The 129131-nt window shown below is 23.7% G+C and overlaps 4 protein-coding genes across 7 annotated transcripts; 1 reads left to right on the top strand and 3 right to left on the bottom strand.

Moving 5' to 3' along the window:
* Positions 1-2380: 2380 nt before the first annotated feature.
* LOC122498754 (odorant receptor 13a-like) lies at positions 2381-5567 on the bottom strand. Its single transcript, XM_043606658.1, has 9 exons — positions 5442-5567; positions 5175-5294; positions 4604-4721; positions 4190-4448; positions 3941-4063; positions 3454-3544; positions 3125-3261; positions 2883-3015; positions 2381-2503 (listed from the first exon to the last, which is right to left on the bottom strand). Exons 1-9 carry the CDS (start codon positions 5475-5477, stop codon positions 2453-2455), a joined length of 1068 nt encoding a protein of 355 aa, XP_043462593.1. The 5' UTR covers positions 5478-5567; the 3' UTR covers positions 2381-2452.
* A 2904-nt stretch (positions 5568-8471) lies between these two features.
* Positions 8472-23512, bottom strand: LOC122498763. The gene is made up of 15 exons (XM_043606675.1): positions 23411-23512; positions 23143-23263; positions 22436-22694; positions 21984-22106; positions 21582-21672; positions 21339-21475; positions 21027-21159; positions 20883-20924; positions 20744-20777; positions 18347-18486; positions 18142-18261; positions 17720-17837; positions 16643-16901; positions 16394-16516; positions 8472-8628 (listed from the first exon to the last, which is right to left on the bottom strand). Exons 2-15 carry the CDS (start codon positions 23261-23263, stop codon positions 8472-8474), a joined length of 1857 nt encoding a protein of 618 aa, XP_043462610.1. The 5' UTR covers positions 23411-23512.
* Positions 23513-29680: 6168 nt separating this feature from the next.
* LOC122498762 (odorant receptor 9a-like) lies at positions 29681-30822 on the bottom strand (the record flags this gene model as incomplete). Its single annotated transcript, XM_043606674.1, has 3 exons — positions 29681-29731; positions 30382-30514; positions 30680-30822. Coding segments are annotated over 3 exons (327 nt in total), but the record flags the coding sequence as incomplete, so codon positions are not given.
* A 14171-nt stretch (positions 30823-44993) lies between these two features.
* LOC122498759 (serine/threonine-protein phosphatase 2B catalytic subunit 3-like) lies at positions 44994-123148 on the top strand. 4 transcript variants are annotated; one of them, XM_043606671.1, is made up of 13 exons: positions 44994-45793; positions 79656-79859; positions 83661-83785; positions 87062-87173; positions 88239-88384; positions 94671-94810; positions 97057-97228; positions 97695-97821; positions 98135-98215; positions 104708-104740; positions 119809-119893; positions 120353-120450; positions 122939-123148. In XM_043606671.1, the coding sequence occupies exons 1-13, from the start codon at positions 45742-45744 to the stop codon at positions 123130-123132; spliced, it is 1569 nt and encodes a 522-aa protein (XP_043462606.1). In that variant the 5' UTR covers positions 44994-45741; the 3' UTR covers positions 123133-123148. The 4 variants fall into 4 exon arrangements, with proteins under 4 accessions (XP_043462606.1, XP_043462603.1, XP_043462604.1 ...); XM_043606668.1 differs by lacking the exon at positions 44994-45793 and adding an exon at positions 71311-72506; XM_043606669.1 differs by lacking the exons at positions 44994-45793; positions 104708-104740 and adding an exon at positions 71312-72506.
* The last annotated feature ends 5983 nt before the right edge of the window (positions 123149-129131 follow it).

Here is a 129131-nt window from a genome sequence, read left to right as displayed (position 1 = left end):
TTTTGTAAATACGAGTGAAATCCAATTATAGTCAATTCGGACATAAATTTAAATTTTTTTCTTTTTAATTTGGCTATTGTATTTTTATTACATCATTCAAAGTTTGCATGAAAATCTGCCATTCCCACTGCTATCATTTTCTTTTTCTTCACAATTTTTCCTTTCTATTCATATATATATATAAAAAAAATACCAAAATTTTCATTAATTTTCATAAATTTTGTAAAAAATACACAATTTCGAGGAAACTTAAAATTCAAAAAATGATCATTTATATTCTAATGAAGTAATCTCTAAAAATTTAGAATAAATGTATAGAATGTATTCTAAAAGAATTCAACACTTGCTTTCTTTTTTTTTTTGGTTGGGAAATAGTGTGATATTGATGTGAGAAATTATTTACGAATTTAATTACTCTTAAATAAATGAAAAAAGTACTAATAAATAAATTACGGAATATTTGTTTTGTCCCGTAACACACCGACTGTTAAAGAAAAATAATAATAATAAAAATTCACCATATAAAAATTATCAGACATTTGCACTCGATGTATATAATTATAGATTATTATAATATGCTGCGTGAGTGGTGTATTTTTTCTCGTTTGGTGTGTGACGCGTTAAAGCACCAAAGTTTTTGAGATCGCTGAAATGCAAATATTTACATATTTAGTCAATCAATTAAGATTTCTAATGATTTTTCTCGATTAATAAGTATATTTCTTTGATTCGATGAGAAATTCTAGGACCACAGGATTCATTAATTTCATATTTAATAATAAATAAAAAAAACAATGAGATTTTGAATTATTTTTTAGAAACGAATTTTGAAATTATTTTTTAGAAACAATTTAGAATTATTTTTTTAGAAACACAATTTAGAATTAGTTTTTATAAACAATTTATGAATATTTTTTTAAAAACAATTTAGAATATTTTTAAAAATGTTAATATTTTTTCTAAATAACGTTACATTTAATATCAATTACTAAATATAAATAAAAATAGGTAAACAAAAAAAAAAATAAATACAAAAAATTACTAAATACAAAAAAAAAATCTTTTTTACGATCATTTATAGAAAAATAAATTAATTGGATTCTGTTTTTCTAGAATCAACTGTATTTTCTCTTTAGTAATGTATTACTCTTTAGTTGCTCAATGTTTCAACATTGATTTGGATGCAATCTCAATGTAATATAATAATTATCTTCGATTTTCGAAAATCGTGATCGTAAGACAAATCGCGTTTTATCGATCTCGTTGATGGGAGTGTACGAGTGAAATATTTTTTAACAATTCATCAGTATATTATTTTATTTGTAAGATTTTTCTTCGATGTATGCATAGATATGTATAAATAATAAAAAGTATAGATATATACACATAAATATATATATTTACATATTTATATATTTATATGTATATATTAAAATTTTATACTTTAACCGATGAGAGAGAAGAAAAAAAATAAATAAATGTGTTTTACACTTATGCTGTAAACAAAAGTTGGAAATCTAGTGTTTCTTCTTTCAATTCATTTAAAATTTGTATTTTTTGATTTCTTTTTATTATTTTAAATTATAAATATGTGGCGCGATCCTAAAGACAATGGTACCTAAGAAGTAACCGAATTATAGGTTATGTTTGTGTTAGACTTAACTCGATTAAATGTTTCTCTTTAATTATTTAAATTTGAAACTAATTTCTATGGAATATTTTGAATGTAACGAAGAATTAAACATCAATAATTTTTCATAGTAATTGATTCTCTTTGAGTATTTTTACTCCAAAAATTAAAAACATAACCTCAAATTTTTTTCCATCTTATGTATCTTTCTAGGAAGTGCGACACAGCATAAATATTTTATCCTTTTCCCTAAAGTATTCTTTAATTAATAAAAAATAATAATAATTCGTTTTTAATTCAAATTTGGGTCAATCATACTCGAGGTAAAGAGTAGTATGTAAAATAAATTTTCAACAATTTTTATATTTTAGTAAAAAAAACAATTATTATTTGTGTAGCAAAAGCGAGGAAAACAAAATTTTCACGTAAGTATAAAAAATAATTATTCTACTTGTGAAATATTGGGTATAACAGGACTGGAAACAATAAACAAAAGAACTGTTATAATTAATAATTAATTATAAATTATTCCTAATAATTAAATAATATTCATTACTTCTTAAATATTTCATATTTTTAATATATATTAGTATTATTAATTATAACTTTAAAAAAACTAATAATATTAGAACTAATTATTAATTAACAACATAATTACAATATTAATTAATATATTGATAATAAAAATAATATAGTAATAAATAATAATAACAAACTCAATGTCATGATGATGATGATGATGATGATGATGATAATACTAAATAATAATACCAAATTTAAATAGTTGATAAAATTTTACTTTCTTCCAAAATGTTTGCATAATTATCTTACAGACAAGAAGAGAGTAAAGTAAGACATTGATGTTTTGAGTACCTTAAAAATATTATAAGTTTTTATTATTTTTCTACATTAGTCAGGGCTCGAATAAAGTCCGTACATTTGCTTTAAGTCCGTAAAAGTCAATATTTTTGAAAAAAAAGGTCCGTAAAGTACGTAATTTGATTTAAAAAGGACTAAAAATTCATAAATTGTATGATATATAATTTGGAGAATTTTAGAGAAATTACAAATGATTGTAGAAATTCAATTATTTTTCAAAGTAATTGAAGAATTGACGAATAATTGAAATTCGTTAAATAGAATATTGTAAACAAATGGATTTGAAAATTGCCAGAGAACTTTTTCGAAAATTAATTGATTTAAGGAAGAATTTTAGTTAAAAAATGTATCATATAAAAATATTTAAACGTACCACACCGAAACTTTCCATAGAAATAACATACAATTTTCCAGCCGTTATTTGACAAGGAATAAGTACTCTCATAAGAATTATTTTTATCAGAGGTCTTGATTTTAATGGAAATGAATACCATGGACTAAAGTAACTATACATAAAAAGAAGTAATTAAATTTTTAATCATTTAGAATTCATATTATTAATCTGGGAGCTTATTGTGAAACTTGCATAAATTATTATTAATTTTCGATACTCACACAGCATTCTGCATGCTAAGACTGTGATCAATTAATTTTTGACATGGTAAACTATGCATGTATACATGTAATATTTGACCGAGCCCACACGGAAGCCATCTCATTGCTTGATCCGGATTTTCCATATTCAAGACAATCTGAGAGGGAAAAATTTCAAAGTTTATATTAATGATTGTGTTGTGTTGATTAAATTGTCTCTCAAATCAATAAATTAATTTATTAAATATTTCTACATAAAAATTAAAACGAAAAGTAAGAATATAAATCATTTATGCTATTTCCCTTTTTTAAAATATTTTTTTATCGTCGAAAATAAATTTCTCTATTACCTGTACACCCGTGACACTTATTACAATCATATTGAATCCCATTTGAAAAAGAAAAGATTTTGAAAATGCAGATTGAATTTGATCTGCAAAACTTGGACAAAAGAGAATAGTAAGTCAATCAATTCATAATTTTTCAGACAGCACGCAACCTTGCTGCAAGATTTCGTACTATCTGAGTTATTAACCACATAGCGAAATATTAGAATAAAATTAGTTAATATTAATTATTAAAAAAATTAATATTTAATTTTGAAATCTGTGAGTCACAACTTTCAAGAAAATTTTCCAGACTTTTAATTTTATCGCCCGCCATATTGGATCCGCCATGTTGAATTTGGAAAATATTGCGCTATCTGGTCAATAAAAAAATTCTCAATTATTCCAAAATTTATCTCTTTGCATAATTTTACATTTTTACATCAAAGTATAAAATTTAAAATGCAAAATTTTGGAACAATTCTCAAATATAATTTTCGAAAATACCAACTGCAAAATGTCAATATGACTTTTAACACATTTTATTATTTCCCTATGAACGTCATCATCTGAATTATCACGCCACTCCACAGAATTTTGAATACCTTTTGCTGTTATATTTTTCAGTCGATGCCTATTAGAGACTTTAAAAATTAAATTATACATAGAAAAATAATGAGAGCATATATGCAATATGAAATTGTTAATTAATTATTATTAATATAATAATAATTGTGATGTAAAATAAAATTTTTGTTACCCTATAATTTCAAACATTCCACAGCAATGTGACACGTACGTTATAAACATTGTGTCTACCGATAGCAATATTGTTATAAAATAAAATGTACTAATATAAGAATGAACCAACAAATATATATGATACTTTTTCACATTTATAATATTCTCGACTGGAAATAGCAAAGGATAGGTTTCATTTTGTCCAGGTATTACATTTTCTCCAATTGACTGAAGCGTTGGAATAAGAACGAAAATAAACAAAGCACCATACATGATTCCTGGTGAATAAAAATTTTTGTTTCTATCTATTGTTATAAATAAATAAAAATTTTATATTTAAATTTACTATTTTCCTTTTTTTCTAAATGTCACACGACTTTGTTTTTTGAAACTGAAAGAATTTAAGTTATTATAGAAATCTTTAAGAACTTACTTAAATAAATTATGGTCATATTTTGACTATCTGATGCATAATCTCTTAAAATTTGAATATCCGATAAGTCGTACAAAGACGTCCAATGATTTTGCATTCTTATTAAAAGTTCTTTCATCTAAATATAAGAACACGGAGGGACTATCAAACATTACCTATGAAGACAAATTTTCCTATACTAAATGAGACGCGCTCTGAAGAAAGGTACCTAGAAAGCAAAAATTTTGATTTTCAGAATGAAAATATACACTACTGAATGTAAACCACTCTCTTAAGTCTTCATTACATCTAAAATAATTAATAAAAACTGATGTTAGTTTTAAATTATACAACAAAAACTTTCCAAAGACAAACATAATTAAGTAAAAATAAAAAATAAGACAAACATAAACTTAAAATTCGTTTGCTTCTTAGGTATCTTTCCTGGGGGCGTGTCACATCTAAAAATAAAAAATGCCAAATGAAAAACGACCAAAAAAAAAACAATAGAAAAAATCAATAAAAAAAAAATAATGCCTACCTTTTTTGATTAAGTAAATAAATAATTATGGCTATAAATAAACATGCCTACCTTTTTCTTGTTTATTATACAATTACTTATTTTTGCTGTACAAACTGTGGCTATTATAAGAGGCAAAATACTTTCAACAACCATATCCATATCTGGCCAATAATTTATCATAGAAGTAATCTGCACAAAATTAGTAAACAAAAAAGAAAAGAAACTATTTTTTGTTAAAAAAAGGAAAATTAAAAAAAATTATTTTTTCCTTAAAACATTTAAAAAAATTAAAAAAGATTTTTTTAAATTTATTATCTGAATAAATTGAAAAACGACCTGTAAATAAAGTTGAGATAATAAAAATGTCATCATAATGAAAAATATAATACGAGCTCTCTTGATTGATTGAAATGGCCATTGTCCAATGATAGATAAAAGAATTTTATTCAGTCGATAGTAGGAAATTTCTGAAAGTTCTACCATTGCAATAGTTAAAATAAAAACTTATTATCATCCTCAAGTTTTATCATTTTAACGCGTATTCTCTATAGACCTTTACCTTACGTATACTCAACATTAATATTGCACACCTGGATATGACTTCTATATTATTAAGAAAAAAAATCAATCCTTGATTTTTTTCACAAGAAAGAAAAAAAATTGCTCAAGACTTCTTTTTATTGTCTCATTATTTATTAATAATACTCAAATACTACTTTGTATTCAAGCACAAGAAATTTTTCTAAATAGCCTATTCTTTTTTCTTCTTTAAAATGATAATTCTATATTATTAGACAAAAAAAAATGTTCCTGTCAATATCCGTCAATTTAAAAATTTATGAATAACTTTGTAGAGAGGGAAAAAAATGTGCATGCATTGCAGTTTTATTATTATTAACACACTCAAATCGTAGGTACTTTAGATGTGATGAAAAAAAATTATTTCTCTTTTAAGATGGTATGTAAAATTTTTTAGAATTATAATTACTTTATAATATTTGCAGTAATTTAAGTAACTAGTGCGATAGCGCAAAATTAAAATGTTTTTTAAAAATAAAATTAGAAATTAAAATTTCAAACGAGAAATTTGATTGTTTATAACATCCCATGTAGAAATTGCAGTAGGATTCTCATAAGGTCTTGTAAAATTTCCCCTTTACCTATCTAAGTCTAGTAAGGAAAAATGTAGGGAACTGGTTAGGCCTCTGGATTTTCTGTGACGCTCGGATCTTGTCAGAAATATCTTATAAGGAAATGTAGCACGTACCCTACGAGAACCTCACCAGAAACCTAATTTTTTTCTGTTTAATAATTTAAGGTTATTTAATTTTAAGTAATATTATTTATTTATTATTGGAAATTATATTATTATTTTTAAAAAATCTGCGTAGTTATTAAATATATTACAATAATAATAATAATTACATATAACAATATTATTACAATGAAAAGTTAAATTAATTAAAAAATTAAAATTTTTACAATGATTACAATATTGTTAAAATATTAATTATTACAATAATTACAATGAATAAGGAAAGATGATCCAGAAGATTGATTCGTGATTCCATTTCTTCATTAAATTTAATATTACATTTTTTTTTATTGTCTGATAGCTTTCTTGTAGACCTGTGCTACTATTAAAAATTGAAATAAAAATCTTTATTCTTCAGAATTAAGTAAGGCTCAGACCCTACTAGAACTCGGGTGATTTTTAGATGATTAGAATTCTTAAATTTGGACTATACTATAATTATTCTATAAAGGAGTACTACACTGATTGTATAAATCATTTTTCCATTTTTCTTCGTGTAGTAATAAATAATAATAACAATTTCAATGTCATTATAATAGGTAATAATAATAATAAAAATAATGTAATTTTGGGCTTTAGGGAAAAGTAAGGCAAGCGATTAAATAAGAAAAATAGATTTATTTCAGACAAGCGATATAAATCGTGAATAGTACAACAACTGACTGAATTAATGTTGAAATTGACCAGAAGGGGTCGTATTAAAAAAATAAACAGAACGACATCTAGTGTTTAAAGAACTTTCTTTCAAAATGTTTGCATAAGTATTTTGTTGAAATTGACCAGAAGGGGTCGTATTAAAAAAATAAACAGAACGACATCTAGTGTTTAAAGAACTTTCTTTCAAAATGTTTGCATAATTATTTTACGGACAAGAAGAGAGTAAAGTAAGACATTGATGTTTTGAGTACCTTAAAAATATTATAAATTTTTATTATTTTTCTACATTAGTCAGGGCTCAGAAATAATAATATTTTTACAGGCATTTAATTATTTTCGTACATATAATAACATTCTTTTTAGGAATTCAATTATTTTATAAATAATAAAAATCATTGCAGAATTTCAATTATTTTTATTAAAATTTTAATCGAAATCCTCGAAAAATGTAATTATTCTTAAAAATTTTATTAAAACACGTCAAAACAATTCAGTTACTTAAAAATTTCTTGATAAAATTCTTTATTAGAATTGAATTTTAAGAAACATTGAATTAATTCAACAAATCATTTATTTTTGTATTTAAATAATTGAATTCTAGTAGAATTTTATAATAAAAATTTATTTATAAAAATGAATTTCAGTTAAAAACAAATGAATTTAGAAATAATTCTCAAAAAACTTATTTCAAAAATTATTAAAAAGTAATGGATTTATAGAATAATTTAAGTTAAAAACACTAAAAAAAATTTAATTTTGGAGAAGTTACAAATTTTTGCAGAAATTTAATTGTTTTCAAGAGAAATAAAATCCTTCGCAGATTTTAATTATGTTCAAAAATAATAAAATTCTTTTTAAGAATTCAACTATTAATTTAAAAAATCATAAAACTCATCGCAGAATTTCAATTATTTTTAAAACAATATTAGTCAAATTTTTCGAAAAATGTAATTATTCTCAAAAATTTTATTAAAAATCGCAGAAAGTATTCAGTTATTTAAAAATTTGTTGGTAAAATTCTTTATGAGAATTCTATTTTATTTATATTTATTTATATTTTTTGAATAATTCAATGTTTCTTAAAATAGAATTCTAGTAAAATTTTCTAATAAAAATTGATTTAAAAATGAATTTCAGTTAACATTTTAGATAATTGAATATTAAAAGCAATATAGCGTGGATTTTTAGAAATAATTAAATTAATTAATTGATTTAAAGAAGAATTTTCGTTAAAAATTCTTGAAAGTAAGAATTGAATTGAAATGATGAAAATAATTTTGAAGAAGTTTATAATTATGAATTTTTATAATTAAGAAAAAATGTAATTTACAGTTTACTGGTTCGAGCCCTGTATCAATTTTAAAATATTAAAAAAAAAATTATTTTAAAATGTATTATATAAAAATATTTAAACGTACCACACCGAAACTTTCCATAGAAATAACATATAATTTTCCAGCCGTTATTTGACAAGGAATAAGTACTCTCATAAGAATTATTTTTATCAGAGGTCTTGCTTTTAATGGAAATGAATACCATGTACTAAAGTAACTATACATAAAAAGAAGTAATAAAATTTTTATTAGAATTCATATAATTAATTTGGAAGCTTATTGTGAAACTTGCGTAAAGATTGCGTAAATTTCAGAAAGTTTGCGAAACTTGCAGCAAGCTTGACACACTTCTGTTAAACTACAGAAATTACAAAAATTACAATAATTACAATAATTGGGAATTATTATTAATGTAGGAAATTATTTGCTGATTGAGAATTTTTAATTAAGGAAGATTTCGACTATATCAGCAATTAGTGACATCTATTAGACGTCAATTGAACTCTTTGGTTTAGAGTCAGGTGTTATTCTTAAGATAATTATTCCGATATGGTTGTCGGTAAATAATTATATTTTTGAATTTAATTTTTGATCTGAAAAAATAAGCTGCGTGAACGACTGCACTGTGCATCTGTGAGGACTCGAACCCCAGTTAATAGCTGCCTTTCGCGGGACTAACGCCTACCAATGCACCATGCCAACACAGCCTGGACGTTCACGTTTCTTATAATCTCAGATCAAGCCCATACACTAGTCGAAGAGCTGTATAGTTAATGTAGGAAATTATTTGCTGATTGAGAATTTTTAATTAAGGAAGATTTCGACTATATCAGCAATTAGTGACATCTATTAGACGTCAATTGAACTCTTTGGTTTAGAGTCAGGTGTTATTCTTAAGATAATTATTCCGATATGGTTGTCGGTAAATAATTATATTTTTGAATTTAATTTTTGATCTGAAAAAATAAGCTGCGTGAACGACTGCACTGTGCATCTGTGAGGACTCGAACCCCAGTTAATAGCTGCCTTTCGCGGGACTAACGCCTACCAATGCACCATGCCAACACAGCCTGGACGTTCACGTTTCTTATAATCTCAGATCAAGCCCATACACTAGTCGAAGAGCTGTATAGTTAATGTAGGAAATTATTTGCTGATTGAGAATTTTTAATTAAGGAAGATTTCGACTATATCAGCAATTAGTGACATCTATTAGACGTCAATTGAACTCTTTGGTTTAGAGTCAGGTGTTATTCTTAAGATAATTATTCCGATATGGTTGTCGGTAAATAATTATATTTTTGAATTTAATTTTTGATCTGAAAAAATAAGCTGCGTGAACGACTGCACTGTGCATCTGTGAGGACTCGAACCCCAGTTAATAGCTGCCTTTCGCGGGACTAACGCCTACCAATGCACCATGCCAACACAGCCTGGACGTTCACGTTTCTTATAATCTCAGATCAAGCCCATACACTAGTCGAAGAGCTGTATAGTTAATGTAGGAAATTATTTGCTGATTGAGAATTTTTAATTAAGGAAGATTTCGACTATATCAGCAATTAGTGACATCTATTAGACGTCAATTGAACTCTTTGGTTTAGAGTCAGGTGTTATTCTTAAGATAATTATTCCGATATGGTTGTCGGTAAATAATTATATTTTTGAATTTAATTTTTGATCTGAAAAAATAAGCTGCGTGAACGACTGCACTGTGCATCTGTGAGGACTCGAACCCCAGTTAATAGCTGCCTTTCGCGGGACTAACGCCTACCAATGCACCATGCCAACACAGCCTGGACGTTCACGTTTCTTATAATCTCAGATCAAGCCCATACACTAGTCGAAGAGCTGTATAGTTAATGTAGGAAATTATTTGCTGATTGAGAATTTTTAATTAAGGAAGATTTCGACTATATCAGCAATTAGTGACATCTATTAGACGTCAATTGAACTCTTTGGTTTAGAGTCAGGTGTTATTCTTAAGATAATTATTCCGATATGGTTGTCGGTAAATAATTATATTTTTGAATTTAATTTTTGATCTGAAAAAATAAGCTGCGTGAACGACTGCACTGTGCATCTGTGAGGACTCGAACCCCAGTTAATAGCTGCCTTTCGCGGGACTAACGCCTACCAATGCACCATGCCAACACAGCCTGGACGTTCACGTTTCTTATAATCTCAGATCAAGCCCATACACTAGTCGAAGAGCTGTATAGTTAATGTAGGAAATTATTTGCTGATTGAGAATTTTTAATTAAGGAAGATTTCGACTATATCAGCAATTAGTGACATCTATTAGACGTCAATTGAACTCTTTGGTTTAGAGTCAGGTGTTATTCTTAAGATAATTATTCCGATATGGTTGTCGGTAAATAATTATATTTTTGAATTTAATTTTTGATCTGAAAAAATAAGCTGCGTGAACGACTGCACTGTGCATCTGTGAGGACTCGAACCCCAGTTAATAGCTGCCTTTCGCGGGACTAACGCCTACCAATGCACCATGCCAACACAGCCTGGACGTTCACGTTTCTTATAATCTCAGATCAAGCCCATACACTAGTCGAAGAGCTGTATAGTTAATGTAGGAAATTATTTGCTGATTGAGAATTTTTAATTAAGGAAGATTTCGACTATATCAGCAATTAGTGACATCTATTAGACGTCAATTGAACTCTTTGGTTTAGAGTCAGGTGTTATTCTTAAGATAATTATTCCGATATGGTTGTCGGTAAATAATTATATTTTTGAATTTAATTTTTGATCTGAAAAAATAAGCTGCGTGAACGACTGCACTGTGCATCTGTGAGGACTCGAACCCCAGTTAATAGCTGCCTTTCGCGGGACTAACGCCTACCAATGCACCATGCCAACACAGCCTGGACGTTCACGTTTCTTATAATCTCAGATCAAGCCCATACACTAGTCGAAGAGCTGTATAGTTAATATAGGAAATTATTTGCTGATTGAGAATTTTTAATTAAGGAAGATTTCGACTATATCAGCAATTAGTGACATCTATTAGACGTCAATTGAACTCTTTGGTTTAGAGTCAGGTGTTATTCTTAAGATAATTATTCCGATATGGTTGTCGGTAAATAATTATATTTTTGAATTTAATTTTTGATCTGAAAAAATAAGCTGCGTGAACGACTGCACTGTGCATCTGTGAGGACTCGAACCCCAGTTAATAGCTGCCTTTCGCGGGACTAACGCCTACCAATGCACCATGCCAACACAGCCTGGACGTTCACGTTTCTTATAATCTCAGATCAAGCCCATACACTAGTCGAAGAGCTGTATAGTTAATGTAGGAAATTATTTGCTGATTGAGAATTTTTAATTAAGGAAGATTTCGACTATATCAGCAATTAGTGACATCTATTAGACGTCAATTGAACTCTTTGGTTTAGAGTCAGGTGTTATTCTTAAGATAATTATTCCGATATGGTTGTCGGTAAATAATTATATTTTTGAATTTAATTTTTGATCTGAAAAAATAAGCTGCGTGAACGACTGCACTGTGCATCTGTGAGGACTCGAACCCCAGTTAATAGCTGCCTTTCGCGGGACTAACGCCTACCAATGCACCATGCCAACACAGCCTGGACGTTCACGTTTCTTATAATCTCAGATCAAGCCCATACACTAGTCGAAGAGCTGTATAGTTAATGTAGGAAATTATTTGCTGATTGAGAATTTTTAATTAAGGAAGATTTCGACTATATCAGCAATTAGTGACATCTATTAGACGTCAATTGAACTCTTTGGTTTAGAGTCAGGTGTTATTCTTAAGATAATTATTCCGATATGGTTGTCGGTAAATAATTATATTTTTGAATTTAATTTTTGATCTGAAAAAATAAGCTGCGTGAACGACTGCACTGTGCATCTGTGAGGACTCGAACCCCAGTTAATAGCTGCCTTTCGCGGGACTAACGCCTACCAATGCACCATGCCAACACAGCCTGGACGTTCACGTTTCTTATAATCTCAGATCAAGCCCATACACTAGTCGAAGAGCTGTATAGTTAATGTAGGAAATTATTTGCTGATTGAGAATTTTTAATTAAGGAAGATTTCGACTATATCAGCAATTAGTGACATCTATTAGACGTCAATTGAACTCTTTGGTTTAGAGTCAGGTGTTATTCTTAAGATAATTATTCCGATATGGTTGTCGGTAAATAATTATATTTTTGAATTTAATTTTTGATCTGAAAAAATAAGCTGCGTGAACGACTGCACTGTGCATCTGTGAGGACTCGAACCCCAGTTAATAGCTGCCTTTCGCGGGACTAACGCCTACCAATGCACCATGCCAACACAGCCTGGACGTTCACGTTTCTTATAATCTCAGATCAAGCCCATACACTAGTCGAAGAGCTGTATAGTTAATGTAGGAAATTATTTGCTGATTGAGAATTTTTAATTAAGGAAGATTTCGACTATATCAGCAATTAGTGACATCTATTAGACGTCAATTGAACTCTTTGGTTTAGAGTCAGGTGTTATTCTTAAGATAATTATTCCGATATATTGAACCAAAGAGTTCAATTGACGTCTAATAGATGTCACTAATTGCTGATATAGTCGAAATCTTCCTTAATTAAAAATTCTCAATCAGCAAATAATTTCCTACATTAACTATACAGCTCTTCGACTAGTGTATGGGCTTGATCTGAGATTATAAGAAACGTGAACGTCCAGGCTGTGTTGGCATGGTGCATTGGTAGGCGTTAGTCCCGCGAAAGGCAGCTATTAACTGGGGTTCGAGTCCTCACAGATGCACAGTGCAGTCGTTCACGCAGCTTATTTTTTCAGATCAAAAATTAAATTCAAAAATATAATTATTTACCGACAACCATATCGGAATAATTATCTTAAGAATAACACCTGACTCTAAACCAAAGAGTTCAATTGACGTCTAATAGATGTCACTAATTGCTGATATAGTCGAAATCTTCCTTAATTAAAAATTCTCAATCAGCAAATAATTTCCTACATTAACTATACAGCTCTTCGACTAGTGTATGGGCTTGATCTGAGATTATAAGAAACGTGAACGTCCAGGCTGTGTTGGCATGGTGCATTGGTAGGCGTTAGTCCCGCGAAAGGCAGCTATTAACTGGGGTTCGAGTCCTCACAGATGCACAGTGCAGTCGTTCACGCAGCTTATTTTTTCAGATCAAAAATTAAATTCAAAAATATAATTATTTACCGACAACCATATCGGAATAATTATCTTAAGAATAACACCTGACTCTAAACCAAAGAGTTCAATTGACGTCTAATAGATGTCACTAATTGCTGATATAGTCGAAATCTTCCTTAATTAAAAATTCTCAATCAGCAAATAATTTCCTACATTAACTATACAGCTCTTCGACTAGTGTATGGGCTTGATCTGAGATTATAAGAAACGTGAACGTCCAGGCTGTGTTGGCATGGTGCATTGGTAGGCGTTAGTCCCGCGAAAGGCAGCTATTAACTGGGGTTCGAGTCCTCACAGATGCACAGTGCAGTCGTTCACGCAGCTTATTTTTTCAGATCAAAAATTAAATTCAAAAATATAATTATTTACCGACAACCATATCGGAATAATTATCTTAAGAATAACACCTGACTCTAAACCAAAGAGTTCAATTGACGTCTAATAGATGTCACTAATTGCTGATATAGTCGAAATCTTCCTTAATTAATTATTATTAATGTTCGATACTCACACAGCATTCTGCATGTTAAGACTGTGATCAATTAATTTTTGACATGGTAAACTATGCATGTATAAATGTATTACTTGTCCAAGCACAACCGGAAGCCATCTTATTGCTTCATCCAGATTTTCCATTTTCATGACAATCTGAGAGCGAAAAATTTCAAACTTTACATAATGATTGTGTTGTGTTGACTAAATTATCTTTTAATTCAACAAACTAATTTATTACATATTTCTACATAAATCAAAACGAAAAGTCACATCAATTCTTTAAGGGGTCAGGCCACCATGCACCTGTAAAAAAGAATGGTCAAATTTGGGAATTTTTTCAAAGATTATATTAAAAGCTATTAAATTTTCGTATTCAGTACTTTATATATATATATATATCCAAATGTACCAAAAAATATATTAAACCTATTTTTTTTAATATAAAATGGCCTGCTCCAGGATCCGTTTTAAATAATGACGTTTTTTTGAGGCCCAAAATTGGCGGAATGACTGTACCTACAAAATTGAACCTGGAATAAAAAACCAAAAATTTTCTTTTAATATATGCCATAAACTAGTAGACCATGTAAGGGATTTTGAAAATATTGTTTTTTCGAAAAATGGCAAGTATATAAACAAAAAATACTGTTCTCGTACACAAATTTAATTACTTAATTGTTTATAAAAAGAAAAATTTGCAACATATCAAAAAATCCCTACGTGGTCTACTAGTTTATGCCATATATTAAAAGACAATTTTTGGTTTTTTATTCCAGGTTCAAATTTGTCGGTACAGCCATTCCGCCCGTTTTGGGCCTCCAAAAAACGTCATTATTTAAAACGGATCCTGGAGCAGGCCATTTTATAATAAAAAAAATATGTTTAATATATTTTTTGGTACATTTTGAGATAAATATAATAAAGTACTGAATACGAAAATTTAATAGCTTTTTTATCCCACATGCACAAAAATGGCGCTTTTAGATAGCTGACGACAGGGAGTAAAGTCATTCATTTGTTCGACCATATGAAAATGGCGTCCATTTTCTCCCATGTGCAAACATAACCGCTGATCCCATGCGTTATTTTTGCCCAAGGGAGAAAACGGCCGCCATTTTCATATAAGTTGAACAAGTGACTGACTTTTATTCCCTGTCGTCTGCTATCTGAAATCGCCACTTTTGTGCATTAGGAATAAAAAATATCGTAAGTAACATGGGAATAAAGGCAGCCAATTTGTAAACAAATGGCTGCCTTTATACCCTTGTTGCTTAATATACAATTAATATACTCTTTGCAAAAATTCCCAAATTTGACCATTCTTTTTTACACGTGCATGGTGGCCTGACCTCTTAAGAATAAATTGTTATGCTATTTCCCTTTTTTAAATATATTTTTATCGTCGAAAATAAATTCTTCTATTACCTTTACACCCGTAATACTTATTACAATCATATTGATTCCCATTTGAAAAAGAAAAGTTTTTGAATATGCAGACTGTATTTCATCTGCAAAGCTTGGGCAAAAGAAAAAAGTAAGTCAATCAATTCAAAACTTTTCAGACAGCACGCAACCTTGCTGCAAGATTTCATACTATCAGAATTGAGTTATCACCCAAATAGCGAAAATTTAATTAGCAATATTAGAATAAAATTCGGTAATTACGAATATGAAGTCAGATTCTTAAAATTTTAAATGACGGGTTCAATATGGCTAACGATCAAATTAAAAATGAAGCAGATTTTGATTAAAAATTATCACTTTGACTGCACGGAGAGAAAAAACAAGGCTTTTCCCCGTGACTTCAATTCATGCCTTTTTCAGGAAGCAGTTTCACCAGATTTCCCGATGAATTTCTTGCGTTTAGCGGTTAGGCCACGCCTTAGCCCTTATTGGCCTAAGCTCGTTGCAAGATTCTCACCGGGAAAAACCGTGAGCGTCCTGCGTTTGTACTGTGATAATTTTCACGCGTTAAATGCATATTTTTTCATGGGGAAAAGCCTTGTTTTTTCTCCCCGTGTGGTTATTTTGAAATCTGCGAGTCACAACTTTCAAGTAAATTTGACAGACTTTTAGTTTTATCGCCCACCATATTGGATCCGCCATTTTGAATTTGGAAAATATTGCGCTATCTGGTCAATAAAAAAATTCTCAATTATTCCAAAATTTATCTTCTTGCATAATTTTACATTTTTACATCAAAGTATAAAATTTAAAATGCAAAATTTTGGAACAATTCTCAAATATAATTTTCGAAAATACCAACTGCAAAATGTCAATATGACTTTTAACACATTTTATTATTTCCCTATGAACGTCATCATCTGAATTATCACACCACTCCGCAGGATTTTGAATACCTTTTGCTGTTACATTTTTCAGTCGATGCCTGTTAGAGACTTTAAAAATTAAATGATACATAGAAAAATAATGAGAGCATAAATGCAACATGAAATTATGAAGTAATTATTATTAATACAATAATAATTGTGATGTAAAATAAAATTTTTGTTACCCTATAATTTCAAACATTCCACAGCAATGTAACACGTACGTTATAAACATTGTGTCTACCGATAGCAATATCGTTATAAAAAAAAATGAACTAATATAAGAATGAACTAACAAATATATATGATACTTTTTCACATTTATAATATTCTCGACTGGAAATAGCAAAGGATAGGTTTCATTTTGTCCAGGTATTACTTTTTCTCCAATTAACTGAAGCGTTGGAATAAGAACGAAAATAATCAGAGCACCATACACGATTTCTAGTAGAAATTTTTTTTTTATTTATTGTTATAATAACTACTTTCAAACTACTTTTTATGCTTTATATTTTTTATAAATATAAAATATATTTTGTAAATATAAAATAAATTTTATTTTTACTTTATTTATTTTTTTCTAAATAATGTCTCACGACTTTTCTTTGAAAAGGAAAAAAATTTAATTTTTATCCTACCTGCACGAAAAGTATGTCATTTCGGGCACTTAAGGCGGGCGCAAAGTAACTCATTCCGCCTGGGAGTAGGGGAAGCGGGTGGAAAAGTATTTTCCGCCCGCATGTTAATTATTCGATTTTCTTCATTTAAATGCGACATTTTCGACTTTCGTTTTATGTTGACTATAAAAATGCAAACATTTTCAACTTGATTTATTTTGTCTATAAAAATGTGTAAATTTTTTTCGATTTTCTCTAAAAAAAAATTATGACACATTTGGTTTTGTTCCCATTTCGTTTGTAAAAATTGTCAATTTTAAACGTTCTTGTTTCAGTTTTGTTTAATTATTGATTACTACGTTCTATACAAATAAATACTATATTTCCAGAATACAGTGTTTTCTTATTTATATATTAAAACTTCTATCATTATAGACTTCAAAGAGTTAACATTTATATAGAGTTTAATTTTTAACTAATATGAGCGTTTAATCGTTCGGGCTCTCAATGCCATACTTTCCATGTAGTTAGGACAAAAAATTATGTTCGCATCATGGGCGCAAAGGTGATTACGACTCTGGCGAAATCACCTATTTTAGGCCCTTGATACGAAAATAACTATTATAGAAATCTTTACGAACTTACTTAAATAAATTATGGTCATATTATGACTATCTGATGCATAATCTCTTAAAATTTGAATATCCGATAAGCCGTACAAAGACGTCCAATGATTTTGCATTCTTAATAAAAGTTCTTTCATCTAAATATAAGAACACGGAGGGACTATCAAACATTATACATATGAAGACAATTTCTCCTATACTAAATGAGACGCGCTCTGAAGAAAGGTACCTAGAAAGCAAAAATTTTGATTTTCAGAATGAAAATATAGATTAACTCTAAATATAAACCACTTTTTTAAAGTCTTCGTTACATCTAAAATAATAAATAAAAACTTCTTAGGTACCATTCTTGGGAGCGTGTCACATATAAAAATAAAAAATGAAAAACGACCAAAAAAACAATAGAAACTGTTTTTTCAAAAAAGAAAAAATTATGCCTACCTTTTTCTTGTTTACTATACAATTACTCATTTTTGCTATACAAACTGAGTCCGTTACAAGATGTGACACAATTTCAAAAACCATATCCATATCTGGCCAATAATTTATTACAGAAGTAATCTGCACAAAATTAGTAAAAAAAAAATTCTAATTAAAAAATTAAAAAAGATTTAAAATCTTTTATCTGAATTAATTGAAAAACTACCTGTAAATACATTTGAGATAATAAAAATGTCATTATAATGAAAACTATAATACAAGATCTTTTGATTGATTGAAATGGCCATTGTCCAATGCTAGATAAAAGAATTATATTCAGTCGATAGTAGGAGATTTCTGAAAGTTCTACCATTGCAATAGTTAAAATAAAAACTTATTATCTTCCTCAAGTTTTATCATTTTAACGCGTATTCTTTATAGACCGTTACCTTACGTATACTCAACATTAATATTGCACATGATATATATCCTTTTTCTTCTTAAAAATGATAATTCTGTATTATTAGACAAAAAAAAAGTTCCTGTCAATATCCGTCAATTTAAAAATTTATGAATAACTTTAAAGAGAGGGAACAAAATGTACATGCATTGCAGTTTCATTATTATTAATACACTCAAATCGTAGGTACTTTAGGTGTGATGAAAAAAAATTATTTCTCTTTTATGATGGTAAGTAAAATTTTTTAGAATTATAATTACTTTGTAATATTTGCAGTAATATAAGTAACTAGTGCGATAGAGCAAAATTAAAATGTTTTTTTAAAATAAAATTGGAAATTAAAATTTCAAACGAGAAATTTTATTGTTTATAACATTACAGCAAACTTTTGAATTAGTCGTCTGTATTGTAGACAAGCCCTTCTCTACAATAAAGACAACTAAACAGAATGTTGACAGAAATGTTACTTTTCATTTAATTGTCTCTATTGAAGGCCTCGAACCAATGAACTTTTCGGACCAACAATGAAAATTTACGGACCAATTACTGACAAAAATATTCAAAATTATTTTCATCATTTCAATTCAATTATTACTTTCAAGAATTTTCAACTAAATTTCTTCTTTAAATTAATTAATTTTCAAAAAAGTTCTCTGACAATTTTCAAATCCATTTGTTTACAATATTCAATTTTACCAATATTGCAATTATTCGTAAATTCTTCAATTAAATATAAATTAAAAAATAAAAACTTCAAATAGTATAAAAAAATTCAAATTAAACTTTTTCAAAAAAATTATTTTCAAAATTTAATTATTTTTAAAAATTTACGCTTTATTGCTTTTAATATTCAATTATTATCTAAAATTTTAATTGAAATTCATTTTTAAATCAATTTCTATTAGGAAATTCTACGAGAATTCAATTATTTAAATACAAAAATAAATAATTTATTGAATAATTTAATGTTTCTTAAAATATAATTCTCATAAAGAATTTTATCAACAAAATTTTTAAATAATTGAATTCTTTTGGAAAATTTTATTAAAATAGCAGATATTGAAAATCATTGAATTGAGGAAAATTTTTGAAAATAATTGAATTTTTTTAATTAAATTTTTGCGTAGAATTTTATTACTTTTAAAAAATAATTGAATTTCTGCAACAATTTGTAACTTCTCTCCAAAATTAAATTATATTTTAGTGTTTTTAAATAAAATTTTTCTATAAATTCAATATTTTTAATAATTTTTGGAAAAGTTTTTTTAGAATAATTACATTTATCGAGGAATTCGATTAAAATTTTATAATAAAGTAATTGAAATTCTGCATTGAGTTTTATTATTTATGAAAATAATTGACTTTCTAAAGAGAATTTTATTATGTACGAAAATAATTGAATCCCTGTAAAAATTTTATTTTATTTATGAAAATAATTGAATTATTACGAAGAAATTTTTAAAAAATTTGTAAATAATAATTGAATTATTACGAAGAAATTTATAAATAATTTGTAAATAAATGAATTATTACGAAGAAATTTTTATCATTTTATGAAAATAATTAAATGTTTGCGTAGAATTTTATTAAAATTTTTGAAAATAATTGAATTCTTTTGGAAAATTATATTAAAATACATAGTAGTTATTGAAAAGCATTGAATTGATGAATTTTTTTTTTTTGAAAATAATTAAAATTTTATTAAAATTTTTGAAAATAATTGAATTTTGGAAGAGGAATTTTATTATTTCTAAAGATAATTGAAATTTTTACGAGAATCTTTTTAAATTTTGGAACATAATTAAATTTCAGCAAAGAATTTTATTACTCTTAATAATAATTGAATTTCTGCAATTATTTGTAATTTCTCTAAAATTCTCCAAATTATATCGTACAATTTACGAACTTTTCGTCCTTTTTCAATCAAATTACGGACTTTACGGACCTGTTTTCAAAAAAACTGACTTTTACGAACATTCAGGGGAAGATAAAGGAGGGGATTACTTATTTAAATAATTTTTTGTAAATAAATTTTCAAACATTTAAAAAGTGCCCTCGGTATTTTTATTCGAACACTTCTATATGCAAACAGTCATTTAATTGCAGAAGATACATGTTAACATGTTTGTCGTCATATAAATGTTGACACGTTTTTTTTAATACCTTGTTTAATAATACTTACAACGTTGTAATAATACTAATAATAATCATACAGTAATACAAAATTTAAAAAGTTGATGAAAATTTTATTTTCCAATGTTTTTTGGAATTCTAAATTTTTGCTTAATGCAATTTATCTTACGGATAATAAGAGTGTAAAGTAGGACATTGATGTTTTGAGTATCTTGAAAGTAATATGTAATTTTTATTATTTTTCTAGCGGAATTTAAAAGAAAAATTGGTTTGTTCATTTAATTATATATACATAATAGATAGATAAACCTACCAGACTGAAACTTTCCATTGACATAACGTACAATTTTCCAGCCGTTATTTGACAAGGATTTACTACTCTCATCAAAATTATTTGTATCAGTGGCCTTGTTTTTAATGGAAACGAATACCATGGAATGCAATATCTGAATAGAAAAATATCCCAAATTAGTAATTAGTAAAATTAATAAGATTAATTAAATTAATTGTGTAAATTAATAAAATTAAAGGTATCAATATTAATTATATTAATTATAAATATTAATTATTAAATAATAATAAATGTTTGATGTAATAAATCTCAAAATAAAAATTAATGACATACACAGCATTCTGAATGCTAAGACTGTGGTCAATTAATTTTTGGCATGGCAAACTATTCATATATAAATGTAATACTTGAGCATTTACACTTGAGAGCCATCTAAGTACTTGTTCTGGATTTTCTAAATTTATGACAATCTGAGCAAGAAAATGTTATTATTTTTTTTTCTAATTTTATTGAGTAGAAAAGTAATTAATTTTTTCTAAATATGTTTTTATCGTCGAGAATAAATTTCTCTATTACCTGTACACCCGTGATACTCATTACAAGAATATTAATTCCAATTTGAAAAAGAAAACTCGTTGAATAAGCAGATTCAAGAAGGTCTGCAAATCTTACGTGTAAATAAAATTAATTTTATTTAAATAAATCGAGTGTATAAAAAAGAATAATTAATGAAAAATATATAATTACAATCGGTCAGTTTTGAAATTTGACTTTGACTTTAGATTCGATTTTGACTTTCACTCTGACTTTGACTTTAATTTTAGCTTCGAATGTTAAAGTGAAAGTCGAAATAAAAATGAAAGTCAAAGTTAAAATCAAATCGAGAGTCAAAGTAGTAAAAAGATTATTGAATATTAGTAGGTTAATAGGTTAATAAATATTAATAGTTTAATAGACACAAGTAGGTAAAATACTAACTCTAAAATTTCCGAATGATGTTTAATACATTTTACAATCTTATTAAATACTTCATTATCTAAATCCTTCAACCACTCTTGAAGATCTTCAATATTTTTCGGTATTATTCTACTCAATTGACTCCTGTTGGATATTTTATAGTTTAAATGTTACATAGAAAAATATTAAATAAATTAGTATAGATTTTTAGGAGTTACTCTTAGTGCGTTTGTAAGAAATTTGCGTATCATAACTACGGATGTAAATAATAATGCGGACAGTTAGGTTTTAGTTATTAATTTAAGTACAATCTTTAGTTATATTAGTACTTTGTACGAAAGGGTTTTACCCGTTAACATTTTGAATAAATAAATAAATAAATAAATAAATAGTAAATAACTATAAAATAGTAACAAGAAAATAACAATAATTTATTATACCATAATTAGATAAATGAATGTAATATTTGTCACCTTAACACTGCAAACATTCCACAGCAGTGACTCATATATGTTATAAACATTGTGTCTATTGCTACCACAACTGTGACAAAAAAAAATGTACTAAAATAAGAATGAACTAATTCGATTTTATGATATTTCTCAAGATTCATTATATTGTGAATTGGATATGGCATAGGATAGGTTTGATTTTTTCCTGGCAAAACAATTTCTGCAATTGACTGAAGTGTTGGGACGAGCATAAACAATGATATGGCTGAATAACAGATTTCTAAAATAAGAAAAAAATTACATTTCTTAGGAATATATTTATTGATAATTTATTGATGTAGATACAAAATTTCTTTATAGGACTTTTTGCATGTACGATTATTTATATATTGTTCGATAATTTATAATTTTTGACTTTCGCTTCGATTTTGACTTTGACATTCGGCTTTCATTTTGACCTTTGAAGTTAAAGTGAACGTCAAAGTGAAATTGAAAGTCAAAGTCAAACTTTCGATTCGGTTATCACTTTGACTTTGATTTTCATTTTTATTTTCACTTTGACCTTCAAAGCGAAAATCTAAGTCAAAGTGAACGTCAAAGTAAAAATGAAATTCAACGACAAAGTCAAAGTTGAAGCGAAAATCAAAGTAAAAATTTTCTCACATGACCTTAATCGAATTTTTAAAACCACTTTCTTTTCGCAATTAAAGATTAAACGACAAACTTACTTGTATAAAGTAATGTCATTTTTTGACTATAACTCGAATAATTCTTTAAAACATCAATATCTGAAGTATCGTTCAAATAAGTCGTCCAATAAGTCTCCATTTTTTCTAAAAGATCTTTCATCTAAAATAACAAACCTATTTAAAAATTTTTTATTTGCATTTTAAATAAAAAAAAATACAATCAAATAGTAACAAAACTATAATTTTCTCACAATAAACGACAAATTATTTATCAAAAGAAAAGTTTTTTTTTTAAATTTTCTCTCACCTTTTTCCTATTTATAATACAATTACACAATTTTACTGAACAAATTATTCCAATAATAAGAGGCGATACAATTTCAGCAATTATTTCCAAATCTGGCCAATAATCTATTATAGAAATAATCTGGCAAATATTTGTTTTTATTTATTTTTTTATTTTATAAACAAAAAATTTCCTATTTTCTTTAAGCATAAATAATAATAATAATAATAATAATAATAATAATAATAATAATAATAATAATAATAATAATAATAATAATAATAATAATAATAATAATAATAATAATAATAATTATAATAATTATAATAATAATAATTATAATAATTATAATAATAAATAGATTTAAAATAAATAAATAAAATTATTAATAATAAAAATAAATAAATAAAAAATAATACAAAATAAGGATTATTTTTTTGTGAATATTTTGTAAAATGACCTGCATATAAACTTCAGATAATGTGGTTACTATCATAATGACAAATATAATACGAGACTCCATTGTTGATTGAAATGGCCATTGTCCAATGATAGAGAGAAGAATTTTATTCAAACGATAATAATGAATTTGAAAAAAATCTGACATTGTTAATATAATGGTATATAATATACAAATAACTATATTATAATCTTCGTCAAAAAGTTTTAAAATGAAAAAGTTTAAAATGAATTCTACGAATTCAATTTTACCTTACAAATGTATATTTAATATTAATAATTCAAATGTCGATGATATGATTTCTGTATTATTTAAACGAATATATTCCTGCGTCTATCCGTCAATATAAAAGTCATTAATCTTGCAGAAAGTGAAATAAGTTGCGTGCATTGTGAAAAGATTTAGTTTTATCGCTTCATTATTTCTTTAAAATATTCAAATCGTGCTTTGCGTTTTGTTATACAAAACTTAAATCTTTTTTTACGTGGTTATAAATATTTTTAAATTGACTATTACTTTCAGTTCAAGTTGTACCTATACTGTTAAATTATAATTACCCTTCTTTGTTATTCAGACGTACCGAATTTCAAAACTATTAATAATAGTTTTCTTATAATAAGTTAAAATAATTAAAATGAAACAAGAATCTGAATTATTTTGATAAAATTTGAATTAAATTAATAACTATATTTGAATTATATTTTTATTAAAGGTAAATTATATTATTAATTAAACCTTCGCGGTTTAACGACATGTGACTGTAACAATTTAAAATTTTTCAACCAGTTTTCTCTTAATATTATTAATAAACTGAGCTGATATTTTGTAAGGAAGTTTGAAATATAGTAAGAAAGGAGCGTACGGTACAAAAGTTTAAACATTTTCAAAATTAATTAATATAAAACACTTTTAAATCTGATAAAAAGTAAGGCTATGAGTAACCGTCTAAACTGATGAATTTAAAAGTGTTTTATAAGAATTAATTAAAAAGCAATTTTTTTTAAATTTCTTATTGTTTATTTATAAATTTTGTCAATTTATATGTAAGGAGTCTACCAAGATGGTTCAATTTTTATCCGTTTGTTAAAAGAACTAATTTTACTGAAATTAACAAACCATAATAATTAACATTTAATAAATAACAAAAATTACAAAAAATTACAAAAATAACAAAAATTAACAAAATTAACGATAGTTTTAGTGTCAAACGAGGTGTCAAATTTTAAAAAAGCACAACTCAATGGAAAAATTACAAATCATAATTTATTTCACCCATTTCATTATCACATTACCACACAACTTCAATTAAATTCCTTGTCATAATAATTTATCTAATAATTATTATTTATAGACGAAAAGTACGAAGAATTAAATGCTGATTGGCGACATAATATGGAAATATCAAGATCTATTTTATGCTCAATACAAACTGCACAATTGTGGTTGAAAAAATATCGCAACGGAAAAGAAGCAATAACCATTAAGGACCCGTTGATCAAAATTTGTCCTAAAAAAGCAAAAGGTGAAAATATTTTTTTAAGCATTGAACATTGACTATAAATATTTATTTTTTTATTTCGATATAAATCTTTAATTATTTATCACAAAGAATTTAGTGGATTTTGAAAAAAGTGCGAAGAAATTGTTATCTTGTTTAATCTGAATTTTTAACTATCTCACAAATAATAGAACAGTAAAGTATGACATCGATGTCCTTAATACCTTTATATTTTATCACAAATAATTCCATATTAATATGATAATTTTTTTATATTCATTATTTAACCCTTTAATGCCCTCAGAAAGGGAGGAAAAAACTTTTAAAAATCAAACATATATTTTTAGAGGTTTTTAGAAACGCTGATTACGAATTCGAGGCCAATTTTCAAAATTCAAAATGGCGATCAAACTTTTTTAAGTTTATTGAATTAGCTTGAAATTGAATTAGCCACGTACCTCACTGCTTGATCTGGATTATCCAGTTTCATCAGAATCTGAGAAAAAATTTAGTTTCAGTTTTCTTTGGAAAATAAACAAATTAGAGAAAATTAAACTACAGTTGTAGAAAGACCTTAAACTAATAGAATCAGAATTGATTTTGTTAAATTTTGTCAAATTTAACCTAAATTGACATAAAGAATCAACTCTTGAACAGCAGGTAAAAAATTAAGTCAAATTTTGACATAAATTATATTCTTCTTTTGTATGTCAAAAATAAAATAGGTTTAGGTTAAATTTGACCTAAACTGACATAAAAAATAAACTCTTGAACAGCAGATAAAAAATTACATCAAAGATATGTCAAAGATTTGTCAAAATTTAACCAAATTTTTACCTGCTGTTCAAGGGTTGATTCTTCTTTACTTGTAGGTCGAAAAAAGGTCAAAATTAACGTAACGTAAGAAACCATTACCATAGGACAAAAATAGGTCTAATTTTGAAGTAACGTCACGACTCTTGTAGGTCAAAAATATGTAAATTTAAACTAAATTTTGCCTTAACATAAAGTTCTATCACATGAAGTCAAAAATATATCAAACTCGACCTACATTTCAACGTAACACCAAGGAAATTGACCTAAAGGTCAAAAAATGTAAATTTAACATAAATTTTCAAGTATCATAAAAGTTCTTTGACATAAAGTCAAAAATATGTTAAATTTGACCAAAATTTTAACGTAAAATGAAGAAAATTGATCTAAAGGTGAAAAAAATAAGTCAAATTTGACCTAAATATAATTTATTCAATTACCTGTAAAAGTATGACACTCATTGAAATTACATTAATTCCTGTTTGAAAGAGAAAAGTTGTGGAATACGTTGATTCCAGAAATTCTACAAAACTTTTAAATGAGAAAAAAGGAAAATATCAGTTAATGTAAATTAATTAAAATAAAAAATGTCGTAGATAGCATCAAAATATTCTAAAATTTACTTCAACAAATATTATTTTCCTATTAACAAAAAGAAAAAAGAACTAAAATTAATTTGCTAAAAAGAAACCTCTTCATGGAAACAGTGATACTAACTCTATAACTTCAGCATGTGTTTTAAAGGATTTTAAAAGTTTACAGTTCAGATCTTCATCTTTAGCCAAATTGTCACTATTTCTCGAGGATACATTTTCTAACTGGTACCTATAAATTTTATATGTTTATCATTTGACATAAAAATATTAGCATGAATTTTAAAAGTAATCAATCAGATATCATCTAAAAGATTTGGACCTACATTTTTACGTCAAATAATCTTTATATCAAGTGAATTTTGTCAAATGAGAATTTTGGTAAATTACTTTTATTATGTCAAAATGTTAAGTGAAATGAAATTTGTGTCAATTGATGTTTATGTTAAATGAATTTTATGTCAAATAAAATATAAATCAAATGAATTTTATGTCAAATAAGACAGAAATCAAATGAATTTTATGTCAAATAAAACAGAATCAAATAAATTTTATGTCAAATGAAATACAAGTCAAATAAATGTTATGTCAAATAAATGTTATGTCAAATAAACGCAAATCAAATTAATTTTGTGTCAAATAAAATACAAGTCAAATGAATTTTATATCAAAATGAAATTTAGATCAAATGCGGATTATGTTAAATCTAACATTTACGTCAATTCAATTTTATCTCAATTAAAATTTCAGTCAAGTTATTTTTCAGTTAAGTAAAATTAATGTTAAATGAATTTTTTGGTAAATGAAATGTATATTAATTAATTTTGTCAAATTTTATGTCAAATGGGAATTATATTATGTTATATGAGTTTTATGTAAAATAAAATACGTATAAATAAAAAAGTTATGTCAAATGAATCTTATGTTCAATGAAATTTATGTCAAAAGAATTTGATGTCAAATGAAATTTACGTCAAACGAATTTCACGTTAAATGAAATTCATGTCAAACGAATTTCACGTCAAATGAAATTTATGTCAAAGGAATTTCATGACAAATAAAATAAATTTTAATAAATTTTTAAAAAATTTTAAATATATCAACGAGAATAATTCTCCTCCGACTCTATTCTTCGTTTAATTTGAAGTTTAATATTAATGTCTTTAATCGATGATGCAAAGCCTATATTATTAACAAGCACCTGTCAGCTCATCAGTTTTGCATTAATTTTACAGTGAAAAGAGCATTGCGTGCGGTATTTATTTTAATGTACCAGGAAAAGATTAATAATTAATTAAAATGTACACTAAAAAAAAATTTAATTGACTCCAATAAATATTATTTGATTCAATTAAATATTTAATTGATAATAGTCAATTAATCGGTTATTTGAATCAATTAAATTTTTTTTTCAGTGTATGAAAAATCGTAAAGAGTAAAAATTTTTCGCCGCATAAAAATAAAGATTTTACATATTTTATACCATTTCAAACTGCATCTTTTTAGCTGAAATGTATGAAAAGGTAATAAACAAGAATTATTAGTTTAATCAATTTAATTAAATTTAAAATAATCAGTTAAATTAAAAATTCCACGAAATCTATCTCTGTGATTATTTAACTTGTCACTTTGCAAAATTAGAAAAAAACTACAATTTTCTACGTGTAGAAAAAAAATGTTTGTAAATAATAAAAAGAAATTGTTTAAACAAACGAAAAATGCAAGAAAAATTATAATTGTTTGGCAGCATAAAGCATATGATTAAAATAAGACAAACGAAAAAGATTATAAATCTTTTTGCAGAAAAAGAATTAAGGAAGTATTTCAATCTCAGTTCTGTCCGATCATAAATTGACAAAAGTATAAAAATTTTAAATAAACAATAAGATAATAATTTAAATAAGAAGCAATCACTTTTTTGTGGGAATTTTCACCTATAGCCTTAATTATATAATGAAGTATTAAAATTTTTTATTTTACTTTTCAAAATTCGCGCCAGATTTTTAATTTTAGCAACTGTAGCGCCTCCAGAATAATGGCGCCAATATTTGAAAACTGTAAGTAAAATATAATAATTTTTCAAGTAATTTTTCAATTAACAAAATAATAATGAGTCTCATAACAATTAAGACCATATTTTCACATTAGTTAAGGTAACACAGGAGAAAATAAATTAATTTTCTAAGTTGCTCCTCATTTAAAAAGAAATAAAAAATAAATCTTACTTTCAACTCACTTTTCACTAAAATCGTTTCCATTAGTAACATTTTTGACTGAATTTTAGTCTTAATGATCTTAAATTTTTAAATTAATCCAATCCAGTTTTAAGCCTAAAAATAAGACTACTTTTTAAGCATTTTGATTTTAAGCTGCAAAACGGTTTCAAACTTTGTTTTTTCTGTGTTTTTAATATTTAGAATATTTAGAATATTTATAACTATTTCAATTTAAAATTTTGTTAAAGTAATCTTAAAAGTTCTTCTTTCACATTGCCTGAGTTAAAATAATACCGACAAATAAATAGAATCCATTGGGGCGTAAATTTCAATTTTATTCCATTTTCATCGTCTCATTACCAGACCTTCAATTAAATTCCTTGTCACAATATTTGTTCTAATAATTATTATTTATAGACAAAAAGTGTGAGAAGAAATAAATGCTGATGACAATATAATGAAAATATCAAGATGTATTTTATGCTCAATACAAACTGCACAATATTGCGATTGAAAAAATTTCACAAACATTAAGGACTCGTTGGTCAATATTATTATCCTAAAAAAAGGAAGGTGAAAATATTTTTTAATGAATTGACTATAAATTTTTATTCATTTATTACGATATAAATATTTAATTATCATAAAGAATTTAGTGGACTTTGAAAAAAGTGAGAAAAAATTTTTACCTTGATTAATCTGTATTTTTAACTATCTCATAGATAACAGAACAGTAAAGTATGACATTGATGTCCTCAGTACCTTCATATTTTATCAAAAATAATTTCATATTAATGTGATAATTTTTTTATATTTATTATTTAACCCCTTAACGCCCCCAGAAAGAGAGGAGGGAACTTTTAAAAATCAAACATATATTTTTAAAGGTTTTTAGAAAGGCTGATTATGAATTCGAGGCCAATTGTCAAAATTCAAAATGGCGGATCCAATATGGCGATCAAACTTTTTTAAGTTCTTTGAATTAGCTTGAAACTTGTCATTCGGGGTTTTTTGGGTGTCAGTGATTACAAATCTTTTGTTAGTTTTTCAAAATTCAAAATAACGAACGACTTTTTAAAAATTGAAAGTTTATTTTGGGTCTGATTACGAATCAGATGTTAATTTTTGAAAATAAATATTGCAATATTCATAATGGACTATGAATATTGCAATATTTATTTTCAAAAATGAAAAGCAGATTTGTAATCAGACCCGAAAAAACCTTCGATTTTTAATAGACGACCTTAAAACTCTCCCCTTCCAAACAAATTTGAAAAAAAAATATTAAACTTCTTTAAAGATATTAAACTTTTTGTATAGGTGGAAAATGATTTTCCTAGGGGCGTTAAAGGGTTAATTTGTTAATATTTCCTCTTTCGAAATGAAGTTTTAAAAAATTAAACGCAACCAACCGTAGAGAAATTTTCCATAGACATAACGTACAGTTTACCAGCAGTAATTTGACAAGGTTTAATTACCCTCATTAATGCTATTTGTATCAAAGGTCTCAATTCTAATGGAAATAAATACCATGGAGAAGAGTAACTAAAAAAAGAATTTCGAAACTTAAATTTTAAAAATACTAAAAATTTACATTAAATTAAATTATATATTAATATTTTTAATTCTAGTGGGGCTCTAAAATTAATTTATTCTCAAATGTTATGTGCTATTTTTGTGTAAAATTTTCTACTAGATTTACAAACTTACATAGATTTCTGGATGTTTAAACTATGATCCATTAATTTCTGACATGACGAACTATTCATGTATAGGTGTAATAATTGAGCAAGTGCACTTGCTACGTACTTCACTGCTTGGTCCGGATTATCCAGTTTCACTAGAATCTGAGAAAATATTTAGTTTTTTAAAACCAAAAAAAATATGACTCAGTGCCAATTAGATTTTTTAGTTGTTTCAAATAAATGTTATATTTGGCTTAAATACAACTTTATGTGGTTCGAATAAATCTTTTTCTTTTTTCGAATAAAATTTTTATTTGAAACAAATAAATAATTTCGTAGGCGCTAAGACAAATGTACTTTTATTTACTAAATTTGTTGTAAGTACAAATAAAATTTTTCTCCAGGTGTAAAAAGTTAACGAATTATCGAGAAAAGCAGAACAGAATTGTAGAAAGACCTTAAAGTAACTAAATAAAACTAAATTAAACATTCAACATTACTAACATAATAGTATCAGAACAAAATTTAAAATTAAAAAAATGCAAAATAATATAACAAACAAAATGATATTCTCAACAACAAAAATTTTTATAATCAAAATAAAGAAACTGAGAGATAAAAAATTTTTTATTAAATAAATTTATATTTATTAATTATTATATAAAGTCTATGTAAAAAGGTGATAATTTTGAATTACCTGTAAAAGTATGACACTCATTGAAATTACATTAATTCCTGTCTGAAAGAGAAAAGTTGTCGAATACGTTGATTCCAGAAGTTCTGCAAAACTTTTACAGGAGATGAAAAGAAAACATCAGTTAATGTAAATTCGTTAAAGTATAAAGTAAATATCAATTAAAATGAGAAAATATTATAAATAATTAAAAATTTAATACATTATTTTCCAATTCGCAAACTACAATTAAAGCTAATAAGAAACCTTCCATGGAAACAGTGATACTAACTCCAAAACTTCAGCATGTGTTTTAATGTATTTTAAAAGTTTTCGATTCAGATCTTCATCTTTAGCCCAATTGGCACTATTTCTCAAAGATACATTTTCTAACTGATACCTATGAATTTTTTTAATTTTATAAATTATTTCACGCACTCTAAAGAGAAATGTACTTTAGCAGCAAAAAAAAAGTTTTAAATATAAATATCTGGAAATTTAAATAAGAAAAAACATTTTTTTTACCCCAACACTGCAAACATTCCACAGCCATGAAAAACGGATGTTAAAAACATAACGTCGCATGCTGAGAAAATCGTTAAAAAATAAAAACTACTAAAATAAGAATGAACTAACAGATACTTATGATATTTCTCCACATTCACGACATTTTGAACAGGAAATAGTAGAGGATATGTTTGATTTTTTCCTTCTAAACAGTATTCAAAAATTGACTGAACTGTCGGAGTCAAGGAAAACATTACAATAGAAAAGTACATAAGTCCTTTAGAGAAAAAAAAAGAATTTTCTTTAATTACTAAAAAAAAAAAACGTTTGATCTAAATTCTCGAACAATAATTTTTGGATAAATTACTTTGCGTTATTTAAGTTTTGAATTCAAGAACCCATAAACTTACGCGTATAAAGTAGTGCCCGTTTGTAACCATTATTTGTATAATTTTCCAGAATTTCAATTTCATAAGTGCCTTTCAAAAAAATCCAATGACTTTGCATTCTCAGTAAAATTCTCTCCATCTAAAACAAATTTCATAATTTAATATCGTTGGTAAATAAAAGAAAATTATATTTTTTACTTACATTCTTCGATTTTATAATACAGTTGCTTATTTTTGCTACAGAGAGTGCAGCAAGCATAAGTGTCGAACCTATATCAACAACCATATTTATATTTGGCCAATAGCAAATCATCGAAGAAATCTGTATAAATATTTTCACCTCATTAAACCGTAACACTTTTTATTTTAATTCTTGATAAACACACACTTTTTTTGATTGATGGGAAATAGTTATTATCGTATCAAGGGCGCAAAATAGGTGATTGCGGTGATGGCGAGATGAAGGGACCGAGGGGACATTTTCGCGCCCGAGGCGAAGCCGAGGGTGCGAAAGTGTCCCTGAGGTCCCGAAATCTCGCCAAAGTCGTAATCTCCTTTGCGCCCATGTTGCGAACATAATTTTTTGTCCTAACTGCATGAAAAGTATGGCATCGAGGGCACGAGCGAAGCGGGCGTAAAAGTACTTTTGCGCCCGCTCGGGCAAGATGAAGCGGGCGCAAAAGTACTTTTGCGCCCGCTTGTGTGACGTCAGCGGGCGTAAAAGAACTTTTGCGACCGCTTCCCTGGCCCCGGGCGAGAATAAGTTACTTTGCGCCCACTTTAAGTGCCCGAAATGACATACTTTTCGTGCAGGTAGGACAAAAAAATTATTTTTACAACCTGTAAGTACAGTTGAGAACCTATAAACCCAATCATAATAAAAAATGCCAGCAGAGCATTCGCGGGAGATTGAAATGGCCATTGTCCAATCATGGAAAGTAAAATTTTGTTAAGCCAATAATGACGCATTTCAAATAATTCCACCATTTTGTATTTTCTATAATACGAAAGGGACTTTCTTTACAAATAAACTACTATTTCTCATCAAGAGGTTTAACTTTTAAATATATCAACGAGAATAATTCTCCTTCGACTCTATTCTTCGTTTAATTTGAAGTTTAATATTAATGTCTTTAATCGATGATGCAAAGCCTATATTATTAATAAGCACCTGTCAGCTCATCAGTTCTGCATTAATTTTGCAGTAAAAATAAGCATTGCGTGCGGTATTTATTTTAATATACCAGGAGAAGATTGAGAATTAATTAAAATAAGAAAATCGTAACGAAGAAAAATTATTTTTTCTGTTCTAAATCATAGGCAATTTTATTAATATAATTTGCTCGTTGAAATGTTATAATTATAAAATTTTAGTTCATCAAAAAAATTATGGCGGGGTAAAAATTTTGTGACGGTAAATAAAAATCTTTATAGGATGCTGAAATTTAATTATTAAATATTTTGCGATAACCTGGAACAATTTTCGTTAGTAAATATAATAAACGGGAATTTGTATTTATCTTGTCACTGAAAGCTATAACGTTATCATCAATAACTGTCACTGTAGGTAAATTCGAATACAGAACAAGATTGAAATTATTTTTACAAAATATTACAAAAACACAATTTTTTCATTGTACATTTAGCCCTGAAATAAAAAGTATTAGCTTATATTAAAATATTAAAAATTAAAATAAAATTTAGAAATATACAAATATATTTTATAAGAATTTTAAGACAAACATTAAAAATAATGGTTTCTATAGGTTCATCGAGGGATAAACAACAAAAACGATAGATCTTTGAACTTTAGAATATTATTTACATGTATCAACTTAATTTTGATATTTTTCGAACGTAAAATTTTCCGACGAAACTTCGATACTTTCCGATTTAAGTTTTGCTACCGAGCTTCCACTGTTGTTTATATAAACTAATTCACATCCTATTTAAAAATTTCGAAACAATTTAAAGTTTTAAAACAAGATAGTGAATTATAATAAAAAATTGTTGAAATATTTTAAACTACTTTTCGTGGATATTTTATACTTCGAATATAATGCTGAGATTCACGAGTTATTTAGCCCTCGGTTTCACCTCAAGGTTCCGTTCAGGTCCATTTAAATTTAAATGGAACATTTAATACGTAAGTGTACCAATTTTCAACTCGTTAGGTCGAAAATTTCCAAAGGTACAGTAGGGAGAAGAAAGGGGATCGCTTTTTGCAAAATTTTTCATTTCTTTCTTTTAAAAAATTTATCAAATTTATTTTAATCAAAATTCTAGTCGAGTGCGCCAAATTTTTCGCGAAAACAACGTTGCAATTCAAATTTCGAATAAATTTCTATACATTAGGTTTAAAATTTTTAAAATTAGGGTCAGGAAAAAAGCCTCTTTTTCGATTTCAGTTTTTTCAAAATTTATTTAAATCAATACTAATCAAAGTCGCCGCACGTTCTTTAGCGAAATCTACTCGCGAAAATAAAAATTTCTACCAAATTTCAACACTTTAGGTCAAAATTGTAGTAAAAATGAAAGAGGTGGGCAAAGGGAGGGTGAATTTTTTATTTAAATGTTTCCAAGTTTTTCTTTAATTATTTAAATCAAATCGCGTTCTCGAAATCTACTCGCGAGAATAAAAGTTTTAAGACTTTAGATCAAAGTTTGTAAAAATTAAAAAGGGAAAAGTAGTTTATACATTTTTGTACCAAATTTCAACCCTCTAGGTCAAAAAGGCTAATTTTGGGAGTAGGGGACAATCGCAATTAAGAACTGAAACCATAAGGTCCCTGTTTGCGATCGCATGGTGAACGGAACCCTAAGAAACAATAAAACTAAAAAATTAATCAATTAATTAATTAATTACGTGATTAATTGATTAACCATTAAGAACTTATAATTGGTACCTGGTCCTCTTCTTCTCCAGCCTAACTCATATCTAAGGGTGAATCAAAGACACGCACATATTGTACAATGTCTAAGATAGACCCTTAAATAATCAGCCAAAACTTATTCCAGCTTGCATCTGCCACGTAGCTAGCCCATAATTTTTGAAATTAATTCCATTAATTGAACCCAGCAAAGAAGAGTTCGGTTCAAGTGAATTCTAACTTATTTGTAAATATTACTTAATTTTTCTTTAAAAGAATAAAAACTTAAGATGTTGAAATCTTCCATTATCTTTAATCAAAAAATTAAAATATGATTATTGGACAAATTTTAAATTACATATTTTGATTTGAATTTCTTCTATCGATTAAAATGCAAGTGTCTATTTTTACCAAAGGAATAAAATTCCTGAAATTTCCATTTTTGTTTTGAATAAAAATATAAAGTCTTACTTGTTGATAGTAATCAAAATTAGAAATGAATGTTATAAAAAAATGAGAATGTAATTATAAAAAGTTATGTTTAGTAAAATCGATTAAAAATTAAAATTTACAATAATTTTTCAAAATTTAAAGATTAGGATTTAAATTTTCCTTAAGACTCAATTTGAAAGAGTTAAAAATTTAAAAAATTCATATTCATTTGAATCAAGCTCTTCTTGTCGAGAAATCAATGAGATAAAAATTCACAAATGATGTGCAGTTAAGTTAACATAGCACGCCCCTATCCCGCTAGTTCGGGTAAGGAGAAACTGACTTTCCTGGTTATATAGTTTTATATAGGCAGGTCTAATCAGTTATTTCCCCAGAAAAGACGACCAACCTTTCCCTAAAATCCGTTAATTTACTTCATCTAGAGAAAAATTGCTTATCCCAATAGGAACTTTAGCACTTCATTGGCATAGTACATTCAAGTTAGCCCTGTTCCCACCCCCCCCTCGTTTAAATAAACTTTTTCCTTTTTCTTTGATGAAACATAGAAGGAACGCGATTATAAGAAAGTCGTACGCGCGCGAAACGATTTGTCTATGTAAACGAAGACAAAGAACGTTTCGAAACACCCTATAACAACTTCGATCGCGATTTTTCAAAAACCATCGAAACACTCCCGGAGCTAATTTTTCGAAAACCGACGCGCCGCGAATAGGATTGCCAAAAGAATTTATTCGCAACGGAAAAACGGGTAAGGAAAACAATTCTAATACAGATTCGATCGCGGAACTAAAAAAAAAGAGTCGAACACTCCCGGAGCTAAGCACTTTTAATCACTTCACACTACCGACACGACACTACCGAGGGCAATCACTATTTAGAAGCTGCTGTGTACCTGAAATCAGAAAAGAAAATTTTGATTATCAAGGAAAGATAAATAACCTAATATTTAAATAAAGTGATAAATATTCATTATCAAGATAATTTTAATGAACAAAGAAATATTTATTAACAAATAACAAACTTATTGTTTGGCAATGTTAATACAATATTTGTAAGGTCCAACCCTGAATATAGGGTCCAACCTGAACTTTAATTTATAGTATCAAATAAAAAGTTATTTGTACCAAATACGAATTATTTAAGTCAAATATATGGAATAATTGGATCTAATAAATATAAAAAAAAGTTGAATTTTTAAAATTTCGGTTTTTTGAAATTTTTTGTTTACCAAAGGGTTTCGAATTTTTGATAATTTTTGATTTTTTACCAAATGGTGGAGACTTTTCAATAAGAAAAGTGTTTTTGAAGAGCACAAAAATAATGAAGCTAAATGCCACAAAAGAGAAGAAAAAATGTTGAATTTTAAAAAATTCGGCTTTTTGAATTTTTGATAATTCTAGATTTTTCACCAAAGGTGGAGACTATTTAATAAGAAAAGTGTTTTTGAAGAGCATAAAAATAATGAAGCTAAATGCCATAAAAAAGAAGGAAAAATGTTCAATTTTAAAAAATTCGGCTTTTTGAATTTTTGATAATTCTAGATTTTTCACCAAAAGGTGGAGACTATTTAATAAGTAAAGTATTTTTGAAAAGCACAAAAATAATGAAGCTAAATCTTATAAAAGAAGAAAAAATGTTGAACTTTAAAAAATTCGGGTTTTCGAATTTTTTATAACTAGCCAAACTATCCGCGCGCAAGCGCGCGGGAATGTTGTATGGGGCTGCTTATTTTAAATAATTTAAAAAATTTTAAAGAAATAATTATTATAACCTAACAAAGAGATTTAACTAACTAAAATTCAAATAATTTCATTCAATGGTCTCAATTTAAATAGAATTTACATTACTAGACTTAAACTATGGCTAGAACGATTACAATTAGTATCTGGGTCATCTTTTGCATTGCTTATTTTATAAACCCATTTTAATTTAAATACATTTTTAAAAAATAATAATTATTACACACTGAAAAAAGTTTTACTTGAAATAGCGATAAGTTTCTCTAGAATAACAAAAGTATTAATTGAAGCACTGAATAATTTCGCTACTAAAGTGAAATCTGTAGTTCATCCAGCTAAATATTTTTTGCCGTGCATAACGAAAAAAGAATTAAATTAACATCAGATTTTCTACATTCAAAAAAAACGAATTCAAATAGAAATTAATCATTTTACAACTTAACCAAATTCACCCCAGAAATCACTGAATTCGATAATTTAGAAGAAAGTCAGACAAAAGCAGGGTTCCTACAGAATCTGGAAATCATGGAAATCATGGAAATGGTATGGAATTTTTAAAAGGCTTCTGGAAATCAGGGAAATCATAGAAAAGGCCTGTAGTTTTAAAAAATTCTAAATTTTTTCAGTTTTCCATTTTTTCTCTTGAATAAAAACTCAAATAATAATAAAGCTAAATGGTATAAAAGAGAAAAAAAATGTTGAATTTTAAGAAATTCAATTTTTCTGAAATTTTTTGAATTTTTGATAATTTTAGATTTTTTTCCAAAGAGTCGAGACAATTTAATAAGTAAAGTATTTTCCAAAAGCACAAAAATAATGAAGCTAAATTCCATAAAAGAGAAGAAAAAATGTTGAATTTTAAGAAATTCGGATTTTTGAATTTTTGATAATTTTCGATAATTTCACATATTTACCAAAGAGTCGAGACAATATAATAAGTAAAGCATTTTCCAAAAGCACAAAAATAATAAAGCTAAATCCTATAACAGAGAGGAAAAAATGTTGAATTTTAAAAAATTCGGATTTTTGAATTTTTTCGAATTTTTGATAATTTTAGATTTTTTACTAAAGAGTCGAACTATTAAATAAGTAAAGTATTTTCTAAAAGCACAAAAATAATAAAGCTAAATCCCATAAAAGAGAAGAAAAAATGGTAAATTTTAAGAAAATCAAATTTTTGAATTTTTTCGAATTTTTGATAATTTTAGATTTTTTACCAAAGAGTCGAGACTATTAAATATGTAAAGTATTTTCCAAAAGCACAAAAATAATAAAGCTAAATTCCATAAAAGAGAAGAAAAAATGTTGAATTTTAAGAAATTCGGATTTTTGAATTTTTGATAATTTTCGATAATTTCACATATTTACCAAAGAGTCGAGACAATATAATAAGTAAAGCATTTTCCAAAAGCACAAAAATAATAAAGCTAAATCCTATAACAGAGAGGAAAAAATGTTGAATTTTAAAAAATTCGGATTTTTGAATTTTTTCGAATTTTTGATAATTTTAGATTTTTTACTAAAGAGTCGAACTATTAAATAAGTAAAGTATTTTCTAAAAGCACAAAAATAATAAAGCTAAATCCCATAAAAGAGAAGAAAAAATGGTAAATTTTAAGAAAATCAAATTTTTGAATTTTTTCGAATTTTTGATAATTTTAGATTTTTTACCAAAGAGTCGAGACAATTTAATAAGTAAAGTATTTTCCAAAAGCACAAAAATAATGAAGCTAAATCCGATAAAAAAGAAGAAAAAATGTTTAATTTTAAGAAAAACGGATTTTTGAATTTTTTCGAATTTTTGATAATTTTAGATTTTTTACCAAAGAGTCGAGACAATATAATAAGTAAAGTATTTTCCAAAAGCACAAAAATAATAAAGCTAAATCCTATAACAGAGAGGAAAAAATGTTGAATTTTAAAAAATTCGGATTTTTGAATTTTTTCGAATTTTTGATAATTTTAGATTTTTTACTAAAGAGTCGAACTATTAAATAAGTAAAGTATTTTCTAAAAGCACAAAAATAATAAAGCTAAATCCCATAAAAGAGAAGAAAAAATGGTAAATTTTAAGAAAATCAAATTTTTGAATTTTTTCGAATTTTTGATAATTTTAGATTTTTTACCAAAGAGTCGAGACAATTTAATAAGTAAAGTATTTTCCAAAAGCACAAAAATAATGAAGCTAAATCCGATAAAAAAGAAGAAAAAATGTTTAATTTTAAGAAAAACGGATTTTTGAATTTTTTCGAATTTTTGATAATTTTAGATTTTTTACCAAAGAGTCGAGACAATATAATAAGTAAAGTATTTTCCAAAAGCACAAAAATAATAAAGCTAAATCCTATAACAGAGAGGAAAAAATGTTGAATTTTAAAAAATTCGGATTTTTGAATTTTTTCGAATTTTTGATAATTTTAGATTTTTTACTAAAGAGTCGAACTATTAAATAAGTAAAGTATTTTCTAAAAGCACAAAAATAATAAAGCTAAATCCCATAAAAGAGAAGAAAAAATGGTAAATTTTAAGAAAATCAAATTTTTGAATTTTTTCGAATTTTTGATAATTTTAGATTTTTTACCAAAGAGTCGAGACAATTTAATAAGTAAAGTATTTTCCAAAAGCACAAAATAATGAAGCTAAATCCGATAAAAAAGAAGAAAAAATGTTTAATTTTAAGAAAAACGGATTTTTGAATTTTTTCGAATTTTTGATAATTTTAGATTTTTTACCAAAGAGTCGAGACAATATAATAAGTAAAGTATTTTCCAAAAGCACAAAAATAATAAAGCTAAATCCTATAACAGAGAGGAAAAAATGTTGAATTTTAAAAAATTCGGATTTTTGAATTTTTTCGAATTTTTGATAATTTTAGATTTTTTACTAAAGAGTCGAACTATTAAATAAGTAAAGTATTTTCTAAAAGCACAAAAATAATAAAGCTAAATCCCATAAAAGAGAAGAAAAAATGGTAAATTTTAAGAAAATCAAATTTTTGAATTTTTTCGAATTTTTGATAATTTTAGATTTTTTACCAAAGAGTCGAGACAATTTAATAAGTAAAGTATTTTCCAAAAGCACAAAAATAATGAAGCTAAATCCGATAAAAAAGAAGAAAAAATGTTTAATTTTAAGAAAAACGGATTTTTGAATTTTTTCGAATTTTTGATAATTTTAGATTTTTTACCAAAGAGTCGAGACAATATAATAAGTAAAGTATTTTCCAAAAGCACAAAAATAATAAAGCTAAATCCTATAACAGAGAGGAAAAAATGTTGAATTTTAAAAAATTCGGATTTTTGAATTTTTTCGAATTTTTGATAATTTTAGATTTTTTACCAAAGAGTCGAACTATTAAATAAGTAAAGTATTTTCTAAAAGCACAAAAATAATAAAGCTAAATCCCATAAAAGAGAAGAAAAAATGGTAAATTTTAAGAAAATCAAATTTTTGAATTTTTTCGAATTTTTGATAATTTTAGATTTTTTACCAAAGAGTCGAGACAATTTAATAAGTAAAGTATTTTCCAAAAGCACAAAAATAATGAAGCTAAATCCGATAAAAAAGAAGAAAAAATGTTTAATTTTAAGAAAAACGGATTTTTGAATTTTTTCGAATTTTTGATAATTTTAGATTTTTTACCAAAGAGTCGAGACAATATAATAAGTAAAGTATTTTCCAAAAGCACAAAAATAATAAAGCTAAATCCTATAACAGAGAGGAAAAAATGTTGAATTTTAAAAAATTCGGATTTTTGAATTTTTTCGAATTTTTGATAATTTTAGATTTTTTACTAAAGAGTCGAACTATTAAATAAGTAAAGTATTTTCTAAAAGCACAAAAATAATAAAGCTAAATCCCATAAAAGAGAAGAAAAAATGGTAAATTTTAAGAAAATCAAATTTTTGAATTTTTTCGAATTTTTGATAATTTTAGATTTTTTACCAAAGAGTCGAGACAATTTAATAAGTAAAGTATTTTCCAAAAGCACAAAAATAATGAAGCTAAATCCGATAAAAAAGAAGAAAAAATGTTTAATTTTAAGAAAAACGGATTTTTGAATTTTTTCGAATTTTTGATAATTTTAGATTTTTTACCAAAGAGTCGAGACAATATAATAAGTAAAGTATTTTCCAAAAGCACAAAAATAATAAAGCTAAATCCTATAACAGAGAGGAAAAAATGTTGAATTTTAAAAAATTCGGATTTTTGAATTTTTTCGAATTTTTGATAATTTTAGATTTTTTACCAAAGAGTCGAACTATTAAATAAGTAAAGTATTTTCTAAAAGCACAAAAATAATAAAGCTAAATCCCATAAAAGAGAAGAAAAAATGGTAAATTTTAAGAAAATCAAATTTTTGAATTTTTTCGAATTTTTGATAATTTTAGATTTTTTACCAAAGAGTCGAGACAATTTAATAAGTAAAGTATTTTCCAAAAGCACAAAAATAATTAAGCTAAATCCGATAAAAAAGAAGAAAAAATGTTTAATTTTAAGAAAAACGGATTTTTGAATTTTTTCGAATTTTTGATAATTTTAGATTTTTTACCAAAGAGTCGAGACAATATAATAAGTAAAGTATTTTCCAAAAGCACAAAAATAATAAAGCTAAATCCTATAACAGAGAGGAAAAAATGTTGAATTTTAAAAAATTCGGATTTTTGAATTTTTTCGAATTTTTGATAATTTTAGATTTTTTACTAAAGAGTCGAACTATTAAATAAGTAAAGTATTTTCTAAAAGCACAAAAATAATAAAGCTGAATCCCATAAAAGAGAAGAAAAAATGGTAAATTTTAAGAAAATCAAATTTTTGAATTTTTTCGAATTTTTGATAATTTTAGATTTTTTACCAAAGAGTCGAGACAATTTAATAAGTAAAGTATTTTCCAAAAGCACAAAAATAATGAAGCTAAATCCGATAAAAAAGAAGAAAAAATGTTTAATTTTAAGAAAAACGGATTTTTGAATTTTTTCGAATTTTTGATAATTTTAGATTTTTTACCAAAGAGTCGAGACTATTAAATATGTAAAGTATTTTCCAAAAGCACAAAAATAATGAAGCTAAATCCGATAAAAAAGAAGAAAAAATGTTTAATTTTAAGAAAAACGGATTTTTGAATTTTTTCGAATTTTTGATAATTTTAGATTTTTTACCAAAGAGTCGAGACAATATAATAAGTAAAGTATTTTCCAAAAGCACAAAAATAATAAAGCTAAATCCTATAACAGAGAGGAAAAAATGTTGAATTTTAAAAAATTCGGATTTTTGAATTTTTTCGAATTTTTGATAATTTTAGATTTTTTACTAAAGAGTCGAACTATTAAATAAGTAAAGTATTTTCTAAAAGCACAAAAATAATAAAGCTGAATCCCATAAAAGAGAAGAAAAAATGGTAAATTTTAAGAAAATCAAATTTTTGAATTTTTTCGAATTTTTGATAATTTTAGATTTTTTACCAAAGAGTCGAGACAATTTAATAAGTAAAGTATTTTCCAAAAGCACAAAAATAATGAAGCTAAATCCGATAAAAAAGAAGAAAAAATGTTTAATTTTAAGAAAAACGGATTTTTGAATTTTTTCGAATTTTTGATAATTTTAGATTTTTTACCAAAGAGTCGAGACTATTAAATATGTAAAGTATTTTCCAAAAGCACAAAAATAATGAAGCTAAATCCCATAAAAGAGAAGAAAAAATGTTGAATTTTAAGAAAATCAAATTTTTGAATTTTTTCGAATTTTTGATAATTTTAGATTTTTTACCAAAGAGTCGAGACAATTTAATAAGTAAAGTATTTTCCACATTAAAAAGTTTGACATTAAAAAATATATAAAAAATGCCAATACTTAACCCACAAAATTAAATTTTCAAAACAAACAAATGAATGCAGATAATTTGCTAACGGAAAGGAAACTTACGATTATTATAATGTATGTATATGTATATGTATATGTATATGTATATTTCTATTTTCTATCAAAACGTATAAAAAACAAAAAAATAACTATAACTAACTTCAAGTGTGGACAGAGATCCGGAAATCTGGAATCACGACGTTTATTATATATAATTTTTGATTTTTTACCAAAGGGTGGTGACTTTTTAATAAGTAAAGTATTTTTGAAAAGCACAAAAATAATGAAGCTTAATGCTATAAAAAAGAAGAAAAAATGTTGAACTTTAAAAAATTCGGGTTTTCGAATTTTTGATAATTTTTGATTTTTTACCAAAGGGTGGAGACTTTTTAATAAGTAAATTGTTTTTAAAGAGCCTAAAAATAATGAAGCTAAATGCCATTAAAAGGAAGAAAAAATGTTAAATTTTCAAAATTTCGATTTTTTGCATATTTTGGAATTTTTTTTTTTTTAACCAAAGGGCTGAGAAATTCATTTAAAATTTTATTAAAAATAATTAAAATTCTGCAATGAGTTTTATTATTTTTAAGAATAAATGATATCTTGCAACGAATTTTATTCAAATATTTATAAAATTAATTGAATTTCTAAGAAGAATTTTAATGTTTATCAAAAAATAATTTATTTCTTGCAAAGAATTTTATTAAATTTTCTTTTAAATAATTAAATTCTTGCGAAAATGTTATTATTTATGAAAATAATTGAATGTTTGCAAAGAAGTATATAAAAATTTGCTTTTAAAATTTTTTTTAAGAATAATTGAATCGTTTTAAGAGTTTCATTAAAATTTTTAAGAATAATTTGTTTAAATAATAATAATTAATAATAATTTTATAATTTGTTTAACGAATTTAAAGAACTGCCAATTGTTAAACATAGTTTTTTATTCCACAAATTAAAAAAAAAGTATAGCAAATCGTAAAAAAAAGTTGTAAATAGTATAAGTCTTAGTATATATAGATGAGTTGTAATTAAGTGCTTGTGGAATGACAATAATTGTAGAATCAAGAAATATTTTTTTTCTATCTGTATGGATTAACATCATCTGTAGTTTTAACAAAATTTTACTGTATTTAATTTATGAGTAGATTGTAGTAATTTTAATTCACGGATTGTAATTCACGAATTGTAATTCACGGATTGTCAATGTACTAATAGAAGTTAATGCGTCATTTATTTTGAACTGAATAGAACACAAAGTTTTAAACTATAATCATATCTGCAGTTTTCTTGAAAGTATCAAATCTCTACTAAACTGGATTAAATTGATACCAAAAATTGAGATCAATTTTCGATTTGATAGAGATTTTATTTTGCTTAAAGGGATAGATCAGCTTTAGATCAGTTAGAATATCAGGATCCTAGAATACTGCAGTATTCTAGGATCCTGATGTTTTCTAGGATCCTAAGCTATGCCATAATACTAAATATTAATGTGTATCGTAGTTCAGCATTATTCAAAAACGAATCAATTTTCCTCAAAGAATCACCGCGCCATTTCGCTCCTCGAAATAATTAAACAACCACCCAAGAAGACAATCGATAAAAACCGAAAACAAAATAAGAAAAAGAAGAAATCCAAACGCGCAATGTAGAACTGCCATTTAACAATAGTCGGTATAGTTTGAATTTATTCTCGTTCATCACAAAACTTGTGGAGAAATTTTCAACCTTCTTTAGCAGATGGCACAAGTTGTTCATAGACTTTAGGAAAATGGGAGAGCCCTCGAATGATCGGTGCGCGCAAATGATGCGCATTTGTTTTCAGTATAGCAGTGTTCACTGCGTGCTGCAAAGCAAAGCAGCAGACATCTTGTAGTAGAGTTTTAGAACTCAAGTGAGAGCCAGTTTTGTCGTCGGTGTGGCCGAGTATCGAGGTGTCTCGCGGTGCCTCGTAGTGTTTAACGCAATTGTGCCCAAGTTGCCCAGGCCATTTGCGTTCGAAGGCCATCTGTGTGTCGTGTGCTAGCGAAGAGCGCTTAATAAAAACAGCATTCGCGAGTGTGCTTTCGTACCCTGCGCACGAAGACAGAAAGAAAGAAAGTGTGTAAAAGAGAGAGAGAGAGAGAGAAAAAGTGAGAAAGAGTAAAGGAAGTGAAACAGAAAAAAAGGCGGTTTTCAAAAAGACGGAAAACCGCATAATAGAGGGAAAAAAAATAGGCAGCAGGAACGGTTTAGAGTTAACGACGGTGGAGGAGGAGGAGGTGGTGGTGGTGGTGGAGGAGGAGGGTGTTGTTTTCCCCAAGAACCGAGAGTATCCCACGGCCCCTGATGTACACCACTGTAAACCGATAATTCGGACCGTTGTCTGCGGGTCTGTTTCACCGCTTTTTCTTCATCATCATCATCATCATACGTGTCATATTCTGTGTAAAAGGAAACATCGCCCTCCCCCAAGAAGGTGTCACCTTCTTCTACACCGTCCTCCACGACCCTCTTTAGTGCGACAGTGATAGAGTGCAATACTCAAAGCGAAAGTGTGACAGAGTACGACGCCTTCTGTCATCGACGACGACGACTTATCCACCTGTGCCAGCATGACCTCGAATAATTCTCAAAAACTCTCCACAACGGAACGGGTCATCAAAAGTAAGCCACTCAAAACAAATCCTTTTACCCGTGATTTAAACCCATCCCTCCTTTTCCATTCTTTTACCTTTTTAATTTTCTCTCTAATTTCACCGCCTCTTTTCTCTTTTTTTTTCTCTCTCTTCGATTTTGCTCCCAATGTTGCTGCTTTCACCTCGGTCGGTACGTCAGCGATTACTCGTGTGCAACTGACAGCACACCCCCATTTTACCACTTACTCATTACCCATTTTTCCCTCATTCGGATTTGTCAATCAATCCTTCTGCATTCATTCCCCAAACATCAAAATTTCTTCAATCAAAACAAAATCCTCTTTTCATCATATTATGGATTTTCTACATGTAGGGCTGCGGCGCCATTGCTATCGACCTGTCGACCCGACTAGTCACGCTTCTTTTAGCAATTTTTTCTCATTCCCAACACTTGTCAACACCTATTTTCTTAAAGTTCTGCTACCATCATCATCATCATTATCATGCGATAAATAATTTCCAATCAGTTCTCTCTGAACACCTTATTGCGGACTTTTATCCCCCCGAACATCATTCTTCTCTTGACTCTGCTCGCTCTGCGCCGTGTTCACCCCCGCCATCTTTTACCCTATCTCCAAAAAAAAAAAAAAAAAAAAAAAATTACAAAATATTCTGACACCTCGATACTTTTGTCACTCTGGAGGAATTTGCGGAACAATTCTAATAGACTTAATCTATATTGTTTGGAAACTATAAAGTTTGTGTGCAAGTTTAATTTTCATGAGCACAACGTTGTATTGATTTACATTAAAACTTTTGTTTATTAACTGCTTTGTTAGATGTTGGAATACTGCGGCTAGAATAGTTTTATACAAGTTTGAAAACGAGAGAAGGAGAGTGTGAGAGAGATGGCTGTTTATTTGTAGAGTGAAAATTGACAGAATTTATATCAATTTTGATAAATGATGGGAGATGGAAAGAAAATGATTTTAAAAAAATGGCAAAATCGTATTAACAAAAAAATGATTCACATAGGACAAAAACTGCTAAATCTAAAGAACAAACTATACAAGAGGTAAGAGGACTGAAAAAACATTTCGCTGTACTAGATCCCAATGTTTACGAATTGGAATGTTAGGTTAGGTCAAGTCACCTGTCTACTTGGGCGTGTTTGTAAAAATGAAGCTTATTTTTGTTTTAATTTTTTAACCAAAAAAAAGACAAAAGAAGAATAAATAAGAGTAAAAGACATTTTTTTTATTTTACGTAATTTTTCCTACTTTTCAATTCCTGTTAAATTCAACATTATTACTTTCAACCGCACGGTATCTGCTTTTTAAAAAAAATTTCACCTTCTTTCTTCGTAACATTTCCAAGACTTTTCAGAAGTTTTTTCTAATACTTTAAAAAAAATAACTTTCATCTCGACTTATTTTAAAAAATTTGATATTTCGTTTCTTTAAAATATTGCAAAAAAACACTTTTTTTCATGTAAAATAAAAATTATTTCGATTTTTATAGTGTGACAATAATAACTATAGTAAATTTTTCAAAACTTGCAATAAAAATTAATAGATTAATTCAATTTTTCAAAACTATTGATTTAAAAAATTAAATAATAGAAATTAATGCGTAAAATTTGTTTGAAAATAATGGGAATTTTTTTTAAAAATCAACATTCGAAGAATTTTGAATAGCAAATTTTCAAAAATAAAATGAAATCATAAAAAAATTTATTGAACATTTTAAATAGTTAGAGATGGAAAAAGTTAACAAATAAATTTAATTAATTAATTTAAACTTTGAATAGTTATTTAAAGATAATTAACCTTTTTTTGCAAATAATTAAATAAAAAGTTATTAAATAATGAAAATTTTTGAAAATCAATTTTTTATGAATTTTAATAACACATTCAAAAAATGATTGAATTCTTAAAAATGTTAATAAAAAATTTTAAACAATTATTCAAAGATACTTAAATTTTTGCAAAAAAATGAAATTGAAATTTTTGTAGAATTTTCTTGAAAATAATTGAAATTTTTGAAAATCAATTTTCAAAGAATTTTAATAACAAATTCATAAAATTTTAATGAACATTTTGAATAATTATTTAAAGGTAATTAACATTTTGCAAATAATTAATTAAAAAGCAATTAAATAATTGAAATTTTTTAAAATCAATTTCCAAAGAACTTTAACAACAAATTCAAAAAATAATTAAATTCTTAAGTTAAAATATTGATGTGAATTTTCAAATTCATTATTCGAAGAATTTTTAATAGCAAATTTTTAAAATAATTGAAATCTCAGAAATTTTGATAAAAATTTTGAAGATTTCTATTTGAACATAATTAAAAAGTTGTTAAACAATTGGAATTTTTGTAAAATTTTATTAAAAATAATTTAAAATTTTTAAAATAAATCTTCAAAGAATTTTTAATAGCAAATTTTGATAAAAATTTTAAAGAATTCTTTAAAGATAATTTAAAATTAGGCAAATAATAATTAATAATTGATTAATTAATAATTGAAAAGTTATTAAATAATTTAAATCTTTGTAAAATTTTATTGAAAATGTTTAAAATTGAAATTTTTGAAAATCAATTTTTAAAGTATTTTTATATAAATTCCAAAATAATTAAATTCTCAAAAATGTTGATGAAAATTTTAAATAATTATTCAAAGGTAATTAAAGTTTTGCAAACATTTATTTTAGAAGTTATTAAATAAATGAAATTTCTATAAACTTTTAATGAAAGTAATTGAAATGGAAATTTTTGAAAATCAATTATCGACGAATTTTAGTTTTGCGTGTAATTAATTAATTAATAAAATGAAATTAACAGTAAATTTTCTAATTTTTATAACTTCAAGCTTAACTTCTACTTTTATAGAAAAAAAAATAATTTATACAAATATTTTTTAATATATTTTTATACCTAATAAAAAATATTTAAAAAAAATTGTTGCTTACAATTAAAAAATAAAAATCGTAAATCAGATAGTTTTGAAAATTATTTATATTTTAATTTTTTGATATAATATTCCCACCAGGCAGGATTTATGGGAAATTTTGCTGAAATTACTTCCGTTTATGTGATTTTCGGAACAAATACAGAATTTTTTCGGAAGTTTTCCGGAAGTGACTTACGGACATGTTCCGGATATCCTCCCACATGGGAATTATTATAATAAAATATTAATTTGACAAAGACGTAAATAAATTTCGTTTAATTAAACGTTCGGGGCGTACTATTAGGAACATTTTATTTTTTTCTTTCTTATTTTTTCTAATTTCATTAAAAATAGATTCTATAATAAAAAAAGACTTTTTTTGCATTATTTCTTTACGGGGAAAAATAATTCATGAAGATTTTTACTGGAAATTATTACAAACGTTTATATAGTAAAAATGTATTAGTCACTAAATTGTATTAGTACTAAAATTTAACGTCAATAATAATTTAGAATTGAATGTACTAGGAGTTAATAATCTAGATAATGAGATAATTAGAGGTATAATTAAATTCCATTTTCCCACACAGTTTGTAATTTATATTTTTAATTTACATAATCCATTTTTCTTAGTAACACCTAACACATAAAAGTAATGTATGTAAAACGTTTATGTAAATAAAATTAATGTTTTTCATTCTCTTAAAACATTTTTGACAATTATTTTGAATTTGAAATTAAAGAAAAATCGGAGGGACAGTCCAGTCAAAAGTTAGTCAAAATATTTTTTTTTTTAAATTTGTTTACAAAATTTTGTTATACTTAGAAATATTAAAATATCATTAAATATATAATTTTTATAACAAAAATTGAATAAATATTATTCTCTCACCTTCTGACTAAAATTCTTAAATTTTAACAAATATTTTCTTTTTGACAAAAAAGCAAGAATATTTTTTTTCTGAAACTTACGATACTTAATTTTTAGACACAGAGGAACATTTTCTAAAAATTTAAAAAAGAAATTTTTGAAAGAAAATCAGTTTTTTAATTTTTTTAAATTTTTTTATCTTGTAAATATTTATTTTTTTTTATCTGTAAATATTTATTTCTTTTATCTGTAAATATTTATTTTTTTTTATCTCTAAATATTTTCTTTTCATGTCTAAGTATTTTTTTTATTAAATATTTATTTTTTTATCTAGTAAATAAATAAATAATTTAAAAAAATAAGAGTAAAGAATTTTTTTTTATAATAGTAGAAAATTATAAATATTCTTTAACATAATCTATTGTTGTTTGAAACTAAGAAAATTTTTTTTTTAAATCTTAAAATTTTTTTAAATGTAAAAGAAAATTTCAAAAAAAAAAATAAAATAACTAAAAACGAACTTTAACACGTGAGCACTCCCAGAAAAGGAAGCTATGAGAAAATTCCCCTTTTATGCGGGCGTTCCCCCCACGACGACGACGACCCTAGCATAAGTACTACAGTCTAGTCCTAACACGTGATTACATCTGAACGCATGGAGAAACTACTCATGCTCTAGAAGCGTTTAAGTGACTAAAAAAAAAATTTTCCTCACCAAAAAAAATAAATTACTATTTTATTATTTCGATAGAAATTCATACCCTAAGTTTATAAGATATAGAAAAAAAAATTTTCCAATTTTCCAATTCTTTTTTTTTTTTTTTTTTTTTGTAACATTGACATGATATATGTTCTTATAGTTTTCGTTTGTATTCACATTCCAAACCGCAAGTCAATTGATCAAACTGACTGGATATTAATAGACTTAAATCTTTTTTTAAATTCGACAATTTTAACAAATAAAAAAATAAATTCAGCAATACTTCAAAATATTTGACACGCATTGACAACAATTTTTCTATTTTTATTAGTTGTAATTTGACCTTATTTGAATATTTAAATTAAAATTATTAAATAAAACTTAAAATTAAATAAAATTTATAATAATCACAAAAATGAAAATATTAAAATTTTCTAAAAATTTTTTTTCTGAAATTTAAATTCTTTATTTGATTTTTTTTTTCTTTTTCATTTAGAACAATTTATTAAACTTATTTGTTAAAACATTTATAATTATTATTTTATTTATTATAATTAGTAATTGTTTTATTTACTAGAAAATAATAATTATTTTAATTACAACAAATAATAATTATTTTAATCACAAGAAATAATAAATTTGTTTATTATTTGAAAATTCGCGCCAGATTTTTAGTTTTAGCAACAGCAGCGCCTCTAGAATAATGGCGCCAATATTTAAAATTTGAAATTAAAATTCACTTTTTTAGTTAGTTATTTTAATTTATTAATTATTCGTAAATTAATTTAATATTCCATTGTTTATAAAATATAGAATATTATTAGTAACTTTAGTTCTATTTTGTAAATATTAAAATATTAAAAATTACTATCTATTTTTTCTCCTACGTATAATCTGGAAATTAATTTCCGTAAAAATAATTTTCTAAAAATACTTTTTCTCCAGTCATTTTAATATTTAACTTGCTTTAAATTCATAAAGCACATTTTTTGTTGATTTAAATTAAATTTCAACGTTACGGCTTAAGTATTTATAATCTTTACAATAAGAACCGGTTGAAACTGGAATTTGTAAATTGGTAATAGGAAACAATTTTTTATTTTCTAATGTTATATAAATATATAATAACATTTTTATTTATAAGATGAAAATAAAAAAAAATATTAATAAATATTTATGAATATACTGATAGAAAATAATTTATAAAATTTAGGCAATAATTTATTTATATATTTATACATTATCATAATATATAATTATAAAATATAAATATAATAAATACTTTGTATATATAATAGTAAATTTTATTTATAAAAATAAAATTTGTGTTGTAATCCAAGACGGGCCAATTTTGAAAATTCAAATATAACTTTCCGTTCGAATATATAATTCAATATTTTTCTCCTCTTGTTTTTGCTTTGTGGTATTATCACTTTACGTAGGTAGATTCTAATGAATATTTAAATTATTTAACTTGTCTTCAACTAGAAGCAAAAAAAAATAAATATTTAAAAATAAATTTTCAATATTCAATAGTTTCATTTTCGTCTATGTAAACTTTTTTTTATCCTATATTTTTAAAAATATAAATTCGACCATAAAAAAATCAAAATCGTTATTTCTATATTCATACATAAAAAAACATTTTTTAACTATAACAATATAAACTTTATTTTTTAAATTTTTACGATAACAGTATAACAGTAAGATAACAGTAAGAAGGTTAAGTTCGGAGAGACTCAGTCTGAAAACAGTTTTGGTTTGAAAAATTTGCGTGATTTGGTCAAATGTCAAGTTACGCATTTGGCTACCTACCGTTTTCACTGCGTATACAAAAATTAAAAATTTCAAAATAAATAGATCCCATCGTTTGCCCACAATCAGACAAGGATTAAAAATTCTTAATTTAGTACCAGTTTCTTACAAAAAATTTTGAAAAAAATCGATCGATACATACATTCTTAAAAATTAAATTTTATTTTTAAAATTTAAAATTTTTTTGGTAAATTAAAAAAAAAATTTTTTTAAATATTTTTATCAAAAACTACGTGTAAAAACAAAAATTTTCATATATCGAACGTCCAATTTGATCAATTTTTGTCCGAGTTATAAGCATTTAAAAAAAAAATTTATGTAAAAAACGTGATTTTTCAAAAACCCAGATCTCTTAAATTACTTCATGAAAAAATTTGAAAAAAATCATGGAAGTTCCTTTCAACCAGCACTAAAAGAAAAAAAATATTTGAAAAAAATCGGAGATGCAAAAGTCAAAAGGTGTCCGACTTGGCGTGGAATGCCCCATATGTATTTAAAACCGAAGAGTTAAAACAATTTTTTTTTACATTTTTTCCCTTTATTGCTAGATTTTACTTGAATTTGCATTTTTCTCATAGAGAGAAGCAAAAAAAAAGAAAAAAAATTGAAAAAACAGAAAGTATTTAATTAAAAATGTGTAGAATTTTTATTACTTCTTTGTACAAAAAATATTTGAATTGAAAATATTTCGAGAAAAAACACGTTTTGCATAATGACAATGGAAAATAAAATTATTTAAAAAAAATATATATAAATAAATATATAAATGTATTGATAGAAAATAAATTGTACAAAATACCCTTTATTTCGAAATTTTCATTTTTATATTTGAAAATTTGCGCCATATTTTAAATTTTAGCAACAGCAGCGCCTCTAGTATAATGGCGCCAATATTTGAAATTTTAAATTAAATTCCAGTGATTAAAAATAGTAACAAATATTCTAACATTAAATAATAAATAAATAATTAAATAGGATTAATTAGATAAATAAAATTAATTTAAGATCATCAAAGAAAAAAATTGTTTCGTAAATTACTTAAAAATAAAAAAGAATTTTACAGAAGGTTATACAGAAAATGCGCTCTTCTCAGTATTTTGCACAATTTTCATAAGTAATTATTAAAAAAATTGTTTAAACATTTGGTTTTCATGGAAAAAGTGGAAAAATTAAATAACTCTCCTATTTGTTTGGATAAAATATTTATAATTCTTTCGAATAGTACAAGAGAATATACACTGGAGTGTATGCGCGCTTCTCCTTATTTAAAATCATTAGCCTAAAGTGCAATTTTAATGACTTTTTTCAAATACTTATTAACAAAATTAAATTGTAAATACAGTTCGCTTTTCTCTAATTATCCTTAAAAAAACTCAATTTAATATAATAATAATATACTACTTTTATTATTATAATTAATAATTATTATTTTATTCATTATAATTATTGATATTATTATATTTAATAAAAGAAAATTCAATTTGCTGTAACTAATAGAAAATAGTTTATTTTTTGAAAATTCGCGCTTTTTTTAAATTTTATCAATAGCAGCGCCTCTAGTACAATAGCGCCAATATTTGAAATTTTAAATTAAAATCCGCTCCTTTGGTTACTTATTTTTATTTATTAATTTGTTAATTATTTATGAATTTATTTACTATTAAATTATTAATATATATAAAAATAAAATATAAAACATTCACAGTAATTGTAGATTCAAAATTTTTAATTAGTTTTCATTTTTTGAAAATTCGCGCCACATTTTTAAATTTAGCAACAGCAGCGCCTCTAGATTATGGTGCCAAAATTTTTAATTTTAAATTAAAATCCGTCAATTATGAGTGGGAATTGAGTTACAGCACGGAAGTCAGAATGCATAAGATACAAAAATAGAGTATTTTGAAGAAAGTGGGGGTAAAAACCTCTGGAGACAACTTTTTGGGTATTCACTTTCACTTTTCTCGAAATCCTAATGTATTAGACAATTTTTATACCCGGATTCGTGTTCAGCGACTAAAAATACATTGAAAACCATTCCCATATCAAAAATAACAAAAATAAAATTTTTTCTTATCCTTACCCCCACTTTTTTCAAAATTCTCTTTTTTGGACCTGTCGAACGTTTTTGCATCAAAAAATCATTCTCTTGCATTCAAATATTCATAACTTTATCAAAAATTAATATATTTTTGATTTCTAAACACGAAAACCCCACAAATTTGTTCTAGTATGTAAAAAAAATTAATGGTGTAATAAATTTGTAAAAATTTTTGTTTTTGTACCTAATAATATAAACAAATCAATGTTTATGTGTCAGGATGCGAAGGAAAATTAAGAATTGAGCTAAGGTCTTAAAAATGTTTACTCAGGGGTTTTTGGGGGCGCTGATTACGAATTCGAGGTCAGCTTTCCAAAATTCAAAATGGCGTATCCAATATGGCAGGCGAAAAATTTTAAAGTTGATCTAAAGCTCTTAAAAATGTTTACTCGGGGGTTTTTGGGGGCGCTGATTACGAATCCGAAGCCGGTTTTTCAAAATTCAAAATGGCGGATCCAATATGGCGGACGACAATTTTAAAAAGTTGATCTAAAGCTCTCAAAAGTTACTACTCGGGGGGTTTTTGGGGTCCCTGATTACGAATCCGATGCCGGTTTTTCAAAATTCAAAATGGCGGACGGCAATTTTAAAAAGTTGACCTAAATTCAGAAAAATTACTACTCAGGGATTTTTAGATTCACTGATTAAAGATTCAATGTCAATTTTACTAAATTAAAAATAGTGAAATGTGCATTTTAGCCTCGAAAGTAGTTTTCATTGTTATTGTTTTGTATAGTTGGATACTACCAAGTTGCCTTGAATCCGCCAAAAATACTAACTATATTTTGCTCAGATTGTCTATCGTTTCTCCTTAAAAAGAATCTAGGAAGAAGAAATTGCAAAATACTATTTTTAAAATCCAAGTAGCGTGTGACATTTTTGAATTTGCAATATATGCATAGCACGTGGTTTAAATACCGGAAATATGTAAGACAGCTTTGAAAGGTGCGATTGGAATGGGTTAGGAGGACGACAAGAGAAGAAAGAAGTGAGAGGAAAATATTTCAAAGTATCGAGCTAAATTTTGCATATTTATAATATATCTGGTTAGGAGAGATGGAAAATACCAAAAATGAGAGACTAGTTAGCACTGTACGTAAATTTGGCGTTACCACAATTTTCTTTTTGAGTGACTGAGACATTTACAACGGGGATTGTGTAGCTCATGACTCGTAGTCCTCGTGGTTCACATGGCTCACGGCTGGCTGGAGTGTAATAATAGACACAAACAAACTCATTTGGCCGTTCGGCCAACTACATTTGGCTCGGCGAACGCGTTCATGAATCCGTGTTTCGTCGCGTCGGTCCACTTCTCTCCTCAAACATTATAGTCCTTTTATTCCCATAGAGAAAAAAAGAAGGGGGGGGGGGCGACGAGTTACCGATTAACAATATTAGCAAAAATTGTTACTTAACTATTGTTTATAATTTTTTTTTTCTTAAATTTTTAAAATCACTATACTTTCATTTTTTTGCATATCTAAAATTCTCTCTTTAAAAAATTTTTTTTTCTTCTTCCTCTTCATTTATAGATTTTAGAATATATGTATCAGATACTTCCCCAGAAATATAGAAGAGCCATTTCGAATTCTTGGATCGGATAAATGATAGCTTATTAAAATTTCACTTTAAGATACAAAGAAACTTTATAGCGATCTATAAATACAAAGAGAGGGGGGAAGGGGGCATTTTTTTCTCCCTCTCCTTCTTTCTTCCCTCATGAATTTTATTAGCGTACATTTTATTGAACATTTATGCTTCACTTTAGTTCAAAAACGTGTAAACATTATTTCCTTTTATCCTATAAAATTTACAAGATTCTAAAGACAGTAATTTCTTCGTCTGAAATTTATATTTCAAAAAAAGGCCATTATTTTTGTATATTTAAAAAAAAGGACAAAACAAACAAAAAACATTTTTAAAGAAATGAGTCAAAAAATAATAATCTGAATTTATAAACATTGTTTTTGAAATAATAAAAAAGGAGGACAAACTTTATATTTGATGGGCATAAAAAATATATATAGAGAGAGACACGAGTGGAAGCAGAGAAATTGCTGCATTAACAAAATTAGAGATACAGAGGCAAGAGAGAAGAACATATGGAGAAAATAGTTGTTGATAATAAGATTCAAATGTCAAGTTGAATGGCATTGATCTTAGTCAAGGTAGTGTTTCATTTTTACGAAACTCAAAAATAGTTCCCGAGAAATTTGAGAATATTGAGAAATAATTTCAAGAGAAAAATTTTAAGGGCAAAGTGGAAAATTGAAGGAGATGAATATAAAGATGACAATTGTTGATAACAAGGCTTCTTTAAATTTTAAATTACAAACGAATTTTCTTCAAAATTCCCTTGTTTATTCTTTAAGGTTTTTTCCTTTAGTTAAAATAAAAGAAAATAAGATAAAAAAGAATTATTATCATCATTTTATACGAATAAATATAATAATTAATTATCAAATTATTATCATAATAAAAATATTCAAATTAATAATATTAATTTAATTATTATTATTTATAATAATTTACTGCAAATATCAATTAGTTTAATTATTAAAAATAATAATTATTTGGTTTGTATTTGGTGCCAACATTTGAAATTTAAAGTTAAAATCCACTTATTAAGTTATTTCTATTTATTTATTAATTGATTAATTATATATAAATTTATTTACTATTAAATTATTAATAAAATATTAAATATAGAATATACATAGTAATTTTAGTTCTTACTTTTAATTATTTTGTTTTTATTTTTTGAAAATTCGCGCCTTATTTTTAGTTTTAGCAACAGCAGCGCCTCTAGAATAATGGCGCCAATATTTGAAATTTAAAAGAAAAATCCGACAAATATGAGTGTAAAATAATACAGAAAATAGTAAAAAAAAGATCAAAACGAAATCAGAGTCTGGTCTAAATTTCCAGCTAAAGAAATTAAAGAAAATTTTATGAAAATTATTCAGAGAGTTTTATAAGTTATTAAATATCGCACATTTGAAGAAGTGTGGAAGATTATAATAAATTCACGATTAGGAATTAAAAAATTACTTTCCTCAAATTTATTTTCCAAAAAAAAAAACTGGAAATTATTTTTTTTTCTCGAATAAATATGGAAAATTGCATCTCAACTCGTTACAATCTTCCTCGCATTAGAATTTAGCTTATGATCGCTATACTTCAAAGTAGTTAACGGTATTTCTCGGGGGCCTGTGCGCGGCACGTATATGCATTTCTTATCACAACTTTTCACTGCACGATACCCATAGTTAGATTTAGATACGACAAATCGATGAAATTTGCATATCACCTTGCCCAGCACCTTGTATAATAATTATTGCTATACATACATATATATATTTTCACTTATTTAGTATGCAATGAATATCGAAATAAGGTCGCTATAATTAAAAGTACAATCATTTTATATAGTTTCATACATTTCTTCATTCCATAATATTGTTTAAAAAAAATTATAGAAAAAATTAATCCTTTAGGAAAAAAGAATCTAGTCGAAAAAAATTTGTTAACCCCTTTTCCCCTACGAGTAAAAAAAGAGACGTTAAATTAAGAGCAAAAAAAGAGTTAAGATTGTTAACAACTTAATGTGCTTGAATGCATATTTTATACTATAACTTAAATGCATCTAAGGGAAATGTAATTTCTTTTTTCTCTTCTTTGTTTCTTGTTTTTTTTCTCTATATTCAACACGCGAGAAAAACATATTTCATTGAATTAAACACATAAACGACTTTTTATTAATTACTCTAAACGTTTGTTAACATTTCTCGAAGAATTTATACACATTTATCTCTTTTAATCTTTTCATCCCATTTTGTTCTAGTTCGCAAGTTTTTTTCTTCGGAAAAAAAATTTATTCTAGTCACGTAGACAATGTATTTTATGTAGATTTTTTTTCAAATTTGTGCAATTTTTTTTATAACATTTTACTATCTCTGTAAATTAACGAACACATTTTTTTTACTTTATTTTATTTCCTCTTTGTAAATTTAAACAAAAAATATTATTGCCTACAATTATTATTATTATTAATTTTATTATTTGTATTTTTATTATTATTTTTATTCAGTTTTAATATTATTTACGTATTTTTATATTTATATCTTAATATTATTATTACTTTATTAATTAGAAAGAAAAATTCTGCCGATAATTGAACAAAATTTAATGTCCTCCTTCACTTAATTTTCAAATTTTCGTGATTACCTTCTATATACTATTTGTGAGAATGAAAAATCTTGTTAAACTTGAAAATAAGATTAAATTGAAGGGGAAAAATAATCAATTAATTTGAGAGTCGCATAAATATTTTTTCAAAACTCATTACTTCCAATTTCCAGTGGATCGAATTTTTATCCCAAGGAAAAAAAAACTTCTTGATGAAATGGAAAATTAGAACAAATTTTCTAATTAAAAATTTAATTTAAAATTCTGTCCAGTTGGAATGTTTCTAATTTAAAATTTGTAATTAAAACTTTTTAAAATTTTGAATTTTTCAATTTAAAATTTTTTTTATTAATAATTTTTTTAATTTGATTCTTTTCAATTTTAAAAATTGTTTTAATTAGACATTTTTCACTATTTAAAATTATTTCAATTTGAAACTTTTTAATTTAAAATTGTTTTAATTTTTAATTTCTTCAACCTAAAACTTTTTAATATCAAATTTTTGTAATTTTAAATTTTTTGTCAAATTATACTTTTTTAATTACAAAATTTTTTCCATCTGAAACTATTTAATTTGAAATTGTTTAAATTAGAAATTATTCAATTTAAAAATTTTTTCCATCAAAAAACTTTTTAATTTAATGTCTTATAATTTAAAAATTTTCTTTCAATTTAAAATTTTGCAATTTAAAGTTTTTTCAATCTAAAACTTTTTTGTTTAAAATTTTTTCATTTTGAATTTTTACATTTAACTTAATATTAAAGGATATTACTGAATTGAAAAATAAATAAATTTTAAGGATAAAAAATTAAATAAAACTAATAAAATTCACCGAACTTAGAAATTTACAGACGACCCCAATATTTTTTGTATTTCAAAAAAACCTTTATTTCTCAATATTCGAATGAGGAAGAAAATTAAAAATCTTTGTTTTTTTTCATTATGTAAATTGGTTTAGACTTACTCTTCCTAACAAACTTGTTTATAATTCTTCTTGATTAAAAATTTTTATTTGACTTGAAAAAATTAGAGTTAAATCTTTTTCTAAATATAATTCAACGATTTAAATTTTTTAACACTAAATAAATAAATAATAAAAAAAAATTTTTTTAAGTATTAAAATATATTAAAAAAATTTATTTTTATTTTAGAGAACTAAAATACGATTCTAAGTGTAATATTAATATTTTTTATAAAAGAAATAGTTTCTTCTTCCGTGTCAAAAATATTTTTCACGAGTAGGTGATAATCTCTCTCTTTCTCTCTACTGTTTTCAAAAAAAACTTATTAAAACTCTATACTCTGTAATTATATATTTAAAATAAGAAATTAAAAATAATAATTATTGCGTGATCTGGCATTTCGCTCAAGTTCTAATCGGGTCGACCCCCGGTAGTCGACTAGGGCATGAATCTGCTGTTCTTCATTTTACAACGCTACTCTCAGTCAAGATCGATATAATCGCGTCTGCGTGGAAACGTTTTATTATATTCTATAATATAAAAACCGAAAAAAAATTAATTTTCTAAAAATTAATTAAAAATAAATATCTCTTTTATAGAAGAAAAAATTATATCGAGAAAAAATTTAATTAATTATTGAAAATTAATATCAAGAATATTAATTCTTGACTTTTTTTTACTACCCAGAGGTAGTAAAAATGAAAGTAAACAATAAAAACACAATTGTTTTAAAATATTAACTGTATTATAAACTTTATTAAAAAGGAAAAAAAATACCCACATATTTTCAAATTAATATCCATTCATTTTAAAATTAATAAACTTCATTTAAACAATACAAAAGCTATTTCATACATAAAAGAGATAAAGTTCTTTGTTTACTGGGTCATTATAAAAAGTGATTATAATTTTAGTGTTTTTATCGCTTCTTTTTGTAATCGAGTTTTTTTTTCTTTATATTTTTTTTTCATAAACGATAAAAATATAAACTCTCTCTCTGATACATGGGAGAAACTGATGTTATTAATGTTCCCGAGGTTATGGTTAAAAAATTTCGATAAAAATTCAGTGACTTATTTTTACGACTATCGCTATTTTTGTTTTAAATAATATAATAATTATTTTTTTACATTCATTTTTGTTTGTTTATTTTTTTCCTCAATAAAGGTGTTTATAAGAAGAGAAAAAAAAAGAAAAATGGAGAGAAAAAACACTGTAAGAACATTGAAATTTATTGAAAGCATTTTGAAGGAAAAAAAAACTAATATATCAATGAATATAAAAGAAAGTGAAAAGAAAACATACGAAGGGTTTCCTGAATCCTAACAAATCGATATAGAATTTGTTCTTTGAAACAGTTTTATATAAGGATTAAGAAACTTTCAAGACTTCATCTGTGAATATTGTGGGGTGACTTGTGTGACTAGGGGGAAAAAAAAGAAAAATATTAGTGGGGTGGTCTTGATCGAATATATATATATACCTGCGTATACACGAGAAACATTAAGTTGAGGGTTAAAGGACAATTCTTACTCATTCAGCCCTTAAATTAAAAAAATTGATTAAAATAAAAAAATAAAAAGAATAGCAAAAAATGAAAAATAAAAAGCAAAGATAAAAAACAAAAAAGAAGCGAAATAAGAAAATTAACAAAAAAGAATAGAAAAAAGTAAATAGAAAATAAAAAATAAATAAAAGAAATGAAAAATAGGAATGAAACAAAATTTAAAAAAAATTAAAAGAAAAAAATAAGAAAGATAAAAAAACGAAAAAGTACAAAAAAAACAAAAAAAAAAATAAAAAAAAATTAGTACATTATTACCATAAAAAAGTTGTGAACTAAAGCTCGAAACGTTCAATTTAAGAGCCATATGAGCAAAACCAAAAAAATTTTGGAGAATTTTGAAAAAAGTGGGGGTAAAAACAAGAAACGAAATTTTTTGTTTTGTTTAATATGGGAGTGGTTTTCGATGTATTTTTCTCCGCTAAACACTATCCTGGGCCCAAAAATTGCCTACCACGTCAGGATTTCGAAAAAAGTGGGGGTAAAGACCAAAAAAGGATTTTTTTTGTTATGTTTAATATGGGAGTGGTTTTCAATGTATTTTTCACTACTGAACACGATCCCGGGTTTAAAAATTGCCTATTACGTCAGAATTTTCAAAAAAGTGGGGGTACAGACCAAAAAAAATTTTTTTTAAAATAATTTTAATATGGGAGTAGTTTTCAATGTATTTCTCCGCTAAACACTATCCCGGGTCCAAAAATTGCCTACCACGTCAGGATTTTGAAAAAAGTGGGGGTAAAGACCAAAAAAGGATTTTTTTTCTTATGTTTAATATGGGAGTGGTTTTCAATGTATTTTTCTCTACTAAACAAGATTCCGGATCTGAAAATTGTCTACCCACGTCACGATTTTCAGAAAAGTGTAAGTAAAAACTCAAGAAACTAGTTTCCAGAGTATTTTTACCCCCACTTTTTTTAAAATCCTGACATTCTAGTCAATTTTGAAACCAAGAATAGTGTTCAGGACAAAAATACAATGGAAACAACTCTGATAAAAAAAAATAAAAAAATGCAGACCTAAGTTAGCAAAAAAAACTAAAATTTCAACTATTACTGATATTTAACTTCTTTTTTGTTCTTATAAGAAAAAAAGAGAAGTTAAACATTAGTATAATTTCATGCGCCTCCCTACATAGTTTACTAATTATAGAATGTCTCCCGTATAGTTGATTCTGTGACATACAGCCGAAAATAAAGAATTCTTAACGACATGTAACTATTCAGTCCACTACATACATGTAAACATATTCAGTCATACATGTAAACATTCTCCCGTAGTTTCTCTCGTAAAATACATAAAAAATTGATTTTTTTATTTTTTTGAACGAGTTTAAAATTTCATCAAACATATGGTCTCAGTTATCCAGAGAATTTTAATATTTATTCACAAAAATGTACAGAAATTATTTTCTTATTTTATCTAGAAACAAACTATTTCAACAAATTAAAGTTGCAAGCAAAATTTTAACTTTAGTCAACTATACTTTAGTCATCTATTATATTTCGACAAACTCAAATCTGAATTAAAAAGTAACTATTTATTAGTAAAATACAGTCTGAATTTTTTTTTCACCAAATAGTAAAAAGTAACTAATTATTAGTATAGCACCAACCCCCCTTTTTTAAATACAGTAATTTTTTTTAGTTTTGGTGGTAATTAGTCCTGAGTCCTATGGCATAGTAATTATTTAAAAATATCAAAGTTGTGGTGCGAGCTTAACAGATAGTATAGTACAAGCACAACACATGTAACAGAATACGAAACCACCGTCAGTTTTAAATTTAGCCATTGGACTGTTAGTTATGAATGAATTCAAAGTGGAAGTTGATGTGCTCGTTAGTAGTGGAATGATTAGTGAGAGACAATGGAAAACATTCGATAAATTTTCAATGCGATCAACTTTAGGGGAAGTAATGCAGCATTCGTGTGCATCTATTGTATTGTGGATGTCTCGACTAAAGTCATTCTCTATATCAAGCGCGCGCGACATTCTAACAAGAGAAGTCTACGAAGTGCCATATCCCTCTCAGATTTCAACGGTGCTTCACACCGGAAAGAAGAACTAGAAAAACAAATTTCAAATACACCTGGATACATAATGAGAGGAAATTATGAATCTTCTTCATTCAAATAAATTACAACAGTATCTATATATTTTATGTTCCTATTCATAAAGTTTCGAACAACATTTTGTTAACTTCTTTTAATTTGTATTTTTTTATTCTTTTTTTTCTTTCCTAACTATTTTTTATTCTTCCTTAACTAAAATCTGTTATTTACCCTTTAAAATAAAAAAACACCCAATGAACCAATAGATAAATAAATCACAATCTAAAATCTCAAACTGCTCATACAGAAATTGATGGCACGATATGGAAAAGTGTACTTTAAAAAAAGAAATTTATAATATCCGGTATATTAGTGTTTAATATTGTAATCATTGATGTCGATAAAGGGCAAAGAAAAAAGGAGAGAAAAAAAACGCCCCAGGATGACACTGGCATTATATATATAAAGAGGGTGCAGTACCTACCACTCTTCTTCCTTCATAATATATGTATATGTTATTTTTCAAAAAATTTACATACCCTTTAAATGATTTACGACTCTATTTTATACGAGGGTCTCAACATAATCGATTTTATGCGCGTGTAATTTTCTTTCCTCTTTTTTTTCTATCTATCTAAAACTTTTTTTCTTCTCTAAACATAAATTTTAATGTACCATTAATTATACTGATTCTTCTTTTACACGTTACAGTGTATATATATATACGAACTTTGATTGAAAACAGAAAATAAAAGGAGAAAGGTTTCACCAATTTCAGGGTGGAAACATGGCCTTCAATAAAAATTAACTTTGTAGAATTATTTTTATCTACAGGTCAACTTTACCTTGGGAGAACGTATGCAATTTTTTCTCTGTTTTTTTACAGGAAGGTTATTTGATTTTCATTTAAGTTATCTTTTTTAATTTCTAGAGAGAGATTTCTTTTACTACTAATTGATTTTTTGGTCCTAAAACAAAGGATGAACTGAAAACGATAAAAACAGGAAAACTACAAAAGAACGACTCGAATGGAGACAATATTTTTTGCAGGCTTCGTACTAGATAATTAATTTTTAAAAAAGAAGTAAAAAAAAGTATAGCTGTCGAATAATTTTTTTCAAATAGGTAAATTTCTAACAATTTTATGAAAATTTTTAAGAACAGTTTCTTTTTTCCAACAATTAACTAATTTAAAGTGGTACAAATTGTCAAATATAGGAAAAAGTAGCTTTTACTATGTCAAAAATTAAAAAAAAGTATCCAAATAGTAGTAAATCTTAAAAAAAGTAGTAAATATGTTTTAGTAGATGAGTACGAAGCCTGTTTTCCTTAAATGTTGGATCTAAGTCTTCTCTTATTATTGAATTTATAAAAAAAAACTTGGGCTTTTGTTAGCAAACAAATGTTTAAGTGAATAAAACGAGTTTCTAGTGATAAGAAGTACTTATTAACTGATGAATGTGGTAATTTATTTTTTTGTGTACTTGTATAGATTTGAATGGATAAAATTGAAATTGCACTAAACACAATCATATGTTGGTGGGTGCGGCAAGCAAGAGAGAGAGAGAGAGAGAGAGAGAGAGAGAGAGAGAGTGAGAGAGAAATAAAGAGGGAGCACGTAGCTAACTTGTTGCGCCTGTTCCCAATCCGTCTCGCCTCCACCCTTCTTTCTACACTACGGGTTCACCGATTCGGTTATTCTCACCCTCTCTAATAACCGACGAAATAACTTTTTTTCTTGGCTTTTGTTTTATTTTTTTACCATCGCAATTTCTTTTCATTCAAATAACAATTTCACATTGCCATTTTTTTATGCAAAAGGAAAAAATTTAATTTTCTTTCCTTTTTTGAAATTACAGAATAGAAAAATAAAAGAAAAGTTACCGAATAAAAAAAAGGAAAAAAATTTACCGAATTGAAACATATATAAAATTTACGGATTAAAAACTTAAATAAAGCAAATAAAATTCACTGAACTTAAAAATTTACAAACGACAACAACATTTTTTGTATTTCAAAAAAATCTTTTTCTCTCAATATTCGAATGAAGAAGAAAATTAGGGATCTTATGCTTTTTAGCTTCTTCCATATTGGTTTGGACTCACTCTTCCTGACAAACTTATGTATTAAAAATCCAACGTTCTTTTTGGTATTGTTTAAATTGGTTTAGACTCACTCTTCCTGACAAACTTATATATTAAAAATCCTATGTTCTTTTTAGTATTGTTTAAATTGGTTTAGACTGACTCTTCCTGACAAACTTTTGTATTAAAAATCTTATGATTTTTTTTGGTATTTTTTAAAGTTGGTTTAGACTGCGACTCTTCCTGACAAACTTACGTATTAAAAGACTTATCTTTTTTTGGTATTATTTAAATTGGTTTAGACTCACTCTTCCTGACAAACTTATATATTAAAAATCCTATGTTCTTTTTAGTATTGTTTAAGTTGGTTTAGACTGACTCTTCCTAACAAAATTTTGTATTAAAAATCTTATGATTTTTTTTGGTATTTTTTAAAGTTGGTTTAGACTGCGACTCTTCCTGACAAACTTACGTATTAAAAGACTTATTTTTTTGGTATTATTTAAATTGGTTTAGACTCACTCTTCCTGACAAACTTATATATTAAAAATCCTATGTTCTTTTTAGTATTGTTTAAGTTGGTTTAGACTGACTCTTCCTAACAAAATTTTGTATTAAAAATCTTATGATTTTTTTTTGGTATTTTTTAAAATTGGTTTAGACTGCGACTCTTCCTGACAAACTTACGTATTAAAAGACTTATCTTTTTTTGGTATTATTTAAATTGGTTTAGACTGACTCTTCCTGACAAACTTTTGTATTAAAAATCTTATGATTTTTTTGGTATTTTTTTAAATTGATTTAGACTGACTCTTCCTGGCAAATTAATTAGAACACAATAATATCGTAATGCTAATTGGAAATACTATATTAGGCTTAAGCACCTGAAAGATAGTAAATCAAATAAACTGAAAAAAATAAAATACTCAAATTAATAAATAAAATAATAATAAAAATAAAATAGTGTGTTCGTTATTACCACGCGAATATTTTGTGTGCACATAAAAGATAAATCTTCTTAACCTGAGAGAGAGAGAGAGAGATCTATTACTCCCAGCTAGAAACGAGTGCTTCTAAATATTTGTCTTTCTTTTTTAAATCTAACAAACAAAAAGTGTATATCTACCGATGAAGAAGAAGAAGAAGTAGAAGCTTAACAATATTCTTGAGAGAATTTATAACTTGCTTTATGTGAATAAATATAAACACTCTCAAAATTCTTTACCTATCAGATCGAGTTCCGATTTGGCAAGCACTATTTTATTGTAGCCTCAATTTGGCAACGGAATACTTTTTCTGCGGAATTTAATGTGAATTGCGTTCTCAAAAGTTAGCGGATTTTTCCTTTTTCAAACTATTTTCGGTGTATAGGCAATTATTTCCAAAATATTGTTTTCTTGTTATTTTAGATGGCTTTTCGTTAATTTGGCTTTTTCGTCGTTTATATATTATTCTAGTAAGCTATTTACTGTTTTAGTTCTAGTATTTTTTATTTTTATTTGTTATTTTTGGAGAAACTAAATATGTTGCTGCTAAACACGAATAAAATTCAATCAAATGTTACAATTCCTAAGTTTAAATTTTAATTCTCTTTATTAGATTAACACTCTCCACGAACATCACTGAATTACTGAATTATCTTAATATCCCGGTAGTGATTTAATATCACAATTTATTTTAATGGATGATGCACTAAAAATGGGACTGCCGTTTAGTTTCGACGGAAATGTGTAATATATTAATTAAATAAATTACTTTAATATGTTCAAATCTAATAAAGTTGCAGGACTATAAATACAAATTTACTAGAGTATTTGAAAATCAAATTCTTTTCCGCAATCATTTCAAGTTGACAATTTGATTTACAAATACAATTATTGCTCAAGTTACTCCGTACAATTCGGATTTTAATGGATTCAATCTACCATTTAAGGTGGTATGAATCTTATGTTTTTTTTGTATTATTTAAATTGGTTTAGACTGACTCATCCTGACAAACTTTTGTATAAAAAATCTTATATTTTTCTGGTATTATTTAAATTGGTTTAGACTGACTCTTCCTGACAAACTTTTGTATAAAAAAATCTTATATTTTTTTGGTTTATTTAAATTGGTTTAGACTGACTCATCCTGACAAACTTTTGTATAAAAAATCTTATATTTTTCTGGTATTATTTAAATTGGTTTAGACTGACTCATCCTGACAAACTTTTGTATAAAGAATCTTATATTTTTTTGTATTATTTCAATTGGTTTAGACTGACTCTTCCTGACAAACTTATAACTATTAACAATTTTGTTGATGCTGCAAATTTTACTCCGTACAATCTAAATGGAACCTAATACAGTCTACCATTCATAATGGTACAAAAATTATCAACCACTAAACTAACAAAAAGTCCTAATCACCAATTAAAAAAATGCCCTCTAGAGAAAGAAAAAATAAAAAACCGTCACAGTTCCAAACTGTATTAAAAAATAAACCAATGCTTCAATAAAATTTCGCTCTTCCCCACCCCAAAAAAGTACAACAAATTCAAACCAAATAAAAATTGAAGATTTCCCTGCGTTTTATTGGAAAGTAAAGTGTAAATAATTTACATACACGTACGGCATGAATCTGTTCCCACAGAACATAAAGAGAAGCATACCACAGCACAGAAGCATAGGCAGCTATCGCAAGGTAGCTGGATCAATATTCCGTCCGGTCCATCCTCTGACCCATATCTCTCTTTCCCTCTTATTTACACTTAAGCATCATTTTTCTTATTATTCCTTTTTCCCCATTCATTTCGGTACATTTCTTGCAGCAATACAATCACTCAATTTTTTTTTCTTTTCTTCTCTTGTAAAACGTTATTCACAACAACAAAAGCAATGAATGAATGATAAAGTCAGAAGAAGAAAATGTCTTATTGATACGAATTAAGTCATTAATGTTATTTCTTTTCAAAGACAGAAATTGATAAACCCATGAGACATAAATCTCTTTTTGAGACAATAGAAGATTAAAATTTGTGTAAAGAGATGAAAAATTATAATTTTTGTTAAAAATCAGCACATCAGAGCGAGTTTGTAATTTACGATATAGGTGGTGAAAAAAAAACACTATTCTCTGATAAAATGTTATAGTTTAGCGCGCGCTAATCAATATGAAATGTCCATAGCGATATATGTTTGTATATATATGTATGTCTGTAGCGTGTCTTGTTATTTTACTTTGGTCATTCTATGACCTGATCTGATACCAAACAGTATGGATTAATACTTTTTTAGAAAATAAATATTTTCTCCTTTTATCCCTATGTATATTTTTCTTTTCCACTGTCTCTCTCTTTCTATATAAAGTTAGTTTTTACATATTATTAATGTTAATAAATCAATATTCAAATTATGGAGTATTCACAAATGTAAACAATTTTTCCGATCTTCCACATACTGATAAAAAATAATATATTGCCCTGGCAAAAGTAAACCTATAACCGCAAGTCTCGCACACTGATTTTAATGAAACTTTACAGATTCAATAAATTGATTCGAAAACATTTGTTTTTCATTAAAAATAAAAATAAAGAATATTTATTTAACATATTTAAAAATTTCCAATGATTTTTGTTCTTAAAATAATTCCCACCGAAATTCGCTACTAAAAAAAATTACTAGTACTATTTACTACATCTAAAATTTTCTACTTGCACCAAAAAACAATTTTTCTTTACCTATAAATTTTTTTTTACCTAACAATGATTTTTATTACTTAAAAATAATTTATAACTTATATTTTTGTCGTTATTAAAAAAAAAATCTTTTCGAAAAATGATTATTTGAGGACAAAAAAAGAAGAATATTTTATACTTCAATCTTTCTTCTTTTTTTGTCCGAAAATAATTGAAAAATTTCTAAATAATTCTAATCTTAGTAAAGTTTTTGAGAATTTAATTATTTTTAAAAATTATTTTAAAAAAATTTTTAAAAATTCATCAAAATTTGATTTTTAAAAATTTGAATAAAATAAGAAAATCTTTTTCAAAAAAATGTTTATCAAATTTCAACTATTTGAAAACTTTTTAATAACATATTTCGAAAATTTAAAAGTTTTGCTATAAAAATTTTAAAAAATTTGTTGAAAAATAATATTTTTTAAAAATTTATAGTGAACAAAACTTTTTTTCATTACAAACAAATTTAAAAGTATTCTTTTTCGTAAAATTGGGAAAAACAATTTTTTAATTAAATTTTCTATTTTCCAATTTTATTATTAGTCTTCTATTCACACTAATCAATTATAATTAAGACAGATTTCTATTTAGTCGACAAGTTATATCATTTAATCGACAAGAAATTAATGAAATTTGAAACATTTGGGAAATTATATCTAATTTATTAATTTTTTTTATCATTATTAATATTATCGTCATCATCGAAAAATTAATGTTCTGGGTGTATCTTTTTATTAAATTATTTCGTCCAAGTATGAAATAAGTTTTAGTTTTATTTTCTAATATTCCTAATTCTCAATATTGTCAAAAATAATTAATTGCTAATAAAATCTTGTAAATAAAATTAAATCCATAAAAATCGTTAATATTTGTTATTATTAAATGTTTCTAAATAAAATAAAATAAAAAACTATTTTTATTATTTTATTTGTTTTTATTTATTTTTATACTTCTTTTTAGTTATTTTTACATAAACTAATAATTAGTTATTTATATAGATAAATATTTATCGAAAAAAATTATTTACTAAAGAAATGTTTCTTCTAAAATATTTTTAAAAATTGAATTTTTACTCTAAATATTAAAATTTACTGAAAAAATTTGCAATTCAACAGAAAATGTAAAACAAAGTTTATAGCTGATTAGCATTTTTTTTCTTAAACCGAAAATCCATGTTGATATGATTTTTGATACTTCTTTTTAATAAGCAATTCTCACGAAACTTGAATATTTATCAAAAGATTAAAATAATTTGATATTTTATCGATATTGTGCCACAATGTAAAAATATATTTATATTTAATATATTTTATAATATATTTAATATATTAATAAAAATATATTAACAGAATAAAAAAAATTACAAAATACTGATAAAATTCTAAAAGTTTTTAAATTAAATTTTCAATAGAAAAAGGAAATTTCTAATTTTCCTTCTCTCTTTTTTTAATATTCGTATAGTAAGTTTTATAAATTAAATTTAATTAGTGTTGATTTATGTCATAAAGGCAAGCTAGGTTCCTATGTGAGATAAGGTAAAAACGCCCAGTTATCGTCAACTAACAGGTTTATGTGACTGAAATAAAACATTAAAGCACTAAAAGTGCGTTATAAACAAAAAAAAAAGAATTTAATTATTTTTTTTATGAATAAAAAAAAAGTTAACGAAAAAACTGATATTTTTTATAAACGCACGCAATTAAATCTTTCATGAAAAATGTGAGAAAAAAAATTTTTTTTTTAATCGTAAATAATAATGAATCATTTTTCGAAAAGATTTTTTTTTTATTGGAAAAACGGACTAACACAAGTTGTAAATCATTTTTTGAATAAAAAAAAATAAATTTTTATGGTAAAGAAATACACTTTCAGCTAAAAAAATTTTTTTAATTTAAACAATTAAATGAAAATTAATAAAACATAAAGAAAAGAAAAAATGATTTAAAAATACACTTTTAGCTAAAAAATATTTTTTTAGTTTAAAGAATTAAATGAAAATTAATAAAACATTATTTAAAATTAATAAAAAATAAAGAAAAAATGATTTAGAAATACAATTTTAGCTAAAAAATAATTTTTTAATTTAAAGAATTAAGAGATAAAAAATAAAGAAAAGAAAAAATGTTTAAAAAATACACTTTCAGCTAAAACAAATTTTTTTAATTTAAAGAATTAAATAATGATAATTAATAAAACATATAAAATTAATAAAAAAAATAAAGAAAAGAAAAAATGATTTAAAAATACACTTTCAGCTAAAAAATATTTTCTTTTAATTTAAAGAATTAAGAAATAAAAAATAAAAGGAAAAAAAAATATATTTTCAATACACAGAAAAGAGGAAATTGTGTTTGTACAATGATATTGAAATTTTCAAGGATCCGTCTTTCGGGATTAATCGAAAAGAAAAACTAATTAGACGCTCTCACAATATTATCAATGAATTGTTCTCCCCAATGTATTAGTGCTTCTTTTCAAGAGCTTTATATAAACAAACGAAAAGGGACTTTTATTAAGACTTTCATTCAATATCAAAACCCATCAGTTTCAAATAAAGTTCGAAATGGTGATCAAGGTGTAATATTCCCCTAAATATCACTTCGAATTAAATTATAAAAATTAATAAAAATAATAAATTATAATTATTAAAAATTAATTTTAAAAACAAGTGAAAAATAATAAATTATTTTCTAAAAAATGAATTTTTTTCACTTCAAATTAAATTTTTAGTTAAAATAAAAAAAATTTAAACGAACCTAATTTTTAAAGAAAGTGATAATTAATGTTTTGGTCAAAATTTAACAAAAGACCATCAAGTCCAACAATCAAAAGTGAGGATTCAATTCTCGAGGAAAGCATTCACGAGGTTTCCGAATTTCAAGTTGTTTTAATGAAATCAAATTTAAATAAAAATCCAAAACAATCAAATTCAAATACAATGAAAAGTGAAAGTGATAAAGAATCAGAAGCAAATAATAATGAACAAAATTTTACTGATAATGAAATTAATGAAATAAATGAAACAAGTGTTATTCGTGATTGTAAAGATAATCTCGATTATTCAATATCACAATTATCATCGACATCGTTTGAGAGAAAATTATTGCAGGACATAAGTTTCGATGGAATTGATAAAAATAAATCACTCTCGGAATCGAGAATTTTCGAGAAAACTTATATGAAGAAAAATTTATCCGACATTGATGTAAATATTGTAAAATTGGAGAAATCAAAATCCCTCGATGAAGATCAATTTATTCATTTATTGAAAGAAGAGACTATTCGAAAATTTGATGACACTAATTTATCGGCATTGAATATTAGTAATGAATCATGGTCAACGGCGCATTCGAGATTTTCATTGCCATTAAATAATTCAAGTCAATCGCCAATTGCATTTTCACCGGCGGTCAAAAATGAAATTGAAAAGAAAAAAGAAGAAAATATTGAGACAGTAACGTCGGATTTTGAATTTTCTTTTACTGGCGTGAGTAGTACTTTTATATCGCCTAATCGTCCAACAGATTCTGAATTTGATATCAATTCATTGTCGAAAGAGACTTATTGGGTTAAATCACACGATACTACTGTTACTATTAGTAGTAGCAGTAGTAGTAGTAGTGAGCCTTGTTCTACTGATTCAGAATCGGAATCAGGAGATAGAAAATCGTCAGTGGATCTTACAAGTGATGAAATTGAAAGTCTTATTGATGATAAATATTCTACAGAAGGTTTGTTTTTCTTTTTTTTTTTTTTAAATAAAGTGTGAAAATTGAAAAATGGTCCTAACCAGGTATTTAATAAATTTCAGGAAATTTATAATAATTATAATTATAATAATAATTGTAATAATAGGTTATAGTTTATTATAATAATTAATAGTCGATAACTTCTATTAATTTATAACGAGAATAATTTAATTACTCTTATATTCTCAAATAAAAATATTTACCCTCCACGGGATTCGAACACACGACAAATTTACGCTTTCTAATGCCTTAACGACTACGACCAAAACACAGTTACAAAAATAATGTAATTAGGCAAGGAACATATTTTTAATCCATTATATTATTGAATTGAAATTTTTTTTAAAGCAAATAAAAAGAGGGTTGCCACAAAAAATTAATTTCGTTCTTCCCTGACTTCACCTTGATTTGCAGACAAAATTTTTAATTTTTCCCTGGACCTAAAGAATATTCTAATTCACTCTAAGAATTATTAAAAAAAAATATATATATTTCCGTAGGAATTAAAATTTTCAAAACATTTAAATTCATTTGATTCAAATTCATAAAGAATTTTATCATCAAATTTTTAAATAATTGAATTCTTCCGACGAATTTTCATAAAATTTTCCAAAATAATTACAATTTTCAAAGAATATGATTAAAATTGCATTAAAAATAATTGAAATCCGGTGAAGAATTTTATGATTTATGAAAATAATTGAATTCTTGCAAATCCGGTGAAGAATTTTATTATTTATAAAAATTATTTAATTCTTGCAACAAAATTTTATTTAATTAATTAATTTATTAAAATAATTGAATTTAAATAATTGATTTCTTTACAAAAATTCTAATATTCAATTATTACCTAAAAGTATAACTGAAATTTATTTTTAAATCAACTTTTATTTATTAGTAAAGTTTACGAGAATTCTATGATTTAAATTCAAAAATTTTAAATAATTTATTGAATAATTAAATGTTTCTAAAAATTGAATTCTCATAAAGAATTTTACTAACAGATTTTTAAATATTTTAATTCTTTTCACGAATTTTAATCAAATTTTCAAGAATAATTACTTTTTTCGAGGAATTTGATTAAAATTGTATTAAAAATAATTTAATTCTTGTGAAAAGTTTTAATATTTATAAAAAATAATTGAATTCTTGTGATGAATATTGTTATTTATGAAAATAATTGAATTTTTAAATCATTTTATGCAAATTTCAAGAAATAATTTAATCAATTTGAATAATTTTATGGAAATTTTATTTATAATAATCGAATTTAAAAAATTGAATAAAATTTTAATAAAATTATTCAAATTGATTAAATTATTTCTTGAAATTTGCATAAAATAATTAAAAAATTCAATTATTTTCAAAAATAACAATATTCATCACAAGAATTCAATTATTTTTACAAATAATAATATTCTTCACAAGAATTCAATTATTTATGAAAATAATTGAATTCTTTAGGAAAATTTTATTAAAAAACTAGGTATTGAAAATTTTTGAAAATAATTGAAAATAATTGAAATTTTGAGAAGAATTTTATTAAAATTTTTAAAAATAATTGAATTTTCAAGAGGAATTTTATTATTTCTAAAAAGATCATTCAAATTTTGAGAATTTTAAAAAATTTTTGAACGTAATTGAATTATTGCGAAGAATATTAAAAAAAAATTTTTAAATAAGTAAATTCCTCAGAAGAATTTTATTATTTTATAAAAATAATTGAATTCATTCCAAGATTTTTATTATTTATAAAAATAATTGAATTCCTACAACAAATTTTATTAAAATTTTGAAAAATAATTGAATTTCTCAGAAGAATTTTATTATTTATAAAAATAATTGAATTGTTATTCAAAATTTTTTGAAAATAATTGAATTTCAAAGAAGAATTTAATTATTCCTAGAAATAATTCAAATTTTGAGGAGAATTTGAAAAAAATTTTGAACGGAATTGAATTTTGGCGAAGAATATAAATAACATTGTTTAAAATAATTAAATACCTGAAAAGCATTTTATTATTTATAAAAATAATTGAATTCTTGGCAAGATTTTTATTATTTATAAAAATAATTGAATTCCAACAACGTATTTTATTAAATTTTTTAAAAATGATTGAATTTCTGAGAAGAATTTTATTATATATAAAAATAATTGAATTGTTATTCAAAATTTTTTTAAATAATTTAATTCTTTCGAAGAACATTAATAAATGGTTTAAGAATAACTGCATTTTTTTTTTAGTTTCTTTAAAATTTTAATAAAAATAATTGATATCTTGTGATGAGTTTTATTATTTATGAAAATAATTGAATTCTTGCAACGAATTTTAATATTTAAAAATAATTGAATTCCTGAGAAGAAATTTATTATTTATAAAAATAATTAAAAATTTTCCCAAGAATCTTATCATTTATAAAAATAATTGAAATTTTGACGAGTATTTAAAACAATTTTAAACATAATTTAATGTCCGCGAATAATTTTATTTCTTTTGGTAAGAATTGAATTTCTGCAATATTCTTAGTAACTTCTCCGTTCTCCGAAATTCTAATTTTTTTAGTGTTTTTGACTAAAATTCTTCAATAAATTCATTATTTTAAATAATTAATTAAATATTTATATTAAAAAAATGTAACTAATTTCAAAGGAATTTGAATTATTCAAACTTCTCAAAAAACAATAATTTTTTATTTATTATTATTATTATTATTATTATTATTATTATTATTATTATTATTATCATTATTTATTTTATTATTTTTTTTATTTTCTTTTTATTTTTTAAAAATTTTTTTTCTTTTTCTTTTTTTAATTTTTATTTCCTTTAAAATTTGTATTCAAATTAATTGAAAAAGTGAAATTTTCTAAAGTTTGTAATTGAAACCTTTTCAAGTTCATCTACTTATGAAAATTGTAAATTGTAAATTGTAATTGTAATTGTAATTGTAATTGTAATTGTAATTGTAATTGTAATTGCAACTCTTAAAATTTAATTAATTTCAAAATATACATGAGTAAAATTAATTTTTAAAATAATTTATAAAAAATAAATTTCCAACTGATTTTTCCAACTAAAAATACTGATCTCTATCAAACTCTTTCGCTTACTCTTCGCAAATATGTAGCTAAGACTTTTCGTTTGTTCAACGCACAATGAAACTAGGAACGTAACGACATTTTCTGTCCCCATTTCAAAGTTTCTTCATTGTATATAGTTTTGCTTCACTAGGCTTATTTATCTAAAGTACTAGTAAACTCAAAACTTGTAAATTCTCTCAAATTTCAATTTATTTTCAAACAATTGAGAATACTCTTGTTTTGTTTTAAAACTATTTTAGGCGAATCTCTCTCCTATAATATAATCAAGAGAAGAATTTACTCTTTAAAATTAATTACTTTTTGTTTTTTGTAAAATTCTGTTTTTTTTTTTTTTTTGGTATCTAAGTAAGGAAAAATAAATTTTTCTCTATCATTTAAATTTTGTTCTTTTTACATCTTTAATAAAAAAAAAGTATATTTAACACAATATATAATAGGATTGAATTATGTCACAGGCATTATGATGGAAATAAATACGCATATATATTATTTAACATTTCCCTTTTCATATTATTCACTCATTCGTATATATTAGTTCAAATTTGAATCGGAGTTTGGCCAAAGTTCATGACATTGAACAAAATTAGATACCATAAATTTTAATTTACACCCAAATGTCATTGAAAATTATTCACATGATCATTTTCTTTTTTAAATTCTCATTTTTTTTTCTTATGACAATTTTGTATTTAAAAATTAAATTAAAAAATTGTCTTTATTAATTATTATTTAATCTATTCAATGAATTGTAAACAATTTTTTTCTCTTTGTATATTTGGTAAAATTTTAAATTTTAATGCTTAATTCAAAAATGGAAATTTTTAAATAATTCTCCGCGTCTTTTGAAACTCCTGAGGTTTATTAGCCTATAAGTATTTGCATGAAGAATTACATCATCATCATCGGATAATTGCATATGTATGTGTGTGCAAATGTCTTTCCTGGCAATACTACAGCTTTAGAATTTATAATTTGAAACTTTAATTTTTGCTCTTGATACTTGTCAACGATTACTTATATCATACTCTTAAAGTAGTTGTCCGTTATAATAAATTACAAGTCTTATTTGATTAATTTAAACATTCACCGATCTATTTTCGTCAAATTTTCGTGAAAAGGTTTTGAAACTATTTTCTCAACTAATAAAAAAATATGCATTGGACCAAAGGAGGTCCTAAGTATCCGATAATAAATACTAAAATTGACTTAACTGGGTCTTAACTAGAATAGTCAATTTTAAACTTCGAATATTTTTTCGATTTTTTCATTTATTTTTTCCAAATATTTAATTTTTTGTATTAAATTATTTTATATTATTACTTTTCGATAAAAAGTTTACTTCCCTAAAACTGAAATAGTTTCTTATTATAACTAAAAAAAAATAGTAAAGATTCGTTTACTAAAAATAAATTAGTAACAGTTTTAACTAATTTTTAGTAAAAAAATTCCTAACTTTTTAAATAAAAACATTACTAACTTTTTAAATCACAAAAATATTAATTCGTGCTTACAGTGAAAAAAATATTTGATTCAAATAACTTATCTATTATTATCAAATAAATATTTACTTGATTCAAATAATTTTTATGTAAACAGGGCTCGAACCAGAAAAAGTATTTAAAAATACGAACCAAAAATGAAAAATTTCATCATTTCAATTCAATTATTATTTACAAGAATTTTTAACTAAAATTCTTCTTAAAATCAATTAATTTTCGAAAAAGTTCTCTGACAATTTTCAAATCCATTTATTTACAATATTCAATTTTACGAATTTTAATTATTCGCAAATACTTCAATAAAATATATATTAGAAAATAAAAACTAAAAATAATTTTTAAAAAAATTCAATTAAACTTTTTCAAAGAAATTAATTTAAAAATTTATTTCTAAAAATTTACGCGATATTGCTTTTAATATTCTATTATCTAAAATTTTAACTGAAATTCATTCTTAAATCAATTTTTATTCGAAAATTCTATTAGAATTCAATTATTTTCATAAATAATAAAATTCCTTTAAAAAATTCAATTATTTTCAAAAATTTCAGATAAAATCATCTGAAAGAATTCAATGATTTTCTTAAATAAGAAAATTCTTGGCAAGAATTAAAATACTTGCATCAATAATAAAATTCATCGAAGAAATTCAATTATTTTCAATATAAATTTTAAAAATTTCTCGTAAAGAATAGAATTATTTTTCAAAATATTATTTAAATTCAATTATTTTCAACAATTGTGATAAAATTCACCGAAACAATTCAATTATTTTTATAAATTGTAAAATTCTATGCAAAAATTCAATTATTTTTGTAAATAATTAAAATTCTTCTGAGAAATTCAATTGTTTTCAATACAATTTTAATAAAATTTCTCTAACAGGTTCAATTATTTTTAAAAATAGTAATACAATTTTTCTAAACAATTTTTTTTAAAGAATTTTAATAAAAATCTTGCTAAGAATTAAATTATTTTCAATACAATTTTAATTAAATTTTCACGAAAGAATTTAATCATTTAAAAAAATGTTAATAAAATTCTTGAAATGAATTCAATTTTTTTAAAAATACTTTACAAGAATTTAATGATTTTCAGTACATCGTAAATATAATTGTTTCTAAAAAAAAATTTTTAAATATAAATTTTTTATTTCTGCAAATAATTGAATTTTTGCAAAATTTTAAAAAGGAAGTGAATTTTTGAGAAAAATTTTATGAAAATTGTATTAAAAAAAAATTGAATAGCTGGGAAAAATGTAGTATTTATTGATATAATTAAATTTATTTCTTTATTTGTTTTTAACTGAAATTCATTTTTAAATCAATTTTTATAAGAAAATTCTACTAAAACGCAATTATTTAATTACAGAAATAAATAATTTATTGAATCATTCAATATTTCTTAAAATTCAATTCTTATAAAGAATTTTATCAACAAATTTTTAAATAATTGAATTCTTTTGACTAATTTTAACAAAAATTTTTAAGAATAATTACATTTTTCGAGGAATTCGATTAAAATTGTATTAAAAATAATTGAAATTCTGCGATTAGTTTTATTATTTATGAAAATAATTTAGTTTCTAAAAAAAATTTTATTATGTACGAAAATAATTGAATGCCTGTAAAAATTTTATTATTTATGAAAATAATTGAATGCCTGTAAAAATTTTATTATTTATGAAAATAATTGAATTATTGCGAAAAAATTTATTAAAAAATTTGTAAATAATTGAATTCCCGTGGAATTTTTATTATTTTTTGAAAATAATTAAATGTTTGCGTAGAACTTTATTAAATTTTTTTTAAATAATTGAATTCTTTCGGAATTTTATTAGAAATTAATTTTTTATTTTATTAAAATTTTTGAAAATAATTGAATTTTGGAGAAGAATTTTATTATTTTCAAAGATAATTGAAATTTTGACGATAATTTTTAAAAATTTTTAAAAATTTTTAAACATAATTAAATTTCTGCGAAGAATTTTATTTCTTTTAAAAATAATTGAATTTCTGCATTCATTTGTAATTTCTCTAAAAATAAATTTTTTTTTAGTGTTTTTAACTAAAAATTTTCTATAAATCTATTATTTTTAATAATTTTTAAAAAAACTTTTGAGTTTTTAAAATTCATTTGTCCTTAACTGAAATTAATTTTTAGATCAATTTTTATTAGAAAATTCTACTAGAATTCAATTAAGGAGGGAAATTTTTTAAAATAATTGAAATTTTGCCAAGAATTTTTAAAAAATTTTTGGAAATAATTAAATTTCGGAAAAGAATTTTATTATTTCTAAAAATAATTGAAATTTTGAGGATAATTTTTTTTTAATTTTTAAACATAATTAAATTTCTGCAAAGAATTTTAGTACTTTTAAAAAAAATTGAATTTTTGCAATAATTTAACTCCCATCCCAATTTTTTATCTTTTTCAAAATTTTTTTTAATCTGAAAAATTTTTTTCTCTTTACTCTAAAAATTGGTGGGCAAAAAAATTAATTTTTCTCTCCTCTTGTTTATTTTACAGGCGTACCATTTCCTCCATCTCGTAAACTAACAATAGCAGAGGTCTTCGACACGCGAACAGGACGACCACGACCTGAAGTGCTCAAGCAACATTTTATTCTTGAAGGTAGAATAGATGAATCTGCAGCACTCCGAATTGTTAATGATGGAGCTGCTCTTCTTCGTTCAGAAAGAACGATGATAGATATCGAGGCACCTGTCACTGGTAAGTTTTCAAAGAGATACGTATTGTATGTATAATTATAAATTGTCGTCACGTAAACGTGATAGTAATTCCAATAATAAAAAAAAACAACAACCTTTTAAACAATGTCTATTTGAATTATTTTTCCACTTTTATAAATTATATTTTTCTGAATAATTATATATCATTTTTCTACATGAGAAAAAAATTAAACGAATTTTTTAATATAAACTTTTATTTTTAGAAATATAAACTTTTTATTTTTCTACTTTTATAAATAATATTTTTCAAGACAATTAAATATTTAAAAACAAAGAATTTATTTAGAAAAAAGAGAAAAAACGAATTTTTTTATATAAAAAAATTCGTTTCTCTTTTTTCAATAACAAAATAAATCATTTAAAAAAAATACCAAAATGTAATTTATTTATAACTATTGAATTGTAAATTCCATTTTCTTTAGGAATAGTTTTCTCGATTGTAAAATTTTACCTTCTTATCGTCAAGTTTCAGTCTTAAGTTAAGTGTGTCTCAATGATAATAATCAAGTTAATTACTGTATTTTTCTAAGAAAAATGGATTTAAACTTCGTACAAATAGCACAACGTTTACGGCCACAATATTGCGAATACTTCTCAGTAATATTATGTCAACATTGTCAACAATATTCACACTGATTTAAATATTATTTTGTTTTATTATTTTATTAAAATTTTTTTTCGAAAATTCATTAATTTTAATATTAATTAATTATAATTAATTTAAATATCAATAAGTAATTTAAATTAATTTCAATATTAATTAATTATAATTAATTTAAATATCAATAAGTAATTTAAATTAATTTAAATATTATTAATTGCAAAATTACATTAAATATTAATGAACAATTAATATAAATTATTAATAATTTAAATATTAAATAATTTAATTTAATAATTTCATTAATAATTTTAATTAATTTGAAATTCAATGTTGAAATTAATTCAATGTTTATTTTATTTAATTCAATAAAATTACAAAGTTTTTTTTCATGGATTCCTGAGACTTGTCGAGTGGAAAGAACATCAATACAAAATCGACAAGCCTCGAAAGTTCATCATGGGGTCATTTTTTTGTCTATTGCTTTTTTTTCTCAATCCTGCATTAAGAGAGTCTATTTTCGTTCTTGTAGAATTTCTTTTCTCAACATAGTGTCACTTTAAATTGTTTAGATACAAAAATATCCGAATTAAAAATGAAAATAAATATTAAATTATTATTAAATAGAAACTATTTTTTAAAAAATTTTATTCTAAATTATTTTAAAAAACAAAAATGTTTAACATTTTTTTTAACTACTTCTTTAAGTAAAGATTGTTTCTTAATTAATTGTATAAGTTACTAGACAATTATGTAATTTCTTTTCAACTTTGACTTTCATTTTGACTCTCACTTTGATATATTTTTATTTTTACTTTTATTTTCACTTTCACTTTCATAAATTTTTATTTTTACTTTTATTTTTTTATGCGAATTAAATTATTTAAAAAAATTTGAATAAAATTTTCCGCAAGAAATCAATTATTTTCATAAATAATAAAATTTTTCTCGAGAATTCAATTATTTTAAAAAGTTTTGATAAAATGCTTTATAAATTTCAAAAATTATAATAAAATTGATTTTAGAATACAATTATTTTCGTAAAATATAACGTTCTTCCTTGGAATACAATTATTTTGAAAATTTTGTGTAACAATCTTCGAAACAATTCAGTTATTTTCGTAAAAAATAAAATTCTTCCCAAGAATTCAATTATTTAAGAAAATTTAATAAAATTCTTCTCAAGAATTCAATTCTTTAAGAAATTTTAATAAAATTCTTCTCAAGAATTCAATTCTTTTCAAAAATAAAATTTTTAAAAGGAATTTAATTATTAAAAAAAAATTTATTAAAATTCTTCGTCAGATTTCAATTATTTTCAATTTTTGAATGAAATTTCTCGATAAAATTTAATTTTTTTTGAAAAAGTTTTAAAAAATTCTGAGAAATTTAATTATTATTTTAAAAAATTTGAATAAAATTCTTCACAAGAAATTAATTATTTTTATAAATAATAATATTTTTCTTTGGAATTCAATTATTTTCACAAATAAAATTCTTCACAGGAATTCAATTTTTTAATAAAATTCGTTGCTAGAATTCAATTATTTTCATAAATAACAAAAGCTTATGGCAAATTTTCAATTATTTTTTTATACAATTTTAAATAAATGATAGAAAATTGCATTTATTCTTAAAATTTTTTTTTAACTTCTCCGAAAGAATTGAATTATTTATAAAATTTTTGATAAAATTTTCTCATGAAAAGTCAATTCTTTTCAAAAATAAACCTTTTCACAGGAATTCAATTGTTTAAAAAAAAATTAATAAAATTCTTTATCAGATTTCAATTATTTTCAATTTTTTAATGAAATTTCTCGATGGAATTTAATTGTTTTGAAAAAATTTTAAATAATCTAAGAAATTCAATTATTATTTTAAAAAATTTAAATGAAATTCTTCACAAGAAATTAATTATTTTCATAAATAATAATATTTTTCGATGGAATTCAATTCTTTAAAAAAAATTTTTAATAAAATTTGTTGCAAGAATTTAATTATTTTCATAAATAACAAAAGCTTATGGTAGATTTTCAATTATTTTTTTTACAATTTTAAATATAGTAATAGAAAATTGCATTTATTCTTAAATTTGTTTGTAAAATTCGCCGAAAATTTATTAAAATTCTTCGTCAGTTTTCAATTATTTTCAATTTTTTAATAAAATTTCTCGATAGAATTTAATTTTTTTGAAAAAATTTTAAATAATCTAAGAAATTCAATTATTATTTTAAAGAATTTGAATAAAATTCTGTTCAAGAAATTAATTATTTTTATAAATGATAATATTTTTCTTTGGAATTCAATTATTTTCACAAATAAAATTCTTCACAGGAAATCAATTCTTTAAAAATTTTTTTAATAAAATTCGTTGCAAGAATTCAATTATTTTCATAAATTTCTTTTAACTTCTCCGAAAAAATTCAATTATTTAAAAAAATTTTGATAAAATTCTTCAAAAAAATTCAATTCTTAAGAAATGTTCAATTATTTAATAAATTATTTATTTTTGTATTTAAATAATTGAATTCTCGAACAATTTTCTAAAAAAAATCGATTAAGTAATGAATTTTACTTAAAATTTTAAATTATAATTTGAATATTAAAAGCATTATAGCGTGAATTTTTGGAAATAATTGAATTTTGAAAAAGGTTCAAAATTAAAATCTTTGAAAATTTGAAAATTTTCGAATAATTTTAATTTTAGAAATTCATAAATAAATGTTGAAATTTTCGAATAATTTTACAATTAAAGAAATTCATAAATAAATGTAATAGAACCTTTTTTTGAGTATCCAATAAATTTTTAGAGTAAATCAGAATATTCTTTGGGGTCAGGGAAAAAGTCAAAATTTTGTCTGGAAATTTGGGAAAAGTCAGGGTAAAGCAAAATTAAATTTTTGTGGCAACCTTGCACACTGAAAGCGAAATTCAAAGTGAAAGTAAAAATAAAAATTTGTCCAAGTAGAAATGATAAAGAAAAATAATCTATTATAGCGAGAAGATGAAAATGAAAGTCAAAGTAGAAATGAAATTACACAATTTCGACCCCAAGAATAGAAATAAGAAAATAATAATTAATTACAGTGGATAAATGTCAAAATTTAAATGGCAATAAAATAATTACACTGCGCGATAAAAATTCTCGATTAGGTGCTAAAAGATTAACTTTTATTTCAGTCTGCGGAGATATTCATGGCCAATTTTATGACTTGATGAAATTATTTGAGGTTGGCGGACCACCGTCAACAACAAAGTACCTCTTTCTGGGTGACTATGTTGACAGAGGTTACTTCAGTATTGAGGTAAGTAAAATCTAGATTACAAACTTCTATCACTCTTTCTCTCTCCCTCCCCCTCTCTCTCTCTCTCTCCTTCTGCCAAAACGAGCTCGCTCAACTTTCAATTTATTCTCATTCATCTTAAATGACGACTATTTATACAATAAGTGTGAAACTGTCTTGGCAAAAGTTTTTTTCCCTCCTTCTCCTCTTTTTTTTAATACCCAACTCATAATTCTTCAATTGAAATTTATCTCAACTTTTTTTTCTCTCCCTATTTTCTCTCACTCTGTGTCTCTTCAATCTTATTAATAATTGTTTTTCAAATAAATCTTTTTCCCTGAACTAAATTTTTAAATGCTCCTTTTATTCAATTCAATTTCTGTCGATTCATATATTATAAGGGTGATGGGTTTTCACATTAATATATTATTATTTTTCAAACGAGCTTCTCAGTAAATTATTGATTTTCATTTTCTTTCTATTAAATGTTCATTAGTAGAGAAATATTGTATATTTCTTAACTGATCTACTAAAACGTATTTACTAATTTTTTCATGCTTTGCTACCATTCGGATACTTTTTTAGATTTTTGATACTAAAAGCAACTTTTTTTCTATGTTTACAAATTTACACTATTTTAAATTTGTTAATAGTTGGAATAAATAAATTAATCTTCAAAATTTTAATAAAATTCTTCGAAACAATTCAATTTATTCAATTATTTTCATACAATTCTTTCAAACGATTCAATTATTTTCAAAATGTTTTAGCAATTCAATTATTTTCAATATCTAGTATTTTAATTAAAAAAAATTCCCAAAAGAATTCAATTATGTAAAGAAAAATATTATAAAAATCTTCGCAAACATTTAATTATTTTCATAAATAAAAATATTCGCAGAAATTTAATTATTTAAAAGACAATTTGCATACAATTTTTCGATAAAAATCAATTTTTTAAAAAGATTTATACAAAATTGTTCTCAAGAAATCAATTATTAAAAAAATGTAATAAAGTTTTTCGCAAGAATTAAATTATTTTTTGCATAAAATGATTAAAAAATTCAATTATTTTCATAAATAATAAAATTCTTCTCAGAAATTCAATTATTTTAAAAAATTTAATAAAATTTGTTGCAAGAATTCAATTATTTTTATAAATAATAAAATTCTTCTCAGAAATTCAATTATTTTTATAAATAATAAAATTATTCTCAAAAATTGAATTATTTTTTAAAATTTTAATAAAATTTGTTGCAAGAATTCAAGTATCTGCATAACTAATAAAAATCATCGCAGGATTTAAATTATTTTTTATAAATAATAAAATTCTTCTCAAAAATTCAATTATTTTTTTAAAATTTTAAAAAAATTTGTTACAAGAATTCAATTATTTTCATGACTAAATAAAAAGCATCGCAGGATTTCAATTATTTTTAAAACAAATTTAAGTGAATTCCTCGAAAAATTCAATTATTCTTCAAAATTGTATTAATATTTTTTTCGAAAGAATTGAATTATAAAAAAAAAAGTTTGCTACAATTTGTTTATTAGAATGTAATAATTATTTTCAAAATATTTTGAATTAAATTTCTCAAAAATATTCAATTATTTAAAAACATTTTTTATAAAATTCTTTGTAAACATTATATTATTTTCATACATAATAAAATTTTCACAGGGGATCATAATTATTTAAGACACAATTTTCATCAAATTTTTTCGAAAAAAATCAATTTTTTAAAAAGGTTTTTATAAAATTTTTCACGAGAATTCAATTATTAAAAAAAAATTTAATAAAGTTCTTCGCAAGGATTCAATAATTTTTATAAATAATCAAATTCTTCTTAAAAATTCAATTATTTTTAAAAATTTTAATAAAATTTGCTGCAAGGATTCAATTATTTTTAAAAATAATAAAAATCTTCTCAGAAATTCAATTATTTTTGAAAATTTTAATCAAATTTGCTGCAAGGATTCAATTATTTTTAAAAATAATAAAAAAATATCTATGATTCTCAAAAATTCAATTATTTTTAAACATTTTAATAAAAGCAGCAAGGATTCAATTATTTTTATAAATAATAAAAAAATATCTATGATTCTCAGAAATTCAATTATTTTTAAAAATTCGAATAAAATTTTTTCCAAGAATTTAATTATTTTCATAAATAATAAAAATTCAGCAGAATTTCAATTATTTATAATACAATTTTTAATTCAATTGTTTAAAAAATTTTTTTATAAAATTCTTTGCAAACATTCAATTATCTTCATAAATAATCAAATTTCGACAGAAATTCAATTATTTTTAAGAATTGTCAAAAAATTTGTAACAAGAATTTTCAATTATTTGACAAAAATTGAGTTTTTCGCAAGAATTCAATTATTTTTTATAAATAATAAAATTCTTCACAGAAATTGAATTATTTTTAAAAATTTAAATTCAATTCAAGTCAAGAATTCAATTATTTCCATAAAAAATAAAACAATTTTAAAAGTATTCCTCGAAAAAATGCAATTATTTAAAAAAAAATTTATTAATATTCTTTAAAAGAATTCAATTATTTTCAAAAATTGTAATAAAAATCTTCACAATTTAATTAATTTCAAAAATTTTGATAAAGCTATAAGAATTCAATTTTAAGAAATATTCAATTATTCAATAAATTATTTGCTTTTGTACATAAAAAATTTAATTATTGTAGATTTTTCTAATACGAATTCATTTAAAATTGTATTTCAGTTAAAATTTTAGATAATAATTGATATTAAAAGTATTTTATAGTAAAAATTTTCGAATTAAATTTCAAAAGAAATGTAAATTGAAAGTTTTTAAAGTAAAAAAACAATTCTGTTTTTGAATGTAATTTAATTTAGAAATTATGAAAAGATTGAGTCGTCAAGTTAAATTTTTCTATAGCCACTTTTTTTACTCCTTTTTTTCACTCTTATATTGCTACTTTTTTAAAATTAATTTTTGAGTTCGAAGCCTTTATAAAACTTTTTATTTAAATGTTAAATCAAATCTCTTTATTTTGCCATTTAAAAAAAATAAAAACAAGGAATTTCCGATTATTAAATTAAAAAAAAAGAATTGTCTATTATTAATTAAAAAAAGAAAACATTTCCGATTATTAAATTAAAAAAAAGAATTTTCTATTATTAATTAAAAAAAGAAAACATTTCCGATTATTAATTAAATTCCAATCTCTTTATAAGAGAAAAAAAAATTGTAATATTTTCTCTTGATGAATTTTATTTCAATTTTTATTAATCAGTTTTCTTTTGTTACAGTGCGTTTTGTACCTGTGGGCATTGAAACTGTGCCATCCAACTACACTCTTCCTCCTCAGAGGTAACCATGAGTGTCGTCATCTTACGGAATACTTCACATTTAAACAAGAATGTAAGTAATTTCTCTTAATTTATCATTTCAAATATTTATTAATACACCGCGAAAAGAAACAAGCGCTAAAAATAAGTGTCAATTTAGTTTTCAAAACTTTACAACTCTTTCTCTTATTTCTTTTGCAAAATTCACAGCAAATTTACTCGCAATAATTCAGCAAAAGTCAAATAAAATTTTACCTTTCAAAAGAAAAAATAATTAATTTTTCCTGAAAATTTACTTTTTTTAATGTCTTTTTTTATTTTTTTCAAGTATATATGTGTGAACTTTTTACAAAGTTGCGATTAAAATAAAAAAAAAATCGTACGGAAATAAAATTTCCTCCAACCAGGATAATTTTCACTATAAAATTATAATTCAAATATCAAAGAGAATAATATTTTTGATAAAATTTCCAACAAGAGATTACGAATAATCCCATTGTTTGATGGTATGGAAAAAAAATTTTCTTCATTTGAACAAATTTGTAGAACAAAAAGAAAATGTTAAGTAGAGAATTTTCAAATAAATTAACGATCAGAATTTTAATAATTCAAATTATTATTCACTGCTCTTATTTATTAATAATTATAATTTATTTATTATTGCCTAATTGAAATTATTAATGATTGTAATTATTATTAATTAAAATTATTCATAATTGTAATTATTATTCATTGTAATTGTTATTAATTGTAATTATTATTCATTGTATTACTTAATAATAATTGTAATTATTTATTAACAATTACAAATATTATTAATTGAAATTATTATTACTTGAGATTATTGTTAATTGTAATTATTTATTAACAATTACAAATATTATTAACTGTCATTATTAATTAACAATTACAAACATTATTAATAATAATTGCAATTATTCTTAATTGTAATAATCATTCATACTTGTAATTATTTCAATTGTAAATAGAAGCTGAAGTCTGATTTTCAAAATTCAAAATGGTGGATCCAATATGGCGGCAATAAATTTTTAAATTCAAGTTTTCAATTTTTTTTCCCCCTTCTAATGAAAATATTAATTAATGCATTTTAATCTAAATTCCTCTGTATTTTGTGCAGGTAAAATAAAATACTCAGAGAAGGTGTATGATGCATGTATGGACGCATTCGACTGTCTGCCGCTTGCAGCTCTCATGAACCAACAATTTCTCTGTGTTCATGGTGGCCTTTCGCCGGAAATTCACAATTTAGATGACATACGTTCCGTAAGTTTAACACTATTGGTTTTTACTTCCTCCTTTGAGAGAAAAAAAAACAAACAAAAAATAAAAATACACAAGACAACAAAAATTAATGACAAACAAAATTTCTTTAGACACTGTTTGTCATTAATTTTTATTTACAACGACAACGTGTGTAAGCCCTATTATTTTCTAGAAATTGTAAAGTTTCAAACAGAACTTGTTGATCCAACACGAGGGACGATGCCTTCTGTACAAATATCATTATTAGAATCCATAGAAGATGATAAATATAAAGGGCGACAAAAATTCTTTCTACAAAAATATTTTTTATATGAAACATTTCGTGTGGAAAGTTTTTTTTAAAACCAATCTAGTTTTTGGGGAAAAAATAAAAAAAAAAAATGAAAAATTTCAAATGAAAAATTAAAATTTTAAAATTACTATAAATCATGTGGTGCGGATTACTTATCGTCATTAATAACTTTCAACTAATTCAGATTTAGAAATGAATAAAGTTTATAACTATTAATTAATTAAAGTTCTCTCACAATTTTCAAATTCCTGTTTACAATATTCAATTTTACGAATTTCAATTATTCGTAAACTCTTCAATTAAACATATATTAGAAAATAAAAACTACAAATAATATTACAAAAAATTTGAATTAAACTTTCTCAAAAAAATTAATTTCAAAATTTAATTATTTCTAAAAATTCACGCTATATTGCTTTTGATATTCTATTATCAAAAATTTTAACTGAAATTCATTTTTATGAAATGAAACTCAATTTTTATTAGAAAATTCTACTAGAATTCAATTATTTAAATAGAAAAATAAATAATTTATTGAATAATTCAATGTTTCTTAAAATTCAATTTTCATAAAGAATTTTACCAACAAATTTTTAAATAATTCAATTCTTTCAACGATTTTAATAAAATATTTAAGAATAATTACATTTCCCGAGAAATTCGATTAAAATTGTTTTAAAAATAATTGAAATTCTGCAATGAGTATTATTATTTAGGAAAATAATTGAATTCTTAAAAAGAATTTTATTATTTTTGAAAACAATTGAATTTCTGCAATAATTTGTAACTTTTCCAAAATTAAATTTTTCTTAAAATGTTTTTAACTAAAATTTTTCTATAAATCAATTATTTTCAATAATTTTTGAAAAAGTTATTTGAGAATTTTCAAATTCATTTGTTTTTAACTAAAATTCATTTTTAAATCAATTTTTCTTAAAAAAATTCTACTAGAATTCATTTAAATTCAAAAATAAATAATTTATAAAATAATTTAAAGTTTCTAAAAAAGTGAATTCTTATAAAAAAATGTATCAACAAATTTTTAAATAATTCAATTCTTTTGACGAATTTTAATCAAATTTCTATAAGAATAATTACATTTTTCGAGGAATTCGATTAAAATTGTATAAAAAATATTTGAAATTCTGGGAAGAGTTTTATTATTTATGAAAATAATTCGAAAATAACAAAAATTTTATTGTTTTTGTAAATAATTGAATCCCTGTAAAAAATTTTATTATTTATGAAAGTAATTTAAATTTTGACAAGAATTGTATTAAAATTTTTGAAAATAATTGAATTTTGGAGAAGAATTTAATTATTTATAAAGATAATTGAAATTTTGAAGAGAATTTTATTAAAATTTTTTTGAAATAGATAATTGAATTCTTTTCGAAATTTTTATTAAAATAGTAGATATTTAAAATTTTTGAAAATAATTGAAATTTTGACAAGATAGAATTTTAATCAAATTTTTGAAAATAATTGAAGCTCGGAGAAGAAATTATTATTTAAATAAATAATTGAAATTTTGACAAGAATTTAAAAAAATTTTTGAACATAATTGAATTTCTGCAAAGAATTTCATTATTCATAAAAATAATTGAATTCCTACAACGAATTTTATTAAAATTTATAAAAATAATTGAATTCATACAAAGAATTTTAATAAAATTTTTAAAAATAATTGAATTCCTGAGAAGAATTTTATTATTTAAATAAATAATTGAAATTTTGACGAGAATTTAAAAAATTTTTTGAAAATAATTGAATTTCTCAAAAGAACTTAATTACTTTTGAAAATAATTGGATTTCTTCAATCATTTGTAACTACTCGAAAATTGAATATTGAATTCCTGAGACGATTTTATTATATAAAAAAATAATTGAATTTTAGTGAAAAATTTAATAAAACAATCTTTTTAAATAATTGATTTTGTGCAAAAAATTTTATGCAAATTATGTTTTAATTTTTAAATATTTAAATTCCTGTAAAAATTTAATTATTTATAAAAATAACTGAATGTTTGAAAAGAATTTTATAACAATTTTCTTTAAAGAATTGAAATATTTCAAGAAATTTAATTCAAAATGCATTAAAAATAATCATTAAATTCTTATAAACAAATTACATATATCAACATTTTTGAAAAATAATAATTGCATTTATTTTTAAGGAATTAATTAAAAATTTTATTAAAAAATAAAAATAATTGAAATTTTGACAAGAAATTTTTTAAAGTTTGAAAATAATTGAATTTCTGCGAAGAATTTTATTGCTTTTGAAAATAATTGATTTTTTGCAATCATTTTTAACTTCTACAAAATTGAATTGAATTCCTGAGATTTTATTATTTATAAAAATAATTGAATTTTCTATTATAGTCTATTTATCTATTAAAATTTTGTTTAAATAATTGAATTCCTTTGGAAAATTTTATTCAAATAGTAGATATTAAAAATCATTGAATAGAGGAAAATTTTTGAAAATAATTGAAATTTTGCCAAGAATTCTATTAAAATTTGTGAATATAATTGAATTTCAGAGAAGAGTTTAATTTTTTCTAAAGATAATTGAAATTTTGACGAGAATTTTTTTTTAATTTTAAAAATATTTGATTTTATATTTATTTTATATTTTTATATTTTAATATTATAAGTAAATAATATTTTATTAACTAATAAAAATTAAGCTACTTTTTTACTAACTAATAGTCACAACCAATAATAATTGGTTGAGAGAAATGTCTCTCTTTAAGCGTTGCACCAAAAACTTGAAAAGAGAATTTAAAGAAACAACGAAACAGAAATAAAACAATTAGCCAGAGGGAAAGGAGAGGAGATATCTTGTAAATCCGATAATAATGAATCTAACCATATTATACTTCTAATTCGAGGATTCTTCCCATAACTCCCTCTTTAATCTTTCAAGAATGTCCCACATTCGGGATAATTAACCACACAAGGAGAAAAAAAGTCAACAGGTCAGAGTCTGATCTTGTCTACTTTTATTATATAGAAAATAATGAAACAAGAACAAGAAGAAGAAGAAGAAGAAGAAGAAGAAGAAGAAGAAGAAATGGGGGTTAACTCAGAGAAATTAGGGGGCAAGTGCAGAGAAAGGGGGTTGAAGGAAAAAAGTGTTACAGGTCGAAAATAAAAATTAAAGGATCGTTCGATGGGTCGAATGTTATGTGAATCGAGGTAGAGAGCCGGAAGCGAACCAGGCAGCTCGATGTACCGCCACCTGCTGTATTGATCGTCCATTTACTCCATGATACCTTTTTGCGTGTATATCCGCCTTTATATTTATATACATATACATATATATAAATGTCTATAAAACTATTTGTTTATTTATAAAAATAAAAAATATTCAACTATATTTCTCTCTGAATTAAAACAAAAAGAAAATAAATGTATTTTTTTTTTACTTTTATATTGTCATATTTCACAGTAACAATTTTTCAATAGAATACAAATTGAAAAAATAGTTATAAAAAAATATTTATTCAAGAAATAAACAAAAAGGAAAATTAATATTTTAATGAATAGTATAGAAATTAATTAAATTATTATTTAACTGTTTTTGAAATGTCATTCCACTCTCTAAATCTAAATTACCCCCTAAATTTGAATCAGTAAAATTGTTTACTAATTTCAATTAGAGACTCATATTTTTGCTTTGAAATTAGTAAATTTTACTAATAAATAGTAATGTTTACTAACTTATTAGTAAAATTTACTAATTCAGGGTTGTCACAAAAATTTAATTTTGTTTTTCCCTAATTTCCATAGAAAATTTTGCATTTTTCCCTAACCCAAAAAAATATTCTGATTTACTCTAAAAATTATTGGATACTCAAAAAAATGTTCTATTACATTTATTTATGAACTTCTTTAATTGTAAAATTATTCGAAAACATCAATAACTTCTTTTTTAAATAAATATTTAATCATTATTATTTTTCTATAAAAATTAAGATTCTCAAATACAAACCTTCTGAAATTCAATAACTTATGATAAATTTAAGATGGCAGAGTGATAAAATAATTATTTTATATCATAAGACTATTTTAACTATAAATTCAAATTTTCAAAGATTTTAATTTTGAACCCTTTCCAAAATTCAATTATTTCTAAAAATTCACGCTATAATGCTTTTAATATTCAAATTATAATTTAAAATTTTAAGTAAAATTTATTATTTAATCAATTTTTATTAGAACATTTTTCGAGAATTTAGCAAAAAATTTTAAGAATAAAATCAATTTTCTATCATTTTATTTAAAATTGTATAAAAAATAATTAAAATTCTGCCATAAGATTTTGTTATTTATGAAAATAATTAAATTCTTGAAACAAATTTTATTAAAAATTTTTTTAAAGAATTGAAATCCTTGTGAAGAATTTTATTTGTGAAAATAATTTAATTTCAGAGAAAAATATTATTATGTATGAAAATAATTAATTTCTTGTGAAGAATTTTATTTAAAATCTTTTAAATCTCTCAGAATTTTTTAAAACTTTTTCAAACAAATTTAATTTCATCGAGAAATTTCATTAAAAAATTAAAAATAATTTAAATCTGACGAAGAATTTTATTAAATTTTTATTTTAAATAATTGAATTCCTGTGAAAATGTTTATTTTTGAAAAGAATTAAATTGTTCGGAAGAATTTTATCAAAATTTTTAAAAATAATTGAATTCTTTAGACAAATTTAAAAAAAATTTTAAGAATAAATGCAATTTTCTATCATTTTATTTAAAATTGTAAAAAAAAATCATTGGAATTCAGCGATAAGCTTTTGTTATTTATGAAAATAATTGAATTCTTGCAACGAATTTTATTAAAAAATTTTTTAAAGAATTAAATTCCTGTGAAAATAATTGAATTCCAGAGAAAAATATTATTATTTATGAAAATAATTAATTTCTTGTGAAGAATTTTATTCAAATTTTTTTAAATAATAATTGAATTTCTCTGAATTTTTTAAAACTTTTTCAAAAAAATTAAATTTTAACGAGAAATTTCATTAAAAAATTGAAAATAATTGAAATCTGACGAAGAATTTTATTCAATTTTTTTTAAATAATTGAATTCCTGTGAAAGTGTTTATTTTTTAAAAGAATTGAATTTTTGGGAAGAATTTTATTTAAATTTCTTAAATAATTGAATTGCTTCGAAGAATTTTATTTTTTACAAAAATAATTGAATTGTTTCCAAGATTTTTACAAACAATTTTTAAAATGTTCGTATTACAAGGAAAAAAGTTATATTTTACGAAAATAATTGTATTCTATGATCAATTTTATTATAATTTTTTAAATTTATAAAGCATTTTATCAAAATTTTTTTAAATAATTGAATTTTCGGGTAAAATTTTATTATTTATAGAAAATAATTGATTTCTTGCGAAGAATTTTATTCAAATTTTTTTAAATATTTGAATGCGCATAAAAAATGTATTATTTGTGTAAATAATTGAATTTTTAAGAAGAATTATATTGAAAATTTTATTAACTAAATCTTGTAAAGAATTTTGTCAAAATTTTTTTAAATAATTGAATTTTTAAAAGAATTTTATTTAAATTTTTCGAAATAATTAAATTTCTCAGAACTATTTTTTTTAATTCTCTAAATATATTTGAGTTTTTTCGAGAAATTTTATTAAAAAAAGTTCAATTGGCTCGAAGAAATTTATAAGTGTCATTAGCTTAGAGGTTAGAGCGTTAGTCTCCAAGTCCGTAGGTCGTGGGTTCGATTCCCCTCATGGGCACGCTTGTATATTTTCAGTATTTCGTTTTTTTCTATATATTTTATTTCTACCAAACATTGAAAATCTAATACATACACTTAATTGCAATTGCCTATTATTTAATTGAAATATTATTATTAAATATTTGTTTCTACTTTTATTTAAATTTTATTGTTTTTCTTATTCTGTGGATTTTCTCGAAATAATTGTTTTTTTTGTTTGTTATGTTACAGTTGGATAGGTTCAAAGAGCCACCTGCTTTCGGTCCCATGTGCGATATTCTGTGGTCAGATCCTTTAGAAGATTTTGGAAATGAAAAAAATGCAGAGCATTTTTCTCACAACAGTGTTAGAGGTTGTTCATACTTTTACAGGTAATTTTCCTTACAGATGCTTTTATATTGTCGTTTCTTTGCTTTTTCATTTCCCCTTTATTTTTTACTTCTTCCTATTTTTATTTCCTTTTTATTTTACTTACTTCATTACTGTTTTTTTATTTTACTCGATTTATTTTCTATTTTATTCTCTCCTTTTTATTACTATCATTCAATTATTATTACTACTACCAATATTACTACTATTATTATTATTATTATTATTATTTTTTTTTTTATTTCTATTATTATTTATTATTTTTACTATTTATTTATTTATATATAAACGGACAAACGCCTTTTCGTACATAAAGTACTAAGTGAAAATTAATATAATTATTATTATTATTATTATTATTATTATTATTATTATTATTATTATTATTATTATTATTATTATTATTATTATTATTATTATTATTATTATTATTATTATTATTATTATTATTATTAAATAATAATAATCATTCGAACCCGTATAAGATTGAAATAAAGTAAAAAATAAAATTACAAAATAGAAATAAATAATTAATATAACAATAAATAGTTTTTAATTGAAACAAAATTTTCACTTTGAAAAAACGGATATTTTTTAGTTGAAAAGAAAAATTTGCTGTAACGCTGTTTAACAGTTACGTAACACACGCGGCTTTTATAATGATAAAGAATCCAATTTTCGATTGAAAAAAAAATTGTTTATAAAACAAGAGTTTGCTTTTTGAAAAGTGGAGTATTTACAAAATAAATTCAAGCTTTTATCAGCGGTTTCTTTTACAATTATTTTGTGAATAAAAGTTTAATTTCTGTTCACTCAATAGCGAATTATTATTAAAAAAAAAAAAAAATAAAATTGTTTTTTGTTCTTTGTTCCTTTATAATTACTGAACAGCGCATTTAAATTATAAATAATCGATCGCAATAAGTACATGGGAAAAAATATTAAAGTAATTTTTACAAATTTTATAATAAAATTTTAACTATGAAAATAATGAAATTTATTTTAAGAATATAATGAAATTTATTACAAGAATAGTAAAAATTAACGCAAGGAAAAAAAAATTGCAGAAATTCAAAAAAAATATTTTTTTTTAGAATATACCGTAAACTTTACTATACTTTATTAGAAGTATAGTAAAATTTACCATACTTTATTAATTTTATTAGACTTCTAATAAAGTATAGTAAATTTTATTATACTTTTAATAAAGTATAGTAAATTGTATTATACTTTTAATAAAGTATAGTAAATTTTATTATACTTTTAATAAAGTATAGTAAATTGTATTATACTTTTAATAAATTTTACTATACTTTTAATAAAGTATAGTAAAATTTACTCCATTCATTTTTTTTCTTGTCTATAAATTCTTTTTCTAAATTAAGAGTTAAAATTAAATTTTTTTCCGCTTCAAAAGAAAAACTCTTATATTTACCTACATATTGAAAATAAATTTCCTCAACTGTTATAAATGTTTTTTTTGTAAACAAAGCATTATATATTAATTCAAATTTACCTTGAGATATATTTTGTATTTAGAAGTATAGCAGTTTTATAATCTCTTATCGCTAGTTTATTTTCTTGATATGAACTAATATTTGAGGACATATGTCAAATTTAAAGCAAAGCAAACAATTGTCAATTTGAACAAGCTAAAAGTTGTGTGCGCTGAAAATTATAATTCTACACAACAATAAATTATTTTACAAAGAAAAAACAATTTTTTTTTTATTTGCTCTTTATATTATGTTTAAAAATTGTTTATTAATCCTATTTTTATAAATTTCTATTCAATTACTTTATTAGTTAAAATATAGAACATTGAGTTAAGCTATCATAGCAAATCAATTTTTTTTTTTTTTTTTTTTTCTTTTTTTTAATTTGATAAAATATTAATTTTAGTATATTATTATTAATAATTCGGTATTTATTTAATAAGTTTTAGTAATTTTTATTTATTTTAGTGTTTTAGTATATTTATTAATCCATAGTGATAATAATAAAAATAATAGTTTTTTTTCTTTTTTTTTGCGTTCTGCAAGAGTAGTTAACATAAACTTCACAATAGAATGGCTTCAATCGGAAAGTTTATGAAAACAACAATAATTATAATACATTTCAATATTTTTAATTCGTTTAGTATTGGGGTAACTTGAGGTATTTTTTTTTTTTTTTTTTTTTTAATTTTTATAATTGTAATTAAAGAAGAATAGTAAAAATAATAATTTGCAAATTTTTTTTCTTTCAGTTATACGGCATGCTGTGATTTTCTCCAAAGTAACAATCTTTTAAGCATTATAAGGGCTCACGAGGCTCAAGATGCTGGTTACCGTATGTACCGTAAATCTCAAGTAACGGGCTTCCCATCATTAATAACCATCTTTAGTGCTCCAAATTATCTCGACGTATATAATAATAAAGTAAGTATTTTTAATTTTGTTCATTTTAATTCCTATTTTTGTCTATTTAAAAAAAATTACTTAATATTTTACTTTTAACAGGGAAGAAATGAGTAAAGTAACTTTTACCATACTTTCATAGTAAAGTTTAAACCTTGAAAAATTTTAGCGACTTTTTGTGTCAATTTTTACTATTTTCTATAAACAAATTTTACATCATTCAATAAATGAATTTTACATTTTACATTTTACATTTTTTTTTATAAAATTTCCAAATTTTGAAAATAGGAAAAAGTAACTGGAAATAAACTAAAAAGTAAAATTTGATTTTAATGTGAAAGTATCGTAAAAATTACTGCATTGCTTTCTTTTTCGTATCGTTAATTTAAAAAAAAAGGAATCAATTATTTTTTTCTACTTCAAGTTTAACACACTTGAACTAAAATAAAAGAAATGTAAATAAAAAATCGCAATTTTCTTTTTTAAGGCGGCTGTGCTCAAATACGAAAACAACGTGATGAACATTAGACAGTTCAACTGTTCACCACATCCCTATTGGTTACCTAATTTTATGGATGTTTTTACGTGGTCTTTACCATTCGTTGGAGAAAAGGGTATGTAAATTTTTCACCTCTCGCATTAAAAATGCCCCTCTCTTCTCTAACTTAAAAAAAAAAATTCCAAACCAATTTTAAAAAAAAAAAATGTTTGCAAACTAATTTTGAAAAAAATAATTATCAAATCAACAAAGTTAATTGCAAACCGCTTTTTTGTGAAATTTGCGAACTAATTTTGGAAAACAAAGTTTAAAAAACCAAACATCACAATGACAAAAATTTCCCATAAGAAAAAAAAAAATTTGCAAGCAATATTGCAAAAAATGTTGTTAACAAAAATTTTTTTAACGCCTTTCTTGTAAATTTTCAGTCACTGAAATGTTAGTAAACGTATTAAACATTTGTTCGGATGACGAGCTGATGAGCGACGGAGATGAGGGACTGGAAGAAGGTAATATCCGTTTTCATTTAGTATTCTCAATCTCTATTAAATACAATATTCTGTAATTATAAACAAACAAACAAAAAAAAATAGTCTCATAATTTCCAGTCTTTAAAATTTAACTATTCTCTTTTTTTTCATTCCATACTAATTATATAAAGCTCATAAAAGATGGACAAATTAGCGTTACGTAATTTACAATGCTGGAAAATAAAACAATTTTTTTTTTTTTTAATTTTACGCATTTCTTTATTAAACAATTTAGTAATTTTTAAGGGCATTTGAATCATTATGACGTCATCATCCTTTTTCATAAAAAAAAATTCATTAGCGCTTCTTTATGAAGGAAATTCAAAATTTCTTTCGTAATCACCCAAAATAGCATAACAAAATAGCTTAAAATATTGTCGATAATCAATTTTAAAAAAGTTGCAAAAAGTAGCTTTAAGACTGAAAAAAGTAGTAAAATAAGTAGCTATCGAAAAATTAAACTCAATGACTCAATTTTTTCATGATTTAAAATTTAAATTTACATTCAAAAATAGAATAATTTTTTTCAAAAAAATATTTAAATAACTATTTATTTTTCCAGAGGAATTCAAATATTTTAACTAATTACAATGTAAAGCCTTTTTGAAATTTTAAATATTTAAGTTACAATTAAAATTTTCAAAACTTTCAATTTAAAAATCTTTTGAAATTTAATTATTCGAAAAATTTTTACTATTATAATGCTTCTAATATTCAATTATTTTTAAAAGTAATAAAATTCTTTTCAAGAATTCAATTATTTTTAAAAATTTGAATTGAATTCGTTAAAATAATTCAATTATTTTCATAAATAATAAAACTCATCGCAGAATTTCAATTATATTTCATACAATTTTACATAAATTTCTCGAAAAAATGCAATAATTCTGAAAAATTTTATTAAAATTCTTGGAAAAATTCAATTATTTAAAAAAATGTTGATATAATTATTTATGTATTAGAATTTAATAATTTTGTTCTATACACTTTTAATTAAATTTCTTAAATGAATTTAATTATTTTCAAAAATTATTCATAACAATTCAAGTCTTTCTAAAAATTTTAATAAAGCCCTTTATAAGAATTCAATTTTAAGAAATATTCAATTATTTAAATAGAAAAATAAATAATTTATTGAATAATTGAATGTATCTAAAAATTGAATTGTTATGAAAAGATTTATAAATTTTTTTTTAAATAATTGAATTGTGATAAAGAATTTTCAAAAAAATTTTCGCAAATAATTAAATTCTTCCAAGAAATTGAATTAAAAATTTATTAAAAATAATCATTAAATTCTAATAAACAAATTATATCAAAAATTTTTTAAAATAAATGAACATTTTTGTAGAATATTAATGTTTTTTAAGAATAATTGCATTGTTTTCGAGAGATTCATTTAAAATTGTATTAAAAATAATTGAAATCCTGCGATGTGTTTTATTATTTATGAAAATAATTGAATTCTTGCAATGAATTTCATTGAAATGTTTATTAAATTATTGAATTCTTAGAACGAATTTTAGTAAAATTTTTAAAAATAATTGAATTCCTGAGACGAATTTTATTATTTATAAAAATAATTGAATTCTTGTGAAGAATTTTATTATTTATAAAAATAATTGAATTCTTGTGAAGAATTTTATTATTTTTAAAAATAATTGAATTCCTACAACGAATTTTATTAAAATTTTTAAAAATAATTGAATTTTTGTAAAGAATATTATTATTTATAAAAATAATTGAATACTTGTGAAGAATTTTATTATTTTTAAAAATAATTGAATTCCTGAGACGAATTTTATTATTTATAAAAATAATTGAATTCCTGAGACGAATTTTATTATTTATAAAAATAATTGAATTCCTGAGAAGAGTTTTATTATTTATAAAAATAATTAAATTCTGACGACGAATTTTATTAAAATTTTTAAAAATAATTGAATTCCTGAGAAAAATTTTATTATTTATAAAAATAATTGAATTCCTGAGAACAATTTTATTATTTATAAAAATAATTGAATTCCTACGACGAATTTTATTTAAATTTTTAAAAATAATTGAATTCTTGAAAAGAATTTTATTTTTTATAAAAAAATAATTTTATTCCTGTGAAGAATTTTATTATTCATAAAAATAATGGAATTCTTGAGGAGAATTTTATAGAAATTTTTTTAAAATAATTAATTATTTCAACCAATCTTATGAAAATTGTGTTTGAAATAATTGAATTCTTGTGAAAAATTTATTATTTATGAAAATAATTGAAAGTTTGCAAAGAATTATGTAAAAAGAAATTTTAAATAATCGAATTCTTTTGGGAAATATTTTATAAAAATCGAGATAAAAATAGTATAGGTATTAAAAATAATTGAATTTTAAAAACCTTTTTGAAAATAATTGAATCGTTTGAAAGAATTTTTTATGAAAATTAAAAATTGTTTCTAGGAATTTTATTCAAAATTTTGAGAATAATTTGTTTATTCCATCTGTTAATTAATTTAAAGTAGAGAAAATTCTCAAACATAGAAAAAAGTTTCTTTTAAAATAAAAGGAAATCGAAAAAAAAATCGAAGAAATATTATCTAAATAGTAGCGAATTGTAAATAATTTAGAATTTAGTAAATTATTTAACAACTTATTTCTTGGATTTAGTAAATGAGTACTAATTCTGAATATATAATTTTTATAATATAATATATTATCTCTTTATCAGACAATATTGAGCTAAAATGTTATCCTATTTAGACATACACATATTTTTCTTCCAAAATTTTTAATATTTATCTGTTATTTTTGAAACATTGCTTTCTTGGACAGATGGTAAGAGAACAATTGAATTTACTATTCATTACATATATTAAATCGCTTTAAATAGAAATAATTATAGTTTCTTTTCAGTTGAACTTACGTAACTAGAGTTTATTTTTCCGTATTTCAAAAAATAATACAAAATTATTTTTCTTGAAAGTCAAAAAAAAAAAAAAAAAAAAAAACTCTAGTTTCGTTTTGCTACATACAATAATAGTATTGATGTATTTAATTTCTTTTTCAATCTCAAATTAAATATCGTTTTACTTCCACTTCACTTACAAGCATCCATGATACACATTTCCAAGTATATATATATATAAGTCCATGAACAATTCTCTTGTGAATGGAGATCCCTCACAAAATTTTATAATAAAGTACTTTTTTCCACCCCTCTTTTGCACTTTTCTAGATTATTTTTTTCTCTCTTAATATTCTTAATAAATAAGGAAAAAAGAAAATAAAATATCTTCTTCTTCTTCTTCTTTATCTTCTTTTTTGGAAAATAATTAAAGAGATAATTTTCTGAATGGTTAGATTGTCTATCGATTTGTTTCGTCTTTTTATTTTAATGGTACATCACTAAGAGCATGTGCACTGTGACGTCTCACGAAATTAAATAACTAATATTTCAGAGATGAGAAAAAAAGAGATCAATTTCCGATAAAGTGACACAGGGTTTTTAGAATATCAGTTTTGAAAATAATAATCTAGTCTTGAAAGGGAACGAGAATAATTGATGAAACCCTATTTTCTCTTTCGGTATAAATTATATTTAAAATAGGAAAGTCATTCAACATTTTTAAAAGTACTCGATACGAACTACAAAAAAGAAATTCGTTTTTTTATTTCTATTGGAGTTTTTTTTTCTATTTGTAAAAACTGAGAGGTATTTGCTTCAGTAATGTAGGCAATTTAGTTAATATTTTGGCAGTAAAGTAATAAATTTAGACAAGTAGCGAAAAATCTAGTTAAAATTCACATTTTTCCTTAATTTTTTCTTCCTTTTAGTAATTCTTCATTTACAGCAAACGGACAACTGACAAAATTATAAGGAAATCAGAAATATTTTAAATTGAAAATCTTTTATTAAAATATTCACAGACGAAATTATTATTCCAAATTTAAGAAAATATTTCTCAAAATTAACATAAAATAAAAATTCTTAATTTATAAGAATAGACCATTTTTTTTAATTTTTACTATTAAATTAAATATTACCTTTGCAATATTGCAAAGTAAATTAAATATCAAATTTTGTATATTAATTTGAAATTTTAAATTCAATAAAATATTTTAAATTTAATAAATTCAATAAAATATTTAAATTAAATGAAATTAATATTAGATTTGCAATATTAATTATATTAAACATTAAATTTGGAAGATTAAATTAAATTAAACTGTAAATTTCGAATATTAAACTAAATATTAAATTTGGAATAACGAACCAACAATATAAAAGAGACTATAGATAAAAAGTTTTCACACTGACCAAAAAAAAAAAAAAAAAAAAAAATAGACAATGAACACTGACATTAATTGTTACGGAAATGTTTCATTTACGGTTGTAACAAATTACCGCAAATTTCCAAAAAATTTAGTTCAAATTTCCAGTGAATCGAATAGAATCGAAATTCATGAAAACTAATTTCAAATACAGAGAAGTTTTGTTCAACAAAATTTTTACCCAATTAAAATTTAAACAATTTTATAGAATTGTGATTAAAAAAAAAATATTAAATTTATATTCAATTGAATTTATATTCAGTTAAATGCCTAAACATTTATTTATTTATTTATTTATATTTATTTAGGTTTGTAAAAATGTTTACAAATTTGAACTAGTGACTGAAATTATGCTTTTCAATTAGTAAATTTAATTAATAATTTCGTAGAAATTACTATACTTATTAGTAAAATTTACTAATTCAAAAGCAAAAAGTCAGTCACTAATATTCAAGTTAGTAAACATTTTTACAAATCCAAATTAGTAAGTTTTACTAATAAATAGTAATTTCTGTTAATTAATTAGTAAAATTTACTAATTCAAAAGCAAAAAGTCAGTCACTAATTTAAATTAGTAAGCATTTTCAGTAATTCAGATTTAGAGAGAAATTTATATTTAATTGATTTAAATTTATTGTTTTAATTTAATTTCATTGAATTTATATTGGTTCAATTTATTTTATATTTAAAGTTAAATTAAATTAAATTAAATTTATCTTTAATTTAAATTTTAATTAGATTTTATATTTCCCTTAAATTTATATTCAATTTATTTAATTGAATTTATATTAAAATGATATTTAACTGATAAATTGCTAATAATAAATTTAAATTTAATAATTTTTGAAATAATTGCTTATTGTTGTATTTTCCAAAAAAAAATTTTCTCAAAAATAACACGCACTGGGTCTGAAAGACCTTTTTTTGTGTTTATCACTAAATTTTCTTTTCAGAAAATTTTTTCTAATATTTAGGAATTCGATTTTGAAAAATATTGTCCAAATTATTGAATTTCCCTTTTAGTTCTTCAATCTTTGAAAAAATTTGTTTAAAAAAATTTAATTTTGATTTAGAGTTTCGATTTTTGAAAATTTCTCCCATTAAATGCTACCTATTTTTATTATTAAAAATTCCATTTTTTTTTTTGAAAATTTTATCACTGCGAAATTTTTTTTTTTAATAATTAAAATTTTTGAATAATCCTTAAAAAATGCAATTTATTTAGAAATTCGATTTTTGAAAAATTTTGTCAATTTTTGGAAAATTTGTTTTAAAAAATCCATCTGGAAGCATTTCCTAAAATTTTTTCCATAGTGACTTTTGGGAAACTTCCGGAATTGTTGCCCGGAAAAAATTTGGAATTTTCCCGTGAAATTTTGTAGAAAATTTTCGGAATTTTTCCTAAAGTTTCTTAGAAGCGACCTTAAGAAATTTTCCTGAAATACTTCCAAACTGAATGCATAGAAGAAAAAGAAAATTCAATGACAAAAATTTTCCAAAAAACCGAATAACTGAATTTTCTTTTCCTGTCTTACTATCTTTTTCAATTTAATATTTAAATTGAAAAGACAGGAAAATTAAATTCAGAATTAATTAACCAATTATTGGTTAATTAATCTTTGTAAATGAAAAAAATGTCATTTTTAAATTACAAAAAAAAATTGCCATTTTTGAGGAGAGAAAAAAAAAAGTTTAAAAATAAAAAATTCGACTTTTGGAAAATAGGCTAAACACTGGAAATTTGGATACATTATTTTCGGTCGATTATACTTTTTATCGGTTACTTTATTTTATCATATATCAAAAACATCTTTATTTTTTTCTTTTTTGAAATTTTTTTTTTTTTTTTTTTTTTGGTTCTTATAAAGAGTAATTTTTCCAAAAATTCTTTTTTAGTTTCCTTCAGGAATTTTCTCAATTTGATTGGTATTTTCTCGAACAGAAAAAATGCACTGACTGTCTTTTATCGTACTCCTTTTGTATTATATTTATATCAATCACACTGGTCTTGGAATCCTCCTATCTTGGCACGACACTATGCTACTACCTGTACTACTTCTACTTCTACTACTTCTACTACTACTACTACTACCTCTACTACCTCTACTACCACTCAAAACTCCGTTGTTCGGCAAATGCAACTACGTTAAGTCGCAGCCAAAGTTGTTGTCCAAAAAAAGAATGGTAAGTCCGCCTGACGACTTACTTGACGCAAAAAAAAAAATACTAAGAAAAAGCGTACAAATTTTGTATTTTAACAAAACTCGTGAACAAGCGCTGACACGTTCAATGTCGTTGAACCTCGTTTTTTTTCTGGAGCCAAAATAACACTTTTTTTCTATTATTACGTGAACGAAAAAATAACAAAAAAACGTGCACAAAAATATTTTTACAAAAAAAAAAAAAAACCGAAGAGAAACAATTTTCTCATCTTAGCTTTTCGGAAAAAATTAAAAGAAAACAAAGTCTAATTCTATTTTTCAATTTTTATACAATTAAACAATTATAAAAAATTAATTTCTATTTTCTACTTCACTAGGTCCGCCGGTGTTAAAATATTTTGAAATTTCTATTTTTATATAATTGAAAATTAAAACTATGAAATATATTTTTATAATAAAATTAAAAAACTGTTATAGAATTACTAATTATGATTGTTATTATAATTTACATATTGTAATCATTAATTATAATTATTAATTAATTTATAATAATTTTTATAGTTTCTAATTATAATTATTAATTTATTATAAGTAACTTACAGTAATTATTAATAATAATTTTTACAGTTTCTAATTATAATTATTAATTATTAATTTATAATAATCAATAAAATTATTGTTACAGTTTATAATTATAATTATTAATGTATTGTAATTACTAATTATAATTGTTAATTTTTTATAATTTATAATAATAATTACTAAATAATTAATATTTAATAAAAATTTATTAGAATTATTAAAAAATTGAAAATTTGTCTGAAAAAAATTGAAAGAAAAGATACAAACTGATAAAAGATCAAACTAAGGTAAAATTAAAAAAAAATTCAAAGTTTCAAAATTGAAATAAGAAAATAATTTTTAAAAAATGATTTGAGCTCCAGAATTATATATATACGAATTGCGACAAGAACGTTCTACGCAACTAAAAACAGCTTGTTTTTCTGACGCGTGCGCAGTAACAACAATTTTCAATCTTGAATGAAATATTAATCGCCAGTCGAGTAAATTAATCTTTTCGTTTTATTTTACACTGCCGCCTATAATTTTCTTTTCATGAAAAATTTTTTTTTTTTTATTTCCTACTTGCATTATTATAATACACTGCTATCGCGCGATTATACATTATATGCGCCGAACTCTCACACAAATGCAAGTCAATCACGTGCCCCTAGATTTGTAATAACAATTTAGACTATTTTCAATTTTTTTTTTTTTTTGACCCCGTTTTTTGAGACAATTTTGGTTTTTCTTTCTATTTCGAATATTTCTAACCAATTCGGGTGTAGAGAGAGAAAAAATAATAAATTTGTTAACTTTGGCTCATACGACGTAGAATTTGCACTCTCTTCTTTCCTTGTATACTAACTACTTTCTAGTATTTTGAAAAAATTCTTCTTTTTGGGTCAGAATTTTTCTCTTTCAATTAAGAATTTAGATTTTTTTAAATTTTTTATTAAATTACTATTTTTTTTTTCTTGTTTTTCTAATATTTTTTTTCTAATAAAAAAGTAGTTTTTTAAGTAATCGAAATAGAAAGTACATTTTTCAGTAATTTGGAATTCTTTTTTCTATTTTGAAAAACCAAAAACTATTTTTTAATAAAAATGTAATTTGCAAAATTTTTCTAGTAAAAATATTTCTTCATTTATGAATTAAACAAACGATTTTGCTAATTTATGAAGTAAAGGAAAATTTTGCTAATTTGGAAATTAAAGAATTTTTTTGCTAATTTATAAAAAAAAATTAAATAGAAATTTTGCTAGGTTATAAAGTAAAGAAAACTTTTGCTAATCAAATTTATGTAGAAAATTTTTTAGAAAATTGTTGCTAACTTAAAAAATTAGAGAAAACTTTTGCTACTTTATGCGAAAAACTAAAGGAAACTTTTGCTAATTTATGTAAAACATTAAAAAATCCTTTTGCTAATTTATGTAAAAAATTAAAAAAAACATTTTGCTAATCGAATTTACGTAAAAGAATTTATGAAAATTGTTGCCAATTTAAAAATTTAAAGAAAATTTTGCTAATTTGTTAATTTACTTTACTAATTTATAAACTAAAGAAAACTTTTTCTAATTTATGGAAAAAATTAAAGAAAATCTTTTGCTAATTTATAGAAAAAAATTAAAGAAAAATTTTTCTAATTTATAAAGGAAAAAGATAACTTTTGCTAATCAAATTTATGGAGAAGAATTTAAAAATATTGTTGCTAATTTAAAAAGAAAAGGAAAATTTTGATAATTTACGCCAAAAATTAAAGAAAACTTTTGCTAATTTATTTTTAAAAATTACAGAAAAATTTTGCTAATTTATAATCTAAAGAAAACTTTTGCTAATTTATATGAAAAATTAAAGAAAAATTTAGCTAATCGATTTTACGTAAAAGAATTTAAGAAAATTTTGCTAATTTATAAATTAAAGAAAACATTTTGCTAATCAAAAAAAAATAGAAAAAATTGTTGCTAATTTATAAATTAAAGAAAAATTTTGCCAATTAGATTTACGATAAAGAATCATAGAGAAAATTTTGCTAATAATTTCATGTAATATTTAAAAACTGGCCCAATTCAAAATTCGAAAAAACTATCCAAAAAATTTTTTTTGAGTGGTGTCTTGAAATTTAACCCGATTTTCTTTCGTTTTCTATAAAACAAAAATAATCTGCATGCGTTTCACATATTATTAAATTTTGTATATTATATATATACGAAAAATGTAATTCCTTTGCAAAAAAAAATTCTTATTACTGCACATTTTTCTTAAAAATTTATAGGAAATACGACGACTCATCTCTCCATTTAGAAATACACATTTTGTAATCATCTTTTCAGAGTACATGAAAAAATTCAAAATTTATTAACAAAAATATTAAAACTCCTAATTCAAATAGAATGAAAAAAATAAGTACCCTATACTGGAACAATGTTTCTAAATTACAAAAAAAGAAAATTGAAATTGACCTTCAAAACAATACTTTATTCATAAATTAATATTTTATAATTTAAAAAGAAAAAACTTTTTAAATTACCAATCCTTTTTATTCATAATCTCCTGATTATTGTTAGTAATAGAAAAATAGGGTAAAAAAAATTTCAATAATTTACAATGTTCACCAAAATGTAATATATATCATCCCATCCTTCCTGTCATCAATCCAAAAAAATTAAATATTTTCTTTTCGTTTTTGTTATTTTTTTATATCTAATCATTTTTTTTAAGAAATGCGTTTTTATAATATATTTAATTGAAGTTAATTAATTTCTTTATGCATGAGAATTTTTTCAATTTGCTTCAATTACACTTATCGATTTAATATATAAGTATATTATATTATTAATATAAATAAGTGCGTTTTTGCAATTGATTTTCAAAACAGAGAAAAAATAATGCAATGCAAAAAAAAATCGAAATTTTAATTTTCCAGAAAAACAATTTCTTTATGAAAATATTTCTTTCTAATAATTTAAATGAAAAACTGTCTCTCATTAATTCTTTAGATTAAAGAAATATTTTATCTAAAATTAAGATAATTTTATACAGGAATTTTTGACATTTTTACTTTAAAAGATAAATTAAATTTCGATTTTTAATACGTTTGCAAAAAAGCTTTATAATTAAACAGAAAAAAATTTAGGCATCTTATTAAAATGCAATATTTTTAATTTAAACTTAAACTGGAACTGAAATTTTTTTTGTGCATTTTTGTGTCAATTTTTTTTTACTCTCTAAATTTTAATTGGTAAAAATATTTACTACTTTGAATTTGTAACTGACTTTTTGTTTTTTAATTAGTAATGTTTACTAATAAATTAGTATAGAAATTACGATTTGTTACTAGTAAAATTTACTAATTCAAAAACAAAGAGTCAGTCACCAATTTAAATTAGTAATTATTTAAATAATTATTTTTACTAATTCAAATTTAAAAAGTAGAAAAATTGTAAATAAAGTAAATTTTACTAATTTTTACTAAAAGTTAATTGCAAAATAATAAAAGTTACTCCCGAGCAAATTTCGTTGAGTAAATTTTACTTAAAAAAATTATTAGTAAAATAATAATATAATAATAAAAAAAATATAATAAATAAGTAAAATTTATCCAGAACATAATTAAAAAAAATTGATAAAAAAATTGCAGAACTTTGTGACAAGTTCACAATTTCCAAATTTATAATTCATTTTTTAAATTTTTTTATAAAAATATTCATTCCGTCATTTTAAAAAGTTGCTTACACTTTTTTCTGTATAATATATTTTTAAAAATTCTTAAATATAAATTAATTTTAATTTTAAACTCTTTCGACAATTATAATTTTTATTATAATAATTAATCAGTGATTGAGAATATATACTTTTAATTTTCATTAATATAGTTAATTACATGTATGTTATAATTATAAGTTTACAGAAAATTTCAGTATATAAAAAAATACATTAAGAAAAAATGCACTTTGGTCAGTAGTATGCGCTTTAGAAAAGTCAAATAAAAAAATTATCATAAAAATTTTCGAATATTTAGTATATTTTTAATTGAAGGTAAAAGTATTCAGCTTTTTTAATTTCTTAAATATTTTCAAAAAATAAATTGAATGCGCATGTTTACTGATTGAAAATACACTTTTTATTAACGTATTTTTAATAATTTAATCTAATTTTTGAAAGCACTATTTTTAATAGACAATAATAATTATTTTGCGCTGGCTGCGGCGATTGTTTTGAATATTATTTTACTACTACATTTACAGTAGTAATTTTTAATTGTTTAATTACAGTAGTAATTAATTCATTAATTCTTTAATAATCAGTAGATTAAAAAATTACTATTTTGTAAAAAAATTTATAATTTGAAACTATTTTCGGATTTTTTAATTTTAAATTATTTGAATTAATACATTTTTTAATAGTTGTTATTAGTATTTCATTATTAATTATTAATTTATCAATTATTAATCATTAATTTATTAATTATTAATCATGAATTAATTATTTATCATTAATTTATTAATTATTAATCATTAAATAATTAATATTTAACAATAATTGTTAATTAATAAAATTGTATTAATATTAATAACTTTTTTTAGTCTTTTTTGCCAAATTATATTTTACAATCAAAAGTTAATTGAAAAAAAAGAAAAGAAAAATATCGCGGGAGATAGCGCACCGTGTTTTGTTCACTAATCAAACTTGAATTTGTGATTTCAGTATATTTGACGATCTCTCACACGAGATCATCTGATTTTTTTGTACTTTCCTCAGAATGCGCCGAGGGCTGAATGAAAGCTCACGCGCATTTCGCAAATTTAAAATGAAATAAAAAAATCGATATTCGACTGAACAAAAAAAAATGATCTACATGAAAAAAAACTTATTTTCAATGACAAATTTATTATTCTTAATAGTCACGACACTTTTTTATTGAATTAAAAAATTCCATCGTGAAAATGATGATTGACAGATTCAATAAATCACCTTGAAATATCAACAAGTTTAAATGTCACCAACAATAGAGTTCAAATTTTTTTTTTTGAATTTTTTTTTGTATCTATTTCTTTAAGATGAAAATTATTTATGTACAAAAAAAGGAAATTAGCGGGTTAAACATTTACAGATCGAAAATATTTTGAATTTTTCTACTATTCCGATAGTCGGTAATGTCAAATTCTACCTAAATTTTTTTGGTCAAATTTGGTAAAATAATAGCAGTGGCACTTAGTTTCGATCTTAATTAAACGATTCCTACAAAAATTTTGAAAGTATGACCTAAATTTTCAAAAAAAAACGATTGAAAGTGGGACAAATTTTCAAAACTGTCTCGATTCTGTCAAAAAACGAGGTTTTCATGCCAATTTTTAAAGGATAAAAAGTAATTATTGCGTTTTAGAATAATAAATTAAGGGGATAAACTATTACAGATCGAAAATATATAGAAATTTACTACTATTGCGACAGTCGGTAATGTCAAATTCTACCTAAATTTTAGTAAAAATTTGGTAAAATAATAGCAATGGCACGTAGTTTTTATCTTAAATAAACGATTACTACAAAAATTTTGAAAGTACGACCTAAAATTTCCGAAGAAAAACGATCGAAAGTGGGACAAATTATCCTACAGGACTCAATTCTGTCAAAAAACGAAGTTTTCACGGCAATTTTTAAAGGGTAAAAAGTATTTATAGTGTTTCAAAAGAATAAATTGAGTGAAAAAAGTGTTACTGATCAAAAATGTACAAAATTTTCCACTATTTCGACAGTCGGTAATGTTAATTTCTTTTTTAAATGTTCTAGTTTCAGAAAAAAAATGTGGAATTAAACCAAAAACTCAAGTGAAATTTCAGTTCTAGCCAATGAACAAAAAGAATTATATGATTTTGTTGAAATTAACAAATGTCGGTAATGTCAAATTCTACCTAAATTTTTTAGTCAGATTTGGTAAAAGAATAGTAGAGGCACTTAGTTTAGATCTTAATTAAACGATTCCTACAAAAATTTTGAAAGTATGACCTGAATTTTCGAAGAAAAACGATCGAAAGTGGGACAAATTTTCAAAAATGTCTCGATTCTGTCAAAAAAAGATGTTTTCATAACAATTTTTAAAAGAGAAACAGAATTTTTAGTGTTTCAAAAGAATAACTTTAGTTGAAAAAATGTTACCGATCGAAAATATAAAAAAATTTCCACTATTACGATAGTCGATAATTTAAAATTGTTCCGAAACTAGTTATATTCAGAAAAATATTTGTCGCATTTAACTGAAGTCACATTTTTAGTGAATTCTACTTCTAATTCTGCAGTCACTTTTACCTCAAATTTGCAGAGAAAACAATTTTAGAATTTAGTGAGAAACAAATAATGTCGGTATTGTCGGTAATATCAAAATCTATCTAAAATTTAAGGGGAAAATTTGAAAAAAATAGTTGTGGCACTTAGTTTAGTTCCTAAATAAGCAACTGCTACAAGAATTTCAAAAGTATGATCTGAATTTTTGAAGAAAAACGATCGAAAGTACAAAAATTTTCGAATTTGACTCGATTCTGTCAAGTAACACGTTGTTATGACAACTTAAAGTGAAGGAAAGAATGAAAACATTGATAGCTTAGTCGATAACAAACTATGTCGGTAAAATGTCGGTAATGTCAAACTCTACATAAAATTTTGTCCGAAAATTCGAAAAAAAATAGTAGAGGCACTTAGTTTACATCTCAAATAAGCGATTGCTGCAAGAATATCGAAAGTATGACTTAGATTTTTGAGAAAAAACAATCGAAAGTATAAAAATTTTCGAATTTGACTTGATTCTCTCAAGTAACACGTTGTTATGACAACTTAAAGTGAAGAAAAGAATGAAAACATTGATAGCTTAGTCGATAACAAACTATGTCGGTAAAATGTCGGTAATGTCAAACTCTACATAAAATTTCGTCCAAAAATTCGAGAAAAAAATAGTAGAGGCACTTAGTTTACATCTCAAATAAGCGATTGCTACAATAATATCGTTGGAATGACTTAGTTCTTTGGCAAAAAATTGGCGTACAAGTGAAAAATCACCGAATTCTATTATCTTAAGATAAAATAAACGATGGAAATTGTCGACTAAACGTGAAATAAAAAGTTTTCATTGTAAATAAGTAATTTCATGATGAAATCATGAAGAAATTAAAAAAGAATAAGAGATCTGTTCAGTATAATATCGAATATCGAATAATAGTACACGCTTGAGAATGCCACTTACGCTGTGCACATATTTTTCGTCTGTTCTATGTGTTGTTTTCTTTCTACCACACTACTTGTGCTACTTCTACTACTGCTGCTACTACCTACTACTATTACTACTACTGCTACTGCAACCAACCAACCAACCAACCACCATCATCACCACGAACCACTACAATCATAAAAAAAATACTACCATCACCATCATCACCCGAATACTACCACGATCATCACCCAACTCGAAAATATCAACGACTATGATTGAAAAAAAAACAAAAACCGGCCGTCTTGACGCTGTGCTCTTCTCACATTGTTGGTACTTCTCTCCCTTTTCACGTCCTGCGAACTCCATCGGTAAACCAACTAATCACCGTGGTCCGATGATTACCTGATCGTCTGGTCCATCCGGTCCGAAAACGACCCCACGTTCTTTCGCGTATGGTGAGTTTTATTTCTGTTGAAATCTACCTTACCAACAGAAGACAATATCGAATCTAGAACCGATTTTTACCTTCACTTGTTGAGATCTATGAAAAATTGCTATTCTCCTCAATCGGTATAAAATTTGTCGCCTCAATAATCAAATTTTTCTTAACTGCAAAAATGAAAATGGTCGTAGCGTCGACGCTAAATATTACATGTTTAATTCATTTAGCATCGACGCTAAATACATCGGAAAATAAATTTTCCGACGTTCATTTTCGCAGTTAACAAAAAATTATACTTAGAAAATTCTCCCATTGCTATCGACTTTTAACATGTCCTTAAGAATCAGTCAAACAAAAATTCTGCTCGAATTAATTCGGAAAAATTCCAAAAGTCACTTTTAGCAATAATAAAAAAAATCAATCTACCTAAATTAGTTTCAATTACTATAATATTTTCATGGGTCTCCGCATTTCTATTGAAGGTCTCTCGGTACTAGACTCGATTACGTTCAATTTTGATGTTAGCTCGATATCATCGTATCGCAATGGTCTCTGACAATAAAATGCCAACAATTATACGGAAATGATTCTTCGATTGGAATTCTTTTTCTTTCATTTCTCCCATTCATTTCAAGAAGAAATAATCAACCAAGAGAATAAAATTAAAATAATTTAATTCTTTCTTAGCGAAATTCAAATGATGTAAAGACAATTGTCCAAAAAAAAAATCTTCTCTCATTTTTTTTTGTTTTTTTGTTTTTTTTGTTTTTGAAAAGCAGAATTTTCTTGAAAAGCGACCATTGCGATCGTACGAAAGGTTGTGATAGATGTAAATTGTAAAAAAAAGAGAGAAGAAACATGAATAAAAGACTGAATGAAAGTGGAACTGGAGGGTGAATGAGAAGAAAAAAAGAGGCGAGGTAGAAAGCAGCTTGATCTGTTGTAAATTAGTAGTGACGTCCACTGTTGTTTGTCGCGAGTGTCTCTATGATAATTTTACATCTACCTATTCAAATATTTACTTTAATAAAAATGAAAACTAACTACACATAAAAACAATACAAAAACCCAAAATTCTAAATAACGTTTACTAAAATATTTTACTTGAGATTCCGAAAAATTAAATACAACACTAATTTTTTGCTAAAAAAAATCAAAATTTTTCTAATTTTTCATTCATAATTCGGTTTTTAATTATTATCAATTTTCGTGCGGGAATTTTCCACTATTTATAAATGTGACAAAGGCTTTGAAATGAAAAAGACTTTTTAAGCGTTAAAAAATTATAGATTATTTTTTAGGAAAATTTAATTATCTGCAGTCTTAAAACAATTTTTATTTAACTACTTTATACACTAAATAAATTAATAAAAATTGTTTTCGACTTCAGACAATGAAAGTAACTTTAAGTAAATTAACGTAAATTTAATTAAATAAGCTTTAATTTAAATAAATAAATTTAAAAACATTCCTAAATATAATATACAATTTCTCGTCTCGTAAAGTTTCTTTTCACCAGAAAGCAATAAAATTTCAATTCAGTATTACGATTTCAAAATTGTTTTAATTTTTAATTTTGTGTTTTAATTTTAAAATCTTTTAAAAATAATATATCGGAAAAAATGAGTAAATTAATTTTAACTGTAAATGTCGAAAAATATAAAATGTCTGTAAAGTCCTCTGACAATTTTTACTATTTTTCATTTTATGACGTTCAAAGTAAAAATTAATAAAAATTAATAGTAAAATTTACTTCGTAATAGAAGAAATTTTCTTTGAAAATTGTAACAAATGACGGAAAAATTAAAAACTTTCTAAAATTTATTGTTAAGTTTACCATAAAAATATAGTAAAAATTTCCTTAATCTGTGTAAATTTCTGTGTCAGTTTTTACTATTACCAAACTAAATTTAACTCAAATTTTAATAAAAATTAATCAAATTTATTTCGGAATTAAAAGAATTTCCGTTGGAAATTATAAAAATTGTTAAATTTATAGCAAAAACTTGAAAAATTTTAAAGAAAGTATAGTGAAAATTACAATATTTGGCATATTTTTCTGACAATTTTTACTATTTGAAAAATAAATTTTTCTCTTCCTAAAGTAAATTTTAATACAAAATTAGTGACATTTACTTTAAAATTAGTAAAATTTATTTCGGAATGCGTAAAATTCTGCCAATAGTAAAAATTATTTAAAAAGGGCAGAAATTTCAGAAATTAAAAATTTTACTACAAAAGTATAGTGAAAGTTACTTTATTCGGCGCGAAGTTTGTGTTCATTTTCACTATTTCCAACCTTTAATTTTACTATTTCTGACGCAAACTTATTTTAATTTATTTCTGAATTAGAATAATTTACTTTCGAAATTGTAAAAATTGTTAAATTTACAGCAAAAAATAGTGCAAAATTTTTAATTTTACTATAAAAGTATAGTAACGGTTACAATATTTTACTATTTTCGTAAACAATTTTAGTAAAATTTGTAAAATTTACTCTGGAAATAGTAAAAAAATTCCACTCAATTCAGAAGTTAGAAAATTTTATTTTACTGTAAAAATATAAAAAAAATTTCTTTCTTTCATTTTTTTCCGTTTATAGTAAAACCTAAAACTTTTTGCGCATTTCTGTCAATATTTACCATTTCCAGTCTGTAATTTTTTATTCCTTAGGTAAATTCTAACAAAAATTTCGTAAAATTTATTTCGAAATTAGTAAAATTTACACTTTTGAAATAGTAAATGTTTTTAAAAATGCGTTAAAATTCAACATATTCTATGTTTTACAAAAATTAATAGAAATGCGCCGAATTTGAAAAAAAAGTTGAATTTTACTTCAAAAGTATAGTAAAAATTACTTTCTTCATTTTTTCCGTCATTTTTTATACTAAATCAAACTATCTGCAATTTCTGACCACTTTTGATATCAATTTTTATTATTTTTAGAGTTAATTTTACTGCCTCCAAAGCAAATTTTAGTAAAAATTAGTAAACTATCCTTTGGCGATATAGTAAAATCTCTGAAATTAGTAAAAATCGAAGCAAACGTGCGCAGAAATTTTCGAAAGTTTAGTTTTTACTATTCAATTTCAAGTATAGGAAAAATTACTTTATTCTGTCCCAATTAGTAAAATTGTGCTACGAACGTCGTAAAATTTACATTATTAATCTATTGTTATAGTAAAAATTGACACAGAAATTGCGTAGAAATCTAAGACACTAAATTTTACTTTTATAAAAAGTATAGCAATTTTTTTTTATAAAAGTATAGTAAAAGTTGCATTCATGCGCGTTTCTAAGTCAATTTTTTACTATTTAAAAAATAAATTTTAAAACCGTCCTCAGTAAATTTCGGCAAAAATTAAAAATTTAATGTCAAATAGAAAATTGTATGAATGGTATTTTTTAAATAGTTTTTTATAATGAACGAACAAAAAAAATCAACTCATCATCGGCAGAAGAGTTCAATAATCGTGAATACTTCCAAGCAGATAGTTATTTACTCAAAATAATTATTATAATATCTTCAAATATTGATCGTGAAAGGATTGACACACTTCTACACACAGTATTATTATTTTTTTTAAAGTTATAATATAATTAACAGGCCACAAAGCTTAACATATATTTTAAATACCTTTCTAGAGTGAATTTTTAATTACAATTATTATTATTATTATTAATTTTATTATACAATATTTAAAGGAGAAATAATTTTTATTCCGCGATATGTTTTTTTTATATATATTATATTGCATGTTGCATGTTTGATGTTCTGAATTATATAATACGCAAGTTTGCGCAGCTTAATGCACGCACACGCGCGTTTTTCATTTTCTTACTTAAAGCATCAAGCATATACGTCAAAAGTGTCAGGCAAAAGCTAAAGAGCACAATAGAAATATAATGATAAAACAGCACATGTTGACTGTTTATGTTTCCACCATGTAGGTCGACAAGTTTATTTACCACGCAGGTAAATAATTTTTTTTTTTTTCATTTAATTACTTTTTTATTATTTTTTTTTACTAATGATGATACATTATGATAATGTGCTCGATGCATTTTGGTAAGAGTTTTTTTTTAATTGTTGATAAAATTGATAATAAGAAACGTTTCGTTTGTAATTGAATAACCAAGTTTTGAATAATAATTCTAGAAAATCATTTCCACTTCTTTTCACTCTTTTACTTAATGTATGATAATTTTCGTACAGGAAAAACTTTTTTATCCTTTCACAAAGTTTACTCGTTTTGAAATTTTTAATTAGACAAAAATATAACAAAGTTGACACTTTTCAATATTTTTTCCATCATTAAATATAAAATTGAACATTTTTTAAATATTTTTTTAATTAAAAAAAAAATACACAAAAATTATTACTCTTATAATTTTTTCTTTTATTTCCATAAAACTGGAGATCATGAGAAACTAATTTTTGAAAAGGAAAATATTAAACAGACCATTAATGTTAATTTTTAATATCTGTTCTTAAGATTCAAAACAATCTAACAGTATACAAAATTTCTAAAAATTAAAAAAATTTACTAAAATTTCTAAAAATAGAAAATAAATACAAAAAATACCATAAAAAATATTGGAAAAATTCCAAAACTTAATTTTTCAATTAAAAACAAAACGTGACTATTATTAATTTTCATTTTAGGTAAAATTGAAATGTGTGTGAAGTAATAAATACAAAATTAAGCTCAGGCAAAGCAAATTAATACTATTTGATAGAACTTTTCTAAATAGATTTTTTCATAAAAACCTTAAGTTTATATTTCTTTATAAAGTTGTTTAGATTTTATCAATTTTTGTCTTCTTGTAAAATTTATAAAATATCTATTTACTTTTTTTTTTTACTATTTATCTTTTTATTAATTATTAATTATAAATAATTAATAATACAATTCTTCACTTTTGAAGAATTTTATCAAAAAACTTTCAATACGAATTAGTTACTTTCGACTAATTTGTACTTTTAACAAAATAGTGATTATTTAAAGAAAAAAGAAATAAAGTAATTTTTACCACACTTTTAAAGTAAAATTTAAACTTTCTACAAATTCGACGCATTTCCAATAATTTTTATATAATTTCCAAAGTACAAATTTGACTAATTCTGAAAAAATTCCACTAATTTTTACTATAATTTCTTTCATGAATAGAAAAATTTAGTCTCGAGATAGTAAAAATCAAACTAAGAAATTTTGCCAAGAAAAAGGGAACTTGTACCATACTTGAATAGTAAAACATACAATTTTTGTAATTTTAACAAATTTTTAAAAATTTTTACTGTTTTCAAAGTGTAAATTTTACCAATTTCGAAATAAATTTTACTAAATTTTTGTTATTGTAAATTTTATTATAAAAAAAACAAGGAAAAAAATGAGAGAAAGAAATTGAGTGAAATTTTTTACTATTTCCAGAGTAAATTTTACAAATTTTACTAAAATTGTTTATCGAAATAGTAAAATTTAATGTGGAAATAGTAAAAATTGACAGAGAATTGCGCAGAATATTTTAACGGTTACTATACTTTTATAGCAAAATTAAAAATTTTTCACTATTTTTTGCTGCAAATTTAACAATTTTTACAATTTCGAAAGTAAATTATTCTAATTCCGAAAGAAATTGAAATTCATAGTGAAAATTGACACAAACTTTGCGCCGAATAAAGTAACTGTCACTATACTTTTGTAGTAAAATTTTTAATTTCCGAAATTTCTGCCCTTTTTAAACAATTTTTACTATTGTCAGAATTTTACGAATTCCGAAATAAATTTTACTAATTTTAAAGTAAATTTCACTAATTTGTATTAAAATTTACTTCAGAAGGAGAAAAATTAATTTTTCAAATAGTAAAAATTGTCAGAGAAATTGATAGAAAAATATGCAAAATATTGTAATTTTCACTATACTTTCTTTAAAATTTTTCAAGTTTTTGCTATAAATTTAACAATTTTTACAATTTCCAAAGAAAATTTTTCTAATTTCGAAATAAATTTGATTGATTTTTATTAGAATTTGAGTTAAAAATTGTAAAATTTAGTTTGGCAAAAGTAAAAATTGACATGGAAATTTGCGCAGAATAAAGAAATTTTTACTATATTTTTATGGTAAAATTTACAATAATAGAAATTTTTGATCAATTTTTCCGTCATTTGTTACTATTTTCAAAGCAAAAATTTCTCTATTACGAAATAAATTTCAAAGTAGATTTCACTAATTTTTATTAAAGTTTACTTTGGGAGTAGAAAAGTTTATTTTTCAAATAGTGAAAATTGTCAGAGAATTGTGCAAAATAATGTAACATTTACTATACTTTTCATAGTAAAATTTACAGTGTTTAAAATTTCTCCTCAATCTTTATGTCAAATTTTTACTATATTAGCGTAGTAAATTTTACAAATTTCATAGCGTATTTTATTAATTTTAAATAAAAATGAATAAATAATTTTGGAAATAGTAGAATTTACTTTAAAAATAGTCAAAATTTACTTCGAAAATAGTCAAAATTTGTAAAAATTCCCAGACATTTCAGAATTAAAAAATTTAATTATAAAACTGCAGTGAAAGTTTCATAGAAATAGATAAATATTTAAATAGACAAATAAACAGATTAATAAATAAAGAAATAAATGGATACAAGAATAAAAAAGATACACAAATAAAAAGATAAATAATCAAGTAAATAGATAAATTAATAAATCACAATATAAAAAAAATTTGAAAAAAAATTACGATCACAAGTAGTAAAATTATATTTGTAATCTTTAAATTAAAATCAAATGGAGAGCATCTGCTTGCTTGTTTGGTAGTAGTTATAGTCATCGTTTCCTATTTCTTTATGAATAAAAATTTGGATTTAATATTTTAACAGGTGCAGCAGCCAATCTCCGCAAGGAAGTTATTAGAAACAAGATCAGGGCCATTGGAAAGATGGCGCGTGTCTTCTCCGTTCTCAGGTCAGTGTGAATGTGAATTGCAAAACAACTGGCATATTATTTAAACTCATATACCAAGTATAAGCTGATTCTTTTGAGGTCTGATTATTCTTTTAAGTGACAACATCTATCCTATATATATACTCTATACGAATTGTATTAGAATCTCTAGCCATGAACTTTACACCCAGAATTTTAACGAGATTTTCTCTCTATACCATATTTATATATACGTATATATCGTTTCAAGGACAAAAGAATGAAAAATTAAACAAATTTTCAAAATTACAGTGAAAAAAACTTGGCTTTTAAATACATATATTAAATATATTTAAAAAAAAATCAAATTTTAATGAGAAGAAAATTTAAATTTATTAAAAATTTAATTATAAATTTTATGTTTTTAATCATTTTTTTTTTTTGTGTAAATAATTTCTGTGAGGAAATTTTTATTTACGATTGGATGAAATTCATTTTCAGGGAAGAAAGCGAGAGTGTTTTGCAGCTTAAAGGGCTTACACCGACAGGATCTCTACCACTTGGCGCTTTATCTGGAGGAAAGACATCTTTGAAAAATGGTAAATTTTTTATTTTATTAGGAAATTAAGGCCATGCGGAAAAAGGTAACCCTTCCCCTAAACCCACGAATAAAAATGAATTCCCTTGTGTCGTCTCACTCTTAAATAAGTTAAGATTTTTTCGGAGAAAATTCCACTTAAATATAAAAAGGTTACCATAGCTGATATAGTAGGTGAAATACTAACAGTAAAATGTTCGAATGATGTTTAAAGAATTTTACAATCTTGGGAAAGAAAAGAAATTTTAAAAAAAATTCAGATTAATAGGTAATAATAGGTTAGTAGGTATTAATAGGTTAGCAGCTACTAATATATTAATAGGTATTAGTAGGTTCAGAGCTACTGAAATGTTAAAAGGTTAGTAGGTTAATGACTATTAACTACTACTATCTACTAGGTTGAAAGCTACTTAAAGGTTAAAAGGTTAATAGGTTAATAACTATTAACTACTACAACTACTACTACTACTATCTACTAGATTAAAAGCTACTAAAAGGTTAATAGGTTAATAATCATTAAATACTACTATTACTATCTACTAGATTAATAGCTACTAATAGGTAAAATACTAACTGTAAAATGTCCCAATGATGTTTAATACATTTTACAATATTAAGAAAGAAAGAATTTTAAAATAATTTTTAAGAGTAGATGTTAAAGATTAATAAGTATTAATATAATAGGTAAACTACTAACTGTAAAATGTCCCAATGATGTTTAATACATTTTACAATTTTAGGAAAATTAGAGTTGCAAATGTCTAAATGATATATTAGTAGGTTAACAGCTACTAAAAAGTTAATAGGTACTATTTACTAGGTTAAAATCTACTAAAGGTTAATAACTATTTACTACTAGTACAACTACTACTACTATTTACTAGGTTAAAAGCTACTGAAAGGTTAAAAGGGTAATATCTATTTACTACTATTACAACTACTACTATTTAAAAGTAGTAGGTTAAAAGTTACTGAAAGGTTAATAGGTTAATAACTATTTACTACTACTACTACTACTACTACTATTACTACAACTACTATTTACTAGGTTAAAAGCTACTAGAAGGTTAATAGGTTAATATCTATTTACTACTATTACAACTACTACTATTTAAAAGTAGTAGGTTAAAAGTTACTGAAAGGTTAATAGGTTAATAACTATTTACTACTACTACTACTACTATTACTACAACTACTATTTACTAGGTTAAAAGCTACTAGAAGGTTAATAGGTTAATATCTATTTACTACTATTACAACTACTACTATTTAAAAGTAGTAGGTTAAAAGCTACTGAAAGGTTAATAGGTTAATAACTATTTACTACTACTACTACTACAACTACTATTTACTAGGTTAAAAGCTACTAGAAGGTTAATAGGTTAATAATTATTAAATACTACTATTACTATCTACTAGGTTAATAGCTACTAATAGGTAAAATACTAACTGTAAAATGTCCCAATGATGTTTAATACATTTTACAATATTAAGAAAATAAGAAAAATTAAAATAATTTTAATTAATAGGTGTTAATAGATTAATAAGTGTTAATATAGGTAAACTACTAACTGTAAAATGTCCCAATAATTTTTAATACATTTTACAATCATGAGAAAAAGAAACAAACTAGAAGATAGAAGAGAAAGATGAATAACAAGAAAGAAAAGAAAATAGGAGAAAAAAAAATAATTATAATTTTTAATATGAGTATCGAGAAGTTAATGGCTACTAACAATAGTTTGATAAGAATTAGTAGGTAAACTACAAATTGTATAATGTCCCAATAATGTTTAATACATTTTACAATTTTAAGAAAATTTGAGTTTTAAAATAATTTCAATGATAAGGTATTAGTAGGTAAAGAAAGTATTAATTTTGATAAACTACGAAATACGAACTGTAAATGTCTAAACAATGTATTAGTAGGTTTACAGCTACTAAAAGGTTAATAGGTTAATAAATATTTACTACTACAACTACTACTACTACTACTATTTACTAGGTTAAAAGCTACTAAAAGGTTAATAGGTTAATAACTATTAACTATTATTACTATCTACTAAAAGGTTAATAGGTTAATAAATATTTACTACTACAACTACTACTACTACTACTATTTACTAGGTTAAAAGCTACTAAAAGGTTAATAGGTTAATAACTATTAACTATTATTACTATCTACTAGATTAAATGCTACTATCTACTACTATTTACTACTATCTACTATCTACTACTATCTACTAGGTTGATAGCTAATAATAGGTAAAATACTAACTGTCGATTCTAAGTAACGTACGACACTACTTTTTCTCCCACATGACCTTAAATTCCTATTTGAAAATAAATTCAAATATTTTCAATCCTACTATTTGATTCTATAAGTTTTCATAAAGAGATTTGAAGACTGTGTCTGTTACTAAAAACAAAATAAGATTTAAAATAATAATAATAAAAAAAAAACGTTTCTGTATTGTGATTTCTTATAGCGCTGCAAGGCTTCTCGCCGAATCACAAGATTACCTCATTCGCTGAAGCTAAAGGGCTAGATGCAATAAACGAAAGAATGCCACCCCGAAGGGATGCCCCTCCAACGCCAGCCATCGAGGAAAGACCGGTAGAAAATTCACCCGCTGACGCTGGAGAAAGGCGGGACCATAACGGTCCACAGCAACAATCGTGAGCCTCGTCCAAACGAGGTTCGTAAATACATATTTTTTTTTTAATTCAAAAAAACTTTTTTTTTTTTTTTTGCCATAAAGAAAAAAATTTGCAAATATTTGCAATATAGATAAATTTCAATGTTTAAAGTAGTAAAAAGAAAGCATTTTTTGTAAGCAAAACATTTTTCAATAAAAAATATTTTCTTGAAACAAATATAGCATTTCGAAAATTTTTATTTGAGTACAAAATTTTAATTTTCAAAATGTTGTAATTATCACGTTTCTTAAAATTATGATCTGCTAGTCAATTTTAAAACCCGGGATCGTGTTCAGAGGGCAAAAATACATTTAAAACGACTCCCATATCAAAAATAGTCAAAAAAATAGAGGATTTTGAAAAAAGTAGGGGTAAACAATTTTTTTTGACTATTTTTGATATGGTAGTCGTTTTCAATGTATTACAGCCCTTTGAACACGATCCCGGAGTTCAAAATTGACTAGCAGGTCATAATTTTGAGAAAAGTGGGGATAAAGGCAAAAAAAGGGTTTTTTCGGGTTTTGAAAATATATTTTCTCTTATACCTAACGTGCTAGAGACATACTTGGGATCTTAAATTAAAAATTGAAACGTGCTCTTTAGGTCCAATTTACACAAGACCAAAAAAATTGAAAATTTTGAAAAAAGTGGGGGTAACAAATTTTTTTTTGGCATTTTTGACATGGGAGTCGTTTTCAATGTATTTTTGTCCTCTGAACACTATCCGGGGTTCTAAAATTGCCTAGCACGGAAGGATTTTGAGAAAAGTGGGGGGTAACACAAAAAAAAACTTGTTTTGACAAGTACCATAAGTACATTATAAGCATATAACAATAAGTTCACTAAAAAAAATAAGAATTAGGAACTCAGATGGTCCGTAACTTTATTTATGGCATTATTTAATATGAAAATTTAAATCATAGAATAAAATTTTCGAAAATACATTGTTTCAGAATACAAAAATCGGACATAGATCCACGAGAGCGCTCGCCATAGGTAATAACCACATAAACCAATGCTCGTCTCTACCCGGATGTTAGACTCTAGCGCAAAACCCACCAAGTCAACAAACATCGTCGAAAGTCAAGAGTGAGCAAAAGTCATCATTATCATCAAAATGAAAAGAAAAAGGAAAAAAAACATCACAAGACGCATAATATATACATAAACATATGCGAAGCATAAACGTAGGAAAAAAAAAAGAAAAAGCGTACGTGTAAAATGGATAGTATTGTCTACTATCTATCCATCATCTATTCTCATCCTTAAAACATTAATATCGTGAATGTGCTTTCCTGATTTTACCCACAAAAAAAAATGCTACGAAGAAGAAAAAACAAAATCATTTACTTTAGTAAAAATTTGTTTTTTTTTTTTTACTTATTCGCAGATATTTTGATTCTATAAATTATACTTTTAAAATAAAATTTCATTTTCAAAATAGTACTTTCAAAATAAAACTTTAAAAATATTTTTAAAATAAAGAAATTTGATTGAAATTTTTATTTTGAAAATAAAGAAAACAAAATATTTCTTTTTAATGCGATCAAATTTTTAGATGAAGAGAAAAAGTAACGAAAAATAATTGAAAATTTTCGATCATCATGTTCTCGCATTTATGATTTAATGCACTTTTTTCACTTTCTTCTTCATTTTTTTTTTCTTTTATTATCATTTTTTGCAAATTGTATAGCATTGTTTGCAAAGAATGCGAATAAGTGCGTTAACTCATGAATGCATTCACGTGATCTTTTTTTATCTTCATTCACATTTTTTCGTCCGCAAAATTAGAGAGAAAAAATTCATCATCTTTCTAAAAATATTCTCTTTAATAAAATTCACCAATAAAAAAAGAAATTTCATCTAGAAATTGCTAATCTAGAAATTTTGCTAAAACTACTTTAGCAAAAATTTGTCAGCCAAATAAATTTATTTGCTCAAATTAATTAATTACTTTCTAATTTCTACTCGAAAAGTAAATAATTTTGGACTTTGTTTTCTTTTTCCAAAAAAAAGGAATAGAAAAATGGGTAAATTTTCAGAAAAGTATAATCATGAGAAAATTGAGCCAAGTAGCTATTTGATGATCTTCGCCATTTAAAAAAAAAAATAAAAAAAAAGAGAGAGAGAGAGAGTGAAAAAAGCAGCTGGTCTGCTAGAAAGAGTATTGGCGAAGCTTCCGATTTATAATTTCTAGAATTCTTAATTCCGCCCTAGGTTGATGGTGCAAGGGCATCGTCACGGCCAAGGGTGATTAATTAAAACTTTTAACTTTTTAAGTCAAATTAAGTCTAGTTAATAAGTCGTGTAAGTTATGTCTGCAAAATTTATTTAAATATCATCATCTCGTAAATAAAAAAAAACAAACATAATTTTATAAAATATAAAATATTCATAACATATAAATATTATAAATACATTACACAAAAAAGATATTAAAAAAAAAGAAAAAAAAATATGAGCGCACATGACCTACGCGTTGCGAGTGGGTCATCTTTTGAAAAAATGATAGCATCACGTCTAGCGCATAGCCTTTCTCTCAAAGTTGCAAGATCACTGCATCAACCAATTTTTCCAAAAATAATAATATTTCGTTAATAATAATAATTTATTTATTTACAGTAAACAAACTTTAAATAAATAAATAAATAATAATAATATTAGATAGTTCACTTTATTATTTTATTATAATAATATTATTGTATAATTTATACATAATATTATTTATAATTATAGTATTTTTTTTTAATTATTCTAATTATTATATTATTATTATTATAATTATTATAACTACGATATTATTATTTACACGAAAAGTGCTCGTGCACTGATTTGACAACTTACTTTTTTAGATAAAAAAACTATTTCAGTATTGAATTGTCAAATCAAAAAAAAAAAAAAAGGAAATTTAATTTCTCTTTTTGCAGACTGCGTCAAATTTTTGGTGTGTCTATAAATGTTATATACTTCTATTTAATACTGCAATTGGATTAAAACAAAAAATAACAATTCAATCACAGTGTAAAAATTAAATTGACTATCAGTCCTTTTTATAATCTCTTACGTGGAATTTATATAGAAAAAAAAATTTACCGAAACTTCATATATAAATATTGCATGTCTTTAAATTTATTATATTATCAAAATAAATAAAAAAAATTCAAATTTTTCACAACTACTGATTTTTGAAAAAAAAATCTATTGAAAAGAAAATTTTTTTCTATTTCGAAAATTTCTAGCATTGAAATTCAAAAAATAATGACAGTATTTTTCTTGATCGCTTTTTAGAAATTTTTATAGAAATCGCAATATTAAATGAAATGATGACACGTAAATTACTTTATTCTCGAAATATTTTCTTTTGTGCACAAGAAAAAAAGGATAGTTTACTGAATTTTTTTTCTTTTTTTAAATAAATAGACTGTTAATTGTCTCTCAATCTTGTATACGATTTTTTTTTATTACTGGAAAGCGGTTCACTTTTTGATATCAATAAACTAGTAATACTTTTATATGAAAGATCGTATTAATCAAAAAAAAAAAAAAAAAAAAAAAAAAAAAAATACTAAGAATTTACCAGCTTTGTATTAGCAAAACTAATACTTCGATCTCCGTATTGATAAGAAACGGACTTTTCTTCACTATATAAACGCAAAACTTTTCGAAGCGCCAAAAAAAAAAATTACTTTATACTTTTATAAAAATGAAAACAAAAAAAAAACTCGTGCGAAAATTTTAAAATCTGAAAAACACCAGCAAAAACTTGAAATAAAAATCAAGTTCCTTCGTTCCAAATACTTGAACGATAAGATTTTTCTTTAATTCTAATTTTCCACTGTAATTAAAAATATTTTTTTTTAAAAATACCTTTTTTTGAAAATTTTTTTCTCTTTCCTCTCTTCAATTATTTTTTTCAAACTAATCTCGATTCAATCCGAGCAATTCTAAATCTATTGGCTTGACCAACGGAAAACAGTGCTTTGCCAATAGTCAAAAAAATAAAATCTTTGTCGAATTTAATCAAGTACGCAGTTTTTAAATAAATATACATATATAAATAAATGAATATAAATAAATATATATATATATATATATTATAAATATATAAATATAAGTATAGGATACTATACAAAAATTATAGAAAATTCCGCATATGGCGGCGCGCTGGACGATAGCTACGAAAGAATCTCAAAAAGAAAAACAAATTCTTAAAATTACTCTTTCAGTTTTAAAGTATTTCACAAATAAAAAAAAATAAATAAAATAAATACTTCGTTTTGAATCAAAATTAATTTGAAATTTTACCTTAAATCAGTGAAAAAATTTTTGACTTTAAATCAGTAAGAATTTGAATTTAAAAAAAAATTTTCAACTAAAATTGATTTTTAAAAATCGATTCTTGCTAAAAAATTGTTTTTCTACTGACAAGAAAATTTTAACTAATTTAAAAAAAAATCAATCACTGATACAAAGTAAAGTTAAAATTTTGTCAAATTCAAATTTAAACAGTAATTTTCAATGAAATTTAAAAATCCATTATTATATGTAATTTTTGGCATAGAAAAAAAATTCGTCAACAAGAAAACCAAAGTATATAAACAATTAAAAAAAAAGGAAAACGCTTTTTAAAAAAATGGATAAAAAATAATTTTTTTCACTTTATTTCACCATTTTTTTTTATAATTTGCAAAATTGAAAGTAAAATATATAATAATATAGAGCAAATATATTTTTTTAATAAAAGAAAAAAAATTTAAATCACTAGTAATCAAATTTTTTTTTCTAATAAAATTGAAATTTTGTTCGGTATTCAAAATACCACAAATTTTGAACAAAATACCAATATTTCAAAATATTCAAATTTACTAAAAAATCATTTTTCTATAATGAATAAAATGAATAAAATAAATAATTATTCCTCTATCATATTAATTTGCTCCAAAAAAAAATCTTTCTTTCTTTTATAAAAACCGAAAAGATGTCCAAAAGGAAAGAAAAATAAAAAAAAGTCCCAACTTTAATAGAAATATTTTTATTAATTATATTTTTATTATAATTAATAATTAATTAATTGCAAATTATTATAATAAGAAGTTAATTATCAACTAAGCGAATTATAATAATTTACATTTTTTAATTATAAGAAATATGGGTAATTAGGTAATTAGAAATGATTTTAAATAATAAATTAGAATTATATTAAAATTATTAATTATTATTAATTATAGATAATAAATTATAATGATATAATTATCAATTATTATTATTAATTATTATAGATAATAAATTATAATTATTAATTATTAATTATTAAAATTAATTAATTATACGATAATTGTCAATATTTCTGAAAAATTCGCATAAGTAACAATTAATACAAAAATCAGTGAAATAAAAATTATTCTCTAGGAAAATTCGCCTTAATTCTGAATTAAAAAAAATTCACCTTATTTTCTGAACATTTGACACTTGAAACATAATTTTTTCCCTTAGTCAATTTTTTAACATTCCTCAAAAAAAAAAAAAAATTGGAAATATTAATTTTTCAAAAAATACGAGAAAAAGAAACTGAAAAATAAAAAAAAATATGAAATAGAGTGAATCAAAAATTTTTTTCCTACTGCAAAGCGTTTATTTACTTGAAAATAAATTTTTTTCCCTCTTTTTTTCTTTAATTAAAAAAGAAAAACATCTTTTCTCTATTTTCACTGATAAAATAATAACAATTTATACTTTCGATCGATCGAGAAAGTAAAAAAGAAAACGAAGTTTAAAATTAGAAAAGAAAAAGAAAAATTATGAAAGTTGCTTGACTTGTGTCTTTTAATTAAGGCAAAATATTTGTAATATTGTATCGTTGAAAGTGATGATAAAAAAAGTGGAACCGAGAAAAATGAATTGAGTCACACACAGTCCTCCATGAAATAATGCACTCTTATTATTAAAAGCAAAAAAAAAAAACACAAATGAAAAGAAGAAAAA

This window comes from Leptopilina heterotoma, unplaced genomic scaffold (genome assembly GCF_015476425.1).
Source record: "Leptopilina heterotoma isolate Lh14 unplaced genomic scaffold, ASM1547642v1 Lhet_159, whole genome shotgun sequence".
Lineage (NCBI taxonomy): Eukaryota > Metazoa > Arthropoda > Insecta > Hymenoptera > Figitidae > Leptopilina > Leptopilina heterotoma.
Note: the sequence above shows the minus strand (reverse complement) of the source record. Positions and strands in the feature narration are given on the sequence as shown.

Coding starts and splice junctions, on each gene's coding strand:
- LOC122498754 (XM_043606658.1), bottom strand. CDS start 5,477: ATGATGACATTTTTATTATCTCAACTTTATTTACAG. Junction 4,722..5,174: donor GTATAATAAACAAGAAAAAG/GTAGGCATGTTT, acceptor TCTTATATTTAG/ATGAAAGAACTTTTAATAAG. Junction 3,545..3,940: donor AGTCATATTGACATTTTGCA/GTTGGTATTTTC, acceptor CTTTTGTCCAAG/TTTTGCAGATCAAATTCAAT.
- LOC122498759 (XM_043606668.1), top strand. CDS start 71,558: ATGTTTTGGTCAAAATTTAACAAAAGACCATCAAGTCCAACAATCAAA. Junction 83,786..87,061: donor GAGGTTACTTCAGTATTGAG/GTAAGTAAAATC, acceptor CTTTTGTTACAG/TGCGTTTTGTACCTGTGGGC. Junction 88,385..94,670: donor ATTTAGATGACATACGTTCC/GTAAGTTTAACA, acceptor GTTATGTTACAG/TTGGATAGGTTCAAAGAGCC.
- LOC122498763 (XM_043606675.1), bottom strand. CDS start 23,263: ATGAAAGATCTTTTAGAAAAAATGGAGACTTATTGGACGACTTATTTG. Junction 20,925..21,026: donor CAATGGAAAGTTTCAGTCTG/GTAGGTTTATCT, acceptor ATTACTTTCAAG/ATACTCAAAACATCAATGTC. Junction 16,902..17,719: donor TATGACCATAATTTATTTAA/GTAAGTTCGTAA, acceptor AATTTCTACTAG/AAATCGTGTATGGTGCTCTG.